Source organism: Podarcis bocagei, assembly GCF_964188305.1.
Source record: "Podarcis bocagei genome assembly, chromosome: 1".
NCBI classification, from domain to species: Eukaryota; Metazoa; Chordata; class Lepidosauria; order Squamata; family Lacertidae; genus Podarcis; species Podarcis bocagei.
Genome location: NC_138125.1, coordinates 32,910,104 through 33,045,751, shown reverse-complemented (window position 1 = coordinate 33,045,751; position 135,648 = coordinate 32,910,104). Strand labels below are relative to the sequence as shown.

At 45.5% G+C, this 135,648-nt stretch overlaps 1 protein-coding gene across 2 annotated transcripts; it reads right to left on the bottom strand.

Annotated features, from left to right (window-relative positions):
- Positions 1–28,962: 28,962 nt before the first annotated feature.
- On the bottom strand, positions 28,963–124,331 carry SYNDIG1L (synapse differentiation inducing 1 like). Of its 2 annotated transcripts, none has more exons than XM_081210419.1 (4): positions 124,268–124,331; positions 46,152–46,629; positions 42,757–42,894; positions 28,963–33,654 (listed from the first exon to the last, which is right to left on the bottom strand). In XM_081210419.1, the coding sequence occupies exons 2-4, from the start codon at positions 46,566–46,568 to the stop codon at positions 33,496–33,498; spliced, it is 714 nt and encodes a 237-aa protein (XP_081066545.1). In that variant the 5' UTR covers positions 46,569–46,629; positions 124,268–124,331; the 3' UTR covers positions 28,963–33,495. The 2 variants fall into 2 exon arrangements, with proteins under 2 accessions (XP_081066545.1, XP_081066544.1); XM_081210418.1 differs by lacking the exon at positions 124,268–124,331 and adding an exon at positions 81,655–82,065.
- Between the last annotated feature and the right edge of the window lie 11,317 nt (positions 124,332–135,648).

The following is a 135,648-nucleotide window of genomic DNA, read 5'->3' as shown; positions in this document are numbered from 1 at the left end:
TTCTGTGCCATGTGCACCCCTTGCTGGTACCCTGAGTCGCCCACAAAGTTCCTGTCAGTTTGGAAACATTCGCACATGTGGTTTCTGAACAATATGACATTGAGAACTGAATACATATTCTGCTTTACTTCTTCCTGGGAGGGAAGTGTGCTACATATTTCTCCTTTTAAAATGCTCCCTGTGTGCATCAGCAACCCCCCCCCCCATTGTTCTAGAACAGAAGTGGATGACATTTTTCTGCTGCTTTTTCTTTTGAGTAACTTTCCATGCCAGTAGTGGGTGAGTACAAAGGCAAAAGTGGGCAAAGGAACAAACGTGGATTTTAGCTTTCTACAGCAGCTTAGTTTTCTACACACACACACACACACACACACACACACACACACACTCCTTTCTGTTCTCCATCCAAAGCAAGCAAAAAGCATAGTTGGAGTTAACAGATGCCTTCCAGCCAGGCGCAAGCATTCCATGATGCTGCAAAGGATGAGCCAGTGAGAGATGGCGCCTGGGAAGGAGGAGTGTGCCTTGGCAGGGGAGTGTGGTCTGGGCAGAGACCTGAAGGTCAGCTAGAGAGGCCTGGAGGACTGCACTTGGCCCCTGCCTGAATTTCTTCATCCCTGTCCTACAACTACCACAATTTTCGCCCTATAGGACGCACTTTTTCCCCTCCAAAAATGAAGGGGAAATGTGTGTGCGTCCTATGGGGCGAATGCAGGCTTTCGCTGAAGCCTGGAGAGCGAGAGGGGTCGGTGCGCACCGACCCCTCTCGCTCTCCAGGCTTCAGGAAGCTCTGCCCAACCCTCGGGAGACCGGCTCCGAGGCTTGCACAGAGCTGCCTGCAGTCCCGGGATCAGCGCAGCTCTGCGCGGCCACCGGGAGCAGGGCGCGAAGTCCCGCCCCACTCCCGATGGCCACACAGAGCTGCCTGCAGTCCCCGGCTCTGCGCAGCTCTGCGCGGCCACCGGGAGCCGGGCGTGAAGTCCCGCCCCGCTCCCGGTGGCCGCGCAGAGCTGCCTGCAGTCCCGGGATCAGCGCATTTCTCCCCATAGCCAGCCCCACAAGCTCGGGGGACAGCGGGGAGGCAGAGCGCGCCTTCCCGCTGTTCCCCGAACTGGTTCTTCCAGCCCCGCACCTGGGGGGGGAAAATAATTTTTCCCCCTTTATTTCTCTCCCCCCCCAAAAAAAACTAGGTGCGTCCTATGGGCCGGAGCGTCCTATGGGGCGCAAAATACGGTATCAATAATCTGCTATGCTAAATGCTCGAGCAGGTCAGGGGACGTGACTGACAAGCCTAAAGACAACAATGTTTAGATATTCATGAAGCATAGAATGTTTCCATATAACTTCTGACTAATTAGTGCCCATTTGCAAAAGGGTGAGCTGGGTTGAGTTGTCCTTCACAGTGAGTTCCTATACATTTGTACCTTGGAAGTTGAGTGGAAGTCCGTTCTACTTCTAAAACCAAACCGTGGCTTCAGAAGCCGCAGAAGTCCCATTGGACGTTCAGGTTCCAGAGAAAGTTCACAAACTGGAACAATCACTTCTGGGTTTGCGGCGTTTGGGAGCCAAAACGTCCAAGTTCCCAGGGCGTTCGGGAGCCAAGGTACGACTACAAGGTAGTCAACATGTGGCCCTCTAATGTTGGATTACAGGCCTGGGGTGGATGTGGTGTTAGGAGAGGGGTAGTACCTCTGGTGCAAGACAACATCACGCTCCTTCTGGGGTAGTTTGTCCATCTTTGGTCCCCACCCTGCACTCAGCTCTCCACTAGAAGATGTCGGCATGTGGCGGCGGCCACACCCCAGAAATGGCTTCAACTGGCCAGCTAAACCAAGTTAGGCTAGCCAATGAGTCTCAATCCATTGGTGATTTAGGACTTGCCCTGCATGCAAATGCAGGATCCGGCAGATTGAGTGGATGAGACCAAAAGTGGGTCCAATGGCCAAGAAGGCGGTTTCTTCACATGCTGTAGAGGGAAGTGAAGGGGCTTGTCAGTTTGGGAAGGTAGCCAATCTAGGAGAAGGGAAACTGATCCTAACCTTCCTTTGCCTTGTGGGACTTTTTCAGGAGACAAAAAGGCTAAGTAGTAAACCCTACACACATCTGGAGTGGAGTCCCTAAGATAGTTGGATGGCATCTTGCATGCCTGCTTCCTTCAATGCCTGCAGCCAGACTGGTGCCAAACATATTCCTCTACTTTCCTTTGGAGGCCTAGGGAGGGGTCGTCATCTGGGCAGCCCAGGACCTCCATAAGCACTGCCCAGACTTGTGCCCCAGAGAGGTCACTTCAGTTTGTCTTTGCCCCTGAAGGCACACACTATTGTCTCCTGAGGCAGACGGACGCCAGCAACTGCCCTCACCATCATTGAGCGGGATGGGATTGATGGGATTTTGGAGTCCAACAGTAACTGAAGTGCCACAGGGTAGCTACTCTTGCTCTAAAAGCTTACATAGTTCTTCATTGCCAAATTCCTATACAGTGGTACCTCAGGTTAAGTACTTAATTCGGTCCGGAGGTCCGTACTTAACCTGAAGCTGTTCTTAACCTGAAGCACCACTTTAGCTAATGGGGCCTCCTGCTGCTGCCGCGTCGCTGGAACCCGATTTCTGTTCTCATCCTGAAGCAAAGTTCTTAACCTGAAGCACTATTTCTGGGTTAGCAGAGTCTGTAACCTGAAGCGTATGTAACCTGAGGTACCACTGTAATTTTTTTTCGTCGTTGATACCAAATGTTATATTTTCACAAGTAGAATCTGATCGGACCCAGCAGGTGGCACTCTCGTAGTGCGGGATTGATAAATGCTTGCTGCTGGTTTTTTAAATGCACAGTTCTCTTACTTCCATTTCCTCTCCTGCTCCTGGATAATTTTTTTTTTTTGTATATATAAGAAAAGAGAGCTACGTATGTCTGCCTGTTAACAGCTATTGGGACTGGAAATACTGTTTTCAGCGCAGCATTTGTACAGCTCAGCCCAGTCCAAGGAACAACATGCTGTGCTGCTTCCTCCTACATTTATGTGCCCAATAGGGAGCGGAGCTATATTGTGTAGTTGACAATACACTTGGCTGGCTTCCTTTAGTAAGTGGATTTGTCCCTTTGGGAAAATGGTACATTTTCCATAGGCTCTTAACAGGCTATTAACATGGTTGCAGTCCTTAACAGCATTGGCCCAGTTTACCTACGAGATTGCCTTTCGCCACATGTGCCATCGAATCATTTAGTGTGGCAGCACCTGCACTTTGGAACTCTCCGCTTATTGAAATCAAGCAGGTGCCTTCACTGTACTCTTTTTGTCCCCTGCTTAAAACATTCTTGTTTAGACAAGTCTACCCAGCTGCTTAGAAAGTTGAGGTGATTTTAATCAGTTTTAGTATTTTCACTTTTAGTTGTGTTGTAATTTTTAAAAATCTTTTTGTAAACTGCTCTGAGGTGATGGTGGTTGTTTTTACAATTGAGCTGTGTATAATTTTTATGAAATCAATAAATAAATTTCAGATCTCGGAAGTATGGGAAGCTGTTGCCTGTATGTAGGGGCGTGGTTTGGTACTTAAAAGAGATTTGAAGCCCAAATTTCCATAAACGGGGAGTGCCTCTGAGGAAATTAGAGTTGGTGGTTGTCTGTAGTCTCACTGCCCTGTAAACAAAGTTGTTTTTAAAGGGAGGGGGTGAAGGAGGGAGAACTGGGCTGCCCCAGCCCTGCTTTTGCCTACCTGTGTCCCAAAGAGAATAACTGCAAAAGGCCTCTAGGTATGGACTTGCTTGAACTTTGGTCTGTTTCCCCCGGTGCTCTTCTCACAGTCTTGTTGTATTTCATGCCACAGAGAACCAGATGGACACAAAGTCTGCAGGGCAAAGACTAGCTCTGCAAGGGGTGCCGAAAGTGACCCCCCAAGGTCCTCGATTGAAGTCTGGTGAATGTGGGGCTATTCAGCTCAGCCTATTCCTTTCTGCTGTGGTTTTTTACTTTGCCCAAAATTCAGCACCAAGGAAAAAAAAGATGCGGGCCCGATGTCCTTTACTCAGAAATAAGTCTTACTGTGTTGTGTTCGTTGAGCTTCGCTCACAGGTGAGTGTGCATAAAATTGCAGCCTAATCCCACGCAACCTTCCACAAAGATGCAGTTTAAACAAATCTGCATGCTTTTGTGTTGTATTACATGGTTCACCCTCCTGGCTGCAAAAAATCTGGCTTCTGAGAGTTTCTTAGGCTCAACCATTCTTCAGCATATGGATACTTTAGCTGAGATTCCTGCACTGCAGGGGGTTGGACTAGATGACCCTTGGGGTCCCTTCTGTTATGTATTGAAGTTCTCACCCTGGCCACCAGGGGTATTGTGTACAGTGGTACCTCGGTACAGTGGTACCTCGGTACAGTGGTGTATCTGAAGAAGTGTGCATGCACACGAAAGCTCATACCAAGAACTAACTTAGTTGGTCTTTAAGGTGCTACTGGAAGGATTTTTTTTATTTTGACTATGGCAGACCAACACGGCTACCTATCTGTAAGTGGTACCTCGGGTTACATACGCTTCAGGTTACATATGCTTCAGGTTACACACACTGCTAACCCAGAAATAGTGCTTCAGGTTAAGAACTTTGCTTCAGGATAAGAACAGAAATTGTGCTCTGGTGGTGCGGCGGCAGCAGGAGGCCCCATTATCTAAAGTAGTGCTTCAGGTTAAGAACAGTTTCAGGTTAAGAACAGACCTCCAGAACGAATTAAGTACTTAACCTGAGGTACCCCTGTATATAGTTGTCACTGAAGTCCATGTAAGTTAATTTAGGCGGGAAACCCAGGGTTGTTGCAATGTTGACAGCCGGCTGCCTACAAAAGCAGGCCAGCTGAGCTGTTTGCAGTTCAGTTCAGTTCCAGCTTCCTTATAAAGAATTACTTAGAGAAATCTCTGTGTCGTCTGCTATGTCCACCCATTACTTAATACCTTCCAACTCTACACTTCTATGATTCTATGTCTTTAAAGGTCTGAGGATTCCTGGCTTTGTGTGATTTTTGCCTTTGATTGCAGTCCTCTGACACCAAACCCTCAGGTAAGTGGTGGGCCCACTGTGTGCATAGGATTGCACTGTAAGCATTAGTACAGTGGTACCTCGCAAGACGAATGCCTCGCAAGACAAAAAACTCGCTAGACGAAAGGTTTTTCCGTTTTCGATTTGCCTCGCAAGACGAAATTTCCCTATGGGCTTGCTTCGCAAGACGAAAACGTCTCGCGGCTTTGTTTCCTTTGTCCAAAAACAAAGACATGTTTTGTTTATAAAGTTAATTTATTTTCCCTTCAATTTTTGAACTGCTCTTTACAGTATGTGTGACTTTAAAGAGCAGTTAATAAACTGTTGTTGTACCAAATTTGGCTTTGTTTCGACTTTTTTTGACCATAGGAACGCATTAATTGATTTTCAATGCATTCCTATGGGATTTCGTGCTTCGCAAGACGAAAAATTCGCTAGACGACAAAAATTGCGGAACGAATTAATTTCGTCTTGCGGGGCACCACTGTATTAAGAGATACTTCAAGGCCATGATGTTTGGAAATAAAATAGGGGGAATTCTTACATTAAAAAAGAATACAGTCTCTTTTTCTCAAGATTATACCTACTACTATGAGGACCAGAAACATAAAAACTTTTTTAAAAAAAATGATCCGATGTATTTCATGCCTAAGTGAAAACAATGGTATTGTGAAAATCCAGAGTGGGAGAGCAGAAATAGATTTTTTTTAAAAAAATGACATATGGAGGTGCTGTTTTCTCTTTAAGAAATGCACCTACTAACGCCATCTTTCCACAGATGTCTCTGGTTTCAAGCTGGGAAACACCTCTTGCAAATAACATAAAAGCAACCCTGCAAGATCAGACCAAACAAGAGTTCAAATCCTTGGAAGCAAACAGGAGACAGAACATTTACTTGGGGTTTTTGGCTTTCTATCAAACTCCTTTCACTCAGCCCCTGAAACCACACAGAGCAGCCTTAGGGAATCCAACTTTTAATTGATTTCATAAGCAGTGTGAAATTGTCTTTTTACATGCTGTGTTCTGGCAATGGCACATATGCCTGGACCCTTAACAGTGCAATGCCCATTTGCAGTTATTCCAGGTGGTTTCTGTAATTTTGTAAACTAACTGGGTTTCCCCCCCGCAGACCCTCTCAGTGTCCCTATTTTCCAGGGGCAGTCCCATATTTACAGAAGCTGGCCCGGTTTCTGATTTGATCCCAGAATGTCCCGCTTTTCCTTAGGATGCACCTATTTTCATCAGAGAAATATCGGAGAGTATTGAGTTATGCAACCCCTGAGCCAAGGAGATATGTAACTGAGGATTGGAGTGATCATTCTGTGATCTTATGGCAGTGGACAAAAGTGTATTGTAACTTTGGAATAAATAAAATAAAAAGGATATAAGTAACTACAACCTTTAGAAGACCTCTGAAGGAGCCTTGTACAGAGAAGTTTTTTAAAATGATTAATCATGTGTTTATGATTAAGAGAGCCAGTGTGGTGTAGTGGTTAAGAGCAGTAGTCTTGTAATCTGGTGAACCGGGTTTGCGTCTCTGCTTCTCCACATGCAGCTGCTGGGTGACCTTGGGCTAGTCACACTTCTCTGAAGTCTCTCAGCCTCACTCACCTCACATAGTGTTTGTTGTGGGGGAGGAAGGGAAAGGAGATTGTTCACCGCTTTGAGACTCCTTCGGGTAGTGATAAAGCCGGATATCAAATCCAAACTCCTCCTCCTCCTCCTCCTTATATACGGTATGTTGGAAGCCACTTGGATTGGCTGGGGCAACCCAGTCAGATGGGTGGGGTCTAAATAGTAAAACAACAACAACATTTTCATCAGAGAAATGTTGGAGGGCATGCCCCAGGCATGTAAGAGTGTAACTTGTGTTACAGTTGGTGCAACAGAAGAGTATGCGCAGCGGAAAGCTTGGGGGTTGGAAAATGCCTACATAACAGCAAAATCTGCATTGCTTAGGGCTGTGCTACAATATAGGTACTGGAAAGCCATATAGTTCTTATAGATGGGCAGAGAGATCTAGGATTCACCATGAAGAAGCCTTTTGCAGCTTTGGAAAGAAGGTTGCTTTGAGCTAGTACCAGCAGCACCTTCTCACTCACTGAGGCTGCCTGCAACAAGGGAGTAATTGGAGTAATTAGTTCCCAGCGACTTCTCACAGGTGAATTCCTCTGGGGGAGCAAACTGGTAATTACTCTAGAATGATTATCCATGTCTGTAAACTCTGCGCCGGAGGCTCTGTAAGTTCATCTGTTTGCTGCAGTGGCAGAACAGCTGCTATAAAATTGACATCTGGACTCCCAAGTGAGCTGTTATCTATTTCTGTATTTTATTTCACTGGGACCAGGAAAGAGAAAGAGGCTGAGTAATCTGACACCTCATTGCTGCCCCACACAATATGAGCCCCAACCCTTGATCCTACTGAGTCCCACTCCCAGCCAGGCTGGTTTCCTGAAGACTGGAGTGTGCACATGTAATGTTGGAGGGTAGCATATGGATCTGTCTTCCCAGGGATACTGTGCCTTCTCTGCACTGGCTTGGGGAGTTTTGCATCTCCCCCTGGGAACAAATCCATAACACACATATTAATAATTTATTTATATGTTTCATAAAATTTATACATCATGTAACCCCCCCAAAAAAACACCCTCAAAGTAGTTTACAAAAAGATAAGATAAAATCAAGAAAAAAATTACAACCTTGCTTTAAAACATACAAAAAGTACTAAACTAGATTAAAATTACCGTATCTCAATTTCCTAAGCACCTGAACAGGCTTTTTGAAACAAGAATGTTTTTAGCCGGTGGCGAGAAGAGTGCAGTGAAGTTCCAAAGTGTGGGTTTGAATTCTTACAGATGAGGAATGAATATTACATGGTACCTGTAACAATGTCATTTCTGCAGATTGAAGCAATCAGATGGGCACATACGGGATAAAGTGATCCCACAGGTAATCCGATCCCAAGTTGCTCAGGTCTTTATATACCAACAGTAACACCTTGAACCTAGGCTGGAGGCAAATCAGCAATCAGTGCAGGTCTCTGAGCACAGGCATGATTTGCCAACAGGGTCTCCTATCAGCAATCATGCTGCAGCATTCTGCACCACTGTGGCAGCTTTTGAATCAAGTGCATAGTAATCCAGCCTTGAAGTAACCAGCGCATGAACTACTGCTGCCAAGCTTTCATAGTCCAGGAATGATTGAAGCTGTTGTACCAGTCACAGCTGGTGAAAGGTGCTCCCAGTCACTGAGGCTACCTGAGCCCCAGACTGCAAACCTGCTCCTTCAGGGCATGTGCAACCTCATCCAGCACAGGCAACTGACTAATTTCTCATGCTATTGACTTTATCCAAATGTGTTTCCCCAAGGCCCTAAGCAGATGGTGCAGCGATCAAACCTCTCCCTTTGCTATAATTTTTTTCACCATTGCCACATAGAATAACCTGCATCTAGACATACCAAAAGGGGTTGTGGTCCTTAGAGCCCCCCCTTTTTTTGTTTGGCTACTAGTATTGCACACTGGAGATGCAGAGATGGGATGTCACGTAGGCCACCTAGTTCCCTATCTTCCTCTTACAAGTGGCCTGGTATTCAGAAGAAGTTACAAGAAATCCCCTGGGTGATAATTATAGATTACCTTGGCTGGGAGCTAGCATGCGTCTTTAAAAAAAACAAAAAAAAAAACTTGGTGGATGCTGCATAGCCTTCTGTTGAAAGATTTATTGCATATTCTCTCTGGCAAACGCACATAGAATTACTTATCACTGTTGTCAGTCCTTTCCTCTTACTCTTTTGGCATTTAATTATTCCATTATTTTATTCTGCGTTTCTTCTATCAAGATGTCAAACACATGCTTGTCTTTCATGGATATTCAGACTTGCTTAGCTTCAGAAAGTTTGTTTCATCGTGTGTCTTCAGCCCATGCACGGGGACCCACATGATAGCTCTCTTCCTTTGGGAAATTTCTGGCATCCCAGCCCTACACACGATCTGCCAAGAACAAGCCCCACTGTGTTAAATGGACTTAACTCCCAAGTAAGTGTGTGTAGAAGAATTGTAGCCCAGGCTATTAATTTTGGATTTTAAAGACCTTTTGAGGCCGTATTATTTACAATTGATAATAGCAGGGTGGGAAAATTAGTTGAATAATGTGGACTAGTCATCTGTGCCAATTTTTTACAACCACCTTTGGGCAACATAATTTTTAAGAAACAAAAATGGAGGACAGAAAGGGTACATCTGAGTTAAATAGTGGGGGATGACTTGCTTTTGTGAAACCCATGCTTGGTCTTAGTGATCACAGCATCCTTTTCTAAGTGCTGACAGACTGACCACCTACGTACTTATCTGTATTAGGACCTTCCCTGATATCAGTGTCAAGCGCACTGATTCGTAGATCATCCATGACAGATGGCCAGCCAACCTCTGCTTAAAAACTCATTTAACCCAGGAGCATAGTTGTCACCTGGGACCCAAATATGAATGCTCCTCTGCACAATTAGGCAAGTGTGGGAACACTTCAGGGCAACACTACATAGAGCGCATTGCAGAATCCTGGCTGGAGACTACCATCACATGGATGACAGTGGTCAAGCTATACTGGCTGAGAAATGGCCATAGCTGCCCTTTTAGCCAAAGCTGGTAAAAGACACTCCCAGCCATGAAGGTCACCTGGGGCTCCTGATTTTTGTGAATTTGGGTTTGCCACCATCTGGGTCTGCCATTGTCTCATGCAGGAAGCCATTCTTGTCAGAATGAAGCTGAATGGTCATAGAAATCGCCTGCCATTCAATCCAGACATATGCTGTTCCTGTTGGATAACGTTGCCAGATTTAAAATAAAATGCAGGACACCTTGGATCTGTGTTGTTTAAAACAAGAGTCATCTATCCACCGTGTTATGTGAAATGTGGAAATAAGCAGCAGCCATAATATAATATAATATAATATAATATAATATAATATAATATAATATAATATAATATAATATAATATAATATAATATAATATAATATTTGATGCCCTAAAACGACCCTTTCCTATAACTAGCATCCTTTAACATAAAGGATGTTGGACAGTTTCTGGCGACAGAAAGACTCCTGTGCCCAAACAGATGCACTAGTGGAAACAAATATGCTTTCCCTGCCTTAGGCTTTGTCTATGCCTCCCTCTCTAGGGAGACTATAGCACCATGACATAAGCTCATGGTTAAACAACTGCATGAGGTCTCTAGAGAGTAACAGGACATGTTGATGCCAAGCTTAGATGCTGATTTTCTAATGATTTGATCCGGGACTGACAGGTGCTCGTAGGGTGCTTGGGGGCTCCAGTCAAAAGTATTTTTGTCTATACTTTTGTCCATATTGCAGTTTAGTCCTTTTCCATTACTGGGCATTTTGGACCCTTAACATAACACTAAAAAGGGGCAGAATATTTCCCTTTTGTTTTCCCAACCATATTTACCAGCTCAAATGGCATGTCTGCATTTTTACAATTGACCGTGGAGCTGTACTAAGAAGAGTTTGGATTTGATATCCCGCCTTTCACTCCCTTTAAGAAGTCTCAAAGCGGCTAACATTCTCCTTTCCCTTCCTCCCCCACAACAAACACTCTGTGAGGTGAGTGGGGCTGAGAGACTTCAGAGAAGTGTGACTGGCCCAAGGTCACCCAGCAGCTGCATGTGGAGGAGCGAAGACGCGAACCCGGTTCCCCAGATTACGAGACTACCGCTCTTAACCACTACACCACACTGGCTCCTACTTGCTGTTGTGCTCCGATCCTGCTTGCAGGTTTCCCAAAGGCATCTGGTTGGCCACCACTGTGAGAGCAGGAAGCTGGACTAGGCAGGCCACTGGCCTGATTCAGCAGGAAGGTCTTGTGTTTCCTGCATTGCCGTTGGTTGCTAGCAGAGAATTTGCATGGTTCCTGCTGACCTGATGAAGTGAAGAGTCAGAAGTCTTTTGGCTTTGTACAGGGCAGGATTTAGGTTTGATGAGGCCCTAAGCTACTGAAGGTAATGGGGCCCTTTATATGTCCAGCTGTCCTTTGTCAACAACAAATGGTTGCTGTTTTTTGTGTTGAATATATGCTATATGGTAATTTATGGACCTAATAGGTATCTAAAGCCATTTGCACATGTTGCCATGCAGCAGTCCATGCAGAATGTAGGCACCCTGTATATAGAAATGAGCAAACCAGTGATATTTTAGGGAGCAGGCGGGGGCCATTACTTACATCATAGGAGCCAACACAACACAAAACTATGTAGGTTTTATTTTATTTGTTTTTTAATCTTATATTTTGGAAATGTACATCCAGTTTTTTTCCTTTAATTTTTTTGGGGGTGGGGCCAAGAGAGTGGGGCCCTAAGCTATAGCTTGTTTAGCTTATACATAAATCCAGCACTGGTTTTGTAGGTAGCAAATGCACCTTTTATTTAAGGCTTGGAACAAACTCAACAACATGCTCCCCTCCTGTAGGCATTATTTGAAAACTGGAGGATTAATTCTGCAGGCTCCTTGATTTAAATTTGTTATGTTTCCAGATACCTGACTTGTGTTGATCCATGGTATCTCCAAGCAATGCTGGGAGAGACTCCCAGCTTGAAATCTCAGAGAGCTGCAGTCAGTCAGTCAACCTTGGTTCCCCAGATGATGTTGGACTACAACTCCCATCATCCCTAGCTAGCAGGACCAGTGGTCAGGGATGCTGGGAGTTGTGGTCCAACAACATCTGGGGAACCAAGGTTGAGAAAGGCTGGTATAGACAATACCGATCTAGATGGGCCTGATTCAGCGTAAGGCACCTTCTTATTTTTCCAAGCGTGACATGGGTTTAAATTATTAGTGCAGATATTCCACAATCTGATCTCAGGTCCAAAATTGAGCGCACATATTGTGGCGCCAGCCATCTCGTGGACAAGTGGGATAGAAGCATGGGGCAAGCACTCCGTGAGGATTAAGCGCCAATAGCCCATCTAATCCCTTAAATTAGACTTGTCACTTGGATGTTTCCTGACAAGCCAGCCTTGCCTCTCCTCACTGCCATTTGTTGCCTTCCCAGTTTCACTGTAATGAGGTGGTATTTTATTGCCACAGCCCATCCAGGAGGACGTGGACAGAGATGGTTCCCCGGCGTTAAACGTTCAGTTGTGGGTGTTTTTTATTTATTGAGGTAGTTTGTGGCTGAGTGGAGTCTAATTGGGGGGGAAAACACAACATACAATTTATTCCCATCACACTGAACTCTCATTGAGCTGACGGGGGGGGGGGGAAGAGATGAATTTCAAACAGCCCCAGCTGCTCCTCACATTGCTGTCAGACTTGGCCCAATAAATCTCTCCCTTCATAGGGATGGAATAAGATTTAGTTCGAGTGTCACCTGCGAAATCCCTCACAGGATGGTACTTAAAAACACAAGCCCCAGCAAAGGAGGAAATGAAAACAGTAAAAAGAGATTAAAATGCAGGAGTTTGGGGAGGGGGGGGGAAGAGAGGTGTAGAGTGAAGAGGGAAGAGTTTTGTTTTTTAAAAAACAATACAAACCACCCACACCCAGCAGCTTGCCTGCTTGCTTCTGATTTAGCAGCCCAGAAGCTTACCTAATTCACATTCATCCCCATTTGTCATGCTACTTAAAACAGGCAGGCTAGGTGTGGGAGAGAGAGAGATAAGAGCCTCCTAATCCAATTCATAGCCCCCGCATTCCCTCAGGATATAAAGGGGCCCTTCCCCACCCAAACACAAACAAATGCAGCACTTTAAGGGTGAGATGCATATGGAATTTGCTTTGTTTTCAGTACTGTACAGCCGACTGCCCTTCAGATGGTGTTGGGCTCCAGTGGTCAGGGATGATGGGAATTGCAGTCCAACATTAACTGGAGGGTGGGTTCTTCATCCCTGCTGTGCTAAAAACAAAACAAATCTGGACAGCCGCAGTCTCTCCATCCCTCCACTACAACTAGGCCCTAGGAGTCATCCAGGAACCCTGATTGGCAGCAGATTAAGGACAGACAAAAGGAACTGCTTCTGTACCCAAGGTGTCATTCTCTGCCTCTGGCCAGTTAAAAGACCTGCAATCCCCTGAGGCATAGCTGCTGCCCCTCTTTGCCCTGGGGAGGTGAAAAGAGCAGCAGCCCCGAGGGAAAAGGGAGTAAGGAGCACACAGACCACGAACTACCCAACTACAAGCAGTCAGGAGAGTGAGATTGAATGGAAGGTGATGGGAACAAACAGCCCAAATGCCAAAGTGAGAACTGGATTTTGGGCAGGGTTTGAACTGCAGAGATGTGGGCGCAGAGGATAGCTGGAACACATAACTTTTTGGTGATGGGCTCTTTAACTTCATCTTGCTGGCTCTGCTGTTCACTCTCAAGACACAGGACATTGGATTTCTGGAGGCAAGATGGTGGCCATCACTACACCTTATGGGAGCAAATTCCTTCCACAGTTTAACTATGCACTGAGTGAAGAAGTACTTCCTTTTGTCTGAAAGAGGTCACACATTAAATAAAGGAGGAAGAGAGAGGAATAGTGTGTTGAGATCCAAGGAAGGTTGTATGATAATGGGGTGAATGGGAAATGGTCCTTGAGAGAGTCTAAAACAGGCTGAAAGTGTCACATTATCCAAACTTCTTCCCATTAGGATTCTAGGTCACTGTTCTGTTATTTATGCAGGAGAGGTAAAAGCTCCAGGCTGTTTAGAAAGTTAATGGAGGGACGATGAATGCAGTCAGGAAGTCACTGTGTCTTTTAGAGGAGCTGCTATTCAGAGGGTTTTGCATTAAGATTCTCTTGTTTTTCTCAGCTGCAGTTTTTCTTCTTTTTATTATATTTGACGTGCAGCAAATAAACAAAAATGAATTATGCTTCCAGCATCTTCCTGGCCTGATTCCTTTTGGCAGGAGCGTCCCATGGAGTACAGGGCAATGGGCATCCTTTTTACACACTGATCCCCTATTACAGTCCACAGTTATGTGACAGATGTCTGCTTAGATTAGTGTTTAGGTCTCACTCGGCTCTCTTCCTTGGCCCAGGATCTGGGAGGGAGATCAGGAGAAAGACATGGGGAGATGGAGCTGAATATATTTTTTTCGCAGCTGTTTTCCCAGGTGTCTCTTTGCCAGCTCAGGTGAGGCCCTGAAAGTGTAAACATGAAGAACAGCCACAGTCTAGATCTCACTCAGTTTAAAACCATGTGGAATCACAGGGCTGGAAATGATCTCAGTGGACATGTGGTCCAACCTTCCCTCTTCCTTAGCTCCTGACTAAGTGCTACTGAAAGCGATGAAATAGAATTTAATAGCCCTTAATAAGTGTATTTACACACAGGTCCTATGGATTTTAAAATGAATTACCTTAAGAAAGTATGCATAGCATTCTTTTAAAGCCATCCAAGTTGGTGGCCCTCACAGCTTCCTGTGGCAGTGAGTTCCATAGTTTAATGATGTGCTGCCATGTGTTTCAGCCATGTGCCTAAGTGTGCCTCAGACTTGAGCCTAATTCTGCATCTTGGAAGTAACAGCACAACCATGTTTGTCAGTCCCACTGAGTTTAATGGTGTGAATAGAATCGAAACCATAAGCATCACTTTTGTTGCATTGTAAAGGTAAAGTGACCCCTGACCAGTTAAGTCCAGTCGCAGACGACTCTGGGGTTGCGGCGCTCATCTTGCTTTTTGGCCGAGGGAGCCGGTGTTTGTCTGCAGACAGCTTCTGGGTCATGTGACCAGCATGACTAAGTTGTCTCTGGTGAACCAGAGCAGTGCACGGAAATGGCGTTTACCTTCCCGCTGGAGCAGTACCTGTTTATCTACTTGCACTTTGACGTGCTTTCGAACTGCTAGGTTGGCAGGAGCAGGGACCGAACAACGGGAGCTCACCCTGTTGTGGGGATTTGAACTGCCGACCTTCTGATCGGCAAGCCCAAGAGGCTCAGTGGTTTAGACCACAGCGCAGCTGGCCCAATTAAAGCTGCAGTGAAACTTCTGAGCAACTATGTTTAGGCCCAAACAGCACGACTAACAAACGAACTTTTAAAATACTGTAACATAAAATATAGTATTTGTTACACCCAGTAGGCTCAGTCAGTAAATGAGAGGCTCCACCTCTCACCTCAGACAAGGACTAAAAATGCTCTTATAAGATATAAGCCTCAGTTATTCATATCACATGGAAGTTCCAGGAAAAAAAAACCTCTTGAATATTGCAGGGGTGTGAGTTCTGGAATTAGTATTGTTTTGACATGCATGGTAAAGTCCAATACAGACTTCATGCCCTACTGCATGAAATACAACCAAATCAAGCCCCTGCCTCCATGTGATGCCTACCAATTTGGATGGCTTTAAAAGGATATTAGATAAATTAATAGAGGATAAGGCAATCAATGGATTCTAATCATGATAGCTGTGCATCACCTCCAAGATCAGAGGTAGTAGACCTCTGAAGGCCAGTTGTTGGGAAGCACGATTGGGGAGAGTGCTCAGAACCTGCATGTGGGCTACCCCATAGACATCTGTTTGGTCACTGTGAGAGCAGGAGGAGTCAGATATCTAAAGGGCTGTCAATGGAAGACAGCTTTTCTCCTCCTCTGGAGGGTAGGACTCGAACCAGTGACTTCAAGTTACAAGAAAGGAGATTCCAACTAAACATTTGGGGGAGGGGGGACTTTCTGACAGTAAGAGCTGTTCGACGGTGGAACAGTCTCCCTCGGGAAGTGGTGGACTCTCCTTCCTAGGAGGTTTTTAAGCAGAGGTTGGATGGCCATCTGTCATGGATACTTGAGATTCCTGCCTTGTAGGGGGTTGGACTAGATGACCCTTGGGATCCCTTCCAAATCTACAATTCTGTAGTTCTATGACTAGATGGGCCTTTGGTCTGATCCAGCAGGGCTCTTCTTATGAGGACAACAGATGCTTAGATTCAAAGAAGAAGTTGGCTTCTCATTACAGCCAATATTAACTGCTGGTCACAGATCACATCTATGGCTGACATAACCCCTGAGATGACAATCTCTCCAGTGGAAATAGATTCATCTGTGCAATTAATTGGCTCTTGGTGAGAAGGAAGCTGAAATTACTGTCATCTCCTCGCCTTCCTTATGAAGTGCTTCACTCCCTAATCACACAGGTTTTTAGAAGAGATGGGGAGAGTATGAGAGGCCCTTGGCACTAAGTGCAGGCTTTTAGCTCTTGAACTTCATCTTTCTTAGTCTCCAGTGTAGAGTGTAGTGTGTAATCTGGGAGGTTGTTTGCTAGAACCTTGTGACTCATGATAAGAGGAGTCTATAATACGGAACTAATAAAGGCCAGAATGACATAAACATATAACTCAAGTTCTTTGAGCGGAAAATATAACACAAATGAGATGCACATTAATTTCCTTATGTGGCGTACTTCTTTAATGTTGGTTGCATAACTGGTTTTGTTTCCATCACAGACTGGCCAAACACTATTATTAAATACGGTGGAATCTTGGTTCTCGAACTTAATCCATTCCGGGAGTCCGTTCAACTCCTGGAACTGTTCAAAAACCAAGGCGCAGCTTTTGATTGTTGCAAGAGCTTCCTGCACTCAAGAGGAAGCCGCGTCGGACGTTTGGCTTCCGAAAACCAAACACTTAGTTCCAGGTTTTTGGTGTTCGGGAGCCGATTTGTTTGTCAACTAAGCTGTTCGAGAACCAAGGTTCCACTGTAGTTGCATTTCTATATCTCACTTTTCCTCTAAGGAGCTTGATCTTTCCACATTACCCCCCCCCCTTTTATCTTCACAGCAACCCTGTGAGATAAGAAGAAGAAGAAGAGGAGTTTGGATTTGATATCCCGCCTTTCACTCCCTTTAAGGAGTCTCAAAGCTGCTAACAATCTCCTTTCCCTTCCTCCCCCACAACAAACACTCTGTGAGGTGAGTGGGGCTGAGAGACTTCAAAGAAGTGTGACTGGCCCAAGGTCACCCAGCAGCTGCATGTGGAGGAGCGGAGACGCGAACCCGGTTACCCAGATTACGTGACTACCGCTCTTAACCACTACACCACACTGGCTCTCAAGATTAGATTACATGGAAGGATAATGAGTGGTCCAAAGTTGCCCAGGCTGGATGAATGGGTTTCATGAATATTTGTGGGGGTGGGTGGATAGGTAGGTTGGGGCAGATGTTTAGGGAATAGGAGCTATGGGGAGGAACTAGCTGCTGTACGAAGAGCCCACTGGATCCAGCCAATTGCTCATCTCATCCAGCCTTCTGTTCTCACAGTGGTCACCCAGAGGTCTGTGGGAATCTGCACCTTGTGCCTGAGTGCAGGCACAGTCTCCCTTCCTCTGGTTTCCAGGAGCTGGTTTTCAGAAGTGTTTACTACTGCCTTGAGTCATACTTGATGCACAGGCTGGATACACATTTAACAAACAGAAAAATAATAATATGCAGAATGACCACATGCCCCCCCCCTATTTTTTGGTAGCTATGGAGGTTGAACGTCCACTCCTTTTTGTCTACAGAAGTACAGGGGTTTTGATCGGAATTCTATGGAAACTGAGGAGTCTTCATTTGGAGTCCCATATAAATGGCAGAACTTCAATCTGCTTACAGGCAGTCACTGGCACTCGGCAGCTGCTCCCGCTCCTGGAGGTTTTTACACAGAAAGGTCATGGCCTCGGTCCTTTGGGAAAGAGGCAATAACGACTTTCCTGGTTTTACAGCAGTGGAGGCTTGAATGGCGGCTGGTAATTGGCTTCTCTGTGTGTAAATCCTCTGCCTCTGGTCTCCAGAGAGATGGCAGTGCCACAGGCGTGAGTCTCTGCTGTTCCTCTTGACTGCAGGCTGTGGTGGAAAGAGAAGCAGCAAGGAGGCAGGGTGGGAAGTAGAAAGGAAGAGGGCAGGTGGCTGTGCTTTGAAAGACTCTGTTTTGCTACAGCAATGGAGAATCCATCCCTATGATAATGAGGCACTTCTACTCTGGGCGTCTGTGAAAGGAAAATATTGATTGAAAAAGCATTCCCCCCCCCACCTCTTGCCCACATTTCTTCCTCTGTAGTTCTTCTCTCTCGAGCGGGTTTTGAAATTAAGATAGAATGTTGTTTGAGGTTCTGTGGTGATGGAAGGGATGGAGGAGTGCAGTGCAAGACCCTCTCAGCATTGTTTGATGTCCAAACTCCATTATACCTGCAGAACAAGAATAAGAGGCATCCTCAAAGGCTTTGCTGGGATGCCTCTGATTCATTTTGGCAGGGTTTATCTGGCCAGTGTGTTTCACAGCTCACGAGAACCTCTGTTTTTACCTTCCACTTCCCCACCTCTTCACCTCTTAAAAATGCAAGAAAGCATTTGGACACACAAGACAAGCGAAGCAATAAACGGATTGCTCCCCCCCCCCAACCGCCACAGGTTTCATTCATTAGTGGAATGAGTATGACAAGTCAAGGATATTTCCACACAACTGCAGTTAAGAAGAAAATCAGCTATTCTGCTGATTGATCATGCAGAGGAGCACAGTGAAATATGCTTGATTTAACTAGATTGGGAAATGTATTCATTCATCTTATCTGCTGGCTGAAGAGTGAGCGCTGCAAATCAAATGATGCTGACAATTAATTATCTGGTGTAGTAAGCTGAAAATATTAATTGATTAATCAGCATGATTAGCTAATTAATGGTAATACTACAGATTAAAATGAAGCTCTAGTGATCAGAGCTGTCTGTGTTCTCCTATTCTCTCAGTGGGTTCCTAAGTACTCAAAGAAAGACTGAATTGCGGGGTATATATATATGAGGATCAACTGCTGTTTCACATTTGTGATTGTTCCTCATAGTTTCTCAGGCTAAGGAATGTATGTGCTTGTGGAATGATGATTCTCTATGCTTTCTAAATGCCATCTTGGTATTTCCACATTCCAACAGAGGTTTTCAGGTGATGAAAGAAAAGCAATGGGTAATATTTAAGTTCTAGTCAGAGTAGACTCATAAAAATCAATGCACAAAAGTCCATGGCTCTACTCTGAATATTACTAACATTGGGTATCACCTAATATGCTTTGAGCATTATCAGTGCATTAGCCACAACTGCAGGCTTGTGGTATGACAAGAATACCTGAAGGAGCGTCTCCACCCCCATCGTTCAACCCGGACACTGAGGTCCAGCTCCAAGGACCTTCTGGCAGTTCCTTCACAGCGAGAAGTGAGGTTACAGGAACCAGGCAGAGGGCCTTCTTGGTAGTGGCGCCTGCCCTGTGGAATGCCCTCCCATCAGATGTCAAAGAAATAACTACAGTGGACGCTCAGGTTGTGTACGTGATCCGTGCGGGAGGCACGTTTGCAAACCCGCAGGGTTCGCAACCGGCAGCGCCGCGTCTGCGCATGCGCGGGTTGTGATTAGGTGCTTCTGCGCATGCGCAAAGTGCGATTTTGCACTTCCGTACATGTGCAACTGCTGAAACCCGGAAGTAACCCATTCCGGTGCTTCCAGGTTTCGGCCCGTCCGTACCCCCCCTCAACGCAACCTGAAACGTCTGTAATCTGAGGTATGACTGTATCTGACTTTTAGAAGACATCTGAAAGCAACCCTGTTTAGAGAGGTTTTTAATGTTTGATGTTTTATCGTGTTTTTAATATTCTGTTGGGAGCTGCCTCGTGTGACTGGGGAAACCCAGCCAGAAGGGCGGGGTATAAATAACAAATTGTTCTTGTTCTTGTTCTTGTTGTTTTTGTTTATTGTTATATCCCCCCCCCCCAAGTACAGTCATACCTCGGGTTAAAGTTGCTTCAGGTTGAGCGTTTTTGGGTTGCGCTCCGCGGCGACCTGGAAGTAACGGAACGCATTACTTCCAGGTTTCGCCACTCGCGCATGCGCAGATGCTCAAAATGACGTCACACGCATGCACAGAAGCAGCGAATCGTGACCCACGCATGCACAGATGCGGGTTGCGTTCCCTTCAGGATGCGAATGGGGCTCCGGAATGGATCCTGTTCGCATCCAGAGGTACCACTGTAATGCTTGAGAGCAGAGAAACCTTGCTCCAAGGTGTCATAGCCTCGCAGGGTGCTGGGGAATGGTGGCTGGCATCTCTTCTCCCTCTGACCACTCGTCATCATCCCACCACCACTCCTCTGGCTCTGAGGCTTCTTCTCCCGGCAGAGGAGAAATAAAAGAAATAAAAATTCAGAGCTTTTGCTAGTGAGAGGCGAAGCGATATAGCTGGGGTTAAAAAATAAAACAAGATCTGTGTCTGAGTTGAAAAGCCTGCAGCTCCCTCGTATTTTAATCTGAGTGATATACACAAAGAACATGGAATGCCAGAAAGCTTACGCACATGATTGATGTCCCTTTTCTGGGGAGAAAGTAGTTTAGATTCCAGAGCTGTCATTCAGCGGAGAAGAACTGGTGAAATGCTGCAATGGACAGCACGTGCCAACTGCCTTCACCTAATGTTCTTTGGTGAGTGAGGCTAAAACCAAAGCAGATCAAGGGAAGAAGAATGATTCAAGCAACTTGCCCTGGTGCCCTGGCTTCTAAAAAGACTGGGATCTGTAAGCAGCTTCCCTTCCTGTCTGTATGAAGTCATCTGGGGCAGCCTGCCAAGGTGAAGACTAGCATGAAGAAAGGGAGGCAGGAAGCCCTGGGTGTCAGGCTGGCTCAGCTGTGTCAGTATCTTAGATCTGTGTCAGACAAAGCAGCATGTTTCCCTTTGATAACTTTCTGTTTTCATCGGCTCCTAATAGGCAGCAGCACACAAAGCAAACTCGGGACAGATAAAAGAGATCTCTCATCGACAAGTCCCCATCTCAGGAGGGAGGCACTCTCTTGGATTAAAAAACCGGTAATTTAGAGTACAACTTGAAATTACAGAAACAAGATAAAGGGATAGATAGGAGGAGGGATGCTGGCTGAGCTTTTCAGTAGAAGAAGGGAGAGGAAAAGACAAACAAATGAAAAACAGAAGGAAGCTTTCTGCACAGCTACCTTGAAAGAGCTGGAATAATGAGTTGGTCGCAGGTCATTGGGAGAAGGAGTTGATGGCACTACAGAATGCCCTGAAGACTTTCAGGCTTAAACACAGACAATATTTCATCTAGGAAATCTGCTTTATTTAATTTACAAAACTTAATATTTTGAAAGTCTCTAAGTGATGCACTGGCTAAAAAGCAATGCATCGTTAAAATGTTAAAAGAAAGACAGAACCTCAAACCAGTAAAACAGCAATATAAAAACAGATTAAAGTGAAGAAAACAGAAATTCAGAAGATTCAAAGACAGAAAACAGGGTCCAGTCTTATGGATCAAGGAAAGCCTTCTGGGGCGGGGTGGGGCAGGGCGGGGGAGGCTGCATAAGACGATCTGATGGTTGCCACAGAAAATCCCTTTTAGGTCACTGCCATATGATATTCTGTAAAGCTATGGTTTTCCCTGTAGTGATGTATGGAAGTGAGAGCTGGACCATAAAGAAGGCTGATCGCCACAGAATTGATGCTTTTGAATTATGGTGCTGGAGGAGACTCTTGAGAGTCCTGTGGACTGCAAGAAGATCAAACCTATCCATTCTGAAGGAAATCAGCCCTGAGTGCTCACTGGAAGGACAGATCGTGAAGCTGAGGCTCCAATACTTTGGCCACCTCATGAGAAGAGAAAAGACCCTGATGTTGGGAAAGATGGAGGGCACAAGGAGAAGGGGACGACAGAGGACGAGATGGTTGAACAGTGTTCTCGAAGCTACAAACATGAGTCTGACCAAACTGCGGGAGGCAGTGGAAGACAGGAGTGCCTGGCGTGCTCTGGTCCATGGGGTCACGAAGAGTCGGACACGACTAAACGACTAAACAACAACAACAGGGTGTAGAGCCACAAGCAGTATTTCCCCATATGATCTAAGTGATCTTGCAGGTCTATGCTGGGGGAGGTCTTTCAGGTAACCTGTTCCTGAGCTGTTCAGTAGTTTATATATAAACAACAAGATGTCGAACGTGACCCAGCAGCTGATCGGCAGCTATTACTCAACTCTTCCTATGAATTGTGGTTTCAAAAGCTGTTCCAGAAGAATAAAGGTCTTGACCTGTTTTTCGCCTTGACCTGTCGATGCCATTCTCATCTCTCATTTTGTGAGTGTAACAGCAGTAGTCTTGTTGGAGAGGAAAACAAACAACTCTTATTTTTACCTCACTTATTATTTCAGTATCCTCAAGTGTCTCTGATATCCTAGCTTAGTTCAGAGGTCAGATATTTCAGCTTTATTGCTAGGACAAAACCCACCATAAAGCTCAATATAAATCAGTATCTGCCGCTGCCTGTTGATTCTCTTATTCCCTTCTACAAAGAAGGACTCCGAGACCACTAACCAGTTATTGTGGATATCTATGCTATGTTTACTGGGAACTTTTGCACAATTGGTGTAGTGCTATTTACACATGCATTGTTGCTGTTCTTATAACATGTTCTGAGGTCTTAGATCAGCCCAAGCACTGCTGACATCCATATTGTTCGTAAGTGTGCACAATGCTGTGCTTGTGTTGAGTCAGTCATGTGATTATGTACAACATATGGTAACATATGGCAATGTTGTCTACTCCATACTCTGTGGGCTAGAGAGTTTATTTTGCCCTTGCCATTTCTGTGAGTACTGCAGTTTGTGAGCAGGGTAACACTGGTGTTCAAGGATCCTTTGAGAAACCATAACAAGAACAACATCAAATAATAATATTACTTGTACCCCAAGTAATAATAATATTACTTATACTTCCAACATAATAAAAACCCAACAAAATATCAAACATTAAAAACTTCCTGATCCAGGGCTCCCTTCAGAGATCTTTGGAAAGTAGTGTAGTTGTTTATCTCCTCGACATCTGATGGGAGGGTAGGCACCACTGCTGAGAAGGCCCTTTGCCTGGTTCCCTGTAACTTCACTTCTTGCAGTGAAGGAACTGCCAGAAGGCCCTTGGAGCTGGACCTCAGTGTCTGGGCTGAACGATGGGAGTGAAGATGCTCCTTCAGGTATACAGAGCCACTACCATTATGAGAGAGGCTATTAATAATCATGGACGGTACACAACAGTTCTTATTTCAACTTTCTGAATCTGAACACTGAAGAGGCTAATGAGGACATACCTCCTCTTCCTTTCCTTGAGATTCATATAAAATGTAATGTGCAGTTATGGAGAGGGGTTGATTGGCTGGGTCTTGGAGCATGGATAATGCTTCACTATGTGAGGGAGTGGTCTTTCTGTTTCTTCTTCTTCTTCTTCTTCTTCTTCTTCTTCTTCTTCTCCTCCTCCTCCTCCTCCTCCTCCTCCTCCTCCTCCTCCTCCTCCTCCTCCTTCTCCTCCTCCTTTATTAAATTTGTCCTTTATCTGCAGATCTCAGGGTGCCATTCACAACATAAAAATACAATATAAAGCACAAAATACATGCAAAAAACAAGAACAAAAAAACAAACCAAAATGCCCCCTCCCCCCTAAAGACACCAGAACTGGACCCATTGTTTTGGACAGACTACCAACCGGTCCCAGATACCCGCTTTCTAGTGAAGGTGGTGGAGAGGCTTGTGGTGGGGGCAACTGCAGCACTCTTGGGTGATACAGATGAACTAGACCCATTCTAATCTAGGTTTAGGTCTGGCCATGGGACTGAGTCAGCCTTGGTCACCTATACTTAGAACAAAACAAGGGAAGTGTGACCTTGCTCCTTCTCAGTCTTTCTGTGGCTTTTGATACCATGGAACATGGTATCTTCCTGGACTGACTGCGCTATATAATATATTAATAAAGGAAGAAGCCAAGCATTTACCTTACATGATTACTGCAGTTCCAGGATATCTGCATAGCTACAGAAGGCAAACAGTATCAAAACTGCCTTCTGGTAGGATGGCAATATCAGATTGCCTCAGCATTGAAGATGCGAAAAGCAAAAACCTGAGAGGACATTTACTCTCCACAGGTCCTGCCATCTGACAGCATTATAGGCCATTTCAGGTTTACCTTTAAGGAAAACCTGTATTAAGTGGCATGTTCTTTTCATCAGATAGAAGCGAATTTATAAAATAATGAACTCTGAAACACAGGTCTTTGATCTGCAGAAGATTTAGCATAGCGATAGTCAGGAAGGAAAATATTTAGATACATGTCATTAGCATAAAGAAAACTAATTGGCTTCTGCTTTGAAGTGGCAGCAATTAGTAGCTGATATAACCTTGAGCCCCTTTGTCAGGGAAGTAAATTCAGTTAATACAGGTAGGACTAAATATTAAGGTACCACAAGTCTGGATTAACTACTACTGTATATTACTGTTCTTATATGACACCCATTTAATCATTTATATGACACTAACTATATGTCAGTGTCAGGATATATCACCCCATTTTAAAAAGCTGGAGTAGATTTAAAAAAAACCCTGGACAACATATATGAAAATATATTCTAATACAGGTGTAATTCTGAAAGACACTTCTCAGCAAAAATACAAAATTGTAATTGAATTGGCTCAAATGGGGTTAAGATGGCTTCCTGTGAGAGATAGATAATGAAAACTTAAATCTGCAACTTCGCCAGTTCTAAAGCAGCCAGAGACACTATTGTGTGGCCTGTATTTTTAGCCCAGCTTCTGATGCCATGGGGAATTTTATATGTGCTAAAACAAGCAATGATGTGTACAACACTGGTAAAGTGGAAACTTACCCAAATCTGAGATGCTGAGATCTTATTTCTGCCTTTTCTTGTGATGAGCATTCCTCTTCCTGTGGAAGCTCCCTGTATAATTTAGAACCTTGATTTTGCAGGGTTCTAAAGCACACGGGAAATCTTGATGCAAAAGTAGTAGAATGAACCTGTCCAGCTGGAGGATGTCTTCAGGATGGGGCAACTTTACAGTGGTGTTGTTGTTTAGTCGTTTAGTCGTGTCCGACTCTTCATGACCCCATGGACCAGAGCATGCCAGGCACTCCTATCTTCCACTGCCTCCCGCGGTTTGGTCAGACTCATGTTTGTAGCTTCGAGAACACTGTCTAACCATCTTGTCCTCCGTCGTCCCCTTCTCCTTGTGCCCTCAATCTTTCCCAACATCAGGGTCTTTTCCAGGGAGTCTTCTCTTCTCATGAGGTGGCCAAAGTACTTGAGCCTCAGCTTCACGATCTGTCCTTCTAGTGAGCACTCAGGGCTGATTTCCTTAAGAATGGATACGTTTGATCTTCTTGCAGTCCATGGGACTCTCAAGAGTCTCCTCCAGCACCACAGTTCAAAAGCATCAATTCTTCGGCGATCAGCCTTCTTTATGGTCCAGCTCTTACTTCCATACATCACTATTTACAGTGGTACTTCGGGTTAAGTACTTAATTCGTTCCGGTGGTCTGTTCTTAACCTGAAACTGTTCTTAACTTGAAGCACCACTTTAGCTAATGGAGCATCCTGCTGCTGCCGTGCCACCGAAGCACGATTTCTGTTCTCATCCTGAGGCAAAGTTCTTAACCCGAGGTACTATTTCTGGGTTAGCGGAGTCTGTAACCTGAAGCGTATGTAACCCGAGGTACCACTGTATTTGTAAGTTAATTGAAACAAAAGTAGTTGGAGAAGTGGTCCAAGGCTATTCCTCAGAAAGAGTTGACAGAATTGTGATTCTTCCAGTTAGTTTTTCATGATTTTCATTGCTGTACAGTTCTAATTGTATTGTTTTACTGTGTATTTTGATTATGCATGTTTCTATTTAATTTTAATTAATTTTAATTAAATTTTCCATCCCTGGAAAAGACCCTGATGTTGGGAAAGATGGAGGGCACAAGGAGAAGGGGATGACAGAGGACAAGATGGTTGGGCGGTGTTCTCGAAGCTACAAACATGAGCCTGACCAAACTGCGGGAGGCAGTGGAAGACAGGAGTGCCTGGCGTGCTCTGGTCCATGGGGTCACGAAGAGTCGGACACAACTAAACGACTAAACAACAACAAAAAAATCTGTTTTTATTTTTGGAAACCTCTTATAACCCTATTTTGGTAATAGGTGGTATGTGAAATTTAACATAAACAATAGCAATAAAGGTAAGGTAAAGGTAAAGGTAAAGAACCACTGGATGGTTAAGTCCCGTCAAAGGCGACTATGGGGTTGTGGCGCTCATCTCACTTTCAGGCCGAGGGACCTGGCGTTTGTCCACAGACAGCTTTCCGGGTCATGTGGCCAGCATGACTAAACCACTTCTGGTGCAACAGGACACCGTGATGAGTGCCAGAGCGTACGGAAACACCATTCACCTTCCCTCCTCAGCTGTACCTATTTATCTACTAGCACTGGTATGCTTTCAAACTGCTAGGTTGGCAGGAGCTGGGACAGAGCAACGAGAGCTCACCCTGTTGCGGGGATTTGAACCACCGACCTTCCGATTGGCGTGGTTTAGACCACAGCGCCACCCACATCCCTGATAATCAATAACAGTAACTTGACAGGCACATATGTGAGTCACAAAAATAGACATTTTTGAGTAGAAATATGAGGTTGGTGGGTTTTTTTTAGTTTTTTTGTAGGATGAAGATGCTGGATTTGTTAGGGAAGATGTCCCAAGTTTTCAAGGTATTTGGGAAAATTTGTTTGTATGGATTCCCCCCTCCCCCTCCCGTTTTTCAGCCATTTCACATGGACAAAAGTAAGTATCTACTTAGGAGCTTTATGCCTCCGTTCAAATCTAATCTCAGCATTGCTCTCACATACATGCCCTTGTGAGGAGCCACTCTCTTTCAGCCCACAGCCAGCCATTTGGGAACAATAACACTGACCTGCCTCGCAGAGAGATGCTGCGAATGGCCAAGTGGTGTGCAAATATTTATGATTCTTTTGTGCGTCTTGTTACCCAGCCTCAAAGAGTACAGCTTGTGGGAGATGGCGGGTGTCTGGGCTGCAGGTTAAGAAACAAGAGTCCTTGGGGCTGGATTCCCATTTTCAAAGAGTTTTTCAAAGTCTGAGCAAACTCATGAAGCTGCCACTTACCCAGACACTTGTTTTTCTCTCCTTTGCTTCTTTTCTCTTTGCTCCAGGGGATGCAGCAGACGCTCAGAGTCTATAATAAGTTATTCTAAGGCAGCCACCATGCTGATTCTATGGATTTCAATTTCCACTGTTCTCCCCTCCAGACGGTTTCTAGCTGGTACACTCATTTTTGCAATGTTTCCCATGGGAATGCTCTCACATAGCTCTGCCCTTCTGGGATGAACAGAAATTCACATTATTAGTGGGAAACCGTTTTTTAAATTTTGTCAGCCTCTTTTAGAGCAAGCTTCTTGCCTTGCAGCAAAATTAAACAATGCAAGCAGGGGGAAATGTTATTTTATAGTTTTTACTAGACGTCTACAGTGCGTAACTTACTGTTACTTTGAGTCATTAAGGAACAAATGCTGAATCCACAAGCTTCTTGGATTTGTTTTCTTTTGGGGGTGGGGGTGCGGCTGTCCTTGTCATGACACACTTTTATTTTCCGTCTGCCTTCTCCCACAAGGACTCAGAAAAGGTTATTGTACGAAACTCTAGAAGGTGTCCAGAGAAAGGCAATGGCGAGGGGCTTGGTGACCAAGTTCTGTGAGGAAAGGTGGAATACGCTGGGTATGGTTGCACTTGAGAAGAGACAGTTAAGAGGTGATATGATAGCCATCTCCAAATATTTGAACGGCTTCCACATAGATGATGGAGCACACTTGTTTGTGGTTGCTTGTGAGCAGTGTTCTTCAACTTTGGGTCCCCGGATGTTGTCAGGACTCCAAGGCCCTTCATCCTCATCTAGCTTAAGGTAAAGGTAAAGGATGATGGAAGCAAAGGCACAGGTAAAGAATTACAGATAAGATCAACCTTTGCCAACCAGGCACCCTCTGGTGGTTTTGGACTACAACTCCCATCATGCCCTGCCTAGTTAGTACAGTTGCACCATGCAGGTCTACATCATTGCAGAAGCATTCCCCCATCAGTTTTAGCTTGATGATTGAGGGAGAATGTGTTCTCCTGACGTATTGGCAAAGAAGAATATACTGATATGTGAAGTAGTCAAGGGAAATGCCCAAGGCCATTTAATGTATCAGTGGCAATCCCCTAAACAGACATTGTACACAAAAATGCCCATCTAGAAGTAGCAGAAGTGGGTTCTGTATTGTTTCTGTTTCCCTTCCAATGGACTGAGGACTTTGTAAACATCATCACCCGTGTCAGCTCCAAGCTGTGGCTTGCATTAGCAAAGTAAACGCTAGACTACATGAAAAGCGTCGAGCTCTTGCAGTCTGGCTCTGCTCAGGGGACAAATTGAAGGAGAGGATTTAGGGTCACAGTGACAGGGTCCAACATCTTATATATCAACTGACAACTTGTACGCACATATAGACTCTGCATGTATAACCAGAATTCCTGCAGAAAGGTGGGTGTGCAATCACATACTAACCAACAGTCCTACTTGGAGTGGGACACTCCAGATTTACAGAAGCAGCCCGGCTTCTATTTGACATCCCGGATGTCCCGCTTCAGCCATCTTGCCTCTTCTGTGGTAGCCTGGTGTCTGCTGCCACAGCCTCTGCAGCCTCCATACAACCAGAAGTGGGTGCATCACATTTCCAGAGTGGGAGCATCGCTTCTGGTGGCCACGGTGAGGCCGCAGGGGCCGCAAGAAGGCTGAGGTCTAGCTGCCACCGTGGCAGTGGAGGAGAGACAGACAGAGAATATAAGGCAGCCCAGTTGTGGGCGACATGGTGCGGGGTGGGGTGCCCTGGATTTGGGTGAGAATATGTTGGGGGTATGTAATCATGCCTTCGCTTTTACCAACTGTAGGCATGGAGGCTCTTCGGTGACTCTATGGAGGTCAGGGGCAAGATCTGCTTCTGCAATCTCCCTTCACGCATTCTCCCTGGACTTCTGGTTTTGCTATGCCCAAGAGTCTTGCACCAGTTACCAAATGCATCCCATTCCCATGTTCTTTCCCGCATCAGAAGTTGATACTATCAATAAACACGTCCTTCATTTCCTTTTTATTATATTATTCCGTTATATAAAACATAATGGGCCCCTTCAGAGGTTTCTTCTTCCGAACAGGTGTCTTTTCGTGTGTGCTTCTCTCTCCATTATGGCTCAAGTACAGCAGAAATCTCAGACATTAACATGCTACTTTAGAATAAAATGTACACCTGAACTATACACAACATGCTGAGCCTCTGACAGAATAGCTACAGCGTGCACAGATAAATCCAAGACAGATCCAAGTCTGTACCTCTAGACACAGATATGGGACGCTGGGGCGGGAAGTACTGAGCACTCCGGTAGAAAGCTTGAGAAGGAGGTGAAGGCAGAGACTTTAGGGACTCAGCTAGACTGCTAAAGAAAAAACGATTTATATGCGTTGTATGCGCGATATAACATTGTGCCACCAGATGGTGGCAAGGAGTCCTGTATTTCTCTACCTGTTTTCCCAGTTTAAATTTACAACGCTTAAAACCGAAACGCTTCTTTGATGTGTCTAGATCCAGCCTAGCTTTTCAGGGAAGGGTGGTTAAATTATTCCTATTAGAAAGCACCTGGAAAATTGTTAAATACATACCACCAGTCAATGTTTCTCTTGCTGCTTGATTGACGTAGTATTTTAATTCTGACACTAGGGAGTCAATGGACACTTGGCTCAGCAGGGATGGGGAATCTTGGGGCCATATCTTGGGGGGACCCTCTATCTGGCCTTGGGGAACAGGCTTGAGTCTTGTAAGACCTGCTCCCTTCCTTGCAGGTTTTCTTCACCTGGCCTGGGAGGGCAGGGCCCTGACTGACTCCAGCTACAAAAACTGAGGAACACAAACCTGGGCTGGGTATTTGTTTGTTTGTTTGTTTGAGGGGTTTGTTGCTGTTGGTTTGGTGTATCTTTATTTCATATGCTGTTGTGATTTATGTTCAGTTTGGTTTTGTATTTTTAATGTTTTATTTATTGTTTATGACTACTTTTGTAGTTACATATTTTTTTCATGTTGTGAGCCACCTTGAGCATGGTTTGAACTGTGGAAAAACTATGTAGGTGGCATGGGCGTAGCCAAGATTTATGTTGGGGGGGGCAGATTCTCAGTTTGTTAAGAATATTGTATTGATTTAGGGAGGCATCTGCCCCCTGGCTACGCTCATGTTAAGTAGGTAAACACCCTCCTGGCCACACCCCTTGCCAGCCCTACTAGAGTGGCTTTTTTTGCCTGGCTGAATTGTGTACTGGAACTCTGATAATGTCTCTTGTTTGCCTGGAGAATAGAGAGGGAAGCCTGCAATGTCTGAAGAAACTAGCCTACTAGTTAAAATTCACATCCATTGCTCTGCCCACTTTGCCTTATCCATGACTGCCATATAGCTCCCAGAGGTTTGCGCAGAAGAGATGTAGCCCTCAGGCTGGAAAAGGTTCTCCAGCTCTGTCTGGACTAGAGCCTGGAGATGACCAAGGGGTCATCTCCAACTACCCCAGAGTTGGCCTACACTACTTTTTCCTTCCTTTCACCTCTGCTAAGTCTTCTGCTTTTCTTCCTCACTTGTCAATAGCACAGCCCACTCTCAGTTCTTCCAGCTCAAAAGTCTCCTCTGCCCACTCTCCCTCCTTCTTGGAATTGCTAAATCTTATGGCAGCACTTGCAGCCCTGCCAGCATAAGGCTTCTTCATTAACTTCTGCTCACTTCCTTGTGATGCCTTGGAGACACACTGGAAGCGCAGACTAACCTTCCTCACATTTCATTCACAAGATAATCCACAGTTTTCTTAATGGCCATCCTATTAGCGAACAAAAACAGAGAAACAAATACCACATTAATTGAGAGCGGTATACAGGCGCTGTCAAGCACAGCCCTGGAAGGAGCTTCCTCTAGTGGGCATGAGGTTTTGTTGCTTGTCATTTTCTTTCAAAACTAAAAACCCTTCAGTACCTTTCCCCCCTGCACTTTGATCATTAACAAACAGTGTTTTCTCCCTCCGGCTATGAACAGAGTTAAATTAAATCCTTGCCTCAGGAAAGGCAGACTTCTTGGTTTTGCGTCACACAACAGGCATGGAAGTGAAATCAAAACACTTGTGCTTTGTTGAAGTGGTCATAACTGGGAGTTTGCTTCGTGCCAGTAAATTGTTCGTGTGCAACAACACAGGCTGGGGAATGGCATTGCAGAGGTTTTACCACCTTAATTTTTCCTGAGTTACTTTACCCAGAAGCAGCAAGTGTCCGCATCTCTCGTTTCTCTCTGCAGCTTCTCTCTTATCAGTATAAAATACAGTTTCGTTTCTTACTAAGTTTGGCTGAAGGATTTGGCTTTTTCGACCTAGGTATGTCTCGAAGTTTTTATGGCACCCGTCTCAAAGGGATGCTCAGGGCAGCTTCCAAGCACATTAAAACTGTCAATAATTGAAACATCAATAATAAAAAGGAGAAAACCTACAGTTACTTAAAAAGAAGAAGTCCCTATGCACATCCCTAGCTATCAAATGTTTGTGTGAATAGCAATGGCTTACACTATTTGCAAAAGGTGAAAGGTTCAGACATAGATGGGCTTTTACTAAGAGGAAATGTCACAACCAGAGAAGATGAACTCAGAGAGAGTCAGTCAGCCTGTTGCAGTTAAGAACGGCACATTCAGCCTAACATCCCCACGATATCATAAAGGCCTCGTAGGTTTAGATGGGAAGAGGCTTTATACCACCACCACAAATTGTGCCCAGAAATATATTGGCTGAAAGTGCAGATACTGGAGTACTGCTGGTCAGCTCTACTGCAGCTAAGCTTTGGAACATATTCATGACATTCCCCACATTCAATTCACACTTAAGGCCCAAGCACAGATTCAGAATCGAGACCTAAGCCTGGCATAGAGACAAGAAGATAGAACACTCGATGTAATTTTCAAACCAATGACCCCACTTAACAAATACATGCATACATTGAACCAGAACAGAGTGCCATAGCACCCCACAGGAAAGAGATTACAAACATTTAACTATAAGCACCTTCTGTGTTCTTCCTGCCAGGTACGAACAGAGCCCCTGCAAGGCAGTCCCATGGATTTGAGTTGTTTTAGTTCAAATGACTTCAGTGTCTACACTGCCCTTATTTTTACTATGTATTTTGTGTTTTTTATATTATAATTTTATGTTGTGAATGGTATACAAATTTAAAATAAATACATAAATAGATGGATAAGGGCCAGCTTAGCCTAGCGGTTACTTCGAATCTATCTTTGCAGAATCACCAATTGCTTAATGGCAGTTCAATACTCTGCGGGCACTGTCTGGCTTTTAATAAATAAATAAATAGGTGGATAACTTTGGGCACAGCACAACTAAATTGACTAAAATTCAAGCATTCCCACTTATGAGCCAACCCTATATGTACCTACTCAGTAGTAAGTCTCACTGAGTTCAATAAGGCTTATTCCCAAGTAAGTGAATATAGGATTACAGCCTCAGATGTATAAGTGTCTGCACAGAAACAGGCACAATAAAGCTCCCATTGCATGTAGAGAGAATAACGGTAGCTGTAGAACCATTTTTACACAGAACTACAACATCTTATCCATTCAATTCCATTTGCCTCCATAGGCTAAGGTCTGGGACATTCCGGATGTGATCAAAAGTGATCAAACCACACCACGTTTGGGTGACTTTTCCATGTCAAAATGGTTATGTTAAGCTATCCTGAGTGACAGTGTAATGCACATGTCAAAATATAATTAAAAACTGGAAGGCCCATGAGGACTTTCTCAATGAGGACTTTAATGAGCTTGGTTATAGTTACTGTAATAATTGTCTTATTTAAAGCAGGTGTGTATCTCAGGTTGAAAGTGATGGCTGGGCGTGATTCTCCAAGGCCATCTTATTCTATTGTGGTGGCAGGGAAAGCCTCATACAGGAGCTGTAGGCAGAGGGGCAAGTTATATGAACAAAGCCTCTGAAAGAGAACTTTTATGGCACGTAGCTGCTACTAGTTACCCAAGGGTGAATTATTAGCATTTGATGTTTCAAGTCTTGTCATTGGCATAATAATGCAAATATCTTGACAATGCTGTTTGCTGTCACCGTGTAGCCTTCAGTCTTATCTCCCAAAAGAAAGACTTTAAATGAACTGAATCTTCCCCAGCCTTCCTCTTCACTGTGTGCCCTGAGTAGGCAGGGGCTTAGATCCGACAGGTGACTTCACAAACACCAGGTCTAGCACACATGGACATTGGTTTGAAAACACCCTGCAGACAACATTTGAAAAACTGTCCTATTTCCTTTTTTTGTTCCCGACAGTCTCAAAATCCAGGATTTTCACTCTGATCTCTCTCCCCCCCCCCCCGCTTTTAGCTTGTCAGTCCGTGATACAAAGTAGGTCACAGTATATGTTTTATCAGAAAAAGGAAGGAGACCACACAGACAGTCTGTATGAGCACAGATCTCTGTTTAGGGAGTGCTCCGTAGAAATCCTTGTAAGCATAGTGTCCAATGTTTCATAGGAAAGTGTGTTAATCCGAGAGAATTATCCATCTGATGCAGAGATTCTTCACTATACGTGGCCACCTTTGGATAGGTAAGCAATCAGTGCTACAATCACTCCAACATACACTCCTGTGCCGATGGTGATAGAGAGCGCAGCAAGGAATAGTGCTCGCCTGGACGCAGAACTTGCCAGGTGAAAGTCCCCCTTGGAGATAGCCTTACTCGTCTGGAAACAAACAATAAATACATTATTTGTATCAATGTACAATAGTCTCAAAGGCTAATAATATCAGCTGTTTTTCAGTGAAAAGAGAATGCTTTTGTCTTCCTCAAAACTGTGTGTTAATGTATAATAATAATAATAATAATAATAATAATAATAATAATAATAATAATAATTTATTATTTATACTCTGCCCATCTGGCTGGGTTTTCCCAGCCACTCTGGACGGCTTCCAACGGAAGGTTAAAAATACATTAAAACATCAGTTGTTAAAAACTTCCCTAAACAGGGCTGCCTTTAGATGTCTTCTAAATGTCATATAGTTGTTTATTTCTCTGACATCTGATGGGAGGGCATTCCACAGGCCAGGCGCCACTACCAAAAAGGCCCTCTGCCTGGTTCCCTGTAACTTCGCTTCTCACAGGGAGGGAACCGCCAGAAAGCCCTTGTTGCTGGACCTCAGTGTCTGGGCTGAACGATGGGGGTGGAGACGCTCCTTCAGGTATACTGGGCAGAGGCCGTTTAGGGCTTTAAAGGTCAGCACCAACACTTTTAATTGTGCTCGGAAATGTACTGGGAAACAATGCAGATCTCTCAGGACCTGTGTTATATACCATAGTCTCAGTGGCCACTACTAGTCACCAGTCTAGCTGCCGCATTCTGGATTAATTGCAGTTTCCGAGTCACCTTCAAAGGTAGCCCCATGTAGAGCGCATTGCAGTAGTCCAAGTGGGAGATAACTAGAGCATGCACCACTCTGGAAAGACAGTTTGCAGGCAGGTAGGGTCTTAGCCTGAGAACCAGATAGAGCTGGTAGATAGCCCTGGATAAAGAATTGACCTGCGCCTCCATGGACAGCTGTGAGTCCAAAATGACTCCCAGGCTGCGCACCTGCTCCTTCAGGGGCACAGTTGCCCCATTCAGGACCAGGGAGTCCCCCACATCCACCCGACCCCTGTCCCTCCAAAACAGTACTTCTGTCTTGTCAGGATTCAACCTCAACCCGGGTGGTCAATACATGCATGCATATGTCTGAACTTTCAGAGGCATCTGGTTAGCCACCGCTGAGGGGGAAAAAGATGCATAATGTTCTATTTTAGTCTGATCTAATGTGTTTATGTTTGTCCATCCCTTCAGTGACTGTATTATGTTGCTTCTTTTGGATATTTCCTTGGAGATAAGCTGACCCAAATTCACTGAGCTAGTCAGTGAGAACAAAGAACACTTCGTTAGCTCATTGCTTGTTATAGGTTTTTCCTTTTCTGCACAATTTAGTATCTCTGAGGCCATGTCCACACAGGATTTTCCAGAACCAAATTTGTGTTAACCAAATCTATACTGTGCCTACAGGGGACAATGTCAATAGGGGGCTTCCCCATGCCAGCTCTATAGCTACTTTACCAGGAATCTTCTCCTGAGCTAAAATGCTGAACCAAGAGTGAAAGAGGGTGTTGTTGTTGTTTTTTTAAAGTTTTGTAAATGTGCCTTTCAGTTTCTATTTTGCATAGCTCAGGTGTCAAGAGCCTTTGAGTCTGAGGACCTGCCTCTGTTTCCCACAGTTTTCATGGGGAGAGGGTTGCCTTCACTGTGTTCCTCCTCTTTGCCCTCCAGTCTCCTAGGTACCCCAAGTATCACTGAGGAATCTGCTTTAGCCTATGCACATTTGCCTTTAAAGATTCCAAGGTTTGAATACTTTCAGGCAATCCCCATATCTCTCTACATCCCCTTGTGCCTTCCAAGTTCGGAGGGGGCCACATGATACATGTCTGTCGCTATGGTGCTACTTGCCTTGCTGCTCCCACCTGTCAATCTTACTTTCTGTTGCTCCAGTTGCTATGGCAACAAGAGTAGCAGCTCTTTAGCTCTTGGTGCAGAACACTGGGCAGGCGGTTGCATCATTTGCCATAGATTGCCTTCCTTGCTTTGGAGCTCCAGTCCACCACAGCCCTCAGCACCTTCCAGAATGCATGATGGTTTCCTCCTGGGGGAGGTTGTGCTCACGACCTCAACATCACAGTTCTATAGAATCATGCTCCTCCTTGACTCACAAGGGGCTGATTCACAAGCTCCTACAACCAGATAACGTCGTTCCTTCAAAGTGTGCCTTGCTGTGGTCCTGTTTGCGTTTAATCCTACCTGTTATCTTACTGTTTAATTTCCAAGCTGCATAAAAGCTTTCAAAAGGACCACGTAATTCCCTAAAGCTTAATGCTTTTGTGCTGCTGGCAAGCATGGATTCATCCCTCTTCAAAACATTTCTCCCCAACAATTCTAATACTTCTGCTTGCTCGCTTACTATGAAATTCCTTATTGTCTTGAGTTGAGAGCAATTATTTGTTATTCTTCTTCTTTTCCTATAATTAACAGTGTTACTATTAAGAATTCTTCCTCTCTTTGCTAGTGTTGTCAGGCTTCCTTAATTGGCTTTTGTTTTGGGGTTGGTTCCACCAAATTTTGGAATTCCTTCTCTAAACACATGATGAAACTGATGTCTTCTTTGACCTCTCTGTTTTAGGTAACAGACAAAAATCCCTTTTCTCTTATGTTTTTAAGATTTGTGGCACATGCTTTTCATGATTTTGATTTTTTGATTCAGGGATAATAATCAGTGAATCCTATGAAGGATGGCCAGACCCAACCACGTAGGGTAGCTCACTAGCAACAGGAGACCCATCCTACATCTTTCTCTCCTGGCCACTTATTTGCCACCTGGGGTAAGGGATGCAAAATACCTACTACCTTTTGGTGGCTGTCTTGGGAGTAAGGGGACTGCCAGCAGAAATCTGTCTCCTACCTAGCAATTTTAGCCCATCATCCCTCCTGCACTCCCAGGAACTTTAGATCAGTAGCATAGTCCAGTCTCAGTAACATGGGGGGAAAGATAGGCATTGAGTGTTTCCAGAATACAGTGTAGCTCAGAAATCCAATTAAGCAGTTTATTATGGAGGAGTATTTAAAAAGGAGGGAAAGTGGGGAAACAGAGAGTATGCACAGTACTGGCCTAGATGATCCTATCCTAAGCAAGTGAACATAGCAAACCTTACTCTTATGGTTACCATTCAAGTTGGTAGCTTCAGGAGCTGGTTGAGGGATAAGGGACAAAATAATGTTAGCAATATCCTACTTTAAAGGGATCTTGACCCAGGTGGGTTGTGATTGACAGATGGCTCCCAGCAGCTAATCAGAGAGACTACAGTAGCCAAGAAGGTTAAAAGTTAGGAGATGGGATTGCAATAGTGTCAGTTCCTGCCACAGTGGTCTTTCTCTCCTACCAGACCACAATCTGTCCTCAGCTTCTGCATTGGACTAGGGATGTGATGGAGGTCTAGAGAACTTGAGTATTGTAAGGGAATAGGTTAGGGCAAGGCATAACTTTGCCACAGTGACCTCCAGAAGTTGTTGCGCTACTGCTGTCATCTTTCGCCATACTGGCTGGGGCTGATGTAAGCTGGAGTCCAGTAAGATCTAGAAGCCACTACAATAGGCACCCTATTTTAATTCATTTTACCTGCTAGCTTTTTAGCTGTGTTATTTTCTCCTGCCGTTTTTATTGGTTTTTATTGGTTTTTAAAAAAAATAATAAAAAAGTTTTAATTTTGTATTGTAAGCTGCCTTGAAGCTAGATGTGGTAAGATGATGGTAGAAATCCTATAAGTAAAATAAAAGTGAGCTGTAAATGAGTCTTTATTGAAACACACAAATAATATTTTATTCACATCTTGCTCATTCTGAATCTGACTTCTGTTGGGTGAGTTTGATTACAATGTAGCGCAGCAGAGGTCATTAAGGACCACTGGTATAATCATGTAATGGACAGTCTTCTAAAGTACTTCCTTTACAGTGGAGACAGGGATACTTGTAGCCAACCAGATACTTGTGGACTCCAACTTCTAAGAACCCCAGCTAGCTTCGCCAATGTTCAGGGATAATGGGAGTCTAGCAACATCTTATGAGAGCCACAGGTTTCTTAGCGCTCTCTACAGAGACGATGTACAGTACTAGGAAAATGTAGTTGATATAATCGATTTGGATCTCAGCCAAGCAAAGGAATTTTACTGCTTAAACTGGAAAGGATGGGTGAGAAAGGGGAATCAGACAAAGAGTTGTGCTGAATGTGAAGGGCAAGCGTTCAATCTGGAGGGGTGGAGAAGGCCCATGGCATTTGCTTTGCATGCAGAAAGTCAATCCCTGGCATCTCCAAGAAGGACTGGGGGAAAGGAAATTCTGGTGAGCCACTGTTAGTAAAGGTAGGGACCCCTGGACGGTTAAGTCCAGTCAAAGGTGACTATGGGGTTGCAGCATTCATTTCGCTTTCAGGCCGAGGGAGCCGGCGTTTGTCCACAGACAGCTTTCTGGGTCATGCGGTCAGCATGACTAAACTGCTTCTGGCGCAACAGAACCCCATGACACGGAAACGCCATTTACCTTCCTGCCACAGTGGTACCTATTTATCTACTTGCACTGGCATGCTTTTGAACTGCTAGGTTGGTAGGAGCTGGGACAGAGCAACAGGAGCTCACCCCGTTGCAGGGATTTGAACTGCCAACCTTCCGATCAGCAAGCCCAAGAGGCTCAGTGATTTAGACCACAGTGCCACCCGCGTCCCTCAGTAAAGGTGATACTGAGCTAGATGCACCAATGGTCTGAATTGGTATAGGGCAGCTTCCTGACAAGTGAACTTCCTCTGCAGTCACTATTGGGAGACACATTCCCTATTCATTACGGATCCTGAGGAGAAGAACAGGAGGTTACTGGTGAAATTTGTGAATGAGACCAAGCTCAGAAGCGGGGGGAGGGGGCCGCTAGAGGGCGCATCGGAAGATGGCCGACAATACCATCTCTCCGGCTCACACGAGGTAATTAAGAGGCTGTTATGGGAGTATGCAGCCTCCCTCGTTACCCCAAGGGAATGGGGAACGCTGCCTTGCCTGCTGTGCCCATAATTCACCCCCAGATTTGAAAGGGGGTGAGGGCACTAGGCACAAAAGCCCTCGTGTCGGTCGACTCTCCTGGATGCTGTCTCTGATCTGCGTAGCTAGTTGCAGGAGCTCAAAATAAACAATCAGAACAGAAGCAAACGCACATCCTTCAAGCGATGATCGGGAGTAAGGACTGCTAACTAAAGGGATCTCTGGGAAGAGGAGCGACGGGCTGGACTTAACAATAAATCAAGAAGAGGAATAAATCAAGAAGAAGATTCATCAAAGGATTGGTATGTCGGAGCAAGACTGAAAAGGAGGGGGGAGAAAAACTTTTCTTTTTTTGTCTTATGTGAGTACCCAATAATCCCCCCCCAAAAGAATTGTTGCAATTACTGATCACAAGCAGGAGGAATAAGAACTGTGTGGAAATTAATTACTATGCAAGGATGTGGCTTATGGGAGCATCGGGAAACGAAAGTAAGTCCTTTGTGACGCAGTTATAAAAAGAGATTTATCATGGCAGGCCCGCCCGCAGGAATCCAAGGGGAGGAGGACTATGGCTGTTTGTTACTACGTTGGAGTGTGGGTTCGGCCTAGCAGGGCCCCCTGCGAAAATTTATGAGGAGCGGCGGGCCTGGGGAGATCAGGACAGACTGTCGGAATGTTTTGAACGGAGGTGTTAAAATGGCGTCTGTCTACTTTTATGGCTCTTGGATGAGTGTAAAATCCACACAGGAAACAACGACGCTTGTCTTCAACCCGCTTGTGGAGATTTTCAGAGATCACAAAGAAAGGAGATAACAACAAGAAGATGAGGAAAACAACAAAGAGAAGATTGAACAGAACTGTGAATATTATTTTGATAGAACTGTGTAATTAAAGCAGTAGTAAGAGAGATGATCGGATCCCTTTCTGAGCTTGAAGCATGGGTACCCCCAACAAAAATTTTAAAAAATTTGGCTGTGTAATTTGGAATTATTGTTATTTGGAATTAATGTGATGTGATTGGCCTGTTAATAAAAATTATTTAAAAACGAGACCAAGCTCAGAAGCGCTGTCAGAGCAGGGAAGAATTGGGTGATGATGTAGGGTAAAAAAGAATAATAGAATTGCCATTCAATTCATAAATACAAAGTTTGGGGACAATATTTTTGTTTATTTAAGCAGTTGTATATCCTGCACGTCTATTGTAGTGAGTATAGCCAGGGTGGCTACATTGTCAGCTTTGAGACTTGAAAGGTGAGAGGAAGAAAGACTTTGAATATTGGATAATCATAATGTGATTTACAAGCTACGGTATTTTTGGGATGTGTTTGGCAGGTTTCTTTCCTTTTCTTGACTAAATACAGGGAAAATTTGATATCATGGTGTTAATCACTGGTGAGGTGGTATTTGAAATATGGTGTAGCGGTAAATTTTGAAGAACAGCAGCTCATTATGACTGCCCTTACAGCAGGGATAGGAAGCTTGTGGCCCTCCATATGTTATTCAACCGCAGTTCCCATCATCCCTGTTCACTGGCCATGTTAGCTGGGGCTGATGGGAGTTGGAGTCCAACAACTTCTGGAGGGCCACAGGTTCCCCACCACTGCCCCATACTCACAAGGCTGGGTGCTTCTGCAGGTTCCTAGCTAGACTTAAGACAAGATAACCCATCTTACTATTCTCTGTAGCATGACTGCAATTCCATGCATAGTTTCTCAGAAATAAGCTCCAATGAACTCACTGATGCTTATTTCTGACCATAGAGATTCAGCTTGTAAAACACAATGAGTTTTAATAACTTGTAAAACACACTGAGACAGCTGAAGTGCAACATTTAGCTTTTAATTAGAAAATCTTGCAAGGAAATTATACCACTTAAACCATTGGTATGAAATAGGAACCCCATCAAAAAGAATTTTAGAGCCTCTACATGATTATTCTCTGATTTCTTTACTGCTAAGTTGTCAAATGTAAAACTTGAAAGGCTCGTCATCACCTCATTCTCTTCCTAGAGCAAGGAAAGTCAATCAATTGCCCTGGCGCTCTGGGAGATGATGTCATTGCTCCTGCTGTGAAAAAAGGCCCAGAGCTGTGCCCCTGCCAGAGCACCACTGCTGCTGACAAGTTTTCACTGACCATGTTGAAGGCACTTGGCCATCTGTCACAGAGCTTTGTCATTCTGTGGCTGGAGTGATGTAGCAGAGGATTGATATATGGCCAAAAATAATGCTTAAGGAATAGCATTTTGTGTATGTGCCGGGAACAGTGAAAATAAATTCTCCTGAGATGGTGGCTGTTAAATGTGCTTGGCTGTATGTGGAGTTCTCTGTCTGCCCTGCTCCCTTCCTGAATGTAATGTTCTCCATCCTTCTCTCCATTCGGATACGTGATTGAAGTTCAGGTTTACCTTCTGAGTAGACTGTACTTTGCTGGATTACACTTTATTTAAGTTACTCTGACAATTTGTCAGACGGCAGGCTATGTATCCTTTAACTACATAAAATGCAGAAACAGGTGTTTCATTTACAAGGAGAGCAGCCAGAAGCAAAAGGAGAGTGGGCTCCTGTAACCTTTAACAGTTAGAAGAGGGATGATCAGCAGATATATGTTTGCGATGATGCCATAGTGCAGCAAGGCTGCTGAAGTGGGTGTTCTTTGTAACGCCTGTGCTGGAAGATCTGCACTATCTACCACTACATTACTAGGGCAACTTTAAGGTTTTGCTATGGGTATATAAAGCCCTGAGCAATGGGTTATTTCTGGGAATACCATATCTTGCCTGGCCAATTTAATCCTTGGGGGAGACACACTTTACTAGTGCTGTATGCTCCTCAAGTTTGTCTTATGCTCACTAAAACAGGGCCTTTAGTGTGGTGGCACCTACCCTTTGGAATGTGCTTCCAGGGAGCATCAGGTAAGCACCTACAGTATTGACATTAAGGCACTTGTTTCAAACTCTTCTGTTCACCTTTCCTTTAGAGGTGATCCAGGTTCATTGATGTATTAATGTTATCTAGAGATTTGTGATGTCTTTTAAGCACATAAGAGCCTGCTAGATTAGCCTAGTGCCTCATCGAGTCCAGTATCTTGTTCTCACAGTGGCCTTGTTTTACAAATGTAGTTTCATGATTGATTTTATGCTGCTTACTGCCATTATTTTTTTTTAAAATGTTGACAGTATAGAAAATTTAGCCGGTGAATAAAAGTGGAAAGGCTGTACTTGCCAAAAACTCTTTTTTGCACAGCTATTCAATGTACAGCCATACCTCGTGTTGCGTACTTTCGCGTTACGTCCCGTGGCAACCTGGAAGTACTGGAATGTGTTACTTCCGGGTTTCGCCGCTTGCGCATTCACAGAAATGCTAAACCGCACTTCGCACATGCGCGCCAAATTGCACCGCACACCTGAACAGACATAGTGCTTCGAGTTGCGGGCATTTCAGGTTATGGACAGGCCTCCGGAATGGATCCCGTCCGTAACACAAGGTACCACTGTACAACAGTCCGATCCATCTTCCCTTTTGGATAGTTCAGCTTCTTTTCTTACAGGTTGGGACTAGCAGTGCTTACAGTTACCTTGTGAGGTTTCAGTGTTGCTTTAAAGAACAGTTGATCCTATTAGGAGATATTGGTTGAGTCCCACGTGACTTTCACACATAAAGCCACGCACCCATGCACTCCCATAATTCACACTTGAAATATGTTGCAATGCAGAGAGCAAATCCTGTCGGCTTCATGACAACATGGACGCTGCTGCTTTGCCATGTGATGAGGATCCAAGCACTGTTTTGAGCCTGATACAAGAACAGCCCTATCATTTGATAGAATGAGGACAGATTTGGGGGTAGCATTAAAGGGGGCGGTGAGGGATGAATGGTGGCAAAAATTTCCCTGTGGTGGAAATTTTTAGTAAAATATGGAGTGACATTTGCATTTATTCCATCAAGCACCGACATGTTTGGGGTTGGCACTAGGTAGCTAGACACACACACACACACACACACACACACACACACACACTCCACATCCCAGCAACTTCCCAGATAATTTCATGTTAGCAGGGGTCCTAGTCGCGTGGGACTGCAATATACTTGGCACAGTAGTGAATCGAGCCCTGACAGGCCTTTTATAAAATAGTTCCCTAAGACAAGAAGAACACAGTACATAGCAGGAAACATCAGCACACGCAAATTCTTACCCCTTGAGAAAAGTAGAAAGCAGCAATTCCCAGAGGCCAGAAACAACAGAGCATTGAAAAAATTGCCAAGCCCAGGTGGTCTCGTGGGGGAAGCATCAGAAAATGATCTTCACTCTCGCTGTCACTGGAGGAGTCACTCTGGAAAGCAAATCAAGGCAATGGCACACTGTAAGTCTGACCCACAGAGTATTCAGCAGCAGCAGAACATGTAACCAATTTACACTACACATGTTTGATGTTGCTGCTGTGACAACACTTTCTCTCCTGATATACAGCAGCAGGCAGATGAACTTCATGGGGCAGGAAGCGCTGTGATGGGAGTGTTGGCGGGACGAGTCCATCACACATTCAAGCGATACAGAGTCAGCCTCTATGAGCTAGGATGTTTATCTGCCAAGGAACAGCGACTAATATGAATGATCTTTTGGGAACTGGATGTCCAACAGAGATGATATACAGGGCACCACCTCAATCATCACCATACTTCCCCGTCTTCAGACTGAAAATACTTGATGTCTATTAGGCAGCAGATGTACTGCTTAGTATGCTGATTGAGAATAATCTTCTTGGCTTCAGTCCACAAACCATTTAATCTGGAGTGGTCTGGCAGGTATTTCATAGACCTCAGTAGGACTTCAGTGAGACTATTGGGAGTAAGAAACATGTGCTTTTCTGCATGTGCTTTCATCTATGCATTACTGGCATTCTTCCATATGTCTATATGTATCTTGTCTTACAACATGCTTATCCTAAAACACAACATCAAAAACATGTGCAACTGACGAATGCACTTGGAACTCAAAACAAATAATCCATACAAACATAATTGAGCTGGATAAATAAGATGGATGGTTAAATAGGAACCCTAGAGTAAGCTGGTATCCGCATTATGCCAACTCAACAAAGATGTCCTCAAATCACTTGTTTCAGAAGGGACCATTAATTCTAATGGGCTTTTCCAAGGTAAGACTATTGAGAAATTGAATCTGTCACATTCCCTGAATGACTATGGGAATTACTAAGATTGACAATTAAGTCTGGCTGTGTCAATCCTGCAAATGGAAATTACTGGTACTTTAACTACCCAGCTATGAATCAAAAGAGTAATGGAATATGTAGGCATGGGGTCCTCAACCTTTTTGGGCCCAGAAGCAAAATTAGAGGTTTAAGAAACTATTGTGGATGCCACAAAATATCCCATTCCAAAACATTTATCCTCCCCAACTCACCCCGCCCCCACGGAACAGTATCCATTCGTACCATCAAAGCAAGGATTTCCACAAGTGCAACTGAATTCCCCACTTCTCCTCTCCTGTGGACTCCCTAAATCTGTTCTGGGTTTCCTCCAAAACCTCTGGAGCAGATTTGGGAAGGGTAGCATACAAGGCATGCGCGTGTGCGGGGGGTGCAGTTCCATTGCACAAGTGGAAATCCTTGCATTGATAAAACAAGTTAGAAGAACAGCATCCAAAGAAAGAAAGCTACACCCCCTAGAAAAAAACAGGCAAACCCCCAACCCCCAACCACCATCCCAACACCCCATTTAAAAGAAACAGTAAAAAATGAGAGTGGCAAAGGTGCCTTGATGGGTGCTAAGGGGTGTGTGTCTGAGGGTGCTACTGTGTCCACCAGCTCCATGTTGAGGGCCCCAGATTTAGACTGACAAGTTGACATAGAGAAGTTCTGAGATTAAAGGATGGTTGGCTATATTACCAAATTGCCATAGAAAGGATACAGTTACTATTGATACTACCAGGGAGATCCCCAGTATTAAGAATGGGAGACAAGTCTTGAATACCTTTTAGATTATTTCTGAAAAACTGAAACACCAAGACTTGTCAATTTAAATCAATGGAGATACCGGCATATATTTATAGTAAAATGGAATAAACATCTATTTTTTGTGTGTGTCCTATCCCTTCTGGAGCTACTTCCTGATAATGTCGGAGGCGATGCCTCAACAAGAGGCATCTCTTCCGATAAAGAAAGCCGTTCCCAAGTGCCACCTTGGGACCAGATGATAAAGAATTGCAACTGTTTGATTTGTACTATACTGCCGGCTGCCGTTGCTTTATAGCTCAATCCCAAGCTTATTCACTTGGAAGAAAGTTCCATTCATTTTAATGGAAGTTGCTTTCAAGTTAAGTGTGCTTAAGGACACTTTCGTTATTAAATAACTCAGTGTGAAATAGTAACCCAGAAAGCTGCAATATAATAATAACAGTGATGATGCTGGAAGTGATGATAATAATAACAGAAACAGTGTTAGAAGCCCCCACTCACTGCTGTCAGCTCCAACCCTTGATGCGAAGCAATAGGCGTCCTACTGATTTCTCTCTTCCCTGACCGAAAGCTGCTTCTGCCAACGTCGTCTTGATATAATATTTCTAGGACATCTATCGCCACCATGGCATTTAAGTAGCGTTTTTTACCCTCCTACTCTTCCTCTCGTTAAGTATTTTACAGTCTTCCCTCACTCCCCACTCTCTCATTTGACCTTCTTCTTTTCAGCTCTACTTTCACATATTCTCTCCTCCTTCTTAACAGTTTCACACAGGAGAAGAAGGGCGGGGGGAAGGCTTTGCAGAGTTTATATAATAAACCACATCTTCTCCAGCCACTCGGACGTGGGGCAAAATCCTAACAGAAATCACTGCATGGAAACAGATTATCGTTTTTCTTTCAAGCTAAATTCTCAGCTCACTAGCTGGGGATTTGGGATTTCCATGGAAAATTATTTTTCTTGAGTGCCAGTGAAACAGGGCCGTTTTTCATCTTTAGCAATGTCCCTCGCTTGCATTAGGACTAAAATTGATAAATTGTGAGCTAAAATGGATTAGAAATTCTGGATGTGAGCCTAAAACAAGCTTATTAAAATAATTCATTCTAACTACACACCTCTCTATAATTATTTCTAGTCGTATTATTCTTAATGTATTATATTATGGTGGAAAACCCTTTTTCTTTTGAGAAGGGCATTCTCTTTGGGGTAATCTGTCAGGGGCTGCATGGCAACTCTGGGTGCAGCTGAAGCCAGTGATGTGTGGGGCCAGAACCAAAAGAAGGCGTGGTCCCCCCCTTTCTCCTCTTGCCAGGAAGTCTGAACTGATCGTTTGCAGCGGGTTTTTGAAATCAGGCTGAGGGCCACCTAAATTTAGGCTGAAGCCTAAGACCACAGTTGCTCACCCCTGCATTAAACCCTCAGGCTTAATTCCTCAGAAATAAAGGAAGCTGTCTCTCAGGTGTGAGAAGTTCCCATGCAACATTTACCTCAGTTCTTCCTACTGTCATGTACATACATCACAATTATTATATTTTCTATATTTACTTCTCTGTCCTAAGCATGATTACTCAGAAATAAGTCCCAAGATAGGTTCACAGCCTCCAAAATTTACCTCATATTCTTGCAATTCCTCTTCTTCCACTTCATAGGACACTGTCTGGATTTTGATGTCATTTTCCATCAGGGACCTCCCTTGGGTTTCTTGCACATCGGAGGCCTCAGCAGGATGCTCTTTGTTTCCCATGAAGGCTGTCTCACAACTCTCACCTTTGTTGTCCTTGACTTTGACACTGGTCTCATCCTTCACCAGGATGAAATTTGGGCCGTACAATGCTTCAACAGCCAGCTGAAGAGAACTGGCATCCAGCAGTTGGTGAGTCCTTGCATTGCCAGAATTTTGGAAGATATAGGAGTACAGTTTACCCTGGCAACGGTGGCCAGGATAATCCTGGTGGTAACTGTAACTGCCATGAAGGTGTCCATTATTCTTGGCCAACAGGGGATTCTGGAGTTCACTCACACTTTCCATTTTGCTGAAAGCTCAGTGCGAGGTGCTTCTAAGACAGATGGATGGCAGAGAACAAACTACCCTGAAGAACAAATGAAAGAAAAAGGAGGCAGAATTAGAGGGCACATAAAATATAGAAACTTATTAAGTCAGGTATGGGGAGCCTGTGGTCCTCCAGGTGTCATTGGAGTTCCATTGGTCCCAGCCAACATGCCCAGTGGTCAGGGATAATGGGAGCTGTATACCAACAACATCTGGAGGGCAACACGCTTCCCATCCCTAGAGTAAGTGGTTCAAGAGCAATAACTATGTTATGTTAACTAGCACTGGGGCATGTCTGTGTTGATGGAAATACTGGGATTGAACTCATATAAGATAAATTCCAGCATGCACCTTGACTCAGAGAACCTAAACTATAGTACTTTGAGGGTAAGTTGATGGAGATCTTTTTCAGATGTGTGCTGAAGTTTTGGGAGATTTTGCAGTCAAGCCTAGCAATGCATATCTAACCCATTCATTAGGAAATGAAGGAATTAAGGACCACAGAGCTGTAAATTTCTAGAGAAGGTATGGCTAGGTCACAACCCCTCACCCTCAGGGAGGGAAGGAGTAAGGTTTGTTCTTCCTTCCTTCCTTCCTTCCTTCCTTCCTTCCTTCCTTCCCCTCTCTCCTCTCTGAACCATGTAACTGAGAAGATGTCTGAGGCTGGGGCTCCAGTTTCCGATTCTGTGTTTGAGGCCAACTTCTGTATTTTGTAACCAAGAATGCCTTACCTGTGTTGTTTCTGCTGTAGCACTGAATGATGCATGAGCGAGACCTCTGATTACTGTAAGTAAAGCATTTAAACTTACTTAAGGCTGTAGTCCATCCATTCTGGGAGGGGTAGGGGGCGGGAGAACACAGTTGTGAGTGCTTAATACTGGGCGACCTAAAGGTCTTAACAACCTATATCTATGTGAAAATCTGAAAAGTTGGCTGTTAAAATGCTGCAGCGGAAAATGAAATTTGCATTGTACTGTACTGAAACCATCAAAGTACTAAAGATCTGGACTGTGTGCTATATAGCACTTGGATAATTGGGCAATCAGAAAATCAGAAGAGCTCAGCGATGAGAAACAGGAGCTCGCTATGGACATGCCCTGCTTTTGATGGTAAATGAAAGCATTTGGCTGTGCTACTGTCCACGAATTCATGTACATCTCTCCGCAGCCTGCCAAAATATGGCTTGAAACTGCCTTTATTTGAGTCTTCTTGTCAAGAATCATTGTGGCAGGTAGTAAGATCAGACTATGAACCATGTGATAAGATGAGAAGGTCAAAGCCATCATGATGGTTAGCATGTGTTGAGCGCTGCCCTTTCTCCTTGGCAGCTTGAGAAAGGGAAGGAGAATCTGATGTAAATGCGCAGTGTATTCTTCATGCTGGGTCATAACTTCCTGGAGAACTACAGTGAATAGCAGATGGCCCTGGCATAGACCTGAGGTTGGCATCCCCTGCAGAAACCCTCCTTGCATTATAAACAAGCAGGACATGCTGTGAATTGCAGCCCTTTCATTTGTGAGTGATGCTGGTAAATGTAATATATTTTGCATGCTAAAAACCACCACACAAAACTGCAGCAAGAGTTCTGAAGCTCGCAAGGTGAGAGTGGAAATAATGAGAATGAAAAAAGAAAACTGAAAGGCTGCTTCCTATGGAAGTACTATCACTTTTATGGGATCTTGTCTATGCGGTTATATTTTTATATCTAGTGCCTAGGAACACAGGAAGCTGCCATGCTCAGTAAGACCATTGGGTCCATCTAGCTCAGTATTGTCCACACTGATTGGCAGCACCTGTCCAGGACTGCAGACAGGGCTCTCTCCTGGCTCCATCCAGAGACGCCAGGGATTGAGCACCACTTACTAACAGTGTAGATGTGTTACAGAAAACCAACAGCCCCCCTTATTTACTCCCACTTTGGGTCTGTGCTTTACTACATCACTGAAACCTCTGTATCACATACCATCATGTAACATCAAGCAATCCTCAGGGGGTGCAGTGGGTCAGTGCGAACAGCCAGGGCAGATGCTGCGCCAGGGTGCAAATATCCACCCAGCACCCCCAAATTACCACGGATAGTGTTGGGGTGGGCATAGCTGCGCACTGCCAGCCATGGGAGAGGCACAACTCTCCCCCATGCCACTGTGGGAGAGCGATCCTCACAGAGGCTTGGGAGTGAAGTTGCGCTCCTTCCAAGCCTCCTCGGGAGGAGAGCAATCCCTGCAGAGGCTTGGGAGGAAAGCTGCACGCCTGCCAGCCTTATGGTTGGCGGGGCACAGCTGACGGGCATGCAGGGAAAGGGGAGGCCACCGGCAAAGCCGCGCAGCTCCCCCACTCACTGGGGCGCCCCTGAGAGGCTGGCGCCCTGGCGTGACGCACCACTAAGCCCTATGGGAAAGACGGCTCTGCGAACAGCTATGGGCAGGATTCCTGCTTTGCGAGGGGGTTGGACTAGATGACTCTCAGAGTCCCTTCCAACACTACAATTCTATGTTTCTATGTCAGGGTTTGTGGTCGGGAGGCAAAACTGGCTATCAAGGAGACACATGGGCTGGGCCACTCCCAAAGCACCTCAGGCAGCCTGCAGCTGGTCCTGTAACACACCTTGGAGCCTTATTGCTATGGAATCCTACGAGTCCCTTATATCAGTTGATTCCAGCTGAACTGATGGTTAGGAGATATTGCAGCTATCCATACTGGCGATGCTACAGTTCCACAGAGAGCAGGTCAGCAGCGTTGCCCTCTAGCAAGTTCATATAGCAGTGCAAAGATTGTATAGAGGCATTTCTGCAGTGCCACTGACCTCACTTCAACACAAGCAATGTGTTGATTATCCTTCCTCCATGTAACTAACTGTTGGAGGTTTCCTCCTGCCCTCAGCTGATTTTTTTATCCCCCCCCCCCCGTATCTCACCAATGCTCCTTCCTTGACTGATGTTTTACTTCATTTCCCCCCTGTATCTGATACAACTCCCCCAGTGCCTTACTCATTAAGTATGTGATAGAATTTCTAGTTCATATTACTTTATTGGCTGAAAGTTTGAAAGCAGAGCTTTTTTGGGCGGGAAATGACATGAAATATCTTTGATGCAATCAACAATTTTCCAGAATATTAAACTACCGTATTTTTCGCCCCATAAGACGCACTTTTTCCCCTCCAAAAATGAAGGGGAAATCGGGGTGCGTCTTATGGGGCGAATGCCTGCAATCCTCGCGCGCCCGGCAGGAGGTCCCACCGGGTGCGCAAGGCTTGGGGCGGCAGCCTGTCGCCCGAAGCACGGGGAGCCCTCCGGAGGGCTCTCCCTGCTTCGGGCGAATGCCTGCAAGCCTCGCGCACCCGGCAGGAGGTCCCGCCCGGTGCGCGAGGCTTGGGGCGGCAGCCCGTCGCCCGAAGCACGGGGAGCCCTCCGGAGGGCTCTCCCTGCTTCGGGCGAATGCCTGCAAGCCTCGCGCGCCCGGCAGGAGGTCCCGCCCGGTGCGCGAGGCTTGGGGCGGCAGCCTGTCGCCCGAAGCACGGGGAGCCCTCCGGAGGGCTCTCCCTGCTTCGGGCGAGTGTCTGCAAGCCTCGCGCACCCGGCAGGAGGTCCCGCCCGGTGCGCGAGGCTTGGGGAGGCAGCCCGTCGCCCGAAGCACGGGGAGCCCTCCGGAGGGCTCTCCCTGCTTCGGGCGAGTGTCTGCAAGCCTCGCGCACCCGGCAGGAGGTCCCGCCCGGTGCGCGAGGCTTGGGGCGGCAGCCCGTCGCCCGAAGCACGGGGAGCCCTCCGGAGGGCTCTCCCTGCTTCGGGCGAATGCCTGCAAGCCTCGCGCGCCCGGCAGGAGGTCCCGCCCGGTGCGCGAGGCTTGGGGCGGCAGCCCGCCGCCCGAAGCACAGGGAGCCCTCCGGAGGGCTCTCCCTGCTTCGGGCGAGTGTCTGCAAGCCTCGCGCACCCGGCAGGAGGTCCCACCGGGTGCGCGAGGCTTAGGGCGGCAGCGGACTGCTTGCGCGCACCTAGAAGCTTGGGGCGCACTGAGCTCAGCACGCCCCAAGCTCCTGGTGTAGCGCAGCGATCCGCTAGCCCTGGGAGAGCCCCGCGGCTATCCCAAGGATAGCGGACTGCTTGCGCGCACGCAGAAGCTTGGGGCGCGCTGAGCTCAGCACGCCCCAAGCTCCTGGTGTAGCGCAGCGATCCGCTAGCCCTGGGAGAGCCCCGCGGCTATCCCAAGGATAGCGGACTGCTTGCGCGCACGCAGAAGCTTGGGGCGCGCTGACCTCAGCTCGTCCCAAGCTTCTGGATTAGCGCAGGGGTCCGCTAGCCCTGGGAGAGGCACCCAGCTCTCCCACGCTAGCGGAGACCTTGCCTGCACGCAGAAGCTTGGGGCGCGCTGAGCTCCGCACGCCCCAAGCTCCTGGTGTAGCGCAGCGCACCTGGGGGGGAAATAAAAATTTTTTCCTTTATTTCCCCCCCAAAAAACTAGGTGCGTCTTATGGGCCGGTGCGTCTTATGGGGCGAAAAATACGGTACCAATCCATCTAACTATTCTACCTGTTAGCTCCTGTCAATTTTTATACATAAATGTTAGGGGAAACCCAATGAAAATATTGTACAACCCTAATATATACACAAGAGCTTTATATCCTACTTCAATTAAAATCAATGAACGTGTTGCTGTTATCCTAGAGCAGGATTGCATCTGATTATGCCTCTGCATATTTATACACATATGAACTTGGAATAGTCTAGTAACCGACTAATATTATGCTGTGATATTTGCAGGGATATCACACTGCCATGCCATCGTACCACGTTTGAGAAAGAAGGGAAAGAGAGGAGGACAATTAATTTTATGTAAATGTAAATTATATTTTGGTGAAGCAATGTTCAGTGAAATCACTTATCTGGGGGATATGAATCCAGCAATGAATATAAGAGATTTGTGAGGAATGCCTCTTGTTCAAACAAATTTTTATATTTTCGCAAAGTCCTCGAGAGCTAGTTTTATGACAATTTTCTGCCAGCGTTATCTTAAATTGAGATGGATGGGGAAATTCGTGAGTGAACTGAAGCCTGCCTGAAGGACTGATAAAGAGCAGCACGCAGAGCTGGCGAAAGGGTTCTGCTAAGCACAGCAGGTTTCAACATTCTGTCTGCTTTTACTAGAGAACTTTGTTAATGGTCTTTTAAAAAAAGAAGACGGATAAAACACAAATTAATGAACACGGTTCAGATGAAAGTATATTACACAGAGTCGCACTGGAATTATCCCGGTGGCTGAAGAAAATTAAAATATTACCAGACGATTTTGATTAAACAAACTCAGGAATGGGGAGCGTAAAACATTGGGGGGAAGGAAGCATCGGAGCCAAAAGCCTACATGAGATTGTACCGAGGCATTTCTGCACTGCCACAAACCTCACTTCAACACAAGCAATGATTATCCTTCCTCCAAGTAACTAGCTGTTGGAGGTTTGCTCCTGCCCTCAATTGTTTTTGGGTTTTTTTTGAAATATTTTTTATTCATTTTTACCTTTAACAAATATCATCACAACTAAATCACATACACATAGGATTCTCTGAATCCCCGGACTTCTCTCCACCCTTCCATGGTTTCCATCATTATTCATTTCCGACTGCATCTTATAATGTTCTCCATATTTTCTTAATACTTAATTCACACCATAGTTCTGGCTACATTGCAAGTGCTTTTTAGAATCCTGCCAATGTTTTTAATTGTTCTCAGTGTTCTTTTAAGTAACTTACCGTATTTTTCGCCCCATAAGACGCACTTTTTCCCCTCCAAAAATGAAGGGGAAATCGGGGTGCGTCTTATGGGGCGAATGCCTGCAAGCCTCGCGCACCCGGCAGGAGGTCCCGCCGGGTGCGCAAGGCTTGGGGCGGCAGCGGACTGCTTGCGCGCACCGAGAAGCTTGGGGCCAGCTGAGCTCAGCCCGCCCCAAGCTTCTCGGTGCGCGCAAGCAGTCCGCTGCCGCCCCAAGCCTTGCGCACCCAGCGGGACCTCCTGCCGGGTGCGGGAGGCTTGGGGCGGCAGCGGACTGCTTGCCGGCATGCAGAAGCTTGGGGCGTGCTGAGCTCAGCACGCCCCAAGCTTCTAGGTGCGCGCAAGCAGTCCGCTGCCGCCCCAAGCCTCGCGCACCCGGCGGGACCTCCTGCCGGGTGCGGGAGGCTTGGGGCGGCAGCGGACTGCTTGCCGGCACGCAGAAGCTTGGGGCGCGCTGACCTCAGCTTGCCCCAAGCTTCTGGATTAGCGCAGCGCACCTGGGGGGGAAATAAATTTTTTTCCCTTTATTTCCCCCCCTAAAATCTAGGTGCGTCTTATGGGCCGGTGCGTCTTATGGGGCGAAAAATATGGTATTAATTTCCCCCATTCTTTATTAAATTCATTATCTTCTTGATCTCTAATCTTCCCGGTCATTTTCGCCATTTCCTCAGCTGATTTTTAATCTGGTACCTGTATCTGGTACTAAAGGCCTAAACCAATGTTTACTTCTGAAAGTAATAAATATGGCAGTGCTGTGAAGCTTGTGCAGATTCCTTTTCTCTCACCACTCACAGGCCACCCTGATTTATGTGACCAAGGGGAGAGGCTTCCTAACTGGAGAGTGATATTTCTAGACAGAGATTAATGCCAACGCCTTTTAAAGATTCCTACAATTGTCATGCATGTTAGGCCAGACTTTTAAATAAGAGCACAAAAGCTATCAACTCATGGATTATTCTGCTAGCCTGCTATGAGGCTAATCACCTGTGAATCACCTGTGATTCTATGGGTCCCTCCAAAGTGGTGGCTTTGGATGAATATATTCTGAAGAATAAGCTTTTCCCAGGAACGCATGTAGCTGCATTGCCACAGCCATGTGGCACCCAAAAGGGTGGTAGTTGTAAAATGCCATCAGGTCCAGGGAGTTTTTTTCAATAATGGCCACACTATTGCCTCCATCAAGATGGCTGGCACCACCCCCTCATGCAGAGACCTGTTCACTGCACACAGAACCCATCCAGTCATGCCCTCCCAGCCAGATTTAAGCAGCTATGAAGGGCAAGGGTAGTACAGCAACCAGAAACGTAAGACCCCAGGGATGGGGAGGGGTGGTGCCTTCAGTGGAGAGTAGCCTGGCCTGTGTTACACCCAATGACAGTCTTTTCAATGACAATATTTGCACTGCTGTGGTCTTGTGAAATCCTAGAACTGCCGAATCATGGAGTAACATAAGGAATAAGTAACATAAAGAAAACCCACCCACCTGACATGAGCTGGAGCAGGGACTGACTGGCTGTGTGAACAGGGAGAGTAATCTGATTCCAAATTGCAGGGGAAGCAGAAGCTTGAGGAAGTTGTCAGTTTCCTCTCATTTTGTGGCAAAAATGGGGCTGGGGCATTTTGCTCACAGTTTTATTTGCTTGGGTGGCGATGTGGTCTAAACCACTGAGCCTCTTGGGCTTGCCGATCAGAAGGTTGGAGGTTCGAATCCCCGCGATGGGGTGAGCTCCCGTTGCTCAGTCCCAGCACCTGTCAGCCTATCAGTTTGAAAGCATGCCAAATAGTGCAAGTAGATAAAAAGGTACTGCTCTGGCGGGAAGGTAAATGGCATTTCCGTGCGCTGCTCTGGTTTCGGTGTTCCGTTGTGCCAGAAGCTGCTTAGTCATGCTGGCCACATGACCTGGAAAAACTGTCTGCGGACAAACTCTGGCTCCCTCGGCCTGTAAAGCGAGATGAGTGCCGCAACCCCAGAGTTGTCTGTGACTGGACTTAACTGTCAGGGGTCCTTTACCTTTACCTGTAAGGTAGCTAAAAGGGATGACAGAATAGCTTACAGAGCCAGTGGTAGAGCACATGCTTTGCTGATCTTCAGTGAAAGCTCTCCAGAAAGAGGGTTTGGAAAGACCTTTCCTCGAGTCCTCTGGGAGCTAATGCTTAGATGGATCATTGGTCTGACCCTTCTATTTGACTGGAAAGGTGAAGACTTCTAGGATGAATGGGAGGTTCTTTGATATTGAGCTGTACAGGCTTGTGACACCATGGCAAAAACCTCTTCCATTTTCCACTGACAAAGTTAAGAGTGGACAAAGCACCAATCCATGAAAAGTACAACTTTACATTAGCAGGAGGTGAGGTGGAGGTCTTGGAGGTCATTTCCTTCACTGACTACTAGGAGTGCATAAAACACAGCCATTTTTGAGAGCCATTTGAGATTGTGTAAAATAGTGATGCCTCTTTTAGGTAGTTCCTTTCTTGGGTGGTCCTTAGTGATAGAAATGGTTCCACGTTTCAATAAATGCTCACTTGCTTGCTACCACCCCAAAGGGCACTTCTCTTTAAAATGGTACCATGAAGAGAAAAGGTAAGAGAGGCTGAGTTATTAATGACTATGAAAAAAGAAAGATGCCCATAAGGGCAATTTCCAAACATGTGGCATCTCAGTGATTGTTTTCACAGGCATTTTTTCAGAGTTCAGAGGCATTGATCCATCATATCTAACCTGTTCAAGACATAAGATGTCACTATCAAGTTTCCTCTTGTTTTCTGAGGGGAGATTTCCCCTAAATCTTCAGCTTTGTTCTAAAGCACATGGGAGATATTCCTGGTCCTCACCACCATAAGATCAAACCCCGAAGATAACAAGAACCCCAAAAGGGAAGAAATGACTCGTGGGTTCACATCAGAACAGGCCTCATAACAATGCAGATAAACTATGCAGTGGAGCTACAGCAACACAGCCTCATTTCTTGTTTGTAGCTGGAACTTCACCTGGAGGAGGAGCTAGTTGTGATGCCCCATCAGTTGCTGTATTTTAACTTTAATTTAATCAGCTGTATTTTAATTTAATCCTCAAGGGTGTTACATGCAATAATGCCAGTGAGTTTTCCAAACCCACACATCAATTCTCCATCGCAGCACACACACAGAGAGATGGGCATAGGAAATAAGAGGATAGGGACTGTGAAAGCTCGTAGTCTGTTTCTTAAATTTGCAAAAGCTTATGGATCCTCTGACAAAGGATGCCGCAACGGTTTACCATGATTGCTTCCAATTCACCCCTCCCTGCTAGCAAATGGAAACAACAAACTATGATCCTTGGCTTGGCATTACATTCAAATTAAAGACCATGGCTTGTGTTGTGCTGTGGGGACAGGAAAGCATATCAGGACAAAGCAGGGCTCTTAAACACATCTGTCCTTTTTTGCTACAAAACAAGACCGGAAATTGAAACTGCACTTTGAAGCCCTGCAGTATTCAAACTACAGAGCTCAAGAGGTCCAAAAAGCACTATACTGAAACACAGCAAGTCCTGCCATATGTAGTGGCTTGTTTCACTCCAAACCAACCATAATTGGAAGCCAATATTTGTTCCTGGCTTACCAATCATAGTTTCAGGGCTGGTGCTGCCATTAGTCGGTGTGATGGCCTAGGACTCTGGGTTGGACTTGGAGCCAGAGGAGTCTCAGTCCACACCGGATCCTTTGCCTCAGGCAGCAGCTGAACCTAGTCTGGGGCCTGATTCTGGAGAGCCCCAGTCTGCACAGGTTCCCCTGCAACAAGCACCAGCTGGGCCGAGTCAGGGGCCTGAGCCTGCCCTGGCTCCAGATGCGGGGATTACCTCGTTGCCTTCAGCTGGGCAATCACTTACAGCTGCTCCACTACCAGTTGGGTCAGGAGAGGCTGAGGCGGCCTCTGGGTCTAGTAACCCACCAACATCTCCCGAGCTGCAGAGACTGAGGTCTGAGAGAAGGAGAGACCTGAGTACTCGCAGGAGGAGTGCTCACCTTTGGGCAAGACAGGGAGGTGAGTCACTGGGGGGTCAAGACCGGAAGTTACCCCGACAGAGATAAAAGGCGGCTGGACCCCGTCCCAGGTTGCGGGAGCAACGTTGCTGTTTGCCAGAACCTGCCTGTGATCCTGTGCCTGACCTTGCCTGGTTTCCTGCCTCGTGTACTGCCTTGAGCCTGTCGGACTGACTCCTCGCGGAACCCTTGGATTCGAGACTGGACCTGGAACGCATTACTCGGGTTACCCCCGGGCCCAGCACAGAACTTGTGCACAAATCCTGCTTGCGGGTTTCTGACAGGCATCTGGTTGGCCACTGGGAGAACAGGAAGCTGGACGAGATAGGACATTGGCTTGATCCAGCAAGCTCTTCTCATGTTCTTGTATTCTGTTGGTCTAACAGCGTAAGGCAGTTTTCTTCATTCCTATGATCTGCCTGTGATCCTTGCCTGGTTTCCTGCCTCATGTCCTGCCTTGGCCGTGTCAGACTGACTCCCCATGGAACCCTGGGATTCGGGACTGGACCTGGACCGCGTTACTCGGGTTACCCCCGGGCCCAGCACAGTCAGAATGAAGCTGCTGCCTCAGGCAGCAGGTTCTTGGGAACAGGGAAGGGAGGCAAGGTGATAGTAGACAGAGCTATATGGGCTTGCTCTGTGCAGGATGGTGCAGTGTAGGACGCTGTCCCATCCCCAGTGCTGAACTAAGATTCAGCTGCCAACCCAGTGGACCTGTGTCTGTGGAATAGTAGGGGGCACACTGACCCTTCAGGCAGCCAAATGTCTTGGGCTGGCCCTGCATGGGTTATTTGCAGAGAGATAAGCCATGATCCTTGGGCAGAATGTAGAGCTAAGCCAAGGATCATAGTGTGTTGCTTCCTTTCCCAGTGGGGAAGAGCAAAGCCGGATTGATGTGCACAGTCACGGAAAACCATTAAGCCCGGCTTATTGTGACATGGGAACACAGTCGGTGCGTGAGTGCAAAGAACAAAGTTACGGAGACAGGCACTATGACCTCCTGTTTGGGTAACAGCTGCAGCGCTTCTGGCACGACTGAGATGTAATTTATAATAAAGAAGAGGGAGTCTCTAGGGAAGGCAACGCACATAGCTAAAGCCCAGCACATCACCCACAGATCTGCAAAGCGGAATGGACATTTCTCATGTTAAAGTGTATTTTGTTCAAACTGGGGGCTTATTGCCCAGCGTCAGGCTTTCAAGACATAAGAAATCAAACTCAATTCAATCTGAAACAGATAAAATTTGCTAAAAACAACCATGATCTGTTCTCATTTAAAATCCATTGCCATATGCTGACGGGTGGTATTGGTATTCTCATCCATACTCTGTTAGACTGTGCAATACTAGCAGCTAGTAATGGTTCATAGCACAGGAAAAGCCAAGCGCACGCACGCACGCACGCACGCACACACACACACACACACACGGGAGACAGTGACATTAAAGATGGATTGAACTGAACAATGATGGCACTTGAAGTGAAATAAATAAACTGGACTAGATGCTGGTGTCCATCATCTCTATGCGAGTCTGAAGTCATCCACTTTCAGCTGTCCCTGGAGTCACAACATGACTAACAATGTCCCTTGCATAGTACCACTCTCTCCACCCAAACGCAGGATGGTATGCTGATCCTCATATCGAAGCAATGAAGTTACAAGTGGTTGAATCTGTAAATGCTTGTCTCAGCGAAGCCTCTTGGATTCCAGTTTGACACTTGGCTCCCTCACAGCTGGACATAATAGTCAAAGCTAATGGCAGACTAAGTAGTTTCCCTAAGAATCAATCACAGGATAATAGCCCTGTCAGGTGAACATTCCGTTTTTCCTTCTATGCTCCAGTTATGCCCCGTATACGCCAGATGTTAGAACAGCATGTTGGTGTGGACTCCTTTTTCTGTATGACCTTCTGGGCAACATGCAAAATGAGCTAGCTACTCTTGCACATTCAACAAGTGAAACTGTACTCTGTGGACATCTTGTGGGCTTTGTGGCAAATGCAGCAGCAAAAAGATCAGAGGGGTTCGTTTCAGCTACTAAACAAGTCCTTGGTCCTAAAGTGAGGATTAGAAACATGGTCCCCCAGGTCCTAGTCTGACACTCTAACGGGTAAACCACACTGGCTCTCAATTCAAGATCTTGAGGGTCATGAGTCTTCCTTGCAGCACTCTCTAACAGAGGAGCTGCTGCATTCTACACCAGCTATGACTTTTGGAACATCTTCAGCATCTTTCCCACACAGAGCAAATTGCAATAATCTGGGAAGTCACCAGAGCATGGGCTACTGAGGCTATCTAAGCTGAGAACGGCCTTAGCTTGGTGCACCAGACAGCACTGGGCAAACATTCTCCTCATGACTTTATGTTGCCAGCAGTGGGGCAGATTGGAGCAGGTATGTGAGGCAAGTGCAGCTTCAGTACTTTTTGACAGCAGGAACAATGACATCATTGGCTGGAGTGATACTTGCTAATGTTGCAAGTAAGGCTGGGCGATATATCGTCCAAAACCAGTTTGAAGTCCATATCATGATATTGGTTTCATAATTTTTGATCTGGCAATATATCATGAATCATGATGTGTGTGTGCTATGCAAAAATCACAATTTGAGGGAAAAACTGTGAAGCCAGCCCATGCCTCTAGCTAGCTCCATCCTTATTACAGACAAGTTGGTGATATATCAGTATATCACGATGTTTAGCTGGTGATATATCACGATGTTGAAAACCAGATATTACCCAGCCCTAGCTGCAAATTTGAGGGTTAGAAGGCAGATGTGGTCTGGCACACAATCCCTTTGATAGATATGCTAGGGTCAGCAGTAGGCTGGACCAAGATCAACCAGTAAAATTGATAGCTGATGGAATGTGTACTCAAGTCTCTTCAGCCAAAGTCCTATAGGCTAACCAAATTACCACCCTTTGACAGCTCACTATTTTATGACTGTCAACTGAGCTTAAGAAATTGGATTCTCCTTGGGACATGACTATGGGGGCTGTCACAATGAACTTCTGTACCTCAAAACTTTCACTACAGTCATACCTTGGAAGTCTAATGGAATCCGTTCTAGAAGTCCGTTCAAGTTCCAAAACATTCAGAAACCAAAGCGCAGCGTCTCATTGGCTGCAGGAAGGTCCTGTAGCCAATCGGAAGCCGCAAAAGCCACACTGGACGTTCGGCTTCCAAAAATTGTTTGAAAAGCTGGACACACACTTCCAGGTTTCGATCGTTCGGGAGCCGATTTGTTCGGGAGCCAAGGCGTTTGAGATCCAAGGTACGACTGTATTTCACTACTGCCAGGTGAGGAAAAGGCTCTGAAACTACAGAGGCACCACTTCAATGTGGGGATTTCAGACCTGGAAGAGGCGATGGAATTATTACCAGCATTTGCTGGGCTTTTGTTCCAGTATGGGATCTAGGAAGTATGCTGAAGAGGAGAGTTCAGTCAGTCTATGATGGAGGGGAGCTAATTCACCTGTCTGAAGCGACTAGTTCAATAGAGCTAGGAAGGAGTGAATATGCCATTTGTTCTTTTCTCCTAATAGCAATAGAGTCAGCTGCCCCAGTGATGGGCTTCTGTATCTGACAGAGGCTAAATTGCTTTGAGAATTGGGATGCCATGTGCTGATGTTTAGAGGTTCGCTAGTCAAATTGGCCAATTTCCAGATGGAAATCAAATCTTTATTCTCACTGATAAAAATGTTTCTTGGCAGGGGCAAAGTGCTGACTGCCAAGACATCTCCGCTAATGGTGAAAAACCAAAATTAGGTGTGGAACCCTTGGTGAGGGCGGATCATAAAGCTGCCGGCAAGCGTTGGCATATTGATGGAGAACAGCCAAAAGCTTTCCTTACACCGCCATAAATATCCCCAGATAATTTCTTTTTAAAAATCCTCTGCACTGTAACCTTGCTGGGTTCTTTCTCAGAGCTAGTTAGAAAGCAGCTAACTGAAGTTGTGGGGTTTTTTTTGGGGGGGGGTGTTGCTCCGGCAGAAATGGGGAACCTGTGGACTTTTGGATGTTGTTGGACTCCAAGTCCCATCAGCCCCAACCAGCTTAGCCCATGGTCACAACTACCAAAGGGGCAGGATCATTTGCATCTGGCCACCCTAAGGGAAGTTTGGTTGTGGCTGGTTACTGAAATGCATGGAGGTTAATATGGCTACTGGCCATGCTGGCTGTGCTCTGCCTCCAACTCCCAGAGGTGGCTTGGTTCTGAATACGAGTAGCTGGGAATTGCAGATGGGGAGAGTGCAGTTGTAGTTGCACTCAGGCTCTGCTTTTGGGTTTGCCACAGGCATCTGGTTGGCCTTTTAGTCCAGGCTCCTGGACTAAATGAGCCTTTAGTCTGGTCTGAGTCAGGTAAATGGTAAATGCTGATCTGAAAACAATTGAAGAGCTCATGTACCATGTGGGGAAGTTGGAGGAGAACCTCTCCATCTTCATGCCTCATAACTCAAGAGTTGGTGTTAAAGAGCCAAAAGCTGAGAATGGCTCAGAATCTTCTTTTCACTCCCCTGTTCCTCAGTTCTTCAATCAACTCTTGCGTTTGGCAATTTAAAAAACTGAGGCATATTGATATTATTTTCATTTCCACCTGTTTCTCTGCACAATGAATGTCAAGGACCCAAGAGCCCAAGAAGCTCAGAGTGAGGAGGACTTCATGACCCTCAAACCATAAAGAAAGTGGGTTATGGAGTATTCTCCATAAAAATAGAAAAATCACTTAATTCAGGGAAGTATTCGGCCTCAATGCAAACAATGCACTGCACCACAGAAGAGAGATAATCAACTCAGTTTCTGTTTGGTCACTAGATGTCTCTGTTGGTCTATATTTAGACTGATCCCCTAAGTAACACTGAATAGGGACAGTTTTGTGTGGAAGGTTTAGAATCCAAATCTCCTCCACTCAACCAAATATTGACTGTAGACTACGGAAAACTCTCTCTATAAGTGCTCTCTCAGTAACTGCCTTGCTTATTAACAATGCAGTTTCTCAATGAATAGTCCTGTTGTTGTATGGCACAGTAAGTCTATAATTAGGCAGGGCATTTCATTACGAGCAGTCCCAAAGCCTTTCAGAGCATGACAAAGAGATACAGATTCAGGTTGGACAATCCTAATAATCTGGAGGCTCTGGAATGTGCTGCGGCCTCGTACGCATCTCCCACCTGCTTTCCAAACGTAGCTGATTGGAAAAGGATTCAAAGGTAGAATTGCAGGAGTCAAATTATGTTTTATTTAGGAAGGCTCACTGTCTTACAGTCCAAAGATTGCTGTGTGCAACCCTCCATGCACACTGCTCTCAAAACTGGATGACTTTTAAGAGTCACAAACAAGAGATCCACTCTCCAAAGTTACCACCACTCTGCCGGTCTCCTTTCTTCCAAAAGAGGAGGAATTCTTGGGCATCTACATACAGCCAACACTTAACTGATGTAGACCCACACATAGGGATCTTATAGAATTCTAACGGAACAAGGAGTGGAAATTGCCAATGGCCGCTTATTCTCCCCATGATCAGTTGTTGCTTTCAGTCTGCAAATGATACATAATTATGGCCCACCCACCCAATTTGCACTGTGTTTCCATTGTAGTGAAATGAATGGGGTGGGATAACGTAATGAAAACGTAGTTTATGTAATTATGTAAATTGCTTAAGCTACGTAATTTCACAACAGCAGACGCTGAGAGGAATAGCATCAATTTTTGAAGAAGATGAGCTGCAGTGGAATGGAAACAGTGCTGAGAGCAACAAATATGAGGTGGCACAGAAAATGGTGCCTTTTTACATCACTACTGATATATATATATATATATGTGGTTTTCCATCACTTGTTCTAATGGTTTTCCATCACTTGTTCTAACCATTTGCAAAATGCTCAGTTGTCTATAATTCTGAATTACTACAATGCATAGGAGCCAACTCCCAGGGGCCATGGGGCTTCGGCCCCCACAACAAAATATTTGAGGGGGCAGGGCCCCCGCAAAGTTGATGAGCATTCCTATTCAAATAGTGTGTGTGTCATGTGATTGATTATGCAGGGTGGGGCTTACCTGGCCCCCACAACATTTTATTCAAGATGGCACCCCTGCTACAAGGTAGACAGTGACATGGGAAAAAAGTAAGATGCAGGGATCTGCAGAACCTGAGGATTATGTGGGTATTTGGTAATTTTTATGATGCATTATAATAATTGTCCTGATCTCAATATAGTCCTCGCAAAGTATGAATTCATCTGGAAGTAGCTTTAACTAGTATTTTCCCTGTTTGTTTTCCTCAGCTATATATGTGTGTGTATATATCCTATTTTTTTCTTTTATATACCGGTACCTACTGTGTCCATTGTGCATATTTTTCCTTTTTTTCTTTTTTTAAAGAAGTATACCCATTGATTGAAAAATGAACAATTAAAATAATAGTTATGGGTAGGTAGCCGTGTTGGTCTGCTGTAGTCAAAACAAAATTAAAAAAATCCTTCCAGTAGCACCTTAGAGACCAACTAAGTTTGTTATTGGTATGAGCTTTCGTGTGCATGCACACTTCTTCAGATACACTGAATCATAAATCATAAGACAGAGAAACCAGTAGGAGAACACTTCAATCTCCCAGGCATTCTATACAAAGTAGCAGTCTTATTACAAAAGAATTTTAGAAACAGACTGGAAAGAGAAGCTGCTGAATTGCAACTTATTACCAAACTTAAGTAGGGACGCGGGTGGCGCTGTGGGTTAAATCACAGAGCCTAGGACTTGCCAATTAGATGGTCAGCGGTTCAAATCCCTGCGATGGGGTGAGCTCCCGTTGCTTGGTCCCAGCTCCTGCCAACCTAGCAGTTCGAAAGCACGTCAAAGTGCAAGTAAATAAATAGGTACCACTCCGGCAGGAAGGTAAACGGCATTTCCGTGCACTGCTCTGGTTCGCCAGAAGCAGCTTAGTCATGCTGGCCACATGACCCGGAAGATGTACGCCAGCTCCCTCGGCCAATAAAGTGAGATGAGCGCCGCAACCCCAGAGTCGGCCACGACTGGACCTAATGGTCAGGGGTCCCTTTACCTTTACCAAACTTAAAACCATGGAGAGACCTGGTCTGAATAGAGACTTTGGATTCTTATCTCACTATACATGATAAAGCTATTTTTAGCCATCTCACCCCTTGCTTTTTCCTGTAAGACCAATTGCAGTCGTTAACAGCCCAACAGGTTTACCACACCTATCAGCCAACCACCCATTCCCACCACCCTTTTGAGTAATACCCCTCCCCACTCTCTCACTATAGATAAGGGTCTGGTGACTTCTGTTTCAGTGTATCTGAAGAATTGTGCATGCAAATGAAAGCTCATACCAATTAACAAACTTAGTTGGTCTCTAAGGTGCTTCTGGACAATTTTTATTGTATTTTTATGTTGTGAATGGCACCCTGATATCTGCGGCTATTTTTTAAATTAAAATAATGATTTATTCAGTAAACTACAACACCATTTCAGGCACATGAAAAGAAACCCAAAATAGCACTCTTGTTAATTACTATTCCAGCTACTTAAATGGTAAACTAATGATTGGGTTCCTATATTAAGAATGACCTAGATCATTCTTAAAGAACAATGTTGTCCCCCAAGCCTGGCAGAAGTTGACACAAACATGGTGTGTGCATGAACCAGGTCTTATCAAGAAAGTTTTTCTTTGAAGTAAGGAATAACTGAGTTGGAGGCTGAGGTTAGCAATTTTAGCAAACTGGGAAGTATAATAATTAGCCCCATTCATTAACCCAGATGGGTCTGATAAAAAGCCTCCAGGGCGAATTAGAAAAGATGAAAACAATTTCAATATGGCTTTTGGAACAAAAGACTACAATAGCCTGATAGGCACAAACAATGGAACATATGCAGGCTTTACATTAAAGACAGGCAAGCAAATTGATACATGCCACGGGCTTGACTTGTGACCCCCTCAGTATGACAAGGATGTAAGGGTTACTGGGAGACATAAACCAAAACCAAAATGAAGCTGAGAGAAAATGTGTTTATTCTTGAAGATTGGGGGGCGGGGGCGGGGTGGGGCGGAAACTGAGTTGACTTGGCTGCCTTGCTAGTTCAGTGGTACCTCGGGTTACAGACGCTTCAGGTTACAGACTCCACTAACCCAGAAATAGTACCTCGGGTTAAGAACTTTGCTTCAGGATGAGAACAGAAATCGTGCTCCAGCGGTGCGGCAGCAGCAGGAGGCCCCATTAGCTAAAGTGGTGCTTCAGGTTAAGAACAGTTTCAGGTTAAGAACAGTTTCAGGTTAAGAACGGACCTGCAGAACGAATTAAGTTCTTAACCCGAGGTACCACTGTAGATGAGAAACAGTGTTATCAGTGGTTCGTATTGCATGAAATTTTCTTACGGAAGCTTGAAAACCTCAGATGACAGTAATAACTGCATTCATCAAGTAGTAACTAGAGACTCCTGGCCAAATAAACCAATCTGTGAAATCCAGCTCTCCTCCATGCCAGCTTGACCTTTCAGCTTCCTGGCTCACAGTCCTATTATTTCCACATCTCTCTCAGAAACCATCCTGAGCCCTTGTGTTTAGGGTTGTCAGGTCACAGCGCAGACAGAGACATGCTCTCCTGAAGGAAGAGAGAAAGCAGGCACTGCTTCCCTCTCCTCAGCTGCTGTATGGAACAGCTTCCAGCGCCTTCCTCTAAAGTTTCCTAAAAATGAAGCCAATAGGACCAAAATGGTATTAATCCAGAACTGCATTCCTGTTTCTTTACTGCATGTGTTGATCAGGTCTCTGATATGTGGACCCCCCTAAGAAAACACTCAGGCTTTTTCCTGAGAGGTACACAAGAACCTGTCAGCTCACTTTGACCTGAATTGAAACGAAGTCATCTTCCTTTGCCAAGATCTCCATCCTCCTCGTGGAGTTCTTGTTGCTAAGGATGGGACAAGATAGGCCAGCTGCTCCCAGTGAATGCTGAACAGCTTGTGTTTGGGAACTGTATGCTGATTGCATGCATTAATGGTGATTGTTTCCAAACCTCCACCAGCATCTCTGCAGCCGCTTATCTCTGCAGTCTATGACACACATTTGGCCTCTCGGAGAGCTCTAGGCATACACAGGCTGCCAAGACCTTCCTCTTTGCCCATTGTCCTGATTGCAGCTAGTCCCACTGAATGCTTCCACTACATTTAACTGCCTGTAGTACATTTACAACAAGATAAGGTGTGTTTTTTTTAAAGAGCCACATTAAAGCACATTTAAAAGAAGATCAGGGATCTTCATAGCTCTGCCTCTTTCCATTTATTTTTTCCTACCACACCATTCAAACAAAAAAACAAAACGAAAACACAGGACACATTGAAATAGCTCCCATTTCAGGGATCAGGAACTCTGTTCCAGCGCTTCTGATTCCCCCAAGCTCAGGCATATATTGCCAGAACTGGTTGCCCATTGTCTACATGAGAGAGCAGTGCTTGCTGCGAATGGCTGGGTTCCCTCGCTAAGCACAATGGCGTTTTTGTCAGGATGCAAAGGTGCAGTTCCTGAATGTAGTGGCAGCTGAATGTCAGGCAACGATTTAACCCGAACACACTGACTAGCTGCTGGTCAAAGGGGAAGAAGACTGGGAAAACAGCCAAGCCTTCAAGAAGCTCCTTGAACATCTAAAGTCCAGACCAAGTCATGTAACAGGATCCCTCCTTCTTTCTCTCTCACACATTCACACTCTAAAGCAGGCTTTGCTGACCTAGTGTCCTCCTCCAAGTGTCCTTTGCCAATATGGCTGGCGGCTGGCACTGCTGGGTGTTATAATCCCAAACACCTGGATAGCAAGCACCAAGTGTGAGCCATACAAGAGCAGGGATAATTAAGGGTTAATTATGTTCTTGGTCTGGATGACAGCAGACTCTGGTTGGCTGGAAATTCTAGTCATTTCGGAATTGGTAATCAGTAAAGAATACGGTTGAATATTGGTCTCTAGAAGGACAGATTGTGAAGCTGCGGCTCCAATACTTTGGCCACCTCATGAGAAGAGAAGACTCCCTGGAAAAGACCCTGATATTGGGAAAGATTGAGGGCACAAGGAGAAGGGGACAACAGAGGACGAGATGGTTGGACAGTGTTCTTGAAGCTGCCAGCATGAGTTTGACCAAACTGTGGAAGGCAGTGGAAGATAGGAGTGCCTGGTGTGTTCTGGTCCATGGGGTCACGAAGAGTCGGACACGACTAAACGACTAAACAACAACAACAAAGAATATGGTTGAAATTTGGCATATGAAAGGGGGGAAAGTAGTTCTGATGGAGCTTTCCTCCTCAGCATGCCTGACCTAAAAAAGAGAAAGACCTTTCATTTCTCCTCATATCATATACTCTTTTTGTTCAGTTTTGCTCAGTTCAGTATTACGAGTTTCTTTTCCTCCCTGGACTCCTCATCTGTTTTATTCCAGTCACTCTGCTGACATCAAGCTGGTGAAGGCTGCTCTAAAAGCTTCCAGGCTAGGCTGCCGGTGACCTCTGAAGACCTTTCACAAATTCAAATTTCACAATGAAATATATTATGCTCGTGGAGCCAGTGCTGTTCAATATCCTTACAGCATAATGCCATTGTCATCAGAATTCCGTCCCACTGTGATAATGGAGTCGACTCCCTAGTGTGTATAAGACTGCAGCCTTGATTAGCAGTGGCTTGGATGCAAATATTTTTAATTGTGGGTACATTTGAAGACTTGAGGTAGGGTGGTGGGAGACAGTTTAGGGTGAAACCTTGCGACTTCACAAGGTATTTGCGTGTTCAGACCCAGAAACCTCCCCCCTAAATAAATTCATACTTGACTCAAATTTTGGTTTGGTTTTTGGCAGAATCTAGGCCACAACTTTATTGATTACAGAAAGTGACTGGTTGCATAGGCTCTGGTTCGACTAGCTCCCTGCCATGCAGGTAGCGCTGACCCAGGGTTCCAGCACAGGTCAGCCAAGGGTGAACACCTGGATAAGCAGAAAGCCAGGAACAGGCTATCTCCGCCACCCAAATGTCCCCCTGAACTCAGGCATGGGCACAACCCCCTCTCAGGGGTTGACCAAACCATCGAGTCCCTGGATTCCTTTAACGGAATATCCTTCACATAGGGATGGTGAGAACGTTCTCCCATCCCTATCACCTGAACCAGAGCTTATCTGCAACCTTACAAGTTGTGACAATTTGCAGAAGCCCAAATGGCAACAGCCAATCAGCCAAGTGGGGAAAATTCCTGTTGTGCCCCTGTCCCAACGACAGACGACACACGACGGCGTAGCAAGGTCAAGCGCAAAGCCCTAAAAGTAGGGAGAGTGAGAGCTGGACCATAAAGAAGGCTGATCGCCGAAGAATTGATGCTTTTGAATTATGGTGCTGGAGGAGACTCTTGAGAGTCCCATGGACTGCAAGAAGATCAAACCTATCCATTCTGAAGGAAATCAGCCCTGAGTGCTCACTGGAAGGACAGATCATGAAGCTGAGGCTCCAATACTTTGGCCACCTCATGAGAAGAGAAGACTCCCTGAAAAAGACCCTGATGTTGGGAAAGATGGAGGGCACAAGGAGAAGGGGATGACAGAGGACGAGATGGTTGGACAGTGTTCTCGAAGCTACCAGCATGAGTTTGACCAAACTGCGGGAGGCAGTGGAAGACAGGAGTGTCTGGCGTGCTCTGGTCCATGGGGTCACGAAGAGTCGGACACGACTAAACGACTAAACAACAACAACATGAACGTAAGAAAAGCCTGCTGGGTCAGGCCAATGGTCCATCTATAGTCCAGCATCCTGTTCTCACAGTGGCCAACCAGATGCCTGTGGGAAACCTGCAAACAGGGCCCAGGCACAGGAGCAATCTCCCTTCCTGCAGTTTCCAGCAACTTTAGGAGCATTACCATAGCCATCCTGGAGGGTTTTCTAAAATGTAATGCTGTGCACCATATGGGCCATTCCCTGCTAGTTGAAACAGAAGTGACAACACATGGAGATAACATGGGCATTGGGAAATACCCCCCCCCCCAATAAAAACAGATCCCAACAGAATTGGCAAATTCTATCAACTGCTACGCTCACAAATGCTGGTCCTACCCCCTAATCATAAAATACACTCCTTAAATAGATATGTTGCCTGCTGTTGCTATCACTACTGTTTCACTCATAAGGCTTTTATTGTTAGCAATTATTGTTATTAATCGATTTTCCTTGTTAGTGAACGTTGTTAAATTGAGGGGCAAAAGAACCTTATGTTTGACAAAAGGAAGTAAATATGCAGTAACTTATCCTTGCTGTCTTCTTATGCCTCCTTAGCTTCTTCATATGTTAACAAAAATGGACAGAACAATATAAATTGCTGATATATATGTGTTTCTAAAATGCATAAATTTCATCCATTCAGATAGCTTTCCCCTAATATATAATATGGCATTTTTTTCTCCTGCCACCTCTAAATTCCATTCTCTATTTTTGCTCTACCCATTGTTCTGTCTTCCTTTCTCAGTATGACAAGGACTATTGCTATAATTGTCTTACAGGACCCATAATACTTTGCTCCCAAGTAATGATAATAATACTGTACATTAAAAGAACATACCAACTACAGTCTATATTTAGTATTACTCTGCTGTCACTTTTACAAGCATACTTTGTATTTTAAAAGCTGCACATTTTCATTTTATCTTTTTGAATCTCTGAAATATGTCGCAAAGATACAAAAGGCTGGAGGATTAAAAGAATTCTTCTATTCAAAGTCGGGGGTGGGGCCTTTCATTTGTTGAAAGTTTTGTAGAATACTCAACTTAGATTAATGGCTGGCATCCTACGAAATTCTTACTTTTGTGGTGTATAGCAAAAATGAAAACGGTGGCTCAAATAGTGGGTTCCATAGGAGCCAACTCTTAGGGGCCAAGGTCCCAAACAAAATATTTGAGCCCCCCCTCCAAACAAGTTGATGGGCTTTGCCATTCAACTGGTGTGTGTGCTTTCTGTCATGTGATCGATTATGTGGGGTGGGGCCTACCTTCCCCCCACCAATATTTTATTCAAGTTGGCCCCCCTGGATTGGTTCCTTTCCTTTTCACAATTTTGTGTCACAGGAATGATCCTCACACAACACTCTAAAATTCTGAAGTGAGGAGACGTTATCCGAAACTCAACCTGTGAAAAACAGAAATGTGTGCCATAATTCAGGTCATGGTAGCTACATCATTTTTCCAATAAGGCAAATAATGCGGTTCTTTCCCATGTTATGATTTTAGATGGTGACCTGAATAGCAGGAACACTTCTGTGACTAAAATAAATAAATAAAATCAATTATTTGATTAATTAAAACTCTTGCGAAATTTGGCATGAATTCAAAATCTGGTAAATTTCTCCTGGTAGGAATATTGCCCTCCCTAGCATATCAGAACGACAATATCACTCAGAAAAGCCTCTGTCTCATGGGCAGGGCTGGGGATTGTATTGAGTGAGGAAGCTGTTGGGAAGGGGCTCATGGAAAAGATCCCAGGTTTAATCCCTGATTTCTCCAGGTAGAGCTGGGAAAACGTCCTAGAGTCTAAAATCCTTAGAGAACAGGAGACAGTGTAGAGTGAGATGGACCGAAAGAGCAGCCAAAGTAGTCAAGGGGATGAACTGTGACTCCCCTATGAAGAACGGTTGCAGCGTTTGGGACTATCTAGTTCTGAGAAAAGGCTTGTTAGAGATGAGATGATATAAGTTTATAAAATCATGCATGTGACTTGAAATTACAAAAGCAAAAATTCTGTCTAGAACTGCATGCTGCCTCTCTTACTGAATATGTAAAGAATGATTTGATTCATGGATAGGCAAACTAAGTCCTGGGGGCCAGATCCGGCCCAATTGCCTTCTAAATCCGGCCCGCGGACGGTCCAGGAATCAGTGTGTTTTTACATGAGTAGAATGTGTCCTTTTGTTGAAAATGCATCTCTGGATTATTTGTGGGGCATAGGAATTCATTCATATATATTTTTCTTCAAAATATAGTCCGGCCCCTCACAAGGCCTGAGGGAAAAAGTTTGCTGACCCCTGATTTGATTCCCAGAGGACTACGTGTCCCAAAGGCACCTACTTTATTTAAGAATGATAAGACTTGCATGGCCAAAAGACAGTGGATAGTGAAAAGTGCCCCCCTGAAACCCTTTCATAACACTCATGCGGCTGAATGTTGGAAGATTCAGAGCAGAGAAAACATTTCATAAGGCACAGCCTTAAACTATGTAACTCCCTCCCACAAGAGGCAACAATGGCCATCAACTAGGGCGACTTCAGAAGAGGATTGGACAAACTCATGGAGGATAAATCTACCAAGGGCCACTAACCACCATGGCTGTACTCTGCCTCCACAGTTGCTGCTTCTGAATACCAGTTGCTGGAAACCACGGGAGCAGAGAGCGATCTTGTGATGGCCTGGGACTCGGGCTCAGACTCTGAGCCAGAGGACTCTCAGTGCGCACCGGATCCTTTGCCTCAGGCAGCAGCTGAACCTAGTCTGGGGCCTGATTCTAGAGAGCCCCAGTCTACACAGGTTCCCCCGCAACAAGCACCAGCTGGGCTGAGTCAGGAGCCTGAGCCTGCTCTGGCTCCGGATGCGGGGATTACCTCATTGCTTTCAGCTGGGCCATCACTTATAGCTGCTGCACTACCAGTTGGGTCAGGAGAGGCTGAGGCGGCCTCTGGGTCTAGTAACCCACTGACATCTCCTGAGCTGCAGAGACTGAGGTCTGAGAGAAGGAGAGACCTGAGAACTCACAGGAGGAGTGCTTGCCTTCGGGCGAGACAGGGAGGTGAGTAACTGGGGGATCAGGACCGGCCATTACCCTGACAGAGCTAAAAGGCGGCTGCACCCCGTCCCAGGTTGTGGGAGCAACGTTGCTGTTTGCCAGAACCTGCCTGTGATCCTGTGCCTGACCTTGCCTGGTTTCCTGCCTCGTGTCCTGCCTTGAGCCTGTCGGACTGACTCCTCGTGGAACCCTTGGATTCGGGACCGGACCTGGACTGCGTTACTCGGGTTACCCCTGGGCCCAGCACAGATCTTGTGCACAAATCCTGCTTGCAGGTTTCTGACAGGCATCTGGTTGGCCACTGGGAGAACAGGAAGCTGGACAAGATGGGCCATGGACCTGATCCAGCACACTCATCTCATGTTCTTGTATTCTGTTGGTCTAACAACGTAAGGCAGTTTTCTTCATTCCTATGATCTTGGAAGCTACAACTTCTCCTTGACTCTAAGCCTTTCAGCAAAAATCCCCCCTCCTCATATATACCTGACTGTCCCCATTTACTAGGAACCATCCCTGTTTTCTGTTCTCTCTGCTGGTAAATCCCTGTCCCTATATTTTTTGCGGGATGTTTTGTACCATGTCCCTACTTGTCATTCTTCATGGTTCACCTCTCCCCTCTGGCTCTCTTGAATTTAAATCTCTGAGTGGGGTAGTGGCAGAGGATGCAACTTGTCTCTAATGCATATGCATGTGGATGCACATGTAAAGACGATAACACTATGCAGTTCACATTCTGTTGAAGATCATTTCATAATACTGATAATAGCTTATGGGACAGAGTTATTTTTCTAACACACCTTTACAAGAGGAAGAAACGTTTTCTTATTTTTTAAAAAACAGAGCTATCACAGAGTGCATGGGAACAAGAGAGAGAAATTTGAAATGGGGAGGTGTGGGCTTCAGATAGTAACTCTTGGTATGACTCACAGGGGTGCTAGAAATCTGCCCCTTTTATCTATGACAGTGCTGCACAATGGTTAGAATGTCAGGCTAGCACCTTGGAGTTCAGAGTTCAAATCCCCCACTCAATCATGAAGTTCACCTCATGATCTTGGGCCAGTTACCATCTTTCAGCCTAACCTGAAAGGTCCATAGAGGAAAGTTGGGATATAAATTTAACATTAAATAATACTGGAAGAGTGTGCATCTTATGCATTTTAGAAAGACAGGATAGATTGGAATTGAGAGAAGCTATGTTCAATTCTGTTCTGCTGTGGCCAGGATGGTTCTGAAGTATCCTAAGATTATAGGTAGTTCTAAAGACTTGAGCAGACAGTGGAAAGCCACCTTGGCCAAGAAAAGGCTTTCTGCCCATGTGTGACATCAACCTATAACCAGAGAAATCCCTTATAGACATGTAGTGGAATTTGGTAAAGGTAAAGGTAAAAGACACCTTACAGTTAAGTCCAGTTGCGAATGACTCTGGGGTTGCGGTGTTCATCTCGCTTTACTGGCTGAGGCATCCAACGTTTGTCCCCAGATAGTTTTTCCAAGTCATGTGGCCAGCATGACCAAGCCACTTCTGGCGAAACCAGAGCAGCACACGGAAATGCCATTTACCTTCCTGCCGGAGCGGTACCTATTTATCTACTTGCACTTTGACATGCTTTCGAACTGCTAGGAGCTGGGACTGAGCAACGGGAGCTCACCCTGTTGCGGGGATTCGAACCGCCAACCTTCTGATCGGCAAGCCCTAGGCTCAGTGGTTTAGACCACAGCGCCATCCATGTCCCGTGTGGAATTTGGTAAAGGTAAAGGGACCCCTGACCATTAGGTCCAGTCGTGACCGACTCTGGGGTTGCGGTGCTCATCTCGCTTTATTGGCAGAGGGAGCCGGCGTAAAGCTTCCGGGTCATGTGGCCAGCAGGACTAAGCCACTTCTGGCGAACCAGAGCAGTGCACAGAAACGCCGTTTACCTTCCTGCCGGAGCGGTACCTATTTATCTACTTGCACTTTGATGTGGTTTTGAACTGCTAGGTTGGCAGAAGCAGGGACCGAGCAACGCGAGCTCACCCCGTCACAGGCATTCGAACTGCCAACCTTCTGATTGGCAAGCCCTAGGCTCAGTGGTTTAACCCACAGCGCCACCCGCATCCCGTGGAATTTGGTAGATTTCAGTAAATAAGGCTTCATTCTGGCCCCAGTTCAGTTCTGTTGCAGCTGGAACCACTTTCACACCACCAAATCCTCAGTAGAATTCAGCAGCACCCCTACAAATAAATGTTGTGCCTTAAGTTAGGGACGGCAGTAGCTGGAGAAGAGACGCAAATCCTGCACTCCCCTTTCTCTTTCCATTCATCTCTAATTCCAGGAAAAGGCAGCTGCTAGCAAATGGCTCCAGCACAAGAGAGGCCTCAAATGTCCTTTCTAATTCTGAGATGTGCCAACCCATATTCGCAAGTGTGTGAGGTGTGCTGTGGAAGGCCTGGTGACAAGGAGGTGAAGGCAGTTTTGCCATACAGAGGCCGGCACAAGGAGGGGATGCAGAAGATGGCAGGTATGGATTTTTTTAAGGGAACCATCGCGCTGTGAGCAGGCCTCACCGAAGAACAGTGTGATCTTATTACCAGCATCTCTGTCCTTCCTTTCGCTCACCTCCCCACCCCATTACTTTCCTGCTTGTTTTCTTCTTTGCTTTGTTGCTCCTGTGATGGAAGATGGAAGCTCTTGCAGTGAGAGTTTTCTGCTGATTTATATTAAGTGCCCAGCAAGTCTTTAGGTGTTAGAAAAACATTAAGTAATAAAAAAATAAATAAAAAGATTCGGAGATTTGAAACTGTGCCGCCTCATGCAATCTTACTTGAGAAACACATTTATTTAGGCACAGTTATGGTCCTGGCACAGAGACAAACACTGGAAAGCTGACAGAGACTGTAAATAAGCAAGGGGTATTCAGAGAAACAGCAAGGAATGGAGGTGTGGGAAGTATGGAGGGTGGTCTTCATTAGAAGTCTGGAGATTGGACCAGGAGACTATAATGAGATTCAGAGATGATACTAAATCAGAAGAAGCTGCAAACCTCAGTGAGGATAGAGAAATTTACATGCATCCATCTTTTCCCGAACCTACTAAGGCCAAGGTAGATGACATTTAAAATGATATAGAGTTCCATTCCAGATGGAATACCGATTAATGGCGGTGGGGGAATAAGCATGCTTGAGAACATCAGTGATGTACAAGAGAAGGGAACCTCATGGAACAGAGAGAGATCTAGCCCCAGGTCATTCATTTCCCTAGTCATTTTGCAACAAGGCTATATTGAGTGTTGTGAAGGCAACAAAGGAACATGGGAAGCTGCCTCGTACACAAAGACAGACCGTTGGTCCATTGAGTTCAGTACTTTCAAAGTGATGCTCAGTGGCTCTCCAGTTTCAGACAGGGGTCTCTCTTGAACCTGGGACCTTCTGCACTCAAAGCAGCTGTTCCGTGACTGAGCTTTGGCCCTTCCCCCTCTCTGTAAAATGGGATATACATGGTTATACTTAGCAACCACCTTTTTGGTATAGGAACTAGTTACGAAAGGGATTATTCCAGTTATGTGGAAATCCAGCAATATGTTGACTAATCTAGAATAAATCACTGGGGTGGTGTGATTAATCAGTTCAAGAAAAAGTTGTTTTTAAGAAAAAATAATTCAGGAAATATGAGAAAATATATTTATTTTCGGCTTATTCTCATAACTAATATGAGTCTTAAGGGACACTAGATAGCCAGTATGGTCTAGTGGTTAGAGTCTTGGACTAGGACCAAGGAGACCAGGATTCAAATCTTATTGGGTGACCTTGAGCCAGTCATTAATTCCTAGCCTGACCTGCCCCACGGGGCCCTGGAGAAGATAAGATGGAGGAGGGCAGGACTATGAATGCTATTTCGAATACTTTAGAGGAAAGGCAGAATATAAATGAAGTAAGTAAGTAAACAGGTAAATATGATAATGTCAGGATACTTTATTATTATAAAAAAGCCTGTTTCGAGGGCAATGCACAAATTGATGGATTGTATGCTGCATGTCATTACAGCATCCTGCTTTTCAAAATGAAGTAAAATATAATTAAAATAATAGCACATTAATAAAACTCCACACATTATGCATGTCCAGAGGGGCTGATTGATTAAACTTTTCATTGTGCCTCAGATCAAAAGCAAAACAAAGAGAGACAGAAAACCAGGCTCAGATGTTGCATTTGTGGTATGATAGAACCTGAGGAATGATGAGGAGAACAGAGGGCGAAGATAAAGCAAAGTTGCTTTTCACAGACGGGCTGTGCTGAGCTGCATCCATGAATGCAGTAGGCGCTGCCAGTGCTTCCTAGGCAAGGTGTCCTCTGTATGGGACTTCACTAGAAGGGGCAGCAAAAAACATGACCTCTCCCCAAATAGCAGATTTCCCAAGCCCCTGTAATGTAGAGATAACAGAAAGCTGTTACACCAAGTCAGGGGTAGTTTGCACTTATATGTACACCTCTTAATTTGCTGTAATGATTCACAGCTGAATGTGTGAACTGACTCAATTAACAGCATTGAACCTAAAGTATATATGAGCAATGCTATGATGCTGGCCCTGTGATGACTAATTCAGTCTCACCCATGCAAGCTGCAGCTTCATGCTTGTGTCATCAAGTTAGAAAAATGCAAATGTGTCTTTGTAGAGGAGCATAACCTCTGGGAACGCAAGAAGCTGCTTTTCACCGACTGAGCCCAGCATTTGTCCCTTCTGATTGACAGAGGTCTTTCTGCTCACCTGTTACTTGGTTCTTTTAATTGGGGGCATCAGGGATTGAATCAAGGATCTCCTGCATGCAACACAGGTGCTATATGGAATCCCACAGGAACAGAAACCTCACAAAATATTCACTTTTGTGGCTCGTTCACATTCCTCAGCTGCAGCGCAAATGAGGAAGGGAATAGCTTACACTCTTCTGGAACTACAGAAAGGCTTGGGCGTATATTCACCACATCTGCATTTTAGATGCCCAAGTGGGAAATACAGCCAGTTCCTTAGGATTTGGTGTCCTCAGCTTTCATATTTTTAAATAAGTCATTATGATTACTAACCGAAGAGGTTGGAAGCATAATGCCAAAGGTTATTGGATCAAAGGATGGCTGAATGTAGCTTGTAATGGCCAGAGTTTTTGTGCTCTGTACAGCTCCTTCCACTTCCCCCACATTTATTCTGGACATTCTCAAAGTGTTTCTTTCCCTTTATCTTCTTGTGCTTTGCACCTGAGTGGTTGAAACTGTGGGTCTTAAGAGGAGAAAATACTTAATAAATATATATAAAAGTGTAGACCTTTTTTACAGCACATAATGTAGGCTTCTTTGACGTGAAGAAGAAGAAGAAGAAGAGTTTGGATTTGATATCCCGCCTTTCACTCCCCTTCAGGAGTCTCAAAGCGGCTAACAATCTCCTTTCCCTTCCTCCCCCACAACAAACACTCTGTGAGGTGAGTGGGGCTGAGAGACTTCAAAGAAGTGTGACTGGCCCAAGGTCACCCAGCAGCTGCATGTGGAGGAGCGGAGACGCGAACCCGGTTCCCCAGATTACGAGACTACCGCTCTTAACCACTACACCACACTGGCTCTCTAGAGGGTCGGCTTGACTGGAGTTGTCCAGAACTCATGGAGAGCTCTGCCCTTAGCACTGACCCAACAGAACTTTTATGTCTCTCACATCTAAAACCTTCAGAGGCGGCTGCCTTGATCTTAGAAGAAAAAAAAAAAAGGCTGGGGAATAAAGCAAAACTGACACTCAGAGATTTGTCTTGTAAAAGTGCTTGTAATACATCTCTCTGGGGAAATAATTTCCCAAATGCTCAAAAGACACTGCAGAAGGAAGGAGCAAGGAAGGCTGAGACAGACGGGAAGAGAAAATTAGATGACGATTTTCAGAGTGATGTAATTTTGGGAAGAGGTTAGTGCAGGAAGGAAGGAAGGAAGATACAGCTGTGGGAACTAATGATTGCATGCAAATGCAGGCAACAACCCCCATGATCCTTCTCAAAAAAACTTTCTCTATCACCTCACCTCTTTATCTGCACCCCACAACAGGGGACCAATCATGTCTTTGTCCTCTGCAAATGTCATTTGGAACTTTGCCAGGGGGGATGCCTTGGGGGTGTGTGATTTGAATTCAAAAGAGGGGGTGGGAGACAGAGAGTTAAGGATGACTCTCTGTAGCCAGTACGTTTCCGAGCACAATTCAAAGTGTTGTTGCTGACCTTTAAAGCCCTAAACGGCCTTGGTCCAGTATACCTGAAGGAGCATCTCCACCCCCATCGTTCTACCCGGACACTGAGGTCCAGCACCGAGGACCTTCTGGCGGTTCCCTCACTGCGAGAAGCCAAGTTACAGGGAACCAGGCAGAGAGCCTTCTCGGTAGTGGCACCCGCCTTGTGGAATGCCCTCCCACCAGATGTCAAAGAGAACAACAACTACCAGACTTTTAGAAGACATCTGAAGGCAGCCCTGTTTAGGGAAGCTTTTAATGTTTGATGTATCACAGTATTTTAATATTCTTTTGGAAGCCGCCCAGAGTGGCTGGGGAAACCCAGCCAGATGGGCGGGGTATAAATAATAAATTATTATTATTATTATTATTATTATTATTATTATTATTATGAGCAAAGTGTTAATTTCTCCATCAACCAGCAGCAAAGTTGTTATTTCTGGTTCTTGGAAATTTGTGATGTGCTTACATCACCACCTGCCCGCTTCTGTGCCATGGGTGCAGCCTCCCCAAACACACCTCATGCCATTATCCTGAGTTAGGTGGGTCTGCAGAAGATTGGTGGTTGTGTCCATGCTCCCCTCTCCCTTCATTCCCAGCAGGATTATGGAATTCCCGAGCTGTGATTGTTTATGTGTGCTACAAAATTGAGAGGCCGATGGCATTTTTGACTCTTCAGCAAAGCCAGAACAGCCAATTCATTCCAGGTTTTAAAAGTCAATTAATTTCCATGCTTCTAACCAACCCATTAAAGTATCACTGAATCGAGATGCTATTTTTAAGAACATTTCATGCCAAAAGAAAAGGAAGGGAGAAAAGGAGTGTGGAAAGGTTTCTATGAACGAAAACCACGCATTGTTTGAAAAGCCATTTTAGACATATTGCCTAGAATAAAAGAGATTTGTGTGGCTGACTTTAAACAACCACCTTTCACAGGAAGGCAGTTCTAACAAAAAAATGATTTAAACTCCACGCTTTAGTCCTGCAATTAATTAATGAATAAGGTGACAATAAGGTAGCCAGCATGAGAAGTCAAGACTGGGTTGAGGGATGAAAGGAGACACAGTTGGGAAATACTTTGACTGCAATGAAAGATCCCACCCTCATCTGACAAGGCAATGTTGTTGTTGGGGAATATATTGCAAGATGCAGAGGTATTTAAGCAGAAGCTGGACAGGCTTCCGTCAGCGATGCTGTAAATTCTGGCACTGAGCAGAGGCTGGGTGAGATTACCTCAAAAGTCTTTGCTAGTTCTAAAATTCCTGTGATTCTATGTGTCCTTCATGAGCTTATGTCAGCATGACACCAAAATACTGTCAGGCAGACCTTAGTTTCCTACACCCCAAAAGGCAAGGAGCTAATTTACCTCAGAGTAGCTACTGTCCAGCCCTAAACAGTTATGAGAGGTTGTTAAGCAGAGATAAGTAGGAGTCTACCCTCAGGGCAACTGTAGCTTATGTTTAGGGCAGGGGTCCCTGATCTTTTTGGACCAGTGGGGGTACATTTGGAAATCTAAGAAACTGTCATGGCCCTCCACAAAATATCCATTTCACAGAAGAAAAACTGGTGATGCTCAGACCTCCCCACAGCGATAGACAGGAGGTCTACACAGTGGCGTAGCGTGGGTTGTCAGCACCCGGGGCAAGACAAGTAATTTGCGCCCCCTAACCCGTGGATTTGCGCCCCCTACCCATGGATTTGCGCCCCCTAACCCTAACCCCCAGATGTTGCGCCCGGTGCGGCTGGCCCCCCCTGCACCCCCCACGCTACGCCACTGGGTCTACATTCTCACACATGAACCAACAGAGATAAAAAGCAGGCAACACCCCTCAAAAAGCAGGCAGCACCCCCTAACTAAGCAACAACAACCCCCAAAACCCTCATTTAAACAACCACACACACAGAGTGGCAGAGGCCGTTGGCAGGGATGCTATATTGTGGACCCCAGGTTTAGGACAAGACAGAAAGAGGCAGCAACTGCCCTGGAGTAACTCTAACTAATTTGCCTAGAGGAGGAGTAACCAACATAATCTGTGCTAGATGTTGCTGAACTTTTAACTCCTATGAGCCCCAGAGGGCATGTCAAATGGTCAGGGATGATGGGAGTTGTAGAATCATAGATTTATAGAATTGGAAGGGACCGCAAGGGTCATCTAATCCAACCCCCTGCAATCTTTAGCCCTGTGTGGGGGTCGAATCCATGCTCCTGAGATTAAGAGTCTCCTTCTCTACAAACTGAGCTAGTTATAAAAACACCTGAAAAGCAGTACATTGACTACCACTGGCACAAAAAGATGATGTCTCCACCAGCCGCCAAGTGACACTGAGTCTCAGAACAGGTAAGCCACAGCTTCAGATTCATGGCTTCATGGGGCAGGGAACATATTAGAGGTCTGGCCATGGGCCGAATGGCAGTGAAAGTGCAGGAGAGAGACATCCGTAACACAGGACTGGAGTATTCACATCTCAAAGTGCCTTTGAGCCTCCCTCGCACTGCATGTGCGCATGAGTGGATGTAGCTCATGCCAGCCAGAAAGCGGAAAAGAGCCATTTTAAAAAAACGAATATACTTTCCAGCCAATATTAGTTAATATTACATTCCACATTACAGGCCAATTTCAGCAAAAAGCCATTTAAAACCTTGGGTATAGAAGTGCCATAGACTGGAACGACAGATGGCACACACTCTTTAAGCTTCGCTGCCACACAGAGTCTGTCCCAAATTCTGATGGAGCCTAAAAAGGATGAAAGCAGGTGAGAATGAGAGTGGCTCTATCTGAGCATCCCTTGTGGGACCTGCCGTGCCCAAGCAGCCCAGGCTGGAATTGCAGCAAACTGGGCTTTGCTCCAAACTTGTGACAGTAAAGCTTTCTCAGTTCTCAGCCAGCTTCCTCTCCCTTCCTGCTTTACCTCTTGGCTGCTGTCTAAAGAAGAGGTACCAGTCCAAGAAAACACTTCTAGGTAGCTTGTAAACACTGATTAGAGGAAAGTCACGCCTGGGTGATGACTGCATTCTGCATCCAACTTAACTTCTGTGTCAGGCGTCATCTCCTGCCAAGCACAAGCAAATGTCTTCAGAGATGAATGGCACCAAGAGTTTGCCTTGGACCACATAGGTTCAGATCCTCGTGTGGCAGCAAAATGCAGTGGATCATCTTGGGCTAGTCGTCCCGCTGCCTGACTTACCTCGGTGGGGGCTTGTGCAGATAAAATGGGATCACCTCCCTGCTCCCCCCTCGCAAAATCCTTTGTATTCCTAAGCCTCAAGGGACCCCTTCCCCGCCCTCCTGAGTGAGAAGGAGGGAGAGGCATTGTTGTTCTTCCCTCCGCGGGAGTCCTGCCTTCTCCTGGGGGTTGGGGCGGGTTAGGAGCTTTCCCTCAATAAATTCAAAGTGCCCAAGATGAGCAGCCACCTCTTCCCCCTTCTCGGCTCACCGGGGACCGTTGGCTGGCTCTTAGAGGGATGCTCAATCCTAAACCCGCTTACGCAGAAAGAAGTATTGTGAAGGCAAAGGGGTTTCATTGTGTAACCCGGAGCGCATCGACTCCCATTAGGCGCTGCGGAACTTCCAAGCGTGGAAACATGCTTAAGACCGGGGGGGGGGGTTTCATGCTTGCCACTGCCTTGCTCTCCTTCGAGTCTCTCCCCCCGCGCCCCTGTGGCGCCCGGGCAGCGCGAAGTTCAGGCAGCCGCCGGAGCCGGAGGAGGAAGCGACCACAGCAGGTGGCTCTCTCTCCGGAAAGTGCAGCACAACCGTCCGGGGAAAGACATTTCGGAGGCAGGGAGACCCTGCCCAGCTGGGGCTGTCTGTCGAGGACCAGGAGTCGTCCACTCGACTGGTCTAGCAAACCCAACACGCAGAGATTGTCCCTGCGCCCCTCACCAGGGCATCGGGGCGCCTGAGAAGCCTGTCTTCCCAGTGGGTTCCTCCGACAGCCGCTTACCTGGGAGCAAGTTCAAAGGGGACTCGCTTTTGAGCAGATGCGCACACGAGGGCGCTGTCCATGGGGCGTGCCTGGAGGAGCCACATATTCCCCAAACTTCATTCAAAGAGTCGCCCATTCGCCCTCAGATCCCCCCCCCCCCCAGCCCACCCACATATGATAGGCTGCTTCCCACTCCGGGACCCCCGCTATTGCTCTCTATTTTCGCTTGGCCCAATACTTTGGAGAGGAAGGCGGCGGCACTCGGGAGGTCCTCGCCGTGCGCCTCGACGGCACGCGCCCCCGGTGGGGGAAAGGTGCTCTCGGGAGCCTTACCTGAGCCGAGGAAGCTGCTTCAGCCGCCGAGTTGGAGGGAGCCGAGCGCAGGCATCCTTGTCCCTCCCCCGGGCGCGGCCGATCCTCGCCTCGGGGCCCCTGCCTTCGGTGGGGAGAGCTTCAAGTAGGCGGAGGGTCAGCGTCCGGGAAGCAGCGCCGCGGCGCAGGCGGAGCCAGAGCTGGAGATGCGCCCTTGCGCGGCCGAGAGCGGCGCTGCTCCGCACAAGCCTTCAGCTGCAGCAAAGCTTCCCTTCGCTTGCGAGCCGGAGACCCCCGCCGAGCGGAGTGTCCTCTCCTCCCGCCTCCCCTCCTCCCCCCCCAGGGGGGGAACTGCGCCGCCAAACGGGGGCTCCGACTGCCTCTCTCCGACTCTCCCTCTGCCCCAAGCCAGATACTTGGCATCTCCTCCCTAACCATCTTCTCCCCTCCCATTTCTCCAAGCCCCCCCCCCACTCCTCAGCCCGCCCACCCTCACTGCCGTGGCTTTTTCCTGGTCAACAATATGTCATAAGCTCAGACAGGGCGGCACGGAATGTGAGAGAATCACCAGCTTGATTCCAGCAATAAGATTGTTTTGTTTTGTTCCATATTTGAGCCCTTCATTTCTAAACCCAATCTGATGACTGGGAGATATTTGAACAGCCCAGTCCCTAGGCTTGTTTACTCTCAGGCATAAGACTCGCTGTCTTCCGTGGGATAGTTTCTCCGAGGTAACTGTGCAGAGGATCGCAGCCCCAATGCCTCATCGGTATATTTTCGGAACCATTTAATTTATACCTATGCTTATTGGGGGGAGTTAAATAGGACAGCATCTCTAAACGATCTATAGTAATAGATGGATTAAAAAAATAATAATTAAAACTGTATTTATTATAACCTGTTCTTACTTGGGGCTGCCAAGTGAGGGGCTGAGGAACTAACTTAGCTGCACAGGTTCAGCCCCAGATGTTCTCGCCTGGTCTGAGACCGGTTGGGGCAGTGGCGTAGCGTGGGTTGTCAGCACCCGGGGCAAGGCAAGTAATTTGCGCCCCCTAACCCGTGGATTTGCGCCCCCTAACCTGTGGATTTGCGCCCCCTAACCCTAACCCCCAGATGTTGCGCCCGGTGAGGCCGGCCCCCCCTGCACTCCCCACACTACGCCACTGGGTTGGGGTTTTGGGAGCGGGGAGGGCTAGGCAAATTTGAATTTGTGCGGCTAAGACTGAGGGATGGTTTTCCTTTTTAAAATTGTGTTATCTTCAATACTCTTCCAAAGGTTCCCAAATTACGCAAACAGTAAATTAAACTGTTAATTTGAGCCTACAACCGACAGGGAATAAATCTTACTGAACTCAGTGGAACTTATTTCTGAATGGACATGCATGCGATTGCCCTGTAAGCTGCAAGCCTATGAGCAGTTACTGGGGAGTAGGGCCCACTGAGCAGAGTAGGGCTTACTTCTGAGTAAACATACATAAATTTGGGTTCTGCCATAATCTCCAATCGATTTGCAGTGCTAATGATTGAATGCACTTGTTATGAAGAATGCACTTGTTAGTCAGTCTGTGTGCCCAATGGACTGATACACAAACTACAGACCATTTTTAAGACCTTTCTTCCCATGTTCTGCACCCCAAGGTGGGTGAGAGACTTGGGATTTTGTGAAAAGGGCCAACTGGATTCCTCTGTAATTGCTGAAAACCTGCTGAGCATTCACCAGATTACCCCTTACTGTGATGCTGTATTAGTCTGGTAGATAAGGGAGTGGTTGATGGCTAATTTATCCATGGAATCTCTCTGCCAGTAAAAATTAAGAGATACTTCCACTTCCACTCCCTGCACCAGTCTGATTTTTGTCTAGTCTGAGTAGAAATGTTTAAATCCCTGTGGTATTGAGCAAGTGACATGCTCTCCCACCCCACACTGAGGAAAAAGAAAAGACACCACAGGGCAGCCTTTGCCAACCTGGTGCCCTCCAGATGTCGTTGGACTACAGGTCCCATCAGCCCCAGCCAGCGGGGGCTGATGGGAATTGTAGTCAAAGAACATCTGGAGGGCACCAGGTCCATAGGGGAACTTCCATACAGAGGAGCGCTTGATTTTGTGCACTTGAAACAGAGCAACATGATGACAGTCTTGCTGGATCAAGCAAAGATGATGCTCGTATTCTGCCTCTGATAGCCAGATATCCCTGGGAAGTTTGCAGAAGTTGTGATGATATATGGATAGTAAATTGGGCACCAACAACTTTCAGAATGGGTTAAGTTATGTGCACAGAGGATGGAACCATCAGTAACAATTAGCTATGTCAGCTAAGTGGAACCTCGGTGTTCAGAGGCAGTGAAACTCTCTGCTTGCCAGATGCCAGGGGCAAAAGCAGGGCACGGTGGCCATAGAGACCCTAATTGATTCACTTTCAGCATCTGCTCACCAGGTGTTGCCACAGAATGTGGAAATTCCCCTTTTGGATAGAGATTAGTTTAGTGATATGCAGCATATGGTCTCCATGATTAAGATATCACGGTCAGACCCTGACATCTCCCATTTAAAGGATCAGGTGGTAATAGGGTGGAATAGGGACTGAGGTAGAATAGGGACTGAGCTAGACTGGTAGAGAAAAAGTGATTTATATGCGTTGTATGTGTGATAGAACATTGTGCCACAAGATGGCGACGTGGAGTCCAGTTTTCCTCTACCTGTTTTCCCTGTTTAAATTTACAACACCGAAACGTTTCTTTGATGTCTCTAGATACAGCCAAAGAACACTGGATCTGAGATGCTGGGGTGTCACCGCCAGAAAAAAATTATCAGTATGGACCAATGAATATCAGGGGCCTACCAATGTGGTGCCAACAGGTACACAGCCAGTTGCAAAGGCTGCCCCTGGGGCCCACAGTGTCTCCCCAAACAGCTGAAATTAGGCTTGAAAGAAGCATTTTGGTGCAGTCAGTATAATAGGCTGTGGTGTATGCTTGGCTGTGTGGTGTATGTATATATGTGTGTGTGTGTGGTGCCCACAACAGTTCCTCCAGTGTGCAAACATGCCCACAGACCCCCAAAAGGTTGGCATCGCCTTGCACCATAACTATAAGGCAACTTTGTATGTTCCTATCACAGTCCTAGCTCTCATATCCACGGTAAGACTCTGTCCTCCATAAATTTAATGCAACCCTTTCCTAAAGTTGCTTTCAGCATCACCACAACTTTTGAGAATCCGTCTCATAAGTTAAATTATGCTTATTGTGCAAAGAAGCGCTTCATCCTGTCTGCCTGTAACCTATCCCCAATCAACTGTGTTGGGTGACTCTTCTTCCTACAATTGCAAGAGAGGGAGAAAAATGCCTGCCTGCCCACCTTGTGGGTCCTCTTCATCCATCATTCCATTCATAATACCTGGAAGCCATCCAGGGAGACGGTGCCTGATCCTTGTGCTGATTGTTGTCTGTCCAAAGAGCAGACTAGCAATGAGCATGATCAGCTGGGTTGGATGGCAGAGTCCCAAACAGCAAATGTTGCAGAAAAAATCTGGAGCTAGAAGCTGGTACCTCTTTCTTGTGATACTTACGGTCTAGCGCTACATCAGCCCTGGGCTCTGCTACCATCTGGAGAGGCCCTAACTTGACAGTGCGTGATATTTCTCAAGGCAAGCAACACTTGCCCCTTCTGGTACATCAGCTTTGCCATCAAGCAGCCCCTGGGTCCATCTGCAGCTCCTTCTGCCCCTTCCATCTGGATGATAAGACTGGCATCTGTACTGTGCCAGCAGCCGCCAGGAGCTAGAAGAGGCTGATCCCCTCTAAAACACACCCACCCCTAAATTGCACCTTCGCATGGATTTTAAGCCTAAGCTACTTTGCAGGCCAGTCTTGGCTGAAAGGCCGGGTGTATCCAACATATAATAACTTATCACTGTGTAGCAGTGCTCTGGTATCATGTCTAACAAAGCCTCTTTGAGGTTGTTTTTTTTTGCCATCCACCCCTCTGCTTGGTTCTGCGCAAACTCTTTCAAGGAGTTTTGATGTGTAAATTTACTCCTGCGTAAGCTTCAACAATATTCCTTTCAATTTTATTTTTGTTTGATTACTCATTTTAGGAAATGGTAATTTTGTAGTCATTTTCAGTTCCATGTAAGGTGAAGAAATGCTTTTTGCCAGTCCAAAGTAGAAAGTGCCCTTCTATTACAATCCTAATGCAGCCGGGCTGACCAGAGCTTGCTAGGGAACTGCCTCTGGGAGGAAAAATGCTCACACACCCCTTACTTTCCTGTTACAGATAGGTAGCCGTGTTGGTCTGCCATAGTCAAAATAAAAAAAATTCCTTCCAGTAGCACCTTAAAGACCAACTAAGTTAGTTCTTGGTATGAGCTTTCGTGTGCATGCACGAAAATTCGTGTGTATCTGAAGAAGTGTGCATGCACACGAAAGCTCATACCAAGAACTAACTTAGTTGGTCTTTAAGGTGCTACTGGAAGGAATTTTTTTATTTTGACCCTTACTTTCCTGTGTGTGGATTATGAATAGTCTGTAAAATGACTCAACCTTAGTTATTTAAATACACTCAAAGTTCTGCAGCGATCATAGAATCATAGAATTGTATAGTTGTGGAAGGGACCCTAAGGATCATTTAGTCCAACTGATTCTATTCCTTAGCTTCCCTCCCCTCCCTCCCTCCCTCCAGAATTTCTTTCTCACACAGTAGCAAACACACAGGGGATCCTATCTTCTGCTTCACTGGGGAGAGCCAAGCAGCCTCTCCAGATTTTCCAACTCTCCCTCTCCCTGCATCAAATTGTAAATGAGCCTTCTTCAGCTTCATGGGGAAAGGGAAAGGATGGAGCTTGTGGCTGCCAGTTCACTTTTTCATCTTTCTGCTGGCTGAAGCCCAGATTTGATGGAAGGTTGGGAGCCTCAATGGCTGCCCAGACATTGAGGTCCAGCTCCAAGGGCCTTCTGGCAGTTCCCTCCCTGCGAGAAGTGAGGCTACAGGGAACCAGGCAGAGGGCCTTCTCAGTAGTGGCGCCCGCCCTGTGGAACGCCCTCCCATCAGATGACTTTTAAAAGACATCTAAACAGGCAGCCCTGTTTAGAGAAGTTTTTAATGTTTGATGCTTTATTGCTTTTTTAAAATTATTATTCAAATTCTGTTGGGAGCCACCCAGAGTGGCTGGGGAAACCCAGCCAAATGGGTGGGGTATAAATATATTATTATTATTATTATTATTATTATTATTATTATTATTATTATTATTATTACTATTAAGGCTTCACCCAGGGCAGAAACCCTGGCTAGACCCTCCCCTAGCTATGGCTCTGCTTTTCCACAGTCCTACTTATGCCTCCCACCTATCTTTTTTCTCTCCAGCACTCTCAAATCATCCTAGGGCACAACACCTCCCACACTATAGGGCTGCTTTACACACTACAGGTTTTAGATTTATGCCTAACAGGATAACTAACACATCACATGCAAATGCTAGTGTAAGTTGTAGGAGGTGCTGATTTCTAATAGAGAAGCAGGGTGAGGACGGTGGGGGAAAGAGAAGTATTAAGCCATGACTCTGGCAACTGCTTCTCCATTCCAAATGGCCCTTTTGACATTTTGTGCCAGAAAAAGGCACTTTCCTATGTTCCTATTTAAGGGGCTGTGGGTGGCTTCAATTGCCCCCAAACCCAAGACCTCTGCTCCACCTATTGTCTTTTGCGTTCAGAAAGGTTTCTTTCTGGGCAAGGGCTGAGCAGTCAGAGAAATAGGGAGAGGGAGAAAGTGGCAATGTGGGGAGATACGCTTGTCCACAGGTGACAAACTGTTCTTATCCATAATCATTTTTCTGCATTAAGGTTTTGGATGAATGAGGAACTGTTTTATTTCATCCACGTAGATACCACTGGGAGATCAGCTGCATTGTGCTAGGTACAATGGAGAAAGAGAAAGAGACAAAGGGGCAGAATCTTTTCAACTCCGGCTCTCGGAGGCAGCTGTCTCTTTCTAACACTGGAAATGAGATAATTTCATAGGAACGAGATATCGGAGTGACTGGCTTGCGCTGCGGGTAAGACAAAGAGAATTTCCTGCAATCGCAAGATTTCACACAGGTCTTGTTCTTGCATGTTGAGGGCAGGAAATTCTACTTTGTTGGCCAGGCAAAACGTAGGCGGCCAGGATCTTGCAATTTATTTATACCTGGCTGAGCCAATCCAGAGGCCTCATATTCCCTGCCAATCACAGGCACCAATACTGCATGTCTCTATTTAGTTTATAGGGCTGGCACCAGGCTTCTGGGAACCCTGGCACTGGTGTCCTCCTGCCCATGAGTTTATTTGACACTAGTGGCTGAATCTGGAGGCTTGCTTGCTAGTCTACCGTTCCCAAAGTGTATGGTAAGAAGTTTCCCAGACCCAGCTGTTGCTACCAAGTAAACTTAAGGCCAGGAAAAGAGGTGAGAGGGAGATCTGACAAGGTTTGGAGGTCAGCCCTGCACCAGTGGGCCCTGGCAGCTGTCCAGGAGTGCTGATGCCATCCCTGAAGTGGGTGAAACAGTGGAACCTGTGAAAGCATACAGTCATTAAGTGGCTAGCAGCCTTTGCTTGACACCAGCAGCTTGCATCCATGTGTGGTGCTAACTGAGGCACTCCTGCTGCCTCCACCGCTATCTCCTGACAGTTACTAATAAAGGAATGCTTTCTTTCTCTCTCTTGTCCCACAGGGAGGCCATAAACGCCCACATCTGAGATACCAGCCCACCACTAGGATTACACCCACACCATAGATTTAACACCCTCTTATACCCCTTCAACAGTCAAGATTTCCTCCCAACGAATCCTGAGAGCTGTCACTTCTTAAGGGTGCTGAGTGTTGTTAGGAGACTCCTCAAAGAGCTACGATTCACAGCACCCTTAACAAACTTCAATTCCCATAGTGCGGAGCGGTATGAGAGTGCTTTACAACAACAACAACTTTATACCCCGCCCCTCTGCCTGGGTTTCCCCAGCCACTCTGGGCGGCTCCCAACAGAATATTAAAAGCACTATAAAACACCAAACATTAAAAGCTTCTCTAAACTGGGTTGCCTTCAGACGTCTTCTAAAAGTCGGATAGTTGTTTATTTCCTTGACATCTGATGGGAGGGTGTTCCACAGGACGGGCACCACTACCGAGAAGGCCCTCTGCTTGGTTTCCTGTAACTTCACTTCTCACAGTGGGGGAACCGCCAGAAGGCCCTTGGAGCTGGACCTCAGTGTCCAGACTGTGATCCAGGTTATATAGTACAAGGTTTGAGTTCCGGTCTCAGTTGATAAAGTTCCTCCTGGTCCCAAGTCCTAGAGCCTGCAACGCTTCACCTCCTTGCTTGGGTGCTTATAGAACCAGAAAGCACTGGCCAAAGCAGGCTACTGTGGAAAGAATTGGCAGACCCATGCCCAAGAATGTCACATAAACACTAGGATCAGTTTCTGACCTTGGGGACTATAATGGGAGCTACCAAATGCAAGGCATGGCAATCTTATCAGCTGGGTGAACTCACAAGATAAGGATCCTCCTAAGCACCTGGAAATAGCTAATTCTCTAAGCTCTGCTGGCATCCAGCCTCAGACCTGGTGATGTGTTTGCTCTCAAGTCTTTGGTTTGTTCTGGCTATCAAACAGCTTGCAGCAAGGTTTAGGCCACCTGGGCTAATTAAATGTAAACACGCAGGACCAACAATGGACAAAGCCTTATTATAAAGCCCAAGAGGTCATTCCTCAATGGCAAAGCCTTGGGTGGGTGGGTAGAAGTCACCACCACCCCTTACTAGAGAAGCCGACAAAAGGACAGCTTTGAAAGTGAGTTCCCATAAAACTAAACTGGCACTGACTGAGCTCATCAAAACCTCGCTCCCGAAAGACGCAGGCCACTACAAAATAGATTATTTCCCACCCTGAAAAGCTACGCCTCACACACAGCTTGTTAATTCGCTTAAAAGCATCCTTGCAGTACATTAGCGATAAGCTGCTGGAAATGCATTCCAAGGGACTAGGGGGGTGGAGGCAAAGGATGGATGCCCAAGGTGAGCCATTGCGAGAACGGAATCATCTGAGCCACGCGGCATCCCAGTCCTAAACCGCTAGAGCTGCTCTCCTCAATTAAAGGTGGCTGCAGTCTCCTTCATGCGGACCACACACATCTGGCGGATTAAAATGCAAGCACTACAATTACCCAGAGAGAAGGGCTCAGGGCGCAACAAGGGGGAGATTAGCTTTCCCAAAGAGATATCTGAGCAGCGGAGCTGCCAGCCTTTGTTCCAGGATTTACTAGCAGTCACAGTGAAATTTGAATGGATACATCTGCATGGGCCTCTGTGCTCCTGGCTCAGGTCTCCTTGCACACAACCAGAAACATCCCCAGGGGAAAAACAGGTGGGATGTGGCGTGGCGTTTCTTGAGTGAGCGCTGCGTATCTCCTTCTGTGAAGAGTGAGAAACCCCTTTTCGACCCAAGGGTCGTGTTCCCTTGTTGGCGATGTTTCTGGCAGATGCAGAGCCCAAGCAGGCGGAGCAAAAGGTGTGGCTCTTATGGCTGAACAGTAGGCCAGTGTTTCCCAACTGGTGGCCACAGGGCCCCCAGGATATTCCAAATCCATGAAAATCTTGTAAATGGAGGGCCACAGTGTGAGACTAAGGGGCCACAAAGGAAAGCGAGAAGTGAAGAAAAATAAATCTTTTTTTTAAAAACAACAACCCTGATTGACTGGCTATCGCCTTGGCCAATCACAAGCGGGTAAGGGGGCAGGTAAGGAGATGGCCCACCAGGGCCTAACACTGCTTTTTGCCACATGTGTTTTCTTCTAGCAGTCCTGGTTTGTTTCTGGCGGGGAGGGCGATTGCTGAGGCCCCTGTTTTGACCAATAGAGTCCATGATCCAGAACCCAGATCAGGTAAATGCGGTGGTGGGGTAGCAATGGGTAGGGCTGGGCGAGCTGGAGGTGCTTGTTGCTGCTACCAGTGCCGGGCCTGGTGGCAGCCTGGGCCTGACTCTGCAAGGTGCAGGGTGCAATCCACCTCAGCACCTAGTGGATCAGGGCCTTTGGATGTTGCTGAGGGGTGCAGGGCCCATCAGCAGCGTCAGTCCGGCTCTGCAAGGTGCGGGGTGAAATCCACCCCAATGCCTAGCTGAGCATGGTCATCTGTTGCTGCTGATTTGCATCTAGTAAATAACTGTCTACTCAGAAGAAAGCCACATTGAGTTCAGTGGGCCTTACTGCTCTACAGTGGTAACTTGGTTCTCAAACTTAATCCGTTCCGGAAGTCTGTTCCAAAACCAAAGCGTTCCAAAACCAAGGCACGCTTTCCCATAGTAAGTAATGCAAAATGGATCAATCTGTTCCAGACTTTTAAAAACAATCCCTAAAACAGCAATTTAACATGAATTTTACTATCCAGCGAGACCACTGATCCATAAAATGAAAGCAATAATCAATGTACTGTACTATAAAATAAAACAGAATTGTAGATGATAAAAATTAAAATTCGGGTTCCAGGCAGCCAGGGCTACTCCGGCTGACAAGATTTTTTTGCACCAGGTCAGTGAGGACCACTTGCCTTTTAAAATTCTCCCATATATACAGAACTCCCTGAGTGCCTTTTGGACTGTATCTGTAGGTTTCCCGCTCTGTGTCAAATAACTGGGGTCAAATAAGTGTTGTTTACTTTTTATAATACATGGAAGACGGATCTCTTTCTGAAGGTTTAGACTCTCCTTCCTTGGAGGTTTCTAAGCAGAGGTTGGGTGGCCATCTGTCATGGATGCTTTAGCTGAGTTCCCTACATTGCAGGGGGTTGCACTAGAAAGATGACCCCTGGGGTTCCTTCCAGCTCTATGATTCTGTGTTTTTCTGCTTCAACAATATTTTATTATGTAATTTGCATTTTGTATAAATTAGAAAAATATTAATAAAACATGTTCCATTTCCAAACGAAACATTTAAATAGATAACTTTCTACCGGTGGGATGGGGGGGGGCATGGGTGTAGTTAGGATATTTGTTGGAGGGGCAGAAACTCAGATTTGTATTGATTTTTTTCTTATGGGGGGCAGCTGCCCCCCTTGGCTGTGTCCATGGGGGTGGGCACAGGAAGGAAACAAGGTTAGAAGGGGGTCAGGAAAAGGTTGGGAAACAATGCAGTAGCCTATGTTCCAGCCACGAAGCCAAAGGTTCCTGCCCTCCCACCCACCTTTCCATCCAGACCAGCAAGAAGCATTGTCACAAATCAAAGACACAATCCAGCCAGACAAAAGCAGTCAAAGAGGTTGCAGAACAAGGTCAGCGAGGGACGTGGCCAGGGCTGCATTAACCATTAAGCAAAATAAGTACGTGCTTAGGGCATCAAGGGAAGGAGGGCACCACGGAAATTGTCCATCGTCAGATTTTTAACATTAATGGTCACTAATTGCTCCACTGGGCATTCATTTTCTCATATTAAAAATCCCAGCAGAACGACTGTGCAACAAGGCAGGCTGGATGCCTCATCTCTGCTAAGTATAGAAGCAGATGTGCTATGTAAGATTAGTTCTGAGGATCTGATTGCCCACTTTGAAATTAGAAAAAGGAGGAGAAAATTTTTCAAATATAAATAAAGTGGAAGCATATAAAAATGAACATTATTTTCCATCTTACCATAGGTTTCGTTTCATTTCGAAAAATAAAATGTTACAGTACTTAACAGTTTATTATTGTTTATGTTTTGAATTAGTTATATATGGGGCCATCAAAATCTTTTTAAGTGCTTAGGGCCTCTAAAGGTCTTAATCTAGCCCTGGATGTGGAATCTAGCCCAGGGAAATTCCCTGAAGGTCACGTAGACTGGAGGCCACAGGTAGATGTCCCTCATCCCTGCCCAGTGTGGACTGTGGTTTCTGTTCACATCCTGGGATGCTGCTCAGGCAAGAGATCAGGGCAGGTGCCCTGAATCAAAGTACAGTGGTACAGGTTACAGACGCTTCAGGTTACAGACTCCACTAACCCAGAAATAGTACCTCGGGTTAAGAACTTTGCTTCAGGATGAGAACAGAAATCGGATGGCGGCGGCAGCGGCAGCGGGAGGCCCCATTAGCTAAAGTGGTGCTTCAGGTTAAGAACGGACCTCCAGAAAAAATTAAGTTCTTAACCAGAGGTACCACTGTACCGAGTACTAGAGCAGAAGCAACTTTTCAACATGCGATGATGGGCTAACATCGAAGTTTAGAGCTTTCAAAGAACAGCAGCACCGTGCAAGCTTCTCCTCCCTTGGATCCTTCTAGAAAGACGAGCCAACTCGAAGGACTGCGAACAAAAATTGAACCACATGCGCAGGAGGAAGGAACAAAATGAGCAAAACCCAGAGTGGAAGGGGTTGTTCACACACAAAGCACCACTACACAGAATCCTTTGCTTTCCTGGACCTCATTTTCAAAAGTATGAGAATGACTGAAAATGACTCATAAAAAGGGACACTGTAAGAGCTCCCCTGATTGTACTTTGACGCAGAAAGATCTCTGAGAAGAGCACAGAAAGCTGGGGGAAAGCTCTGTCTCATTATCTTAAATACCGTAGAATGCACCGCGTTATGATTTGATAGGCTTTATGGATGTCACCGCCACTCCCGTGTTGGTTCCATTTGGGAAAAAGAAGCCTTCGATGGATAGGAGAGACGTGAGCAAAAGGCAGCGCTAATGTTCTGCAGTTTCCCTGCAGTGGTGGGAGGCGGCAAGTATTCTATTTAACAGGGAGAGTACCATTGCCAACGTGTCCTCAGCTTTGCATTCTTCATCTAACAACAGACATAGCAACAGATAAATACACTCTGACAAATTTGTTAACACTGCATTATTGGCAGCCAGAAGAAGAAGAAGAAAAAGATGACTCTGAACTAAGCGCTTGACTTCCTGCCAAGAAGTAACAAGTGGATCGGCAGCTGAGCTCAGGGATTTAAATGTTTAAAAGCCACAAATAATCAGAATTAATAACTCTGCTCCATTGTGTTCTTGAAACCAGGCTAACTAGTCCCTTAAAAGAAAATAAAGCACAACCACCGTGTGCTGAGCTTCTGGATGTAAAGCACAAAAAACCCCTATTGGAATTATTGAGGGTTTTCATGGGCATGAGCCAGCTGAAATTATTTATGGGACAGATTTGAGCAGGTGCTTTGCAGCTTAAGGCATACTTTGCTAAACCTGAGTTACTGAAACAGTTTTGACCTTACAGGCTTTTCACTCATTTTCTCCAGCAAACCTTTCAGGAAAGATATACATTGAGAATAGAATAATATACAGCCTTAAACAAGTAGACACATGAAGACTTTAATTAATTTGACTTTTATCATTAAATAAACAACAAGCTCCCCATCAATACAAATTAAATAAAGTTGTTCACTTTCATTGTAGGATAAAAGTACAGTCGTACCTTGGATCTCAAATTTCTTGGCACGCAACCAAATCAGCTCCCGAACGATCAAAACCTGGAAGTGAATGTTCTGGTTTCTGAACAATTTTTGGAAGCTGAACGTCCAGTGTGGCTTCTGCAGCTTCTGATTGGCTGAAGGAGCTTCCTGCAGCCAATCAGAAGCTGTGCTTTGGTTTCTGAATGTTTTGGAAGTCAAACAGACTTCCGGAACGGATTATGTTTGAGAACCAAGGTACGACTGTAGTGGGAACAAGTGAATGGAGACCTGAAGGCAAGTGTATATCAGAGGCGAAATGTCACACTCTTGGATCTTCAAAATTGGCAAGAATTGATCAGATAATGGGCCATTAGTGATCCACCAGTGCATAGTCTGACTCTTTACCCCATTACCACTTACATTATTTTGTAATTTCTGCCTTACTCATCCATTTATTTCTGAGTGTCTAGCTTCTACATGACAGCTAAAGATTCTGAATGCTTCTTGGCCTATGAGTGCCAGTTCTGGGTTTGATTGTTGGAAACCACAGCTCAAACTCCTGTTCAGTCATTATGTTTGTCACGCAGCCTTGAGGAAGCCATCATTTCTCAGCCTAACCTTCCTCACAGGTTTGATGTGACAATAAAATGAGAAAGCTCCTAGCCTACCTCTTTGAGCACCGTAGAAAAAGATTAGGATAATAAAACGTGTGACAAAATAAACATGCCATTTTACAAGAAAGTGTATTTTGCCGCACAATGGATTGCAGCCGTCCAGTTCATGGGGGATTTTTAAGAACACCAGAGACCAGGGCAAGACAGTCACTTCTTTGAGAAAAGACCCCCCCACCAACCCTGGTGGTTTAAGAACGGCATGGTGCCTCTTTAGCATCTGAGAGAGACAGAGCTTTGGGAGTATGTAACAGCTCTTGGCAGGAGAGAAGTCTCTGGAAATGAAACTTTACAACATCACTAAAGCCTGAGCTGAAATGAAAGGAACAGGATTAGGAATAAGACATGAGGTGGCAGCTGTGCTGTCACCACAGGGAATTTACCCACTTCAGCTCACTCACTTATTTGAAGAGAGCTGGAGCAGCATGGAGGAGATGTCTGAAGGCAAAGACAGGATGTGTGGCCTGTGACCTTAGGAAACTCCGTCTTGCCAGCTTTGGGGGCTTGGTTGAAGATGCAAGGCAGGATCTACCGGTATTCACAAGAACCTAGGTGGCTTAGGTCCACTCTACCCACCATAAGACTCTGTAGCGTTAGCTAGCAAGCTACCCAGAACTTAGAGAGGCGACCATCTCTTTGCTTGAAAGAACACAATAGCACATCTGTCTGTCTGTCTGTCTATCTATCTATCTATATCTATCTATCTATCTATCTATCTATCTATCTATCTATCTATCTATCTATCTATATCTATCTATCTATCTATCTATCTATCATCTATCTATCTATCATCTATCATCTATCATCTATCATCATCTATCATCTATCATCTATCATCTATCATCTTTCATCTATCATCTTTCATCTATCATCTATCATCTATCATCTATCATCTATCATCTATCTATCTATCATCTATCTATCTATCTATCTATCTATCTATCTATCTATCTATCTATCTATCTATTGTCTGGGCCAGCAGACTCTCCAAATGTCCCTATTTACAGAAGACAGAAGCCGTCCCGGTTTCTGATTCGATCCTGGAATGTCCTGCTTTCCCTTAGGACGTCCCTATTTCCATTGGAAAAATGTTGGGAGGGTATGGAGTTATGTGACTCCCCAAGCCCAGGAGATAAGTAACTATACAACTTTTAGAAGACATCTGAAGGCCAGCCCTGTATAGGGAAGTTTAAAAAATAAATAAATTATGTTTTATTATGTTTTCATATAGGTTGGAAGCTGCCCAGAGTGGCTGGGGCAACCCAAGCAGATGGGCGGGGTATAAATAAAAAATTATTATGATTATGGAATAGGACATCCCTATTTTCGTTGGAGCAGTGTTGGAGGGTATTCTATATCATCTATCTATCTATCCGTCTGTCTGTCTATCTATCTATCTATCTATCTATCTATCTATCTATCTATCTATCTATCATCTATCTATCTATCTATCATCTATCTATCCATGCAGGGGTCACCAATATGGTGCCACGTAGGCCCCCTGCCCACTCCTTCATAGAATCATAGAATCATAGAGTTGGAAGAGACCACAAGGGCCATCGAGTCCAACCCCCTGCCAAGCAGGAAACACCATCAGAGCACTCCTGACATATTGGTTGTCAAGCCTCTGCTTAAAGACCTCCAAAGTAGGAGACTCCACCACACTCCTTGGCAGCAAATTCCACTGTCGAACAGCTCTTACTGTCAAGAAGTTCTTCCTAATGTTTAGGTGGAATCTTCTTTCTTGTAGTTTGGATCCATTGCTCCGTGTCCGCTTCTCTGGAGCAGCAGAAAACAACCTTTCTCCCTCCTCTATGTGACATCCTTTTATATATTTGAACATGGCTATCATATCACCCCTTAACCTCCTCTTCTCCAGGCTAAACATGCCCAGCTCCCTTAGCCGTTCCTCATAAGGCATCGTTTCCAGGCCTTTGACCATTTTGGTTGCCCTCCTCTGGACATGTTCCAGTTTGTCAGTGTCCTTCTTGAATTGTGGTGCCCAGAACTGGACACAGTACTCCAGGTGTGGTCTGACCAGAGCAGAATACAGTGGCACTATTACTTCCCTTGATCTAGATGTTATACTCCTATTGATGCAGCCCAGGATTGCATTGGCTTTTTTAGCTGCCGCGTCACACTGTTGGCTCATGTCAAGTTTGTGGTCAACCAAGACTCCTAGATCCTTTTCACATGTACTGCTCTCAAGCCAGGTGTCACCCATCTTGTATTTGTGCCTCTCATTTTTTTTGCCCAAGTGCAATACTTTACATTTCTCCCTGTTAAAATTCATCTTGTTTGTTTTTGCCCAGTTCTCTAATCTGTCAAGGTCGTTTTGAAGTGTGATCCTGTCCTCTGGGGTGTTAGCCACCCCTCCCAGTTTGGTGTCATCTGCAAATTTGATCAGGATGCCCTTGAGTCCATCATCCAAGTCGTTGATAAAGATGTTAAATAAGACCGGGCCCAAGACAGAACCCTGTGGCACCCCACTAGTCACTCTTCTCCAGGATGAAGAGGAACCATTGATGAGCACCCTTTGGGTTCGGTCAGTCAGCCAGTTACAAATCCACTGAGTGGTAGCAGAGTCAAGACCGCATTTTACCAGCTTCTTTACAAGAATATCATGGGGCACCTTGTCAAATGCCTTGCTGAAATCAAGATAGGCTATATCCACTGAGTTCCCTTCATCTACCAGGCTTGTAATTCTGTCAAAAAATGAGATCAGGTTAGTCTGACATGACTTATTTTTCAGAAATCCATGCTGACTATTGGTGATCACAGCATTCCTTTCTAGGTGCTCACAGACTGTTTGCTTAATGATCTGCTCCAAAATCTTCCCTGCTATTGATGTCAGACTGACTGGGCGGTAATTATTTGGGTCCTCTCTTTTCCCCTTTTTGAAAATAGGGACAACATTTGCCCTCCTCCAGTCTGCCGGGACTTCGCCTGTTCTCCAGGATTTCTCGAAGATGACTGCCAGTGGTTCTGAGATCACATCTGCCAGTTCTTTTAATACTCTTGGATGCAGTTCATCTGGCCCTGGAGACTTGAATACATCTAAACTAGCCAAATATTCTTGTACTGTCTCCTTAGTTATTCTGGGCTGTGTTTCCTTTGCTGAATCATTTGCTCCAAATTCTTCAGGTCGGGCATTGTTTTCTTTATCGGAGAAGACTGAGGCAAAGAAGGCATTGAGGAGTTCAGCCCTTTCTGTGTCCCCTGTTTGCATTTCACCATCTTCTCCTCTGAGTGACCCCACTGTTTCTTTGTTCTTCCTTTTGCTACGAACATATCCATAAAAGCCTTTTTTGTTGCTTTTAACCTCTCTAGCAAGCCTGAGTTCATTCTGTGCTTTAGCTTTTCTGACTTTGTGTCTACACGTTCTGGCTATTTGTTTGAATTCCTCTTTGGTGGTTTCCCCCCTTTTCCATTTTTTGTACACATCCTTTTTTAATCTTAATTCAGTTAAAAGTTCTTTAGATAGCCACCCTGGCTTCTTTAGGCACCTTCCATGTTTCCGTCTCATTGGTATTGCCTGACGTTGTGCTTTTACTATCTCCCTCTTAACAAACTCCCAGCCATCATGAACTCCCTTTCCTTTTAGTATTGCTGTCCATGGGATCTCACCCAGCACTTCCCTAAGTTTTATGAAGTCGGCTTTCTTAAAGTCAAGAAATTGAGTCCTAGTATGCTTGGCTGCTCCTTTCCGCTGTATAGTAAACTTCAGAAGAGCATGATCACTCGCGCCTAATGATCCTTCCACTTCTACCCCACTAACCAGGTCATCATCCCAGCTGTGATTCCTGCATTGCAGGGGTTTAGGCTAGATGACCCATTGGGTCCAGACCAACTGTAGAGTTCTATGGTTCTATGATTCATGCCACTAAAATTAGGCTTGAAATAAACATTCCACTGTAGCCAACAGAACAGGTTGCAGCATATGTTTGACTACAGTCTGGTGTGATGCCCACAGCCGTTTCCCCACTTAGCAAATGTTCCCATTAGCCCCAAATGTTTGGTGACCCCCTGTGTTACAGCACTTAGCTTTTCTCAAATTGGGGTGGGGGTGGAGATACACACCACAAAGATAATGGTCCCATCAAATATCAGGGTGACTTTTACATTGCCACTTGAACATTAGGTTCATTCATTACACTGTACCAGTGGCAGAACATCCTGATCAAATATTAAAGCAATGGAACTCATCAGGATGATAGAATGTCTAGGAGACAACTAGGAGACAATTGTCTAAGGAACAAAGAGATGCAAGTTGAATTGTCAGATCTGGCTGCATCTGAGCTCTGAATGTACCGTATTTTTTGCACCATAACACTCACTTTTTTCCTCCTAGAAAGTAAGGGGAAATGTCTGTGCGTGTTATGGAGCGAATGCCTGTGGGTGGCGGGGGGGATCTGCTGCAGTCATGAGCAGAGGATCCATGGTTCCCCTTCCTTCCCTCCTCCGTGGTTACAAAGCATGGATCCACATGGATCCTCAGGATTTTTGCATTGGGCTACTCCAAACTCACTGTCAGATCACATGTCTGTGGCCACAGCACTAACCACAAAAATCATATATCTACTATTTCGTTTAGAATATTTTTTTCCTTGTTTTCCTCCTCTAAAAACTACGTGCGTGTTATGGTCTGGTGCGTGTTATAGAGCGAAAAATACGGTAATATCTGACCCACAGCGTTTAATGGAAGCAACACTTTGCAACAGGAGTGGGGAATCTCTGGCCCTCAAGATGTTGCTAAACAACAACTCCCATCTGCCCTAGGAAGCTTGGACGATGGCCAGGGATGGTGGAAGCTGCAATTCAGCAACATCTGGGGTGGGGAAGGTTTCCCACACCTGCTTCATAAATTCAAACTGTGCCAATTTGAAATATAAACAATGTAGATAGAGATCAGAAAGTATTACGAAGCAGAGAGACTGTTGAAAGAGAGCCTTCCTTCGGACGCTGACTTGCTCTCTCTTTGACTGGCTTCTCATGGGAGGCCTCCCTAACCGGGCCCATATCTGGATGCTGTGGACTGCAAATCCCACAATCAACCCAGGCCTTGCTGGCTGGGCTGATGGGAGTTGTAGTCCACTTTTTCAATTTATTTCAAAGCATCTGCTGGAGATGGAGCTCTTGATAGGACTGCCATACATCAGGGATTTCCCAGACATATCCGGGATTCATCCACTGGAAATAGCATTGGGGAGGAATTTCCAAAAATCGGTAAAAATGTGCTGGGAAACCTGGGCATATGACAACCCATGACTGAAGTGTTAATTTTTTGGTGGACTCCAGCTCCATATGCCCATCAGATCAGTGATGTTGGAGGAGTGGTAGTAATATTTAGTCCTTCTACGTATTTCCAGCATAAATCATTTCCTGAGTTTCTCTTAGCCCCACTGGGGACTGGGAGGATGCAGACATGATATAGGTTCTCTAGTGGGGTTAATTTTTGAATTATGGTGCTGGAGGAGACTCTTGAGAGTCCCATGGACTGCAAGAAGATCAAACCTCTCCATTCTTAAGGAAATCAGCCCTGAGTGCTCACTGGAAGGACAGATCCTGAAGCTGAGGCTCCAATACTTTGGCCACCTCATGAGAAGAGAAGACTCCCTGGAAAAGACCCTGATGTTGGGAAAGATGGAGGGCACAAGGAGAAGGGGATGACAGAGGACGAGATGGTTGGACGGTGTTCTCGAAGCTTCCAGCATGAGTTTGACCAAACTGCGGGAGGCAGTGGAAGACAGGAATGCCTGGCGTGCTCTGGTCCATGGGATCACGAAGAGTCAGACACGACTAAACAACAAGTGGTGTTAATAGCAGCTTAGGGGTTAGGGCAGACAGGCCTAGAAAAATGGGGAAAGGGCTAAACATCTCCTGCTTCACGGCACTGTTCCAATCAAGATCAGAGCCTTCTATAACTTCTTTGAACTAAATAAAGCCACCAGGTGGTTAATAATAATAATAATAATAATAATAATAATAATAATCCCAACAGATTATTAAAAACATCAAACATAAAAACTTCCCTAAACAGGATTGCCTTCAGATGTCTTCTAAAAGTCAGATAGTTGTCTATTTCCTTGACATCTGATGGGAAGGCTTTCTACAGGGCAGGAGCCACTACCAAGAAGGCCCTCTGCCTGGTTCCCTGTAGCTTCACTACTCACAGGGAGGGAACCGCCAGCAGCCCCTCAGAGCTGGACCTCAGTGTCCAGGCTGAACGATGGGGGTGGAGACACTCCTTCAGGTATACAGTCGTACCTAGGCTCCCAAACGCCTTGGGAGTCGAACATTCCTGCTCCATAATGATTGAAAACCGGAAGTGAGTGTTCTGGTTTTCGAACTTTTTTTGGAAGCCGAACGTCCGGCACAGCTTCCGCTATTGTTTCCGGTGCACCTGCACAATCAGAAACCTATTGGAAGCCGCACCTTGGTTTCAGAAGTTGAACAGACTTCCGGAATGGATTCTGTTTGACTTCTGAGGTATGACTGTACTGGGCCGAGGTGACATCAATCCACAGATGTCACTTGTCTGCTTTGGCTTCCAAGGCTGTAGGGCGAGGAACCTGGCATTCCTGACCCTAGAACTCCAGGCACTTCAGCTGAACTGACATATCGCCAAGAGGTACTCCAGTATGGTATGAATAAAGATCAAAGTGCGTTGCCTGGATGGCCAGGTTGATAAGCCTTATCACCTCTTCTCAGAATGGGGCTATTATTCTGCAGTTCCACAGCATATGTGTCAGATTTGCCTGTGGGGATCCTCAGTGCCAGCACAGCAGACAGGCCATTATCCCAGCTTGTGTTAAGCATGCTGGGGTTCAGAAGGCTCCAGCAGACAAGAGAGAGATGTTATCTTTTGCTGCCCATGAGAAAATGGTCTACGGAAAATAAAGAATGCGCAGAACACCCTGAGATTATAGAGAGTCCCTATTATAGAATGTTTTGCAGTCTAAGGATTTGGGCAGGGCAGTTCAGCAGGCTGCCTCTTTCATTTCCTTCCTTCTTTATTTTTCCTCTGATGTTGCAGCAAAGAACCGAGATAAAGGATGAGCAATGGGATGGGATGGATTTCTTAAGCAAAAGGAAAACAAGACATACATTGTGAGATTTTATTGATGTAGCCTTTAATTTGGATTAAATAAACAACTTCTTCAATTTTTTATTTTTTTAAAAACACACACACATAACACAACTCCACAAACCCTGTTCCAACATTTGGGGCTTTTTCGTTTAGGGGGAAAAAATGCAAGTAAAAGGAGACTTGACAGAGATGTATAAATTTATGTATGGTGTGAAAGAAGTGGAGACCCCTGTAACTCATCACTAGATTGCTGTCTGTTGCTTCCAGACAGAACCTCTATTGTCAATTGTGGATTCACAGGATGACCTAACTTGTCCACCAAGGCATGATGGAGAACCAGAGATCAAGCCCACCCTTCACTAGACCCATAAGTGGACACAGTCCTCCAGGTGTGGGTGACCAGCATAGTTGTTATAAGCCAAACTTCTAACAAGACAGAAGCATTTTTCCTTAGGGTTGATAATATATTTGCTAGGCATGATGCATGTCATTGGGAACAATGAATTGGGGGGGGGGAGGGACAATCTGCCCTACATCTGGGATGGTGAAGTAATTTCAACCATTTTAATCACTCTAACAGCAGGCCCATAAAACTTTATCAAATGGTACGAAAAAGGCAGGAAGGAATGCTACCCAGGTGCAGGAGAAACGACGAAGCAAATACTTAAGCAAATATTTCCCTCCTAAAAGTGATATGTCACTGAGAACCAGAGCCAGCAGCAAGTGGCAACTACAGAATAAACATACGTATGCAGACAAAATTTTATTTGTACGCTCAAGGCGGCTTACAACATTAAAAAATACACAACCACAACGTAACAAAAGTACCTATAAACAATAAATAAAACATTAAAAAAATACAGAACCAAGCTGAACAATTTCCACATAAATCTCAACTAAATCGAAAATAAAGATGCAAAAAACCAAGAGCGACAGCAGCAGCAACAGCCGCCCTCCAGCAACTCCCTCGCCAAACAAGCCCCCCAGCTAAACATCGCTAAAGGAGCCAGGCTGTCACCAATGTACTGTGCGAAATCTAAAGCCAGCCGTCTCCTTGCACACTTCATTCACAGACACACCTTGAGTGGCTTGGATTAAGAGAAGAAATGTACAGTACTTGAAAGCCTCAGGAGGCAAGATGTCCCGGGGACAAATCGGTAACAATAAACTAGCCTTGGGACACACGGAGAAAGGAAAGAATCACATTGATATGTAACAAATTGGTCATTCGGGTTTCTCAGTGACACTCTGAACTGTTTCGAAGCTGGAGAGGTGCCAATTACACAACATCTGGAACCATTTGGGTAACAGCTACTTTCAGAGAGGTAAGCCGAGGTTGTTGTGAAGAGGTTATGCTAAGGAGAGGCGGGCAGGGGATTGGTTTCCCTCCAGATATTCGGCAGGCACAGCAAGCCAACCATGAAGTCTATTAAACTGTTTGAATTTTCCATCTATTCTTGGGGCTGTAATTTTAGCTTTATTGTTGGCTGGCTCAACTTCAAAATATGTTTTTAAACAAAAAACAAAACAAAAAACCCAGTTAGATATATACTTTTAATTTTTAACATGCAATGTTAGGGCCAAATAAGAGGGCACATACAGTTGCAGACCAAGTGTCCCTAGTTTCCAAGACAGTCCTGGATTTTCAGATCCCTGGGTGAGGTATAATAATAATAATAATAATAATAATAATAATAATAATAATGGTCAACCTGGAGAGTAACCAGTTAAAAGTTACCAATTTCTGCAGCCACAGCAGGCGCTGATTCTCCAGCAGTTTGACTTCACCCCCAGAGGAGCACTCCATTGCCTCTTGAGACAGATGCCAACAAATCGCTACACCACTGCTAATGCCAAAATCGCATATAGTCAAAATACATTGAGTTCAATGACGAGTGAGATTGCTAATGTCATTTTTCCTAGAACTCCATCCCCTTTCCATTTTTTATTTATTTTTTTAACCATGCACGTAAAGCTGAATGCACACCATTTAAATGAACGTAAATTGATATATGGAAGTGAGAGCTGGACCATAAAGAAGGCTGATCACCGAAGAATTGATGCTTTTGAACTATGGTGTTGGAGGAGACTCTTGAGAGTCCCATGGACTGCAGGAAGATCAAACCTCTCCATTCTTAAGGAAATCAGCCCTGAGTGCTCACTGGAAGGACAGATCGTGAAGCTGAGGCTCCAATACTTTGGCCACCTCATGATAAGAGAATACTCCCTGGAAAAGACCCTGATGCTGGGAAAGATTGAGGGCACAAGGAGAAGGGGACAACAGAGGACAAGATAGTTGGACAGTGTTCTTGAAGCTACCAGCATGTGTTTGACTAAACTGCGGGAGGCAGTGGAAGACAGGAGTGCCTGGCATGCTCTGGTCCATGGGGTCACGAAGAGTCGGACACGACTGAACGACTAAACAACAACAACAAATTGGGGGCTTACTGTACTAAGGGCTGCTTCAGACATGTCTGGTTTCCTGTACATCAGGAGTGGCCAAAGAGATGCCCCCAAGTTTTGGTGGACTACAGCTTCTATTATCCCTGACCAGTAGCCATGCTAGGAGGGTCTGAGAGTCCACAACATGTGTAGGGCACCCTGCTGCACATATATCATTTAAACTTTGGAAACTGTATTTCATGCACCACATGTGATAGATACACACTGCAAAACGTGAGCTGACCACCAATGGGTTCTCTCAGCAGGGAATGTGTCCTGTGCAAAAAGGGCTCTTGGGTGCATCGCTTCTGCTCAACCTCGCACTGACTGAGCTTTCACAGTCATGTACCGTGCCTGCTGGATTTCCAATACAAGTTATTGCAGCATGCTGAATGTCAAAATTGTTGAGAGAGCAGAAAATATATTGGACTGTGCATCTAATTCAGTAATGGAAGGATCGAAAGCATCTCGGGTTCCACATAATTCAGTAACAATATTATCGAGTCTGGAGGGACAGCAGAACAAAAAGCTCCAGCGACAGAATTTAACTTGGGCTTGATGCAAAGATCCTTGTTCATAACAATGCATGAAAGGTTGCTTCATCAGTTTTAAGCATTGTCTTGCAAATGTACTGAATGTTCCCTTGTTCTGTATTACTGGGGAGTCTAATTTACCTTCTCTTTACCACACCATTTATCACTTTGTATATCCTCTCTCATGTCCAATTTACTCATCCTCTCCATAAACAATTTCATTCACTCCTACTCACTTTCTCTGCAAGCACGAGACGTGTGCTCCCATCTCCCAGGCCTGCCCCCCCTTTTGTTTTCAAATGAATCCTTTTAGACCGAATGCCTGATTAGCTTCAAACACAGCATTCAGATGACTATCTGCATTTTATTAATCTACTTTTGTCTTCTTTCTGACATAATTGCTCTCCACAAAGTGCTAATTAATAACACTAAACAAGCCTCTTATTGCAAATGCAGCCTGACCATAGAACAATGTCATATGGAACTCAGGGAAGAAGTATTCCACTTAATGTCTCTTCCACTCTGCCTATTGTTACAAAAGTGGCGTGGCAACCCCCAGTCACTACTGAGCAATGACAAGATTCTGAGTGGGGTGTGTGTTTTCCAGGCGCTCACCCAAGGTTTGTGTTCCTTTGAGAATCAAGACGCAGAAGGGACTGTTGTAGCTTTAAGAAATATGATCTATTCACATGTACACACCTGAGTTTAGATGGAGGGAGTCCAGATCTCAAGAGAGGCTTGCTCCCCACAGCAGTGCAGCACTGGAGTCCAAAGCATCTTTATCCAGCCTCCCTTCAGCCAACCTGCCAAGATGGTTCTGTCCTTGTTGTCTGCTCCAAACAACTCCTCCCCATCCCTCTCTTGCTTGGTGAGGCCCTGGACCCAGCAGTTCCCCTCAGAAATAAACACACAGGCATGAGTATGTTGGGTTAATGGGATAAATTAGGCCACAACTTTATTGGTTACAGATGTGAGAGGTTTGGCTTAGGAATTTGGGTGAAGCCAGACTATATCCTGACTCTCCTGCCCATCTGCAGGAAATCTCTTAAGGGTCAACTACCGATAGGGTTAAACCACAGAGCCTAGGACTTGCTGATCAGAAGGTCGGCGGTTCGAATCTCCGTGACGGGGTGAGCTCCCGTTGCTCGGTCCCTGCTCCTACCAACCTAGCAGTTCGAAAGCATGTCGAAGTGCAAGTAGATAAATAGGTACTGCTCCGGCGGGAAGGTAAACGGCATTTCCGTGTGCTGCTCTGGTTCGCCAGAAGCAGCTTAGTCATGCTGGCCACATGACCTGGAAGATGTACCCCGGCTCCCTCAGCCAATAAAGCAAGATGAGTGCCGTAACCCCAGAGTTGGTCACGACTGGACCTAATGGTCAGGGGTCCCTTTACCTTTTACTGATAGGGGGAGCCCTATGATATACATTGATTAAGAGCTCCCCAAGGGTTACCGATGGGGTCATGGCATGACCCTAGCCCACACTCAGACTTCAGACAGGAACCACACCCCTGGATCTCTTTAACGGGATACCCTTAGTATGGAGGGGCTGGCGGAGGCAACAACCTCCCCTCCGATAACAAGGCTTACCCAATGCCTAACCTTAAAAAGGTAAAGGTGCCCCTGCCCGTACGGGCCAGTCTTGATAGAATCTAGGGTTGTGCGCTCATCTCACTCTAGTGGCTGGGAGCCAGCGCTGTCCGCAGACACTTCCGGGTCACGTGGCCAGCGTGACGAAGCTGCTCTGGCGAACCGGCACCAGAGCAGCACACAGAAACGGTGTTTACCTTCCCGCTATAAAGCGGTACCTATTTATCTACTTGCACTTAAGGGTGCTTTCGAACTGCTAGGTGGGCAGAAAGACGGGAGCTCACCCCGCCGCGGGGATTCGAACCGCCGACCATGCGATCGGCAAGTCCTAGGTGCTGAGGTTTTACCCACAGCGCCACCCACGTCCCATGCCTAACTTTAAGTTGTGACAATTGCTGCAAGGTAAGCGAACACCAAATGGGTGGTGCCAATTTGCCAAGTGGAAAAATTCCTGCCTGGCCCCAACAACAAGGCGACCGACATTAGTCCATAGCAAGGCCAAAATCAAGCAACACATAAAAGGGGGGGCATGATGAGCCCTAATGACGTGGGCAGCATCCATCCGCCCACTTCCGGGTCACTGGGAGGTCCCGGAGGTCCACCAGCAATGCCCCCCTTGGGAAGGGGAGCAGTCTTATCCAAAGCTTAGTTTTTGGTTTTTTTAAGGCACATTTTTCCTGTGAGCACAGCCTGCCCATTCCCCATCACTTTGGCAATCTCTGTCTGCCCAGGCCCAAGGCTTCCTCTCTGATGTGGGTCATCAACACCTTTTGTTGTGTTGTGTGCCTCTGTCCCAGGTGAGGAAAGGAAGCTTAGCTTGTGCTTTCCACTGGACAGAAATCTTCCCTTCTATATTCCAGATATTAGCTAGATCCTGACATTCATCAATTTCTACTATTCACTAGTAGACTCTCGTACCAAAATTGTACCAATATGGATGAGAACCGATAAACCGTAAGAAACTTTGTAATATCCCAAAATGTGACAACACCATCAAGGAAGCCGTGCTATTGCCTTCTCCATCTTCTCAGTTCCTCAGAAACATGTGGGTTGCAGAGGGAATGGACTTATTTTATTATCTAGGTCAGCAAGCCCTTCTTACTAGCTACAGAGTGCAAAATAGTAATGCAGTTTCATTATCTATAAACTGGAATTAGGAAATGCAAGCTTAACTATTCAGATTAATCCACAAACTGGCAAAAAAGTTTTTAAAAAGCCTGCTATCAGACACACTCTGCTAGGAAGCTAAAGCTGGAGGGTGTAGGATGAAAGATGACCACAGAACACAATAAATCATTTCAGCTGGTCCCTAGTGACTGGTATAAATTGGAATAACCCCAGGTGTTTGGCTAGTTGATATAATGTACCAGCAATTATATTTATGTCACCACTGCCCCCTGCTGGACAGGAAGTTAGATAGGCGTAGGTGTGCATGAAATTGAGCCTAATAACTGCAGCCTAAGGAAATGACACACCAAAACCAGATGCAAAAGAGGACGAGGCACCTGTAGCTTCAGTAGCTACATGGAAAATAGCATTTCAACAGCTGTAACTTGGGTGAATTGCAATTGTGTAATAAAACCACCTTTTACTCAGTTGATAGGTGGAATGGCATATCCAGAGATACGTTTTGGCAGCCACAAAGCTCTGTGTAGGGTGTCCACTTAAGCTGCTCAACCAAGTGTCTCCTAAGGGAAGCCCAGCATTCAGACACGGGCAATTTATTCACAAGAGATCCAGACCAGGAAGGCAAATCATCCAGTCAAACAGAACTTTTGTAGCTCTTGTTTAGCACTCACTCAACACATGCTATGGGACGCGGGTGGTGCTGTGGTCTAAACCACTGAGCCTAGGACCTGCCAATCAGAAGGTCGGCAGTTCAAATCCCCACGATGGGGTGAGCTCCCGTTGCTCAGTCCCTGCTCCTGCCAACCTAGCAGTTCGAAAGCACGTCAAAGTGCAAGTAGATAAATAGGTACCACTCCGGCGGGAAGGTAAATGGCATTTCCATGCGCTGCTCTGGTTCGCCAGAAGCAGCTTAGTTATGCTGGCCACATGACCCGGAAGCTCCCTCAGCCAATAAAGTGAGATGAGCGCCGCAACCCCAGAGTCACCCGTGACTGGATCTAACAGTCAGGGGTCCCTTTACCTTTACAACACATTCAATATATGTGAATGGTTTATTAATTGGTGAAGGGACAGGTGGTTCCAGACAGGTGGAATGCCCCAGATTCTCTGGCCTGCTTCACATATCGCCTCACTCAGTATGTTTGTGAAGTGTTATGTCCATTTGTGAACATCCTAGGGGCCTACAGAGGAGAAGGCAGGAAACGAGTAGCTATGGAATGATGGAGATTCCCTTGCCTAATAACAAACCTCTGGAAAAAAACAGCTTTTGTCATCAGTGAGAACCCACATGGTGACCCCCTCAGAAGGAGCTTTGCCTTCCTCATCCTACTGAGGAGAGAAGGTAGCCCACCGGCGGAGGAACTGTGTTGGCTGAGGGGGAAGCAAGGACAGCTCAATTCCTGTTTGGCCAAGAGAAGGAGTTGAATAATTTCTTCCTTTTCCTCAGCCTTGATTGCTTCAGATGTGAAAGGAGGCTGAACACCCCATTCCTATACTGTGTGGTCTTTTGAGACCAGTCTACCACATCACCCCCACTCACTCACTCACTCACTCACTCACTCACTCACCCACCTAGAGTTATTTCTGAGGGAAGGAGAGGAGCTAAGCACTTTTCCACATTGCCCCAGGGCCCATATCCTCTAAGGAAACAGGAGCAGAGGGAGGACTGACTCCAGAGGAAGCTTCCTCAGAATACAATTCCTCGCCCACCCCCCAAGCAATCAGTTCGTTGCAAGGGAAATAATTTTTGTTTAAATGCCATTTTATCTTTTTTTTATATAAATCTTGTACACTGCCCTGAGATTTTGTATGAGGGGATTTTAAATATTTATTTTTTTAAAAAATGCAACAAAAGTGAGGCAAATGGCAAGAAAATGTTCCTTGGCTCCTTCCACCCAAAAAATCCTTGCGGGATTGTGTGCCTCATACTCAACACTGGAGTGTGAAAAGAAAGGAAATTTGTCTATAAACACATGGGCTATACGCACTGGGGAGAGGATACTGGCCACAGTTTCATGATGCTTGCCATATTTTTTAATAGAAATCCATCTCCCCTTCACACTTCATAGCGCCTTTAAGTGTCCATCACAGTAAACACCAAGGCTTTTTTCTTCTTCAGCCGGAGCTCACCGGAACTCAGTTCTGGCACCCCTCAGGTGGGCGCCATTGCCATTCTAACAAAATGTGGGAGGAGTTTGTGACCTCTTTTTCTAGAAAAATAGCACTGACAAACACCCATTTACAAGAGGCAAACACCCATGGTGTTTGAAGTGTGAACTCTTTTAGATTCCTAGGAGGAGGAGTTGAGGGATGCTCCCTTCATCACTTTGGATACTTTTTCATTCTTCCTTCCTCTGTGTCTCGGGCATTCAGAGGACAAGATAGGAGACTGTTTGGCTTTCCCCCGTTGCACAGTTTGCATAGGCTTTGCCCTTATTTACAGCATCTTGCAGTGACCTTGTAAGAGCAACAGAGGCCCACGTGGCCGCAAGTCTTGGCTTGATTATTGTAATTTCACTCAGCAGGTTTTTCTAGCGCTCTCGGCTCTTTCAGAAACAAGCAGCGTGCTTGGCTCTCTGTTTTGAGCCACACTGATCATATTAGCTCCACTCCGGCTGCCTATGAAAATGTTGAATTGACTAAGCTGGCCCTGTCATTCTTAAAAGCCCTTCACTGGGCAAACTCTGGCTGCATTCGAGACTTGGAAGTGCAGCTGCCTGATCTTCCCTTTCCAAACCTATTTGTCAAGCCGCGCCTCACTCTTCTCTCAGATCACTCTTCCAAATTCACTCCTACAGCACAACAATATATAAAGGGAGTGTGTAGGTGGGTGCCTTAAAAGAAAGCAAGGTGGAACCACCAGCACATGTGAAACGTGATAATCTTAACATGCTTTGTGGTACTTCCCAAGTGCTGCATGCCGGACTGCCAATAAACATTTGACACTCTGGAGAGATTGCTGCTTAAGCCCCCCAATGCACTTGCTGTTGAAAACCAGCCAAGGCTGATTTTTAGACACAGCATAATATGTACCTGCCATTTTAATCTGCACTCCAGCACAGGGGAATCAGTGCCAGTATAGGACAGGGCCAGGTGGAAGGAGCTGAGGAGCAATGCCAAGCCACAGCATGGGGACACCTAAGTCACTGAATCCCTTTCAACTCTTCTGAGCACCACTGTAATCTGCCATTCACATCTTATTGTGAAAGGTGAATGCATGTGAGGTACCATTTGCACACAAAACAATGCCCAGCACTCTGTACACACTATCCTTTTAAAGCACATTCAATGCACATTCCTTCCCTCAAAGAACTTTACCCCTCAGAGTTACAGTTTCCAGCACCACTTAACATATGAATGTTGGTATCTAGTAGTACAGGCAACTCCCCATTTACATGAATTCCATGCACGTGTGACCACAACCGTGTGCATCACCCCAAACCCAGAAGCGACATAAAAAAGGGGGGGGGGAACCAGCCCTAAAAAGCCCCAAAATGGCACAGAAACAACAGCTAGCAATCCCACGAGCCTTTGCGATCCCAGGAGCTTTTGCACCAACCTTTGAGGCCTGTGGAGAGTTGGAGATTGACAAAGGAGGTTTGGAGAGAGTGGTTGCGGTGGAGTTTGGTGGAGTTTTGGTTTTTTAAAGGGATTTTCAAAGGCTTCAAAAGAGGTTTAGAGGGTGTATGCAGGTTTTTTCAATGGTTTTCCTAATATATGTGTGTTCACTTAAACGTGTGGTGCCGTGGAACGTAACTCCCGCAAAAATGGGGAGTTGCCTGCATTATCTCTGGAAGTGTGTTTTTGTAGGGTTGTTTTTTAAATGGAAATTGTTTCAGTGGGGATGACTGAGGCTGATCTTTAATGGGAGCAGAGCAGGCATGGAGAGAACATGTGACTCTTTCCTCTCCTGCCCTGGTCCTCGGGGGGGGGGGATCCCTTTTTTGAAGCTAGCATTCACACTGGGAAGAAACTCTCGCAGACGGCCTTCCTGGTAGTGGCACCTGCCCTGTGGAATGCCCTCCCACCAGATGTCAAAGAGAACAACAACTACCAGACTTTTAGAAGACATCTGAAGCCAGTCCTGTTTAGGGAAGCTTTTAATGTTTGATGCATTACTGCATTTTAATATTTTGTTGAAAGCCGCCCAGAGTGGCTGGGGAAGCCCTGCCAGATGGGCGGGGTATAAATAATAAATTATTATTATTATATTACTTTAGCAAACAAACAAAAGAGCAAGTACTTTGATATGGTGTGAAGGCAGCCGGGATGTCAATCTTTCGGAAGCTAAGCAAGGTTTGGTGGCTGCAAAGCCATCTTTGAAGCTTGCCTGTGTGGCCATGGGCTCCATGGAGCAAAGGCAGGATATTAAATGTAAGAACTAGATAAAACGTTCTGTTCACAACCTGAGCTGACATTTTTTTTGTTACAATTTTCATTTCAGGTCACACTGACAGCTGGGGTTGGGGCGGGGGAAACAACTCATTTTGGTCGGTTAATCTCTGTTCCTCCCGAATGTTTTGTTTCTCATGGTGCTGGATAAAAGGTTTTGCTGGAAATCCTCCAAATGCTCCCGGTGAGGCCAAATAATTTATATCATCTGGAGAGGGGGAAAAAGAACACCTACGAATGCCAATGAAACAGCAAAACAGAATGTTGTCTGCTGGGGAGCAAATAAAACAGGAAATGCAGCTACCCAGCCCGGCAGAATTAATGGCTATTCTTTCTCTTTGTCTGGCCCAAATGATATAAATGGTTGTGTTCTGCAGTGAAGAATCAAGGATGTTCAGAAAATGACTGTTATTAAACAGGCCTAAAAAGTACAGGGTGACCTTGCATTTGGGCAACCTAAAAAGAGGGTCATTGGAAGCCCAGCAGAAAGCATACACCATATGTGTGTGTGTGGGGGGGGTTTGGACAAGTGACCCCCAGCTGTTGCTTCTGACTTCATCTTCTACCATTCCTGATCACTGGCCATGCTGGCTGCAGTTGATGGGACCTGGATTTCAACAAACTCTGAACAGCCACAGATGCCCAGACCCAGGAGGCTTACTGTAAGCTGCAAATACTATGCAATAAAGACAACAGAGGTCAAAGCATCACTGATCAAGGGTCTGGAAGCTAAGCCTTATGAGGAATGGTTGAAGGAGCTGGGTATGTTTAGCCTGGGAAAGGGGAGACTTAGAGGAGATATGATAGCCATCTTCAAATACAGTGGTGCCTTGCAAGAGGAAAAGAATCCGTTCTGAGAGTCTCTTCGTCTAGCGGATTTTTCGTCTTGCGAAGCAAGCCCATTGACGGATTAGCGGATTAGCGCTATTAGCGCTATTAGTGGCTTTTAGCGGCTTATCGGCTTAGCGGATAAGCGGCTTAGAAAAAGGGGGGGAAGGGGAAAAAACCCACAGGAACTCGCAAGACATTTTCATCTTGCGAAGCAAGCCCATAGGAGATTCGTTTTGCGAAGCACCTCCAAAACGGAAAACTCTTTCGTCTAGCGAGTTTTCCGTCTTGCGAGGCATTCATCTTGCGGGGCACCACTGTATCTCAAGGGCTGTCACATGGAAGATGGAGCAAGCTTGTTTTCTCCTGCTCTGGAGGGTAGGACTTGAACCAATGGCTTCAAGTTACAAGAAAGGAGATTCCAAATAAACACCAGAAAAAAACTTTCTGGCAGTAAGAGCTATTCAACAGTGGAACAGGCTCCCTCAGAAACTTATGGACTCTCTTACCTTGGAGGTTTTTAAGCAGAGGTTGGATGGCCATCTGTCACGGATGCTTTAGCTGAGATTCCTGCATTCCAGGGATTTGGACTAGTTGACCCTTGGGGTCCCTTCCAACTTTACAATTCTATTATACTGTAAGGTGAGCTGTGTGTATGATATGATACGATATGATAGGACACTATTTTTTTTAATTGTTGAAACAGGGTTGGCTTCATAATGGTGCTGGCCATCCTTGCCTTGCCATTTCCTTCCTCCCATGGCACAAGATTAAGAGGGTGTTATTGGAAGCCCATGTAAATGCATGGATGGTGGGGAGGGGTTTGTATGAAACATTTTGTTTATTTAATGATCAGAATGCTATTTCATAAGATATATCACGGTGGTGTACAACATGCAAAATTTAATAAGGTCAATAGAAGTAGCCATAAAAAAACATAATGAAAAAGAGCAATGCTGTAAAGCATCAGTAGATAATTAGGTGGTGGGAAAGAAAACAAGACAGCTTTCAGAAGACATCTAAAAGAAGGCAGGGGTGGTGCTTGGTGGACCTCTAGTGGCAGGGAGTGCCACAGGGCAGGGCTTGGTCCCCAATGATTCCTTCAGAGTGATCATTCCCCCTTCATGTCTCTCACATTCCCACACTCACAGAACATTCATACCAGGCACAGTCTATCAGCTGATCTAAACTTTGACAATAATGCCTCTTCTCTTCTCTGTTGAACCCTTTCCCAATAACAGCACCTATTACCATCTGTCCCTACACTGTGCATGCTGACAATTTTAAAGCACAATAATCATAACAATAAAAGCAACAATAACACTAATATAATGCTCGTACATATTTCATAGCGTTTTAGCAGCTAAGGGAGGGATTAAATGAAAGATGAAGCTATGAAATGTAGAGATTGCAGACTGTGTTGTCTTCCTTTCCTCCCTTTTGTTAAGTTATTCTCTTTTTGTGAATAAACTGGCCAAACTGCTATTTTTCTCTCTAAACCTATGTGTTGAAAGCTTAAATTTGATATCTTATTAGTCACTCTGAAATCATAGTAATTGCTGAAAAAACTTTCAATTGATATGTAGATTCCGTGAATGCGAGCACTGGGTTATTCTAGGGCAAAAAGGCACCAATTTGTTCTCTTACCCTCATAGTTTCTCTTGCACAAACATGGGTTTTATGAATAGCCATTAAACCTGCAATCAAATAAGCGTTTTCATATTTTTATTGTTATGTGTCATAATACTGTTGCTGCTCGTCTAACGAATTTGCATAGCAGCTACGAGGGATCAAATATAATTGGCACCCACAAAACAGGAGGGGTGGACAAAAAAAGGGGTGCATTTACGACAGCTTTCACCCACAGGTAATACTTATGAGGTGTGATTAGCACAGTTTCTTTTCACACATACTTTTGCAGCATAAAATGTAAGCAAATAAACAGCACTGTAAATAGAAGCACTTAAGTGGAAGCTGCATAGTAATTTGCAATTTTTCAAACTGGTATAATTTTCAGTGCACTACATTGATTCTGAAAATCTTTGCAGATGGCACAGGTCACTCTTCAGAAGTGACTCATATCATGCTGCAAATTACTGACGCTGGCAAGTAAAACCTTCTACCTCAGTGTTTCAAAGGATAATCAGAGTTACTTAGAAAGGGCTTTCTCTGTCAAAACCGGAAGGAGAGGGAGAGGAAGAGAGTCATACTTCTTACTGAGCCAACCTCTGTTTATAATTGAGTGTGCAAGTCTTTGAGCAAATAAAGAATTCCTTGCAAAATCAAAAGCTTGAATAGGCTTTCACCAACTGAGAATGGGATAGTAGAAAATATACTTTGCTACATAGCATCTGTCAGTCTCTGAAACCAATTCTCTACCAAACCCATTCATAGATAAATACTCATAGACTTATTCACGGTTCTGCTGCCATAACCTCATGTATTAACTGAGTAAGCAAACAAGGATATGACAATCTGTTCTTCAGCATGCCATGGTGGTCATGAGAGAAGGAACACAGCTGCTGATCTGAATAGCTAAGGAACAAAACCTTTGAGTCACAGATATTCACAGCCCCCTGAACAACCCCCTCCCACCAACTCAAATAACAATTCCTGCAACGTGGAAGAGGACACATTAAAGATGATAATGATTATGTCACCTTTTTTCTCAAAGGTGAACTCAAAGCAAGTTAAAGAAAGAAACATTAGAAATAAGTACAAAAAAAGAGTAAAACTAACTTAAAACCATTGAACCATAGAATTGTAGAGTTGGAAGGGACCCCAAGGGTCATCTAGTCCAACCCCCTGCAATACAGGAATCTCAACTAAAGTATCCATGACAGATGGCCATCCAACTTCTGCTTAAAAACCTCAAAGGAAGGAGAGCCCACAAGTACCCAAGGGAGGCCATTCCACTATCAAACAGCTCTTACTGTCAGAAAGTTCTTCCTGAAGTTTAGTTGGAATTTCCTTTATTGTAACTTGAAGCCACTGGTTTGTGTCCTACCCTCCGGAGCAGGAGAAAACAAGCTTGTTCCCTCTTCCATGTGACAGTCCTTGAGATATTTAGCGATGGCTATCATATCTCCTCTCTGTCTCCTCTTTTCCAGGCTAAACATACCCAGCTCCTTCAAGCGTTCCTCATAAGGCTTAGTTTCCAGACCCTTGATCATCTTGGTTGCCCTCCTCTGCACACATCCCAGCTTGTCAACATCCTTCTTAAATTGTGGTACCCAGAATTGGACACAGTATTCCAGGTTTGGTCTGGCCAAGGCAGACGAGGGTGGTACTATTACTTCCCTTGATCTGGACACTCTACTTCTGTTGATGCCGCACAGAATAGCATTAGCTTTCATCACACTGTTGACTCAATGACCATATGTATCACTGCTATCTTTAGGCTTAAAAAGAATGGCTGGATAAAAAAATTACTTTAAAATGGACAGTGGAAACATTTTTATTATTTTAAGGTAAATACATTGGCAGTTTAGTATGCCACGTTGTTTGTGTGGCAGCCCCTCACCCCCCCCCCCCATTGTTAGAGGGCCCTCAGACAAGAGAGGAAGGAATGAGGCCAGCGCTTCAGCAAGAAAATGTTCGTCTCCTATAAATTGCCTCAACAAGGCATCTCTAGCGGATGGTGCTAGAACTATTAGCGTGTATTGATTGTGTTTTTAACTAACAGCCCAAGGCAACGCTCACTTCAGAAGGGAACATTTCAATTCTTTATATCATTGAAGTGAACGAACGAATGAATAAAACAAAACCCTGGGCTTCAGTACGTGCCAGTGATGGACAGAGCTAAGAGTTCCCCGGGCAGGAGCATCCTGCTCCCTTGCCCTGCTACCTGGGGACTATAACATCCCCATTCCCCTTTGTTGCAACGTCCCCATGGCAACTGGCCAGTGGACAGAGCTGGCTTGCAGTTCTGCACAAAAGCGAAGCTTCAAATCAGACACTAGCTTGGGCTCTTCAGTTTTATGGCCTCTCATCTCACGCTTCGCCTCTTTGAAAATGAAATTTATGAGCAGAACCGTGAACTTTACCACATCACTAATTTTACGGCTGCCCTTGTCAGACTGCTTCCTGCTGTTCACTGGCAACACTCTGAGAGGAGGAGAGACCTGTGGCCCCGGGGCCTAGCTGCCTGTTGGCAGGTGCAAAGGAAGTGTGAAAGATTTGTGGGAAGAAGAAGTGCCCCCTCTCGCCTAGAAACAAAATGGTCCAAATGACTCTAATCCTTAACACAGAAAGTAGCTCAAAACCCCCGTGAAAAGAAAATGACCCAAACGTTCATTTCTCTCTGGGGGTATCTAATTGTAGAATATGCCAGAAAAGCACATCAATGATTGTTGGAAAGAATGACATTGATTAAAACGGTGCTTCCTACAAATTATGCTTTGGGGATTCTAGAGAGTCACAGGAGAACAACATGGTCCCAAGCATGTCTCTTGGATAACACAGCTCCTTCTTTTTTAATTTCTGGTGCCTGTGGTGTTCTCTAAAAACTGCACTTGCCACACATGGGACTATTTTCCCCACCCAAAACTTATGTGGGCCAGATTAGCTATTATCCATGATGGCTAAGTGGAGTCTCCATGTTCAGGGGGCCTCTAACAATATGCTGGCAAACAGCAGCAGAGAGGGTTGTTGCCTTCATACTCTACTTGAGGCTTCAGGACCTTTGGGAAGGATACTCTCAAAGTCTCCCCCTCACTGCCGCTGCTCCTCTGCCTCATCACTGCTACCACCAGAGACACAGCCAATGAGCAAGCAAGCAGTGGCAGTTCCTCCTTCTCACTGCCACCCTTGTTTGCTTGCTGGCCCCTCACACATGAGCTGGATCACAAGGCAGGTGAACAAACAAGGTGCGATGATAAAGAAGAGGAGCAGGTCCAGGGGGCTTTTGTCCGTGGGTGTCTAGTTGGGCCATGAGCTCTTGGCAACTGGACCTGTGTGCTCATTTCCCTGCAACATCTGGCTGGTCACTCTCTTTAATATTGTATTTTCAAATTATTGTAGCCTGCCCTGTGACCTCATGGTGAAGGGTAGGTAAGAAATTGTTATGTACTGAAGTTCTCACCCTGGGCCAGCAGGGGGATACTGTAGATAGTTCAGGTTCACATATGCAAATAAGGGATCGAAAGTGACGTTCAGTGATTGGATAGTTACAGAAAATGGTTACTGTTGCGTTCTAGTGGAGCTCTATATAAGCAGGCAGGCTGAACCCTTCAGTTCAGTTCGGTTCTGGCCTGTGAATAAACAAGAGCTGTTTGAAGAATTGCTGTGTCGTCTGATATGTTCACCCACAACTTAATAGAAATAATAGTAATAGTAATCATAATATTTTTGCTCAACTAGTTTGACCTTTGGTGTGATTCAGCAGGGCTTTTCTTTTGTTCTTATGGTGTCTGTACATACTGTACATATATACTTACTAGAAGAAGTCAGGATCAGCTAATCTAGATCTGTAAATTGAGTCACATCCTATGTAATGCACTCAGTATATTTAATTGGTCAGTTCTCACTAGCTTCGTAGTTAAGGAAGCTGAGGGATAATTGACCCAGATTCTTGTTGCACCACCCCAAGCTGCCTCTGTTTAAGGTGGAGCCTATTCAGCTGCTACCATAGAATTTCTGATTATTCCTCCTTATTGTTATTTTTAATATATAAATATTCATTTTACCTCTCCCTTCAAAGACCAGCAACACTTTTAAAAACAGCAGTGTCATCTGTTATATGTCCCCAGACAAAGTAGCTACAAATTCCCTGTTGTGCTGTGGAAGGTGATATCAAATTTTGCTATTCAAATAGGAATTTTACAGCAGGAGGAAGAAAGCGGACAGTTATCAAAGCACTGTCCAACTGTGAAAGATGGAAAATTGATCTGAGAAAATACCGTGCACTTCCAAGCACAGGGTAATGTGGCCAAAGTGAAATTGAATTGGCTCTACATAGTGAATTCCATAAATTAGTCTATAGTTTAAAATAATGTAATGACATTTGTTGTTGTCTTGCCTTTATCCTCTCCCTCGCAGCCAGCACTTTGAAAGTTGAAAGGAACCAGATAAGAATATTATTACTTTTCTTTTCTTCTTAAGATCCATGTTGAATGTAAACCCTTGATTTGGAAATGTTTCAACGCTTTTAACAACTAGTTTGCCGCCATAATTTCAAATGTTGTTTTTGGCCATATAACTCTTGCCCTGAATTGTTTGGTCTTGCTTCATATCAGCGGCATGTTTCCAGCCCTCTCTTTACACAGCAAACCTAAACACACGATTGAAAAAGCCCCATGGAAGGCAGACGGACTTACGTCTGAGCAAACATGCACAGGGTTGCCTTGCAGGGCTCTCGATCTGCTTGCCTTTGATATTATCTCTACCCTCATTCTCCCTTTAAAATCCTTTTTTGTCTCCTGCATTAGAAATGCTCTAAAACACATGCCCGTGTGAAGGATGCAGCAAGCACCAGTCCCTCATGCTGCCAGTTCTTTGGCATCAATTATAAATTTGCTTTTCACTTTGCACCCAGTGGGGGGATTCACAAAGCCCAACACTCCCTGAGCATTACATAATGTCTGAAATGGTTTTCTGAAGAAGAACAAGGCAGCAATACTTTCTGAAATTTCCAGCATCATCTCTACCTGGCAATCCAAATATACCCCTTTTGGGTCTGTTTCTTCCATGCTGAAACAGCAAACCAGAGAGCTGGGTCTTTTGAACCCTCCGGACTCCTTGACAATGGACAACTGACCCACAAGATGTGGCAGCTTGAAGGCTTTTTAAGGGGGGGTTGGCCACTGCAATGGTGGATGACGCTTGTTGTTGTTTAGTCATTTAGTCATGTCCGACTCTTCATGACCCCATGGACCAGAGCACGCCAGGCACTCCTGTCTTCCACTGCCTCCCGCAGTTTGGTCAAACTCATGCTGGTAGCCTCGAGAACACTGTCCAACCATCTCGTCCTCTTTTATCCCCTTCTCCTTGTGCCCTCCATCTTTCCCAACATCAGAGTCTTTTCCAGGGAGTCTTCTCTTCTCATGAGGTGGCCAAAGTATTGGAGTCTCAACTTCAGGATCTGTCCTTCCAATGAGCACTCAGGGCTGATTTCCTCAAGAATGGATACATTTGATCTTCTTGCAGTCCATGGGACTCTCAAGAGTCTCTTCCAGCACCATAATTCAAAAGCGTCAATTCTTCGGCGATCAGCCTTCTTTATGGTCCAGCTCTCACTTCCATACATCACTACTGGGAAAACCATAGCTTTAACTATACGGACCTTTGTTGGCAAGGTGATGTCTCTGCTTTTTAAAATGTTGTCTAGGTTTGTCATTGCTCTTCTCCCAAGAAGCAGGCGTCTTTTAATTTTGTGGCTGCTGTCACCATCTGTAGTGATCAAGGAGCCCAAGAAAGTAAAATCTCTCACTGCCTCCATTTCTTCCCCTTCTATTTGCCAGGAGGTGATGGGCCCAGTGGCCATGATTTTAGTTTTTTTGATGTTGAGCTTCAGACCATATTTTGCGCTCTCCTCTTTCACTCTCATTAAAATGTTCTTTAATGGCAACTGCAATGGTGGATGAGGCTATCAATAGCTATTAGTAAAGATGACGACTGTTACACCTCTTAATGTTAGGTGTGTGTTTATGATCTATGTAGTCATGTATGTTCTTTTTGTGTCAAGTATTCCTGTTTGTTCTTCCCTTATAAGATGCCTTTAATCCCCCCAGTTAAACTTCCAAGTATAAACTCTGTATCTTTTCTTTATAAACTGCCTTTATCCTTAGGTTTATTACACTCCACCAGTGTTTAATGCCACTGGTTTAATATGAACAAATAGCGAGTGAGGAATGGTGTGAGTAAGGAATGAATGTTTAGCTTAGAAAGAACACTCTGCTACCCAGAAAGAAGCAACAGGCAATGTTAGCCTCATCACAAAGTGCAGCATTTCAGCACATATCCAATCACTAGTGTTGCTGGACAAATGTCTCTCTAGCCATGCACTGACAGCCTGTGGGAAAGATAATAAAGTGTGTAAAAGAAAGATGCTTCAGCAATTGATACCTGGAGAAAAAAGTATAACTGATTGGCCACAGTGATAGCAGAATGCTGAACTAGATGAGCTTTTGGTGTGATCCAGCGAGGTCTTCTTTTGTTATTACTTGCTGAATACAAGATGCATTTATTTGTGTTCAGGATTGTGCTTTCCCTAGAAGGATAGAATAGTTTTGAGGTGCTTGAAAGGTGGCTTCCTGCGATGGCTTCCTGGTGCTCTGGCCCCTGATCCGTGCCTCTGCGCCTCAAAACCGGCATGAATGTTCCCCACTAGCATTCACCCGGCAATAGAAACTTCCCTGCAATCCCTCTAAGTCACCCATTTGCTTGACGTTTCTCAAGTAGCAGCAAGCATACGCCAAACCCCTGATTCTCCAGGATCTTTCAGAAATCCTGATTTTCACTGTGATGGATGCCGCATGTAGCGTTTGACAGCTCTGAAGTTTCTTTGCTAGACTTTTTGTTTATATGCCACTGTTTTGTAACACGCAGCTCCCCTGAGTGCGGTACTTCATCTCCTTGAATAGGCACCACTGACCCGTAGCAATGGAGATTCATGAAAGTGCAACATACTCATTACCACGTTGAACTTTCTCCTGCACAGGTCGGCAGTGGGTCAGATGTGTACATTGAAGTGAGTCTGCTATTAAGGCGTTCAGGGGAACCAACAGCTGCCATGCTTTTTTGTGTTAGCTTGGGAGTGTGGTTTAATTTGAGTTGTGCTGCAGGAAGATGTATAAAATCACTCTTTGCCGCCCTCTGATGCTCGTGTTCCCTTCAGGCTACTCTACACTGTCATCGTAACATGGTGTTTACTGTATATGATAGCAAGATTGCAATATGCCTTGTAGCTGTAAAATCAGTTACAAAACACCCATTCTGACCTCATGCTAATGCCAGGACATGATGCTACAAAGGATGGAAAAAGGCCTTTATAAGGGATGAGCTACTAGTCTACTGCTTCTGGATCCTACTTTGATTGCTCTGAATCAGTTTAATCTAAAATAGTACTGAGCCATGTCTTCTTCTTCCTTACTGGCAATTCAGGGACACGAAACAGTTCTTACAAGGGCTGAGTTGCAAAGCCATTTCAAAGTCCAAGTATCCTCTTTGTTTATTAAGAGTAATAGGCTTCACAGCATCATAGAGTTGTAAGGGGACCCAAGGGTCATCTAGTCCAACCCCTGCAATACAGGAGTCTCGGCTAAAGCATCCATGACAGGTGGCCACCCAAGCTCTGCTTTAAAACCTCCAGAGAGGGAGAGTCCACCACCTTCCAAGGGAGTCTGTTCCACTGTCAAACAGCTCTTACTGTCAGAAAGTTATTCCTGATGTTTAACTCCAGTTAAACATCCTTTCTTGTAACTTTCCTTTTCCTTTCTTGTAACTTGAAACCCGTGGTTTGGGTCTTACCTTTCTGAGCAGGGGAAAACACGCTTGCTCTTGGCAGCCCTTGAGATATTTGAAGATGGCTATCATATGTCTTCTCAGGCTAAACATACCCATTTATAAAGATGTTGAACAACAATGGGCTCAGGATAGAACCCTGTGCCACCCCAGTTGTCACTTTTTTCCAGGAAGATGAGGAACCATTAGTCTATTTGGGTTTGGTCAGTGGTCCATGTCTCTTGCTCCTATGTACACTGTGAGAGAGCAACCTGGGCCTCCCCTTCAAACTCCCCTGCTAAATGCCCTTGCAAACACCCCTGTTTACAAGACTTAGTCAAGAGCTCTTGGTCAAGAGCTCCCACAAGCGGCTGCTGGCCAGCGGCGTAGCGTGAGTTGTCAGCACCCGGGGCAATGCAAGTAATTTGCGCCCCCTAACCCGGGGCAAGGCAAGTAATTTGCGCCCCCCAACCCCTAACCTGCGAGTTGCCGCTGGCGCTGCCGCGCAAACAACGCTGCTTGCCCAGAGGAGGATGGAGGCAGAAGCAGCCGCCGCCTGTGGCTGGGCTGAGGGGATGGCGGCGGCAGCAGGGTGCAGAGGCTGCCCATGCCCGGCCAGGCGTCGGTGGCGGCGTCGGCGCTGCTGCAGCGGCTGCTCCTCCTGCGAGCAGTGAGCGGAGCGCAGCCACAGCGATGGCGGGGGGCGCGCGCGCTAGGGCGCAAGACTGGCGGTGGCGGCGGGGAGCCCGGCGGAGGAAGGAACTTGTCCCTTCCCTCTGGACTCGCGCCCCTCCAGATGTTGCGCCCGGTGCGGCCGGCACCCCTGGCACCCCCCACGCTACGCCACTGCTGCTGGCTACTAACTCCTCCCCCAACTCCATCAAAGTTGTTGCATGCATGGAACAAAGTCTGCTTATGCAATGGGACCATCCCCCCTCTTTCCTCCTGCACTCCCTAAATTTGCTCTGGAGAGCTGCGGGAAACCCCAGAACAAGTTTAGGGGGTACATGAGGGTGGAAAAGTCTAGTTCTACAAGCAGACATTGTTCCCTGCACTCTTAGTGATACATTGAATTCTACCCAGTATGTCTAACATTCCTTGCCTGAGTACTCTTTATATATTGGACAGAATAACATCCATTATCATATTAGACAAGCCTAGATCACAACATGACAGCAATTGTGCCACAATCAGAAAGTGGAAAATGGCCTACAGGCAGTGCAAATAGAAAGGAAATGAGCCAAACCACAACTACAAGTCAAGTCTACAACATATGGTCAATGAATGAAGCATGTAGAAAATATTTGCTCATTTTACAGAAAAAAGGCTGAGACTAGTGAATGTAACAGTGAATGCATGGCAGAAGCAGCAGTGTTACTGAGCTCCTTTTACAGCACATAGCAGTAGATTCCTTACGCATTCAGACATCCTCTTGTACACTCTCATAAACACAGATAGGACACAAAACACAACTCTCACCCTCATCTTCACCATGCTTGCAGCTGGGGAAGACAAAGAACAGCTCAGCTGAGCTTGAGACTCCTAACCTGGTTCTGATTTGCCCAGCCTGCCCATTCTCTGCCACATACCAACAGCAGTCTAGCCCTGTGGCAACAAACTCAACAGTAGCTCCTTGTCAACATCTGCTGTGGAGATGGCCAGGTAAGGAACCTGCTCATCTCAAGGTAAGATGGGAACAAAAAGAGTGAGGTCAGGGCGAGTCTTGACTTTCTCTGGCTTCCTGTTTCATCTCTTAAGTCTGGGATAAACAGTAAGGACACTGGCCTATCAGTCCTGTCTCAGTTCTGGAGCATGAGACCACCCACATCCCTCCCATTTCTGGCCCCCTTTATTATCTTTGTCCACCAGTGTCATTTGCCTCTCAAGCCCTGCAGATGCCTGAACAATGGAGCTGCATTGTTTGGTGGTGTTTCTGTTTGTCTCCCTCCATCAGCCCTGTGAGCAAAGAACTAACATCAACTCAGTCAGTACCATGGACAGCTCCCCTTGAATGCTAGTGCCCTAGGTGGCTACATGCTACCTCAATTGAAGAGGCTGACACCTGTTGTCCAGCATCTCCTATCCCAGTAAGATACCACAACTCTGAAATACCCCCCAAAGATTTGCTGTTACCTGCTTCCAGGCTCAGCTTGATCTCTCAGCAACCACCAGCCAGCTGCCTATGAAACCGATTGTGTGCATCACTGACGCTAACAATTGGGATAAAAATGCAACAGATTTGCTGGAAACAGAAAATGACTCAGAGGATAAAAAAGTGAAAAGGAAATGGAAAGATCTTCAGGTGAATCTTGCAAAGTGTCATTTTTAGAAACAATGGGAGGTTCAAAGCCTCCCAGTGAGGCTGCCTGAGCAACAAGGAAATGTAACCATGCTAGGATAAGGTGGTAAAATTAAACGGACCAGAATAAAACACTATACAACCCCACATCATAAAGCCCATACAGCACTGCTCCATCCTATAAATGTGAATCGAAAAGATTCCTGCACTGCAATTTTTACTGCACTTTAATTCAAGGACTGTCATTTTGGTCTTCTCCCCTGCATGGAATGCTGCCTAAACACCTATGCCCTTTAATATAGAGATCTAGTAAATGATAAACAATTTTGCACTGAATATATACTATTTAGGCTTCAGCCGTTTGTGTTTCAGTTTGCTGATTAAAGTCTTTGTTCTAGCATTTTATCAAAAGATCAATACTATTTCTTCTACTAAGATTTTCATTCCTATTTATCCATGGAGCATCACCATATATGTTAAAACTGAATGCCAGGCTAGTATTGGACATGAGCTATGAGCACAATGTCATCCTTTGACCTGCAATTATTCATAATTCCATGGTATTCAGACATGTGCCCAGCTCTCCTCTACTCTCTGATCATACCATTGCACTGAAATGGCACCTATTCTTGAGAAAAGTAATGTTTTGGTAGGTTCAGTTTTGCTACATGCCCTGGATCAATAATCCATCAATAATCCTGAGCCGTCTCAGTGAGCATCTGCCTGTTCACCTCATTTAGAATGCCTCTCTCCTCCCCATTATCTCCTTTCCTTCTCAGCATGCCACACACCTCCATCTTCCACCCTGTTTTCCCCCCCTTTAATTTTTTTTTCTAAGTAGGTCACTATTCCCTCTTGCCCTCTCATTTATTCTCTCTCCACTAATCTACATCTATATTTTTTATTTACTCCTATCTCTCTTGTTCAGTTTGCTCTGTCTTTTTTCTTTTCTTTATGAACTGTTCATTTCATTGACAATTACCATAAAAAGATATTCATGAAGAAATAGCAAAAAGCCTCTCCTTCTCCTCCGCAAACCAAATCTATTTCACATTTTGTCCATTCTCTATTTTAAAAGCAACCAACTTCAAATGAGCCATGTGTATGCACTGAGAGGATTTGCATTACTACAGAAATGAAAATGCTGATGGGGAAGATTGGTTATTTTGCTCAATGACCATCAGGCTTTGATCTCCTTTTATAATTGATCATGAAGATTAGTAAGGATGATAATAATGGTTCTCATGTTGTGTTTTTCACTCATTGCCTTTGGCCTGAAATGCATATTTTGTTTGGGCAGCATTTATTCTGACATAGGCACATTTTGTGCTATGGTACTCTGACTTATCCCTTGTTTCCCTGAACATCAGCTCAGCTGAGTTACTTGCTCTGTGGGCAAGCTCACCCAAGCCAGGATGCAGAGCAGAGACGGGGAACCTGTGGCTCTCCAGAGGTTGTTGAACTCCAACTCCCATCATTCCCGGCCAATGGTCATGCTGGCTGAGGCTGATGGGAGTTGGAGTCTAACAAGTTCTCCACTGCCGCAGTACAGGAATGGAAAGAATCAGCAATCTTTGCTTGCCTCACCCTCTCATCTCTCCAATGTCCCCAAGTTACATTAGAAAAAGATCGCAGCTATGCCCTTCATAGGGTGGTTTGTTTGCTGGCTGGCTGGCAACTACATTTGTCTTTGATATGCTAAATCTCTCCTTACAGGAGCTTTTTATGCAGTCTGAGTGATATTCCACACATGAAGTCCCATCTCACACTGTTATATGTGTAACCTGTGTCTCTTACATCTTACAGAGTGTGCAAAGCTCCTGTCCAAACAAGCTGAGAGGTAACAGATCATTCATTTAATGAGGGGCCTGTATACTTGATGAAGGTTCATCAACATATCTCCAGTATGCAATGCTTTTTGATGTTTCCAGAGGGAGAAGCAAAATTATGCATTTTGGGGGCAGGAGACCACTTTGCCTCCATAGTCCAATTGCAAGCAATACTGCCTGCAGCTATTGGAATTTGCTATTTTTCATTTGTTTCCCCTGTTGATATACCTGGACAAATGTAGCTCACACTCAGTGATCTCTGCAAATCAAAGCAGGTCCCCAACTGTCAGTGGGAGCATTAGCCATGCTGGGGACCCCTCTTGCAATGGTGTGAGCTGTTTCAATAAGATAATGAGAAATTAGCCAAGTGTTTATGAACAGATGCTCTTTCCTCTGAGAAAAGCAGGGCTTGTTTTGTTGTTTGAACAAATCTTTCACCTAAGCTGTTGCTAGCTGTGATGGTGCTGATTTGATGTGACGCACACCATTCATCTTCATAAAAGTTTTAAGCCCAAGAGAGACAAACTGAGGCTTGTTGTCACTTACTAGCGGCTCTGGTGAAACATGACAGATGAACATCATGTACCACCTCTTCCAGCCAGCGCATTCGTGGGAGTAGCAAAAAACTCATTTACTTGGTTCAGAAGGTGACTGCCTTTTCCTTCTTCGCATCCCTCCTGAAAATCTCTCATACTACAAAATATACAGGAGATGGCCCAGCAATTAGATTTATTTTCAAAGTGTCTTCTCACACTAATGAGGCTTCTCAGAGATTGCTCATTTTGGACAATGCCCAATGGAAAGTATGAACTTTGAGATGCACATTTCCCATAAAACAATTCCTGGTTTGGGGACTTTTGATATGATGCTACTATTAATTACCAACATACAACACTCGAATAAATCAAGGACTGCTATCCTTTTCTATGACATTTCCCCAGATAGACCCCGCCATATTATATTTATTTCTTAATTTTGTAAAAAAAATGGACTCAGCTTCTCCTAACCTCCTAATCCCTAAATTCAATGAAACTATAAAAACAATTTTAAATCAATAATCAAATGCAATACAATTAATAGCTGGGGGGGAAGGGGGCAATGCTGCAGGGTCTACTCAGTAGCCATGAGACATGTAAAAGAGGCAAAGTTTGCATCCTGTCTGAAAAAGAGAAATTGGCGTGGACATTGTTACCTTATGTGGGTCACAAAATAGAGACCAAAGGACGTTGGATGGGCTCATTTTTCCAGAGTGAAAAAACCCCTTGTTGAGAGTCCTATGTCTGCATCCCAATCTGATACAATGGTCAGGGAGAAGGCTGCGCTCACAACCCACCAGGATACAGGACACAGACTGATGCCTGCTGGTGCCACAATGCCACCTCAGAAATAGAGCCAAAGTCAGAGCTAGCTGAGAGGGAGAGCAAGGTGGCAGAAAGCGCAGCTCCATTGTCATGAGGATGGAGACGCTTTCAGGAACCCATAATGTGTAGCTCCAACAGGGGGGTGTCGTTTCTGTGAAGCCTGTAACGGGCAGCTTGTTAAGCCAGCCAGGCACCAGCCGGTGAATATCAGCGCAGACCTCTCTGGATGCACAAATTGTTGAAAGCTTGAGGAAAGATGAGGGCAACAGGTTCTTCCAGTCCCTGCCCTTTCAAGTCTAAGCCCTAGCTAAGGAGGGCAGGTATCGTGAGCCCTCCTCACCACCTCCCACACTACGGAATGGCTTTATCAGGTTCCCACGCAGCCATGTGCAAGAATTTCGGTGTGCCTTGAATGTCCAAGTGGATGCATGTGGTGGTCATGGTAGGAATTACAGGACCAGAGGTCCTCCTCTAAGTTCTAAGTAGGCTTTTTGAATGTTTTTAAGGATTCCTTCTCAGTTGTTTGGAGGAGAGCCCTACGCACCTCCATGCTAGACTTCCAACTGAAGATGCATACATTTCTACCCATTCACGTTCACTGTACAGTCTGAATACCCAAATGACTACAGCAGGAAGAACAATTACTCTGGGCACCAGCGGACATAAGATGCATCTGCTCAGGTGTACGAAAACTACAACCTGGGAGACAGGAGGCATCTTTCCCTGCTGACCTGCTCTGCTGCTTTTAGCTGCCTTTATTTGTTCTGAATGATGTATTTTATTGCCTTACCATTGTGCATTTTATGATTTATTTTCTACTTGTCCAGGTATCCATATAGATGAAGGATGAGCCATAAATATTTGAAATAATAAATAAATAAAGTGAAACAACAGCTGCCGTACATCAGCCAGCATCTGCTATATGCCAGACTTGTGACCATCCACACACCTGTATCGGTGATGGGTGGGCTCGCATTTTTAAAAATTATAATTAATAAATATAGTAGGGAGTGGGGGAAGGAAGAGCTGCCATACATCAGCCTGCCTCTGCAATAAACATTGCGGTATTTCCCTGTTCTGTCTCTCAAGCTGCAGGAAGTTTATGGCAGATATTTGGAGAAATTGCTTTGGTTAATTCAAGTAAGGAGGATGAGGAAGCACAAGCAAGAGGCCATAGTGGTGTCTTCCTCTGCCTTGGTCAGACCATACCTGGAGTAAAGGTAAAGGTAAAGGGACCCCTGACCATTAGGTCCAGTCGTGGATGACTCTGGGGTTGCGGCGCTCATCTCGCTTTATTGGCTGAGGGAGCCAGCATACAGCTTCCGGGTCATGTGGCCAGCATGACTAAGTTGCTTCTGGTGAACCAGAGCAGCACATGGAAATGCCGTTTACCTTCCCGCCAGAGCGGTACCTATTTATCTACTTGCACTTTGATGTGCTTTCGAACTGCTAGGTTGGCAGGAGCAGGGGCTGAGCAACGGGAGCTCACCCTGTCATGGGGATTCAAACCATCAACCTTCTGATCGGCAAGTCCTAGGCTCTGTGGTTTAACCCACAGCGCCACCCGCGTCCCTTATACCTGGAGTACTGTGTCCAATTCTGGGCACCACAATTTAAGATGTTGACAAGCTGGAATGGGTGCAGAGGAGGGTAACAGAGATGAGCAAGGGGATGAAAACCAAGCCTTATGAGAAATGCTTGAGGATGTTGGGTATGTTTAGCCTGGAAAAGAGGACACTAAAAGGAGATAAGATAGCCATCTTCAAATATCTCAAGGGCTGTCACATGGAAGAGGGAACAAGGTTGTTTTTGCCTTCTCTGGAGAGTAGGACTCAAAGCAATGGCTTCAAATGACAAGAAAGGAGATTATTTCTGAACTTTCTGAGAGCAAGATCTGTTCAACAGTGGAACGGTCTCCCTCAGAAAGTTGTGGACTCTCCTTCATTGGAAGTTTCTAAGCAGAGGTTATTGGGATGCGGGTGGCACTGTGGTCTAAACCACTGAGCCTCAGGCTTGCTGAGCAGAAGGTTGGTGGTTTGAATCCCCGTGACGGGGTGAGCTCCCATTGCTTGGTTCCAGCTCCTGCCAACCTAGTAGTTCGAAAGCACTCCAAAAATGCAAGTAGATAAATACCGCTATGGCGGGAAGGTAAACGGCGTTTCTGTGTGCTGCTCTGGTTTCGCCAGAAGCGGCTTGGTCATGCTGGCCACATGACCCGGAAAAACTGTCTGTGGACAAACACCGGCTCCCTCGGCCTGTAAAGCGAGATGAGCGTCGCAACCCCAGAGTTGTCTGTGACTGGACTTAACTGTCAGGGGTCCTTTACCTTTAAGCAGAGGTTGTATGGTCATCTGTCATGGATGCTTTAGCTGACATTCCTGCATTGTAGGGAGTTGGACTAGAAGACCCTTTGTGTCCCTTCCAACTCTATGATTCCATGATTCTATGGTCCCACACCTTCCCCACAAGCCCCCTCAGTCCAGGATATCTGGGTTCAGCAGTCTCAGAATTCACAGTCCCTCTGGAGCAAAACAGAACACTATCCCTTTAACCTTCCTCCAGGAAGTTGGAGCCTAGGGCACACACATCAGTGCAGGATAGTTTAAACCCTCATTGCTAGTGGAAACTATTTGTCAGGTTGCTCATCAACCTGGTCTTGGGTGTTTCCAAATGTGGACAGTGTAGCAGCATCCAGAGCCCAAACATTGCTGTCCTGCTTTAAGCTGCAAATGTAAAAATTACTGTAGACATTCATATTGCACAGCTTGAAGCAACTGGATGCATAAAAACTGACTCCTTTTGGAATAAAACATTGTCCAGACCCTGAAGTATTGTTCAAAGCTTTACAGTGGTGCCTCGCAAGACGAAATTAATCCGTCCCGCGAGTCTCTTCATCTAGCAGTTTTTTCATCTTGCGAAGCAACCCTATTAGCGGCTTAGCGGATTAGCGCTATTAGCGGTTTAGCGGCTATTAAAGGCTTAGCGGCTATTAAAGGCTTAGCGGATTAGCGGCTAAAAGGCTATTAGCGGCTTAGCGGCTTAGAAAAAGGGGGGAGCGGAAAAAAATCGGAACACTTGCAAGACGTTTCCATCTTGCAAAGCAAGCCCATAGGGAAAATCGTCTTGCGAAGCAGCTCAAAAACGGAAAACCCTTTCGTCTAGCGGGTTTTCCGTCTTGCGAGGCATTCGTCTTGCGGGGCACCACTGTACTAACCCCAACCTCTTCAAAAACATTTCCAAAATGTTCAAAATGATACATCCAAATAATTCCATAAGACATATGCCCGTCCAAGAGATAGGTTCATCTTCTTAGAAATAAAATGACTTATAATCACAGCTGACAAACATAGCTCTCTCACACAAAGAGGCTCCATGAGCCTGCATTTCAGCCCAAGGCTGTTTGCTCCTGGAGTGAACCATTTACACATCCTTCTCCCACAGAGCCTGGGGAAAACAAAGAAAACAGCCACCCCCCCTTCCAAGATGCCAAATCTGCAACTGAATACCTTCATCACATGGTATAAAGCTAAACACTCAGTTTAAGAGCAGAGAACATCCCAGTTAATTATCAACTAGTTAGAGCAGAGGCCCCAGGACCCCACCATTCACCTTAGATAATAAACTCAGGGACACAAATATTTAGAGCTAATGGTTAATTAGGCCACAACTTTATTGATTACAGATGTGAGCGGTTTGGCTTAGGCATTTGGGTGAAGCAAGACTATATCCTGACTCTCCTGCCCGCCTGCAGGAAATCTCAAGGTGTCAACTACCGATAGGGGGAGCCTATGATATACATTGATTAAGAGCTCCCCAAGGGTCACCAATGGGATCATGGCATGACCCTATCCCACGCCCAGGCTTCAAAGAGGAACCACACCCCCGGATCTCTTTAACAGGATACCCTTAGCATGGCGGGGGAGGTGGAGGCAACAACCTCCCCTCCCATAACAAGGCTTAAAAAGGTAAAGGTAAAGGGACCCCTGATCATTAGGTCCAGTCCTGGACGACTCTGGGGTTGTGGTGCTCATCTTGCTTTATTGGCCAAGGGAGCCGGCCAGCATGACTAAGCCTCTTCTAGTGAATCAGAGCAGCGCATGGAAATGCCATTTACCTTCCCGCCGGAGCGGTACCTATTTATCCACTTGCACTTTGACGTGCTTTCGAACTGCTAGGTTGGCAGGAGCAGGGATGGAGCAACGGGAGCTCACCCCGTCGCAGGGATTCGAACTGCCGACCTTCTGATAGGCAAGCCCTAGGCTCTGTGGTTTAACCCACAGCACCACCCGCGTCCCTTATAACAAGGCTTACCCAGTGCCTAACCTTACAAAGACGATTGCTACAAGGTAGGCGAAAACCAAATGGGTGGTGCCAATTTGCCAAGTGGAAAAAATTCCTACCTGGCCCCAACAATAAGGCGGCCGATATTAGTCCATAGCAAGCCCAAAGTCAAGCAACACATAAAAAGAGGGTGGGTGAGTTGGGTGATCTGACGAAGGAAGCAAAAAGGCCGCCGCCCCAGCCACCCCACGATTTAAACGGCAGCAGCCACACCCCTGGCTAACTTGATTGGTCAGCCAGGGGGTGTGATGTGGCTGGGAGTTCTGATGATGCGGGCGGCATCACTCCGCCCCCTGCCAGGTCACAGGGAGGTCCTGGATGCCCGCCCACAACTCCATCCCCCAGGGAAGAGTAGTCCTCTCAGTATGCTGCCATGGAAAATCCCCAATGTTAGCAATACGCATCCAGGCACTATCCAATTCAGAGTCAATTAAGCAATTGTACTTAACAAAAACAACTGCTTCCAGACTTCTGAAATCCGAATAATATCCTGAAGTCAGGTGGGCATTCTCCCTTTTTCTAACATGTGGTGGAAAGGGGTGGTTTTTATTTAGAGAATAGTCGCGGGGTGGGGGGAGAGGTTCAATACTCTCCTGCCCTCCCCACCCTGCTGCACTCCTGATCATGATCTCCACCCTTCCTCACCTCACTTCAGGAAGGATGACAAGAAACAAATGCAAAGGGAAGGGTTAGCATGGGTAGGCAAACTAAGGCCCGGGGGCCGGATCTGGCCCAATCACCTTCTAAATCCGGCCCACGGACAGTCCACATGTTTTTACATGAGTAGAATGTGTCCTTTTATTTAAAATGCATCTCTGGGTTATTTGTGGGGCCTAGGACTTCATTCATTTCCCCCCAAAAAATATAGTCCGGCCCCCCACTGAGGGACAGTGGACCGGCCCCCTGCTGAAAAAGTTAAAGACTTAAAGTGATAGAGCTGATTGCTAGACTAGAGCAATCTAGTGAACAGCTAGGCCTGCTACCCCCAACCTAGTGCCCTCTAGCTGTTTTGACTAGAAGTTCCATCAGCCTCAGCCAACAAGCTGAAATGGATGGAGGTTATAGTCCAGAATGTTTTGGGGAGGCTGAGCTGTAGGATGGGTCATCTGCACTGCTGCCCATTGATTTTTTTAAAAAACACATATTTCATTACCAAAAAAAAAAAAAAAGGCAACATTCCGAAAGCCAAGCAAGAAAACACAGGAGTGGGGAGTATGTTCACAATGTCATGGAGATGCCTTGTAAAAAGAAAGTGAACAAATGCCCCGTACAGAAGCAGCCTTTATCTCAGGCTTCTGCAGTGCCCTGTCTGAGATGGTAGCATTGGACCTCTATTCTGCTCCACTCCTGACTGGTCTACCTGCCTGAAGAGACCTAAGCTTGCAGCCAATCCCTGATCAGAGCTGCAGGTGCTTCCCAGCCTGCTCCTGGGTAGGTGCTTCAACTTTAGGCTCCAGTAGTGGACTGAATACCTGCATGCCCTCACTAAACACACACACACACACACGACCATGTAATGATTTCTTCCTATCTTGGAATTGCCACATTGACAATTTAAAACCAACATGATTGATTTGAGGTGCGTGCGTGTGTTTTGTTTGCCTTCCGGCCACTTTTTTCATAACCCCAGCATTAGGCATTGGACAATTTAAATTTGCATACAAATTAAATTAAATCTTTTAAATTAATTAATATATGTAAATGGGCAATAACTGGAGGCTTTCCCTGAGAGGACTGGCAACACTAATCATAGTTGCAGTGTTCCTCTGCAAATTATTCTAATGGCTAGCAGGGGAGAATGTTCCTGCTTGCCAAGTTCCAGTTTTAATTCAAATAAGATCGTGCACTGTATGTATGCCCATTTATTTCTATTTAGAGTCATTGTTCTTCCCACGGCAGACACTCAGAATCCCTGAAAAGTCCCCAACACAGTGAAAATAGATAAGGCTCTTTCTTTTCCAACTTGGCTGCTAAAGAAGGCAGGTTTGTTTCTTCCCATGAAGTTTTCTACCTTTATAAGTTATCAGTCTTTCCTAGGACCATGATTAGAATGACAGGTCACCTGCAGACTGTCAGTGTTTTGCAGGAGGAATTCAAGCACATACCAGCTAGTCAGGTTGGTACAATTAAAGTGGATACAGAGAAGTATATTTTCAGAACCCATCCTATTTTTTGAGCTTGTTTTTTTTATTGTAAGTTTTAAAAATGTTCTTAAAGGTATTTAAAATTGTTGTAAAATGCCCTTGGACCTTGGGCTGAAGGGCAGGTAAAACAACAACAACAACAACAACAACAACAACAACAACAACAACAACAACAACAACACATAATATTATTATTAAAGTGGTCTGTTGCCCTAGCAGAACAGAGCTGTTGTGGACTTTTTGCTGTTAGGAAAGTGATTGGGAAACGAAGTGAAATGTGTCGGACAGGGCAAGCCCTATCATGAGGCAAAGTGAGGCAGCTGCCTCATGTGACAAATTTTGAGGGGTGGAAAGTGGCTAGAAAGGTGTGCCATGTGGTCTGCCCTGCAGCCCCTAAGCTAGCTTTCTGCCCTAGCAGAGCTGGCGCATCAGTGAGGCAACTTGAGGCAACCCACCTTGTGTGGCATGCTTTATAGGGGGCAGGAGAGTCCCATATAAAGTGGCCTCTGACAAGCCACCAACTTTCTCCAGGCTGCTTGTCGTGGTTCACCTGTAAAACCACCCCAGCAAGGGTCTGATTTCATCTCCCTTCACCAGTCAACCTTAGACAACAGCTTGAGATTTGTTATGCTGGGGCTTGTGCTCCAAAGCGTGAGGATGCTACCGTTATCTGGAGCTGACAGGCCATCACAAAAACACTACTGTCAAACTGACAAAGCCGCCATAAACATACCTCCCAACTCTTGCTTGCCTGGAAACTGCAGCAGCAGCAAGACGAGAAGCGTTGCACTTCAGAGAGTCAAGCATAGCAAAGATCTGAAGAACACAAACTCTTTGTTTGTCAAGGAATGCTGTGGAGAAAACAGGAACCTGCCATTTTCCCACCATGCAGTGGAGAAAACAGGAACCTGCCATTTTCCATTGTCATTTTAACCTGTTTGTTTTTCAACTGAGTCTTGTCCCTTTGCCAATGGTCTGTAAGCTATCATTTTTTAGGAAAGTCCATGCATAGAGGAATGGCAGAGCTTCCCTAGCCTGGTACGTTCCAGATGTTTTGGACAAATAGTTCCATCTGCCCCAGCCAGCAGGACCAGTTGCCAGAGATGTTTAAGGTTTCACAAGAGGGTGAATGTAATATGGATTTTCTCACTGCTTTCCCTCTTGATACTCATTAAGAACGTGCAGTGTGTACCTTTGCCAGGTCTTCATTTGGTAGCCAGCACAGCGAATGATTTAAATAGACTTCTTTGGATTGTCTTTTCTTATTTTAAAGCAGGTGTGGACAATGTGTGGTTCTCCAGATATTGTTGGACTCCCATCATCCCTAGCTAGGCTTTACAATGGTCAAGGGTGATAGGAATTGAAGTCCCACAAAATCTATAAGGCCACAGTTTCCCCCTTCCTGCTTTTAACTATGCTTTTCCTTTCTCTGACTCTTGTTGGTAAAGAAATGGATAGATTTCTACGAACCACACATTTTTCTCGGGTACAGAACACATTGCTGCAGTTTCATGCTAGGAAAATGCAAAAACCCTGCAAC

Excerpts from the sequence above, each read along its gene's own strand:
- SYNDIG1L (XM_081210419.1), bottom strand. The coding sequence starts at position 46,568 with ATGGAAAGTGTGAGTGAACTCCAGAATCCCCTGTTGGCCAAGAATAAT. Across the intron at positions 42,895-46,151 it reads AGGAATTGCAAGAATATGAG|AGTGACTCCTCCAGTGACAG; the intron begins GTAAATTTTGGA and ends TTTGCTTTCCAG. Across the intron at positions 33,655-42,756 it reads CTTTCTACTTTTCTCAAGGG|ACGAGTAAGGCTATCTCCAA; the intron begins GTAAGAATTTGC and ends GTTTGTTTCCAG.